This window comes from Dama dama, chromosome 18, assembly GCF_033118175.1.
Source record: "Dama dama isolate Ldn47 chromosome 18, ASM3311817v1, whole genome shotgun sequence".
Lineage (NCBI taxonomy): Eukaryota > Metazoa > Chordata > Mammalia > Artiodactyla > Cervidae > Dama > Dama dama.
In genome coordinates this window covers 13,601,640-13,745,818 of record NC_083698.1, presented here as the reverse complement: position 1 = coordinate 13,745,818, position 144,179 = coordinate 13,601,640, and the positions used below count along the sequence as shown (strand labels likewise).

The following is a 144,179-nucleotide window of genomic DNA, read 5'->3' as shown; positions in this document are numbered from 1 at the left end:
GATTCAGTTTTCATGGGGCCCAAAGCATATGCTTAACTTAGAGAACTATCTTTTAGAAAAAGAATATAAGATTACACATAGAGTTAAGCACACAAGTAAATTGATTTAGAATGAGGACAGAATAAAAATAAATTACAAGTTTTTTAAACTTTACAATATCAATGATGTAAAAAAAAATCCAGAAAGATAACAATGCTTTTATTAACAGACTACAAAGCACACCTCTGTACATTTTGACTGCACATTCATTGATCACATATTCACATGAAAACAATTTTATAATATTTTATAGAAAAATATGCTAATTCAGTCTCTTTTCATAGTAGATTGAAATTTGTTTTTTCTCATTGATAGTTTAGAAATTTTTTTCTTTCAGTTTCATATCTCATTCTTTGTAAGTCACATATTTTTTACATTGTTACCAAATTTGTGACTTCATTCAAGTTTGTTTTGTTGTGTTTTTTTTACTATATATAAGATTTTAGGACATTTCGATAACTAACAAGTCTTAAGACAGACTTTCAGACTTTGAATTGGTGATATTTAACCAGTTTGCTATTGGTGTATATTATAAATCTTATAATATAAAAGTAAATTATTTCATGGCAAACTAGCAGGAAATTTAATTTTTTTCAGTTTTTTCATATGATTTACTGTTCTATCTTTTTTTAACAAGGCTGTATAAACCCTCTAACCAAAAATGGTTATTTATTTTTCTTCCCATAGTTCTATTCATTGTTGCTTTATATATTTGATCTATATTAATATGTGCATTAATGGCCTGGAGCAAAATCTCCTGATCTATATTTTTATCTGTTTATAATGTCCTTTTTTGTTTCTTTTTTCCCCACTAATGGAGGCTAAAATGTTACATGTAGTAAAAGAAATTTAAGTAATTCTTAACAAATATCTGTGCCTTTACTGTTGACTGTCTTTTTAGTTTTATTTTTTAATAGACGTATAATGACTATATAATACTATTTTAAGTTACAGGTGTACAATATAGTGATTCACAATTTTTAAAGTTATATTCCACTTATTGTTCTTATAATACATAGGTTATATTCACCATGTTTCACAATATATCCTTGTAGCTTATTGCATCCCTAAGAGTTTGTACCTCTTACCCCTCCACCCTATTTTGCCCCTTCCCAATTCCCTCTCCCTCCTGGTAACCACTAATGTGCTCTCTACATCAGTGGTTCTGTTTCTTTTTTTGTTACATGCACTTGTTTGTTGTAGTTTTGGATTCCACATAGAAGTTATATCATACAGTATTTGTCTTTCTCTGCCTTATTTCACACAGCATAATGCCCTCCAAGTCCATCCATCTTGTTGCAAATGGTAAAATTTAGGGTTTTTTTGTGGCTGAGTACCATTCCTATATATGTGTGCATGTATATATAGATATAGATATAATGAGTGTGCCTGTGTGTGTGTGTATATATATATATATAAATTCTATATCCATTCATTTGCTGACAGACACTTAGCTTGCTTCCATATCTTGACAGTTGTAAATAATGCTGCTATGAACATTGAGGTGCGTGTATCTTTTCCAATTAGTGTTGCTATTTTTCAGTATATACCCAGGAGTGGAATTGCTGGGTCATATGATAGTTCTATTTTTAGTTTTTTGAGAAACTTCCATACTGTTTTCCACAGTGCCAATTTACATTCCCACCAAAGTATTCAAGGGTTCCCTTTTCTCCACATCCTTGCCAACATTCGTTATTTGTGTTCTTTTTCATGATAACCATTCTGACAAGTGTAAGGTGATATCTCATTGTGGTTCTGATTTGTATTTCACTGGTAGTTAGTGATGGCCTCTTGGCCATCTGCATTTCGTCTTTGGAAAAAATGTCTATTTAGTATTCTACCCATTTTTAAATCAGATTTTTTGTTCAATTGATATTGAGCTATATGAGCTGTTTATATAAGTTAAATACTAATCCCTTATTGGTCACATCATTTACAAATATTTCTTCCTATTCAGAAGGTCTTTGTTTTGTTGATGGTTTTCTGTGCAAAAGGTTTTAATTAGGTCACATTTGTTTGTTTTTGCTTTTCTTTCTTTTGCTTTAGGAGACAAATCCAAAAAAATATTATTGCTATGATGTATGTCAAAGAGTGCTCTGCCTATGTTTACCTCTACAAGTTTTATAGTATCTGGCTTTACATTTAGATCTTTAATCCATTTTGGGTTTATTTTTGCACATGGTGTTAGAGAATGTTCTAATTTCTTTCTTTTACATGTAGCTGTACAGTTTTCCCAGCACCACTTGTTGAAGAGATTGGCTTTTCACCATCATATATTCTTGCCTCCTTTGTCACAGATTACTTGACCGTAAGTACATGAGTTTATTTCTGGGCTCTCTATTCTGCTTCATTGATGTGTCTATTTTTTGTACCAGTTCCATACTCTTTAGATTAATGTAGCTTTGTAGTATAGTCTGAAGTCAGGGAGCCTGATTTCTCCAGTATTGTTCTTTCTCAAGATTATTTTGGCTATTTGGGGTCTTTTGTGTATCCATAAAAATTTTAAATTATTTGTTCTATTTCTGTGAAATACACCACTGGTATGTTGATAGGGATTTCATTGAATTTGTAGATTTCATTGGGTAGTATGGTCATTTTTACAATATTGATTCTTTCAATCCAAGAACGTGGTATATCTTTCCATCTGTTGTATTATCTTCAATTTCTTTCATTAGTGTCTTACAGTTTTCTAAGTACAGGTCTTTTGTTTCCTTAGGTAGGCTTATTTTTAGATATTTTATTCTTTTTTATGTAATGGTAAGTGGGATTATTTCTTTAATTTCCCTTTTGATAGTTTGTTGTTAGTGTGACAAAGTGCAACCGATTTATGTATACTAATTTTGTATCCTGCAATTTTACCAAATTCATTGATGGTCCCTAGTAGTTTTCTGGTGGCATCTTTAGGATTTCTTTTACATGTAGCTGGCACAGTTTTCCCAGCACCACTTGTTGAAGAGATTGACTTTTCACCACCATATATTCTTGCCTCCTTTGTCATAAATTACTTGACCATAAGTGCATGAGTATAGAATCATGTCATCTGCAAACAGTGAGAGCTATACTTCTTCCTTTCCAATTTGGACTCCTTTTATTTCTTTTTCTTCCCTGATTGCGATGGGTAGGACTTTTAAAACTATGTTGAATAAAGATAATGACAGTAGGCATCCATTTCAGATGCCTTTTTGTTTTTTAATTTATCTACAAAGGTGGAAAAACAACATTTTTCAGATTCCTTTGGAGCCATGGCTCAGAATTCTGATTAGGTTCTGCCAATTGGAGGTACACACCCAGGATTGGGAGGACTGCCTTTTTGGCTATATTATTTTCCAAATCAAAGTTATAGAGACATGAGTTTCTGCACACTTACATCCACATCTGCTGTCCAACTTCTTGGGTAATTAACAAGAAATTCTGGTGGTTGCAGCAGTCAGGCTCTGGCTTCTGCCACAGCATTGCTGGCATGAGCCTAGCCTAGATGGTGGTGTGTCTTTGAACTCAGGGATTCCAGGGATGACCTCTGCAGTAGTCCCCTAGTAGGTCAGATGTGGGATCTGGGAGTGATTTTTGGAGACCTAAGCTAGATTCCACTCTTCTAGCTATCCTGTGATTTTCAAAGCATTGATTACTGCTATTGAATCTTTTTCTACTTAATAAATGAGGACAGTCACTATTTTCTGCAGTGAACCTCAAAGTCTTATTCAGTTTTTCCTCTTTGATTATACAAATCAAAGAAGTAAAGAAACAAATGTCATTCCTGCTTCCCGAAATTCTCTTAAATCCAATCACCCTTTTCCCCTTTCATAGTTCAGGCTTTTAGGATATAAAGGGAAAAGCATCAGCTTTGGATCCTGAAATCAGTTTATGGCCATTCCACTCCCAAGCCATTCCATGCCTATCTATTAAGTAAAACTTTTTAAAGATTTTTCTACATCCTTGCTTATTTTTCCTCAGGACACTTGTCTCATCCTGAAAATATGTACATTAAAGTCTCTCACGATGGTATGCTTCTGTCAATCTATCTTGCAGATCTAATACTGGTTGCTTTATACATTTAGCTGCTGTATCACGTGGTGTGTGTGATTCATTAAATTGTTTCCCTAAATTGCACTTGTTATGATGCCACAGTGTCTCTCTTTTCCCATTAATCTATCTGCTCTTGTGTGAGGAGGCCATTGTTAAGTTTGAGGTCCCCAAATGCTATAAGGAAGGTGGCTCTCTTAAGGCATATCAACACAAGCTATAGAATTTCCATCCTCCCAGATGATGCACTCTATTTCTTCAGAACGAGCCTATCACTTTTTTGGCCTGGGGCTATCCTTCTCTCTCACCTGCCCTTCAGGAGCTCGGGGGCAGGGCTGTACAGGAAGAGACCTGCGTTGATATGTTTTCTCATCAGTCTCACTTTTCACTCCCAATTTCTGTGACACGTGCCGAACCCAAACCAAAGTCAGTCGGGTTCTGAAGGGCAGAGAGGAAGGGAGAGACAGAGGGGAGGAGAAAGACAGAGAAGGAAAATCAGGCTGGAAAGTTCAAGGTCTGTTGTATTTTGATTTTCCTGGTGGAAGGACAGATTCTTCTTATGGTTCCATTATTGGGTACGGGCTCCTCACCAGAGGAACTAGTGGTTAAAGGCATGAGTTTTGATATAGACTTCCTTGACTCAAACCCTGTTTCCATCATTTAGCAATTGTGTAACTTTGGGCAAGTTACTTAATCGCTATAAATCTCCAGTCCTCAATTTACAGAGCAAGACTATAATCATTTCTGTCTCACGGTTACCATGAGGAGCAAATGATATAATGTGCTGTCTCATACAACACTTGCCACCCAGGAACCTCTTCGTAAGTGGTAGCTGCTGTTACTGCTGATATTAATATTGCTACCCAACAACATCACGCTCCTGCATTCTCATTTTCAAATCCAGCGGGTGGGAGTTAATTTAATGCTATTTCCTTAGAAATGTGTGCATGTAAATTTTTCTCTGTCAGCCTTCCTAGCTCAGGTTTATTTAAATCTACTTTAATTGTGGAGGACACAGAGTTCTTTTTGTCTGACCTGGTATTTGTTTTATCCCATCACCAGCTCCCTGCAGTGCCTGATGCTCAGTACTTACAATTACTCATCTAACACTGAGATCTCGGCTCTCCAGCAGCACCGGCCTTGGCAGCATCACCTTGCCTGCCCCTCCTTTGAGTGAAGGACTTAGGTTGCACTTCCAGCTCCTGAGACAGGATGAGGTGTGGAAGGGGCCAAACTTCCCTTCTCTCTAAAACAAAATGAGAATTAAAAATGAACTCCGAACTTACACAAATCCCACACAAGTACATTGAAAAGTTGATGCCCTTTTCAAAGGAGGTAGGAAATCAGATTTACTTATCGACAAGGGATGAACATGAAACATTTTAAATACTAACAACAACCTCTTAACTGAAGCTTGAGAAGGGAGAAAGGAATGAGATTCAGATAAGCTGAAGAAAAGCCATAGTAAAAATTACAGGAGTAGGACCTTGCAATATACCAATGCTATTTGTTGGAGTAGGAGATGGCAGCCCACTCCAGTATTCTTGCCTGGAAAATCCCATGGACAGAGGAGCCTGGCAGGCTATAGTCCAAGGGGTCACAAATTATCGGACGGGACCAAGCGACTAAGCGCAGCACCAATACTATTTGTACTAACACGCTGGTTACTTTTTGCCTTTTAAAGAATGCTCATAAGCATGTAATAATACACATTTGCAGTTTGGTCCCCCAAACGTGCCTGTCTAATCAAAGTTAACTGGAGAGAGAAACAGTCATCAGTCTTGTCTATACTTTGCAGAGTCCAGGGTAAATGTCTCTATCACAGAGTAAAAGCCAGAGCCTCACAGGAGTTCATGTGATGAAATAAAGAGAAAAGGCTTTGGTGTCAAAGCTGGTTCTGAAATAAGACTCTATCCTTTATTATCTCAATGATTTTGGACATATTTATACTTCTTCTCTATAAAATATTCCTAGCTATTTCATCTCTAAAATATTATAACAGTTACTTTAAAATATTGTTGCAATGATTAGAAATCATGCTTGTAAATAGCCTGGAATTTATAAGGTATTTAAATGGGAGCTACTACAAAGAATGGCTTCATGTCAGACTGATGTGAGGTATATTTAAACTTTTATTTAGATGTGTGTGTTGCAAAGGATTCACCCTTGCTCAAAGAGGTCTGGAGAATATCCTACCTAATAAAAATGTCTTTGTTTCCCTAGGGGTTTCAAGTCTCCTAGATAATCTAACAATGATTCAGGGTTGGGGCTTTGGGTCCCATGATATTAGCTCAGCCTCTCCAGGAGCTGGGGACTGAGGTCAGCCGTATGTACAGCCAACCAGGTCTACATGACCAATAAAAGGTCTGGACCCCAAAGCTCTGGTGGGCTCCCCTGGTTAGCAGTCCTTCCTGTGTGTTGGCATACATTGTTGCCAGGAATGTTAATGCTATTCAAGACTCCACAAGAGGGCAGTAGGAAGCCCCATGCTTTGAACTTGCCTGGACAGTGCTCCATGCATCTTTCTTTGGCTGATTTTAATCTGTATCATTGCAGGGTAACAAACTGTAGCTGAGAGTCATTTCAGTGACTTCTATGTCTCTTTCTAGTGAATATAAAAACTGAGGATAGTCTTGGGGACCTCTGAGCTTGCAAATGATATAAGAAGTGAGGGTGATTTTGTGGAATGTCCCCTAACCTTGCAAATCACTTTGCAACTTCTGCATATGTCTAAAGTAATTTCAAATAAAAATGTTCATTTGAAAACAAAACAAATTAAAAAAAAAAAAAAAAGACTATACCAGAATCTTCTCTGGAATATAAAGCAGATATAGGATACTAAGTGGAGAAGTCTTAAGGTTAATGAACAAAGCCTCAAATCACACCATTAAACTTTATTAACCACCAAGAACTTGACTTTACAGCAACCCCTGTAGCTCTTTTGCTAGGGCTGTTTCTGCCTTAGAAACTCAACCTTGCAAGCACTAGAAAAGCACTACTGCTGTTCCTGTGACCTGTACCAGCAAAAAGTGGAAGCCGCATTGACAGTATTCTATCATATACCTTAACTGCAAAGGAAGCTTGCAACTTGAATTCTGACATCTCCCTTTGGGGAGGGATGGCTTACTTGTGGGAAAAAATTTAAAAAGAATAACCAAATAGATGACGGAATAAATACACAAAAGAGAACAAAGAAATTGCAACTCTAACTAATTCACTCATGATTCAGTTCAGTTCAGTTCGGTTGCTCAGTCATGTCCGACTCTTTGTGACCCCATGAATTGCAGCACGCCAGGCCTCCCCGTCCATCACCAACTCCCGGAGTTTACCCAAACTCATGTCCATTGAGTTGGGGATGCCATCCAGCATCCAGCATCCTCTGTCGTCCCCTTCTCACTCATGATTAGAAAGATATTATTAACTCCATACACTACCATGCTATATCACTTCAGTTATGTGTGACTCTTTGCAATCCCATGGACTGTAGCCCGCCAGGCTCCTCTGTCCATGGGATTCTCCAGGCAAGGATACTGGAGTGGGTTGCCATTTCCTCCTCCGGAATCTTCCCGACCCAGGGATTGAACCTGTGTCTCTCATGTCTCCTGCATTGGCAGGCGGGCTCCTTACGGATAGCGCTATCAGCGGCAGAAGTAGCAAATATAAAGCAATAAAAGGGATCATTAGTTTAGCAGGGGCTTCCCTGGTGGCTCAGCTGGTGAAGAGTCTGCCTGCAATGCAGGAGACCTGGGTTCGATCCCTGGGTTGGGAAGATCCCCTGGAGAAGGGACAGGCTACCCACTCCAGTATTCTGGCCTGGAGAATTCCATGGACTGTATAAGCCATGGGGTCACAAAGACTCAGACACAACTGAGCAACTTTCACTTTCATTTTTAGTTTAGCATCTGTTATGTGCCGAGCACTATGTATACCCCATCTCTAAAGTCTTTAAAAACCCTGCATGGCAGGTATTACTATCCTCACGTTATAAGCATCAGTAACAAAACTGGAGTCAGGGTGGTGAGCACGCCAGGGTCACACAGCAGCGGGTCTGACTCCTCTGCGTCTCCTTGTTGCTGCTTTAGAATGGCACCAAACAGGGCCCCTGAGATTAGGTTCACATTTCTGCACATGTAGCTAGTAAGTATACTAACAGTCCATTAACCTACATTTTCTTGAAAGAATGGTTTTCGTTCTGAAATCCCAGTCAGTGTTCCAGGCGCTGTGGGAGTAGAAATGTCTCAGCCCAGGTAAATGCTAGTGGACAAGAGCTCAACAAAGGTGTCCACTCAGAGGTGGTCCTGGGGCGGGCACTGTTGGACAGGTGATGGTAGGCACAGAGGATCAACAGGCACCATCTGGCCTCAGGGTCACTATGGAGGGAGGTCCACCTTCCTGGGGATGGGAAGATTGGATCAGACCATCACCCCACTGTTTAGCTACTACCTGGCGCAGGCTGCCAGAGGCCCTGATGATGACATGTAGGAAAAAGAACGCTGCCCTTTTTTTTTTTTTAACTTCTAGCAAGTGTTATCATCAGGACATTGTATACCTTTTACCTTGTGAACTTCCATTAGGTTTTCTGCCAAAGACTTAAAAGACATACTTCTTTGTTTTAGCTGAAATGTTACTTTGAGGTTATGATTTCCCAATAGAAAATTCACACATGGGAGAATATGAACATGACAGGCTAAACCCTTTGTCTGACTTAAATTTAAACTTCCTTCTAGTCATCCTTGGAGATTGCAATGATGTGGACTTGTTTTTGCATAATGTGTATGGTATAAATGGTTCAGTACCCAAGAACAATGCTCTCTTTAGGATCAAAATAGAAGCATAGCAGAGTAATATATTTAACATGTAAATTGAATTGTGGGCCTCCTCTCCTTCAATGGCATTCCTTTGCTTTTAGAATAAAATCCAAACTCTTTACCTCAACAGAGAAGGAAAAAAATAAATATTTGCTTGCCTATGTTATTTCTTTTGACCTTGACTTTATAAACAGCAGTGCAACATGTTACAAAGATGCACAAACTACAGTTCAACTTCCTTAAATAATATCAAGTACCTATCATATGTCAAGTTCATGGTAGGTGATGGGGGTATATGCTGCTAAGTCACTTCAGTCGTTTCCGACTCTGTGTGATCCCATAGACGGCAGCCCACCAGGCTCCCCCGTCCCTGGGATTCTCCAAGCAAGAACACTGGATGGGGGTATATAGATGTACATAAAATATGGACAATGGTGTAGTCGGTTGGAGGAGACATATATGAATCAGTAGTTACAGAAAAATGAGATACATGCAAAAAAAGTGCATTCAGGATGGAGTTGTGGGCAAGGCAGGGAATGACTGCTGGGAGGTAGACAGCCAGACAAGACTGCACAAAAGATAAGATGACTAAATTGGGGATTGGAAGATGAGGTCAATAAAGCAGAAAAAAATAGTCCAAGGAGAGGAACCAGCATGTTAAAAGACCCAGGAGCATTAAACAGCACCATAAGGGTTTTGTTATGTTGGGCCAGAAAGCACATGAGGACAGGTCATAGAGGGGGATGACGAGGCTGGGGCTAGACATGAGGGACTTGAATGTCATGCTAGTGGGTTGATTGCCAGTCTTCAAGCCAACGCTTTTCAATAATCCATGAGTTTATGGTAGCGATCTGAATGGAAAACAACATGGCGACATCATGTTTAAAAAATACATGAAGATATACAGTATTGTGTGTGTTAATATATAAAGAAACCAGTATTTATATTCTATGATGCTCGCTCCAATTGTGTCTGACTCTTTGTGACCCTATCTGTGGACTGTAGCCCGCCAAGCTCCTCTGTCCATGGAATTCTCCAGGCAAGGATACTGGAGTGGGTTCCCATTTCCTCCTTCAAGTGATCTTCCCAACCTAGGGACTGAACTCACGTCTCTTATGTTTCCTGCTTTGCCAGGTGGGTTCTGTACCACTAACGCCACCTGGGAGGCCCATATTCTAAGGAAATAGCCATAATTATTCAAAATCTTATTTGGAAATTTGTTTACATTTTAAAGTGAGTTTTGTCTAACTGAGGGCTTTTGCTGGTGGTGAAAACATCTTCTTCTGCTTGCCAAAGGGACCAGCAAGTACCAGCTCAAAAGTGCCAAGGAGTGCCCTGAGGCACCTCTGCAACAGTGAAGGAAGGGTGTTGTTGAGAAAATACTCCTGCTTCCACAGACGCTCAGAGAGATGGTTCTCAGGTGTCCTTCTGTTCCTCCGAAAGAGGCTGCAACAGACAGTCCAGGTGCCCACAGCAGCTGCCCCCTCACCAATGTACCGAGTGGCCCTCCATCTCACTCCCCCTGCCCAGCCATGCTTCCTCCCATCACTCCCCAAATAAGTTCTTGTCTTGGGGTCTAAGATACTCATGTATTTTAGAAATGTTAGGAGGAAAAAAAAAACGTTAGGAGGAAAAAAACTGTAAGCCTTGTTTCAGGTTCAAGAGAACTCAAGTTTTTCCTTGTTCTCATCCATTAGAAGAGTACAGAAGATTATTATAAGAATGAACAATCCAAATGTGCAGAGATTTGGACAGAAAACTATTGCGGGTCCAACTCTTTGTGATCCCATGGACTGCAGCATGCTAGGCTTCCCTGTCCTTCACCATCTGCTCAAACTCATGTCCACTGAATTGGTGATGCCATCCAACCATCTCAACCTCTGTTGCCCCCTTCTCCTCCTGCCCTCAATCTTTCCCAGCATCGGAATCTTTCCCAATGAGTCAGCTCTTTGCATCAGGTGGTCAAAGTATTGGAGCTTTAGCATCAGTTCTTCCAGTGAATATTCAGGGTTGATTTCCTTTCAGTTCAGTTCAGTTCAGTTGCTCAGTCATGTCCGACTCTTTGTGACCCCATGAATCACAGCATGCCAGGCCTCCCCATCCATCACCAACTCCCAGAGTTTACTCAAACTCATGTCCATCGAGTTGGTGATGCCATCCAGCCATCTCATCCTCTGTCGTCCCCTTCTCCTCCCTCCTTCAATCTTTCCCAGCATCAAGGTCTTTTCTAATGAGTCAGCTCTTCACATCAGGTGGCCAAAGTATTGGAGTTTCAGCTTCAGCATCAGTCCTTCCAATGAACACCCAGGACTGATTTCCTTTAGGATGGACTGGGTGGATCTCCTTGCAGTCCAAGGGACTCTCAAGAGTCTCCTCCAACACCACAGTTCAAAAGCATCAATTCTTCAGCACTCAGCTTTCTTCACAGTCCAACTCTCACAAACATACATGACCACTGGAAAAACCATAGCCTTAACTAGATGGACCTTTGTTGGCAAAGTAATGTCTCTGCTTTTTAATATCCTATCTAGGTTGGTCATAACTTTCCTTTCAAGGAGTAAGCATCTTTTAATTTCATGGCTGCAATCACCATCTGCAGTATTTTGGAGCCCAAAAAAATAAAGTCAGCCACTGTTTCCAGTGTTTCCCCATCTATTTCCCATGAAGTGATGGGACCAGATGCCATGATCTTAGTTTTCTGAATGTTGAGCTTTAAGATAACTTTTTCACTCTCCTCTTTCACTTTCATCAAGAGGCTTTTTAGTTCCTCTCCACTTTCTGCCATAAGGGTGGTGTCATCTGCATATCTGAGGTTATTGATATTTCTCCCAGCAATCTTGATTCCAGCTTGTGTTTCTTCCAGCCCTGCGTTTCTCATGATGTACTCTGCATATAAGTTAAATAAGCAGGGTGACAATATACAGTCTTGACATACTCCTTTTCCTATTTGGAACCAGTCTGTTGTTCCATGTCCAGTTCTAACTGTTGCTTCCTGACTTGCATACAGGTTTCTCAAGAGGCAGGTCAGGTGCTCTGGTATTCCCATCTCTTTCAGAATTTTCCACAGTTTATTGTGATCCACACAGTCAAAGGCTTTGTCATAGTCAATAAAGCAGGAATAGATGTTTTTCTGGAACTCTCTTGCTTTTTTGGTGATCCAGCGGATGTTGGCAATTTGATATCTTGTTCCTCTGCCTTTTCTAAAACCAGCTTGAACATCTGGAAGTTCACGGTTCATGTATTGCTAAAGCCCGGCTTGGAGAATTTTGAGCATTAACTTACTAGTGTGTGAGATGAGTGCAATTGTGTGGTAGTTTGAGCATTCTTTGGCATTGCCTTTCTTTGGGATTGGAATGAAAACTGACCTTTTCCAGTCCTGTGGCCACTGCTGAGTTTTCCAAATTTGCTGGCATATTGAATGCAGCACTTTCACAGCATCATCTTTCAGGATTTGAAATAGCTCAACTGGAATTCCATCACCTCCACTAGCTTTGTTCGTAGTGATGCTTTCTAAGGTCCACTTGACTTCACATTCCAGGATGTCTGGCTCTAGGTGAGTGATCACACCATCATGATTATCTGAGTCGTAAAGATCTTTTTTGTACAGTTCTTCTTCGGCTTCTGTTAGGTCCATACCATTTCTGTCCTTTATTTAGCCCATCTTTGCATGAAATGTTCCCTTAGTATCTTTAATTTTCTTGTAGAGATCTCTAGTCTTTCCCATTCTGTTATTTTCCTCTATTTCTTTGCATTGATCGCTGAGGAAGGCTTTCATATCTCTCCTTGCTATTCTTTGGAACTCTGCATTCAAATGATTTCCTTTACCAGACCCTAACTCTGATCATCTGTCAGCACCGTATGGCCCATTAAGGTAGAATGTTTCACTCAAAGAAACTGCAGTTTCAGGAAACACATGACCTTTCACTTATCCTGGCTTGATGTTAGGGTCACAGCAAGGTCTCCCCAGCTCCACTTTCTGACTGACCCCACCATGTGCTCTCAGTTGGAGCAAAAACAGATTTTACACATTGATCACATCCCTACACTTTGATCTGTGAAAGACTGATGGTCACAAGTGTACAATACATCCTTGAATGGTTTGTTAACATTTATTTATCTGGCTGCACCGGCTCTTAGTTGTGGCATGCAGGATCTGTGGTTGTGACAGATGAACTCTTAGTTGTGGCATATAAGACCTAGTTCCCTGATGAGGAATCAAACCTGGGCCCCTGCTTTTGGAACTTGGAAGTCTAAGCCACTGGACCACCAGGGATGGTTCCTTGAATGGTTTTAATCAAGGGAATGACATCTGAATTTTATTTTACAAGGAGCACTCTAGAAGCCAAAATGGAACATGGAATGAGGAAGAGTAAGAATCAAGATAATAAATGAGGAGGACATACATAATAAACCAGGTGAGAAATTACTAAGGCCTAAACCCAGGGAATGAAGTTGGAGACCAGGCCATGGACCTAAGCAAAATCATAGTAATACAAGAGTCTCAGAGCAATGGCTGTGAATGCAGATGCCTTAAGCACCATAGACATATGGTGATGTCAGGATTTTGTTTTGCATTTGAGGTTGAGTTCTATCAAAAAAAAAAAAGTAAAATACAGTATACAGCATACAGGAGTCAACAATTACCTGAAATGGTCTCTAGAGCTAGAACTTATATTCTCAGTGAGCGCTGTGAATAAATTTTACAGAATTCAGAAACTACTGAAAGTGTCAGTGATAGTTGCTCAGTCATGTCCTACTCTTTGGGACCCCATGGGCTGTAGCCTGCCAGGCTCCTCTGTCCATGGCATTCTCCAGGCCAGAATACTGGAGTAGGTAGCTGTCTCCTTCTCCAGGCGATCTTCCCAACGCAGGGACTGAACCTACGTCTCCTGCACTGCAGGCAGATTCTTTCCCGTCTGATATGTAATTGTGTGAACTTTTGTGGAGAGAGAATTCATAGCTTCATAAATATTCAAATAGGTACAAGACCCAAGAGAGAAAGCTTTAGCCTAAGGAAGGCAGAGAGAAATGCCACCCCCTCTCAGGGAGACACGTAGGTCAGCCCTGAGTGAATGGTAGGAAGAGTTTGTTGAGGATGAAGAATGATTGAGCCCTGAACATGCTCAGTTACTATGAAGATTCTTTCCAGTGGAGACAAGGAGATGGGCATGTTGAGGCAGCAGGGTTTTCAGGAGTAATTGATAAGGGAGCTTGAGACGGCGCTGAAGCATAACACTTTCTCCAGCTTGTGTCAGGACTTTCATCAGAGCCAACTGGGAAAATGAGCAGAGGCCCAGAGGTTTACAGAACGGGTGGGGGGAGGTAAAGGGCACGCATGCACGCTAAGTCACTTCAGTCGTGTCCAACTCTGTGTGACCCCATGGACTGCAGCCCACCCGGCTCCTCCCTCCATGGGATTCTCCAGGCAAGAGTACTGGAGTGGGTTGCCATTCCCTCCTCCCAGGGAATCTTCCCGACCCAGGGATTGAATCCAATTCCCTTATGTCTCCTTCATTAGCAGGTGGGTTCTTTAGCACGAGGTGTCTCCAAATAGGGGAAATGATGAAGGAGGAAGCTCCTGTGTCAGTGGTTCAGGTGTCAAAAATGACCAGAGACAGTGCCAGTGGCCAAGGCGGCGCTGGTCCACACAGGGTTTGTGAATCTTTAAAACTGTCCCCCCTTCTTCTAATGGTGTGCCATCTTGTAAACCCCACTCATCCCCTCAGCCATCTGCCATGTACACAGCCCCACCTGCACAACAGTGCGTAACCGCCCTGCCCCAGCGTATGCAGACAATCGGACAGCATGTCAATAGCCCTCCTGTGGGTCCTTTCAACCTGCTTTTGTCACCCCCTTCTCCACACAGCAGTTGCCCCAGGCCCCCAGTTACTCTCCCACCACTGTACCCTCAAGAGTCACACTAGATACTCTCCACGCCCTTCCCATCTTCTGCATGAAAAGCTTCCTCACCCATCATTTCCCTCCCTCTTAGATAGAAAGCCTGGAGACATCTTCCCAGCCTCAAGCCCTGCCACACGTGTGCTCTGTGCTCAGAGCATCCCTGATGGATATCAGGCCTTCCTGGTCTCCCTTTCCTCATTCTATCCTCTTCCCTTCTTGTCACCTTTCTCTCTCGCCCTCTGCTCTTTTTTTTTTTTTTTTTTTTTGCCCCCTCAGGCTCTCTGATCTTTGTTACTTGCTTTCTTTGTAGAATCAGGAGCTTAAAGCCAGACAAGTCTGCAAGTAAAACAATGTCACTGGCTGTCACCACTCCACAGCTGTCTGCCTCGGTGTTCTGCTGAAACCTTAGAACCCCGTGCTTCATCTAATTCCTCTCCAGTGGTTCTTGGACCTGAAGAGGGCATCTGATGTGTATTACGTCAAGGCCTCTCTGCTGCCTGTTGGCACCTGCCGTTCACCTTCTCAGTGGTCCCAACTCAGCGTGGCGGTGGTTTCTAGCGCTGCTGGGACCCCCGTGACAGGGTGTGCGAGTCGTCCCCACCATCGCTTCTCCTCAGGGCACGGCTGCCAGTGACTGAAGGTTAAAGGTGTGGACATCTGTCCAGGGTGCCACCTGCCATTGATGCCAACACCCATGCTGCTAGCATCTTAGGCTTATAACATCACAACATCCTTTTCAGTATTCCTAATGCCGTCCTCAAGAATTAATTCACCAACTTTTCTCTTGTCATTGTCTAAAGTTATTCAAATTGAGCTGCCGACACTTTTGATAAATTGTCAAGTATAGTTTGGTTAGCATAAAATAACAGTGAGTATTTATGATTCTAATACCTGGATCAGGCCTGTGATCATTATAAATTAATTTTCATTCATTTAAGATTTTCTGTAACATTCAATTTCCACAATGCTATTTATTAAAGCTGCCTGTGATCTGAATTCTGCATCAGAATTCACCTGTGAAAGATGGTGAGGAAGGCACAGACCACGCCTTCCAAGGAGTTTCCCGTAAGATCCTTACTATCTGTTATGGCTTGAATGGCATCCCCACAAAAGATACATAACCCCCGCATACCTCACAATGTGACTTTATTTGGAAATGGGGTTGTTGCAGATGTCAGAAGTTAAGATGAGGTCATGTTGGAGTGGCGTGGGCTTTGAATCCAATATGCCTGGTGTCCGTGTAAGAAGAGAGAGACTTGGACAAAGACACAAAGGGAAGAGGGCCACGTGAAGGCTGAGGCAAACTGGACTTGTGCTGTCCAAGCCAGGGAACATCTGGGGCTCCCAGAAGCCAGCAGAGGCCAGAAGAGATTCTTTCCTGGACGTTTTGTAGCAGGTATGGCTCACTGACATATTAACTCCAGACCTACAGCCTTCAGAACTGAGAGAGAATAGATTTCTATCGTTTGAAGACACTCAGCGTGGGTCACTTCATTACAGCAGCCCGAGCAAACTAATACACCATCCAAGAGACAGCTCTGCTCCTACTTCACTTAGTATTCAGGCGTCCACTGCTGTCTCTACACCGTGTGCTAGGAATTCATAAATTAATGGCATGAGCCCCGTTTCCAGGGGAGCAGGGCTGGGGGAGGCAGACACACCAACAACCAACCTAAGCAGAGGGCTGCCCAGAATCAGACAGAAGCGAGCGCCAGAGACAATCGGTGCAAACACGTGAGCTGGGCGGGCGTCACAGAGGAGGTGCTTTTAGGCCAGATGGAAGGAACACGTAGGAAGTCTAAGGAAATGGAAGGGACAAGGACTTCTGAAATGGAATAGTATTAGGAAAGGCCCCCACAGTAATATTTTACTGTGGGACTTCCCTGGTGGCTGTTGGGAAGATCCCTTGGAGAAGTGCATGCCAACCCACTCCAGTATTCTTGCCTGGAGAATCCCATGGACAGAAGAGCCTGGCAGGGCTACAGTCCATGGGGCTACAAAGAGTCAGACACAACTGAGCAACTACCACTTCACTTTACTTTATAGCTGAATCATTGTCCGTGTTCAAACACCGCGATGACCTCCTATTCATTCAAATAAACTGTATCAATTCAGTTCAGTTCAGTCGCTCAGTCATATCCGACTCTTTGCGACCCCATGAACCACAGCACGCCAGGCCTCCCTATCCATCACCAACTCCCGGAGTCCACCCAAACCCATGTCCATTGAGTCGGTGATGCCATCCAACCATCTCATCCTCTGTCGTCCCCTTCTCCTCCTGCCCTCAATCCTTCCCAGCATCAGGGTCTTTTCAAATGAGTCAGTTCTTCACATCAGGTGGCCAAGTATTGGAGTTTCAGCTTCAGCATCAGTCCTTCCAATGATTATTTAGGGCTGATTTCCTTTAGGATGGAGTGGTCGGATCTCCTTGCAGCCCAAGGGACTCTCAACTGTATACCTTCTGAGTACAAGGAGTTACCCTAAGGTATCCCTTTGTTTGGTGCACAAAATCTGTTTCATTCCTCAAGAGGGCACAGCATAGCATGGATGTCACAGGGGGAAGCAGTGGGGTTAGTCAGGAGGCAGAGGTAGTTGGAGAACATAACAATAATGATCTTTGTTGTGGTTTCTGTGGGAAGGAACAGGAGCAGCAAGGTAAGCAGGCTCAGGCTGGCTGGTTTGGATCATTTCAGAGGGCTCTGGGGTGTGAGGGCTGTCTCTGGTTGTCTGGTGCCAGCGTGAGCAGGGTGGGTGAAGAGTGGTCCAGAGTGTGACAGCCAGACAGAGGATATATGGTGTCCATGTCTGGACTGGTTAGTTTGTGTATGAAAGTTACGCTCCTGGCTTCACTGAGTTTACTGCCTCCAGAACTTGGCAGCCCTGGGAGGGACAGACTCTCTAGGGTCAGCAAGGCCCCCAGAGTCAAAGCATCTGAAATGAAGAAGATAAGAAGGCGTGATGGACACACACCTTTACTCCCACTGAGACCAGTGTAGATCAAATGCAATTGTACTTCCTAAGTTGCCCACCTTAAAGAAATTATTTTAGCATTAAACATTTTTCTATTGAATGGTAGGATCCAAAACAAATACCAGTGGTAGGCTCCAGGTTCCAGTGCTGTCCCAGCGTGGCATCTCATGGGACTATGTCTTCTAGTGACATATGAGTCTATGTGAGTCATATTAGGACTTTTGCTAGGACGTGTGTGTGTGTGTGTGTGTGTGTGTGTGAGCTCAGTCGTGTCTGACTCTTTGTGACCCCAAGGTATGTAGCTTGCCAGGCTCCTCTGTCTATGGAATTTCCCAGTCAAAAATACTGGAGTGAGTTGCCATTACCTTCTCCAAGGGATCTTACCAACCCCGGGATTGAACCCAGGTCTCCGGCATTGCAGGCACATTCTTTGCCGTCTAACCCATCAAGGAAGCCGAGGACTAGAAGGGGACCCTTGTATTTCTTTCTGTGTGAAAGGAAAGTCAGATGAGTAGCTAGGACGGAGTCATTTGGACTAAATGAGAGGTAAGTGAGTCTATTTACATGGTGTCAGACTGCAGCAAATTGAATCATTAGTTTTTTATGCAGAATACCAAGAGAACCAGGCCCATCATGTCCAGAGACAGAAATGAACAATTATCTGAGGAGTAACTTTAGCATGCTGATTCCTTTAAAAAATAACTTTCTTCCTTTTTTCCTTTAGTCACCCGCTTTCTTCCTTCTTTCCTTGGTGGGGGATGGGGGTGTGGAAACTATTAGAGGTTAAAAAGCAAAACTCTAACATGAGAAATTCAAATTCTTCCTAGCCATTTGCTACCATTGACGTTATTAGCAATATCAATCCTTAACCTTCGCTGACTATGTTCGTTTGTTGTGTTTGAGGGGGTTGCTAAGCACCATGCTAAGAGCTTTACAAGCATGACCTCACTTTATCCTCCTAATAACCCATTGACATAGGTACTCTCACTCCCCTTGTATTGGAAATTCAAAAACTGAGACTTAAAGACATTTAGGTAACCACAGGGGCCCACTTAGAAGAAAGCATGTGGTAAGTCGAACTCAGAACCAAGGCCACCTGATACCATACCCCGTGTTTCTGACCTCTCTGCTAGGGCTTCTTATCCTGCTTGGAAACCTCTCCAGGATCTCGTTAAAATGCAGATTCTGACTCCTCCCCCTTCAGCAGGGGCCTGGGAGGCCTAAATTCTAACGAGCTCCAGGTGATACTGGTCTGCCACCACCCCCCCTACCCCCCAGCAAGGTGAGGCTATTTGCTGGCATTGGGATCTATTCTTTCAGAAGAGCAAGAATCCCATTTTTTTCCTAGCTGCAAAAATTCTTTTTAAAATTATTATACTTTATATTTTAGAATAGTTTCTGTTTACAGAAGTTTGCATAGTAGAGTCCCATATACACCCTCTCCTCTCCCCACACACTTGTGTGTGTTAATTGCTCAATCATATCCAACTCTTAATGACCCCGTGGATTGCAGCCCACCAGGCTCCTCTGTCCATGGGACTTCCCAGGCAAGGATACCGGAGGGGGTTGCCTTTCCTTCTCCAGGGGATCTTCCCGACCCAAGGATGGAACCTGTGTCTCCTGCACTGCAGGCAGATTCTTTACCCTGTGAGCCATCAGGGAAACCCCACACGCACACTCAGCATTCTGTTTTATTAGCATCTTGCATTAATGTGGGACACTGTACAGCGGGGTCTATATTGATGCACTCTTATTAACTGAAGTCACAGTTCACATTAGGGTTCCGTCTTTGGGTTGTGCCTTCCCTGGGTTTGGATTCTGCCGTCTCAGACAGGACCCAGACGTCGGCGATCCTGTGGATGGGCTCCTCACCATACCCTCTGCCTCCCCGACATCTTCCATTGATCATGTGTGTGTGCTATGTCATTTTTCTTATGAAACAAAAGCACTTTTGGTACTCATGTCGATACCAAACATAAGAAAATGAAAGACCAGGAAAAGCTTCCTGTTCCCAGAAAGTAGATGAGAGGGCATCACGTAGCTTCACACGCACCGGTCAACTGTACGGTCCCGCGAGTTTGAGATGCTCAGAGGAGAACTCCTCTGTCCTCGGCTTTGTCCTTCATGCCTCCAGCCAGGTAGGATAGTTACGACAGGGGGGGACGGACACTTCGGGACGCCCAGCGCGTTCCCGAGGCACCGGTTCGGCCCCTCCTGCAGCCCTCTTTCACCGCAGCTCCCTGCCCTTCCCTGCCAGAAACAGCACAGCGTCAGGTCCCGCCTCTCTGCAGCCCTGCGTCCATGCCTCCTCTAGGAGACTGTCTCGGGTTCCTTTGAAATGAGAGAAATGCCCGGTTAAATTTGAACTGAGTGTATTCATTGGATTAATCAGTGTGTCCGTTGGGACTGACAGAAACTACTACACACAGTTTTTTCTTTGAAGTTCAAATGTGACTGAGTGTCCGGTTTGTCTTTGTTCTTGTGTTGCATGTTTTGTTTCATTTTGTTACCAGATCTGTCAGCGCTGCCTCGAAGATACCTTCCTGCCTGCTCACGGTCTCCTCCCGGAGACTGAGTCCTCTTTTGCTAGGACCTATCTGCTCAGTGTTCCCTCCCAAGTGAACCCACTATCTTGAGTCAGTGCCCCTGTTTCCACTCTAACGTCCTAGTTGAAAAACGAAGCGTCCTGTCCAATTTTTCTGATGTGACAGTACTAGTAGACCTCTACTAATTTTCACTCCTTTCTGTCTTTTCCCTGTCACCAAGGCATACATTAGGACAATCCTGAAACAGAAATAAATTGGTAAAGGAATGTTCTTCCTATGAATCCTTCCTTGGCACCACCATCTTCCCAGGAACAACCTCGTATTTTTAGGCTGCACTTCAAAGTCTTTTTTCCCCAACTTTATTTGGCACATTTATGTGTTGCTACTCACTCCACTCTTTTTATTTGATACAATTTTGAAGTGTCCCCTTTCAGTTCTTTATTAGGGACAGGATAGTATGTGGTTACAAGCTTGCTCTTTTATATATTAGGATTATTTTTGTGATGAAAACATTTCTAAAGACAAAGATATGAAATATAAAATATTTCCCCAACTCTAAACTTAATGAAGCCATGGCAACTGGATCTCTGAGCACTTTGAGTGTAAAAGGGATAGACATGTAGACCTCACAAAGTCCTGGTGATTTGCTTTTACGTCACAGAGGTGGATAAGTGAAGGGACTCATTTTATATTTATTTCCCTCAGAGGTTGCTAAGCTTTCCAGTGGCTCTTTTGGCCTGCCTACTCTCTAAATTCCCCAGTCAATAAAGGATTTCAGACTTTTTCAGGTAAAAGCACATTCTAGTCTGTTCCATTATAGACTTGCTCTAAAACTAGGAGGAAAAAGCCAAAAGAGTTGGAGGTCATTTTGAGAAGTAAGTAATTTAAGACCTATAACCTAGCCTCCAAGTTTAAAAATTGAGAGGGTTGGGAATTAGGATGGACCATGAAGAACTGTGCAAGTGAATTATCGGAACACAAAATCCTCCACGTATGAATCATATCAACTGTGTATCCAATTCCTCAACAGAACTGGTTCTCACCTGCCCAGGAAGTCAGCCTGTTTATCATGAACATTTTGTATGCCAGGTGTAGCATCAGATAACTCATCCACTGTATTTACTACACTTGACTATTTTCCAAAATCAATCACACCCTCAAAGGCAAAAGATAATGCCCCTGCGAAGTACTCAAAAGAATTTGCCAAAATATGTTAATGTTTTTCATATCTTCTTAGTTATCCCTACTATCTGTGCTAAGTGACCGGGCACAATTAGGTTTCAGTCCATTAAACTTGTAAAAATAGCCAACTTGGGGCGAGAGACGTGGTTTGGTGACCAGTGCAGTGAGGGGCATTATCACTTGTGGTGAGAGGATTTTTCATTTTTAAGTTAATTTATTCATAGCATATCTCTCAGTTCTGCTTCTGTAGTCATTACACCCTTTGAATAAGAAGTTTTCTCATTCTAAAAAGATAATGAAATGAATAGAGCTCTACCATTCCTGTGGCAAAAGAACTTAAGAAGCAGATTTGTGAGGAAAGCTAAGTCATTTTCCACAAACCTGAAAATGGCAGGATAAAATATAAGAGCTAAGGTTCTGATATGGGATGGATTTTTAATTTAAAGGCATCAGTTATGTACAGCTTGCCTATTTGTGTGTCCTCAGTGGAGCTGAAGCTCAGTGAATTTGGAATAGATTTGCCCCAAATTATGGAATTTACAGTGTTACAACTAGCCTACTTGCTAAAGCAATGCAGCTCAAATACCTCTTGTGGCAAATGAAGTAGAAACCCAGTGTATGTGCATTGTCCAAAGTCACAACGCAGGGCAGATGGTTTCAGAGGCTTGCTGCCAGACTCCTGAACTAGGGGGTTTTAGCCTTTGGTGATGGACAGGGAAGCCTGGCATGCTGCAGTCCATGGGGTCGCAAAGTCGGACATGACTGAGCGACTGAACTGAACGGTGTGGTACTACTGGGTTCTGGTCCACACGGACATCTGTCCGACTTTCTTCTCGTTTGGCTTCCGGGACTATAGATGCTGGAAAAGCTACAAACTGCACCACCCAGACTTTCAGCCGGGGTTCTACATGTGACCTGGTAGAAGAAATTCATAGCTGGACTATAAATGTTACTGATGCTTGAGCACAATTTAGTCAAACTTCTGTAAGTATCTACTGTGGTTAATTGAGGAACCCAAAGCTGTTGCTAAGTAGGCTGTATCTAGTTATCAGGGTTCTGTATTGTATAACTGTAATTTACGGACTGCGGCTGCAGTAAAGCGTGGGACCTCATCACAGTATTTAAGTTCAGGGAACCTAAACTCTGCGGTGTCCCTGTGCTGATAGGATCCACACTCACTTCAATTTCATTTTCTATAACCAGAATACACCTGGAGCATCTGACTGGGGACATCCAAGGCTGCGTGCAGGGCTCCTGTGATGCTGCAGCTCTGAATGCTCTCTCTCCTGGACCCTTTCTTAAAGCTAAGTAACCACTGTGCCGTGCGGTGTGCTAGGCACTTCCATCACGGCCCACTCCTTGTGGCCCAATCCTATGGGCCACAGCCCGCCAGGCTCCTCTGTTCATGGGATTCTCCAGGCGAGAATCCTGCAGTGGGTTGCTGTTTCCTCCCCCAGGGGATCTTCCTGACCCAGGGATCAAACCCGTCTCTTACACCTCCTGTATTGGCAGGCTGCTTCTTTACCACGAGCACCACCCAGGAAGCCCAATCATTGTGCTGGGTAAGCCTACTGTGCCTTGACAGTCTGGGTAACAATCCAAACGGGAAACTCACTCCGGTGACCGGGCATTAACGTTCTGGCCGCGTGTGACTTGGAGGCAGAAGGGAGCTCCTGACGCCTCATGCTCCTCTAGGTAAATGGGGCGCTGAATCCACTGCTGAGCTGACTGACCCTGATTACTGAAAGGAAACTGGGTTGCTGCTCTACATGGAACAGAGTGGATTATTTGGATTCCAGGAATTCCTTTACCCACCCCCCCCCCAAAAGCAAGTCCACTGAAGATTCTGACCCTTCAGGAATGAAGGTTCAGAACATCCCACCAGGCATGAAACCATGGCCGTCTGAAGTTACGGCTGAGAGGCTAGGAAACAGGAGATGGGAGTGGAAGAAGGAAGTTACCTCCTGTGACTAGTTGCAGAATCAGTGACTAAATGGCTCTTTGCTTGTTGTATGAATGGGTGTATGTCTGTGTATTTGTAAATACAACTTTATTTTTCTTTCACATCCTTCCACTTATTATTTTATACAAGTTTACAATTTAGGTGACCAAATATTCAGACAGAACTGGGACTGAAGTTCTGGAATAATTAATACAGCCCAGAGATAAATAGTGTGCCTAACAATGAAGGTAGATTCATTTATTTTCAGAAAAGGGTGAGACTATACTTGAACAAAGGATACTTGCATTTCTGGGTGAAAACGTATGAGTTGTGTTTGTCATTGTTTGAAGAAAGATAGGCATAGAAAGGATATGGATGTGTGCTAGTAGTCAAAGGAATGGAGTTTGTCAGTTACTAGGTAATTAATTGTCCCTTAGCTTTAAACCCACCCTGTTTTGTGATGTTGGGTTTGGAACTCCACAGATCCCTCTGCTTTGCCAGAAGGCTGTTAGTCTCTGCCACCAGGGGGCGCCAGAGGAAACCTGCTGGAAAGGTGGGGACGAAGAGGCCTCCTCTCAGAACCTGTTACTGCTTGCCTCTTTGTTCTCCATTTCTATCAATGTCGCCTCATTCACTTTAAAAGTGGCAACTCATTCTCTGACATTTGCAAACTAGCCTCCTCAGCCCATCTCAGAGACACAAGCACCAGCTTGTCCACTGCCCTCTCCTCAAAGGTCTGGGCTTCAGCTGCTCAAATCACTCTCTCTGAGCTTCTAGAGCTTAATCATTCAACCTCTCCATTTTTACTCCCAGCCCTAGAACTGAGAGCTGCTTTCCGGAACCTCTCTGGTATCTTAGTGTTCTCTTTTGCTTTCTCAGTTCTTCAGTAACTACTTAACAATTCTGTGTATTAAATTAGCCCAGTAAAAGTGCCTGGTATGGCTTCTGCCTCCTGCGTGGCCCCTGATTCAAAAAACACAGACTGCATCACAAAGCATCCTACAAAACCTGGTAAGAAGTCTGGACTTATCCTCAATAAGATGGTTTGAGAGTTTTTAAAGCAGGAAAGTGACATACTCAGATTTGACTTTGAGAAAAATTATCCTGGCTGCATTCAGAATAGGTTGGAGGGGGTCAAGACTAGAGACAGTTAAGCAGGTGTGGCAGAAATACAGATGAGATGCTGGCCTAAGTGAAGTGAAAGTGTTGACAGAAAAAAATGAATGAATGTAAGCTGTTAGAATCAATAGGAATTGATTGGTGATGAATGGAACCAAAGTGGGAAGGAGGAAAAGGAATTTGTTTTACTTGGAGGTGAGAAAGGACACCATCGAGGATGATATGCAGACTCTTGTGAGTCAGTTCAGAAAAAAGCCCCAATGCTGAAGGGTAATCAGGTTTAGGGCAGTTGCATCAATTCAGTTTTGAACTGTGGTCTTTAGGTCTTTGGAGAAGGAAATGGCAACCCACTCCAGTATCCTCGCCTGGAGAATCCCATGGATGGAGGAGCCTGGTAGGCTACAGTCCACAGGGTTGCAAAGAGTCGGACACAACTGAGCGACTTCACTTTCTTTCTTTCTTTCGGTCTTAGGACATTTGGGGGTGGTTGGATTCAGAGATATAGTGCTCAAGAAAAACAGATTTGACCTGGAGACTCATCTCCTCCAAATATGTTAGAAAAGTTGGTTTAAAATACTGACAAATTCAAATCCAGTTCATTCAACTGTTTTTACCATAACCTTTTTGTTTAATCATATTTAAAAATGCTTTTGAGTGAGCTTGTCTTATAAGTTCATTAATAATATATATTTTAAGTTTAAAATTTTACTATTCTTTACTATCCTGGTGGTTGGTTCCCCTTTCAGTCATCTAGGGTGAGTGGCAGTATCGTTAGATATGCTATTACTATGCAGGTAATTACTTCAAAGTTGCTTAGCAACAATGATTCAATATTCAACTTTTATCAGCTTTTGCACTAAGATGTTTTAAACCCTGAAGAGAGTGTACTATTTCAGGTATATAGCACTGAATTCTATTATTTCTTTGCTAAAACAGCATGAGTTAATCTTAAAATTTGTACAAAAATGATACATCTGTTAAAGCTCATGATAATTGCCAACTGAACCCAGCATTTCTGTATGTTTCTGTCAGATATCCAGAACACAAAATTAGTTGGAACAAGTGAGATTCTGTTTCAAATTCACTAATCTGGAGTGCCAAAATGCATTTCTAAATAATTTCTGAGAATGAAAGGATGAAAAATGACATTAGGCTAGATAAACTTACCATCTTCAAAGTCAATAATTGTGTACGAATCTAACTGACATGACAAAGATCCTCTAGTCTTTTCTCTACCAGGTCTCTCAATGAAAGAACAAAATTAGAAACCAAAGAGGAAATGCAAACAACCCCAAGTGGTGTTCACTGCAAAGCCAAGTTTATTTGAAACGTATCAATATAAAATGGTGCCAGGGCTAGAAAGCAAAGACCTTTACAACAGAAGAATTAAAGCAGCGAGTGCAAAAAAAAAAAAAAAAAAAAAACAACAAAAAAAATAAAGCAGCGAGTGCAGGCACGGGGCTAACACTTTTATTTCTCTCACAGACGGGTAAGTTCTCACATCACCATTCTGACCAGCTTCATGAAATGTTATGAGTACATCAAAATTGTGGAGAGTTGGTTTATGCTAAAAGAAAGGGGGGAGCTAACTAAGCTGAAGGAAAGAAAACTTGTGGTTGCTTCTTAATTCAAATAAAATGATTATTTCCCTGCTTTATTGGTTTTACTTAATCATGGACTGTTGTTTTCGTAAAGCAGTAAAACTCAATCTCAGAAATTCGTCAAAATTTCCTAGAGGGCATTTAAAAACTCTAACCCTAGAAGGAAAATAATTACCCAGTAATTTGTAGTTTTAAAAATCAAACACCATAGTCAATGGTGAAATGCTCTTTAAACAAAGGCCCACTATGCTGGGTATTGGGCAGGGAAGGAGGTTATTGGTATCTTCTTCAACGATCTTACCTTTTTTCTATGACCTTAAGCAAATGTCTCCAAAAGTCTTTCAGTTTATTTAGAGATTTTTGATTATTTCTCTCTTTCCTTTGCTGTTATTTTGAACAATAGCTATCTTTCCCACTTCCAAAGTTTTTACTAGTTTAAAAAATGAAAGAGATATACCACATATACAGGAGAATGTATAAAACATAATTAAAGAATAATGATAATATTCACATGAACATCTCCCAGTCAAAACATAAAACACTGCCTCCCAGGACCACAGAAGACCCCACGGGTCCATTCCCAGTCACACAACCTTGATCCCATGCAAATAACCACTCTCCCAGTCTTTATGACTTGTTTACCTGCTTTTGTTGACAATTTTACCATTAATATCTGCATCTCTTACAACTTTGTTTCATTTGGCCTGCTTTTGAACTTGTACAAATGAACTCATACTATATGTATTGTATCTGACTTCTTTCCATTAGTATTATGAGAAGGTATACAGTTCAGTTTCATTTCTACATGACTATACCATAACTTCTCCATTCTATTGCTGAAGGACATTAGGACTGTTTCTAACTTGTAGTTGCTAAAATAATTCTCATTTCACGTGAACATTCTTGTATAGCATCCTAATCTTCCACAAGTATATGCAGGAGTGGTTTTGTTGGTGGTAAAGTAATATTAGCAACAATAGGACTAGCAAGTAACAATGATAGCAAACACTTTATAGTGTTTATTATTTTCCAGGTACTCTTCTGAGTAGTTCACATAGATTAACTCATTTAACCCTCACAAAAATCTTAGAGGGCAAAAACTGATTCTTGCAGGAAGGGGCTAGGGTAGGAGAGACAAAAATCTTACTCTTTTTATGTATAAAGTCATATGCTCAAGGTCACAGAACTAGAAGGGAATCAAGTCCATATAGTGGGCAGTAAAGTCTTTACTCAATTACCACATCATAATGCAACAGTAAGCATAGACTATAGCAAGGAAAGGAAAGTCGCTCAGTCATGTCTTGAGTCTTTGCGACTCCATGGCTGTAGCCTACCAGGCTCCTCCATCCATGGGATTTTCCAGGCAAGAGTGCTTGAGTGGGTTGCCATTACTACAAACATCTTCAAATTTGTAAGAGAATGTCAAAATGTTTTCCAAAGAGGTTATACTCCCATTAGTAGGATAAGAGAGTTTCCATTACTTCCTATCTTTGACAGCACTTGTTATTTGTCAACTTCCTTAATCTGGAAGTTGTGTGATGTAGTATCACTGATTTATATTTTCATTTCTCTGTTACAAATGAGGCAAAGGATATCTTTTATGTTTACTGATCATGCAGGTTTCCTATTTGTGAATTTCTTGTTCAAGTTTTTTTGCCTATTTTCTATTGGATTTTACATCTTTCTCACTGACATGTAGGAATTTAGATGTTCTGAATATTATTTCTTTAGCTGTTATCTGAGGTGCAACCATTTCTTCATACTCTGAGGCTTGCATTTGCACTCTTTACTCCTTTTAATGAAAAAAAAAAAAAAAGTAACATGGATTTTGTTCCAATCACTATGCTACCAACTTATATATTATTCTTGTGTTTTTAAATCCCTCAGTTCTTAACCCCAGGAAACATCATTACTATTCCATATGGTAAATGTTCCTTTAGGTTAATCTATATAACAATCTTGGTCCTTTATTCCTTCTTTCATCATCTTTCTATATACTATATAAAGCATTTCCTTTAATAAGAATGAACCTGCAGGGGGCAACCATGCTCATGCTTTGCCGTCTGAAACTGTATTCAACCATCATTCTTGAGATAAATTTGCTGAGTGTAGAATTTTAAGTTGAAAATTATTTTTCTCTCATACATTGTAGATAGATATCCAACTGGTTTCTGGCTTCCACTGCTGCTCTTGAGAAGTCAGCTAAAGAAAGTCTAGCTGACGCTGCTCTGGAGGTTATACACGACTTCTGTTTAGCTGCTTTCACAACTTTTTGTCTTTAGCATCCTACTGTTTCACTACTGTTTACCCAAGTGAGCATTTCATCTTTATTCTACTTGGGATAAATCTGTGGACTGATATTTTTCATTGATTTAAAAATTCTCACCAGTTATTTCTTCAAATATTGCTTCTGCCCCATTTATCTATTTAATTAAGACTATTATCAGCCAGACATTAGACCCTTTAGCTTTATTCTCCACTTTCATTTTCAAGTTTCTCTTCAGTGTTACATCCTGGATCACTTCTGTTCTACTTTGTACTCACTGGTTCTCCTTTCAGGCCCATCTAATCCTGAGCTAAACCTCCTCATTGGCTTATTTTTAATTTTAATTCTATTTTCCATTTCTTGAATTTCTACTTGGTTCTTTTTCACATATGCTAAGTCAGTTTTTATAATGCCTTGTTCCCTGTAGATATTTTAAAACTTGATTTTTATTTTTTAAACATATAAACACAGATGTTTTGTACTATACGTGTGCTAATTCCAAAGTTGTTTTCTTGTGGTCTTTGCTGCCTTTCATTCATGATGCTAAGTCTCTTCCTTACGGACTTTGTTAAACTTAAAAGAAATTCACTTCCTAGAAAAACTGTGAACCTAGCATCCTCCAAAGATTTGTCTACATCTGCCAGGTATTCATTCTGGGGCTACTAAATTCACAGCTTAAGTTGTTTTAGCACCCAGACAATTTGAATTTGGGGTGACCAATTCTGCAGCAACACTGGAGCTGGTTCACTCTTACCTTGAGGGTGTAGTCCTTAGGGGCTGGCTCTCCCTATCTCTGGTGAGCTGTACATTTTGTCTTCTGCCTACTGGGTTTGAAAGGACCATCAAAACCAAAGCTGAAATTCACCCCTGGGGCAAAAGAGGCTTCAGCAGTTTCACTTAGATATTGACCTTATAATAACGTTATCTCTTAGGATACTGCCAACTCTAAATGCTTCTCAAAAATGCTTTTATATACTGCCTAAAAGTTCATTTTCATGAGAACTGTTCAGATTGACAAAGTCTGCCACAGTACTGAAAAGTAAATCTAACATCTTTGTTGAAAATATTCTCTATTTCATAGCATCCTTCCCATGCTTATTAATGTCAAGAAATTTCCCATGTCCTTAAAAACCCTTTGTAAGCCTAAATTTAAATTCTTCAATTATCAAGTAATTACAACTCAATCTCTCGACATGTGGGAAATTTTTGTTCTCAAATTTTTGACTCTTTTAAACACCAATTCTAAGAACATGTTTATATCAAAAACTTTGTCCAGGATAGGATTTTTTCCCCCCTTAGGATAGGATTCTAGAAAGAGTTACTAGGTCCAAAAAGGTATGATAATTTTTAGTTATCAATAAACATTGCCAATTGATTTCCACGGCGGAGAGGTGCTACCCCATGTCCAAGGTAAGAGAAACCCAAGAAAGACGGTAGGCACTAAGAGAGGGGATCAGAGGGCAGACAGACTGAAACCACAATCATAGAAAACTAGCCAATCTGATCACAGGACCACAGTCTTGTCTTACTCAATGACACTAAGCCATGCCGTGTGGGGCCACCCAAGACGGCCGGGTCATGGTGTGGAGTTCTGACAGAATGTGGTCCACTGGAGACGGGAATGGCAAACCACGTCAGTATTCTTGCCTTGAGAACCCCATGAACAGTATGAGAAGGCAAAATGATAGGACACTGAAAATTGAACTCCCCAGGTCAGTAGGTTCCCAATATGCCACTGGAGATCAGTGGAGAAATAACTCCAGAAAGAATGAAGGGATGGAGCCAAAGCAAAAACAACATCCAGTTGTGGATGGGACTGGTGATAGAAGCAAGGTCCGATGCTGTAAAGAGCAATATTGCATAGGAACCTGGAATGTTAGGTCCATGAATCAAGGCAAACTGGAGGTGGTCAAACAGGAGATGGCAAGAGTGAACGTCAATATTCTAGGAATCGGCAAACTAAGATGGACTGGAATGGATAAATTTAACTCAGATGACCATTATATCTACTACTGTGGGCTGGAATCCCTTAGAAGAAATGGAGCAGCCATCATGGTCAACGAAAGAGTCTGAAATGCAATACTTCGATGCAATCTCAAAAACGACGGAATGATCTCTGTTCGTTTCTAAGGCAAACCATTCAATATCACAGTAATCCAAGTCTACGCCCCAAACAGTAACGCTGAAGAAGCTGAACGGTTCTATGAAGACCTACAAGACCTTTTGGAACTAACATCCAAAAAAGATGTCCTTTTCATTATAGGGGACTGGAATGCAAAAATAGGAAGTCAAGAAACACATGGAGTAACAGGTAAATTTGGCCTTGGAATACAGAATGAAGCAGGGCAAAGGCTAATCGAGTTCTGCCAAGAGAACACACTGGTCATAGCAAACACCCTCTTCCAACAACACAAGAGAAGACGCTACACATGGATATCACCAGATGGTTGACACTGAAATCAGATGGATTATATTCTTTGCAGCCAAATATGGAGAAGCTCTATACAGTCAGCAAAAACAAGACCAGGAGCTGACTGTGGCTCAGATCATTAACTCCTTATTGCCAAATTCAAACTGAAGTTGGAGAAAATCACTAGACCACTCAGGTATGACCTAAATCAAATCCCTAACGAATGTGGAATTATACAGTGGAAGTGAGAAATAGATTTAAGGGACTAGATCTGATAGACAGAGAGCCTGATGAACTATGGACAGAGGTTCATGACATTGTACAGGAGACAGAGATCAAGACCATCCCCATGGAAAAGAAATGCAAAAAAGCAAAATGGCTGTCTGAGGAGGCCTTACAAATAGCTGTGAAAAGAAGAGAAGCCAAAAAGCAAAGGAGAAAAGGAAAGATATTCCCATTGAATGCAGAGTTCCAAAGAACAGCAAGGAGAGATAAGAAAGCCTTCCTCAGTGATCAATGCAAAGAAACAGAGGAAAACAATAGAATGGGAAAGATTAGAGATCTCTTCAAGATAATTAGAGGTACCAAGGGAATATTTCATGCAAAGATGGGCTAAATAAAGGACAGAAATGGCAGGGACCTAACAAAAGCAGAAGATATTAAGAAGAGGTGGCAAGAATACACAGAACTATACAAAAAAGATCTTCACAACCCAGATAATCACAACTGTGTGATCACTCACCTAGAGCCAGACATCCTAGAATGTGAAGTCAAGTGGGCCTTAGGAAGCATCACTACAAACAAAGCTAGTGGAGGTGATGCAATTCCAGTTGAGCTATTTAAAATCCTGGAAGTTGATGCTGTGAAAGTGCTGCATTCAATATGCCAGCAAATTTGGAAAACTCAGCAGTGGCCACAAGACTGGAAAAGGTCAGTTTTCATTCCAATCCCAAAGAAAGGCAATGCCAAAGAATGCTCAAACTACCACACAATTGCACTCATCTCACACACTAGTAAAGTAATGCTCAAAATTCTCCAAGCTGGGCTTCAACAGTGCATGAACTGTGAGCTTCCAGATGTCCAACCTGGATTTAGAAAAGGCAGAGGAATCAGAGATCAAATTGCCAACATCTGCTGGATCATCAAAAAAGCAAGAGAGTTCCAGAAAAACATCTATTCCTGCTTTATTGACTATGCCAAAGCCTTTGACTGTGCGGGTCACAATAAACTGTGGAAAATTCTGAGAGATGGGAATACCAGAGCACCTGACCTGCCTCTTGAGAAACCTGTATGCAAGTCAGGAAGCAACAGTTAGAACTGGACATGGAACAACAGACTGGTTCCAAATAGGAAAAGGAGTATGTCAAGACTGTATATTGTCACCCTGCTTATTTAACTGATATGCAGAGTACATCATGAGAAACGCTGGGCTGGAAGAAACAAGCTGGAATCAAGATTGCCAGGAGAAATATCAATAACCTCAGATATGCAGATGACACCACTCTTATGGCAGAAAGTGAAGAGGAACTAAAGAGCCTCTTGATGAAAGTGAAAGAGGAGAGTGAAAAAGTTGGCTTAAAGCTCGACATTCAGAAAACTAAGATCATGGCATCCAGTCCCATTACTTCATGGCAAATAGATGGGGAAACAGTGGCTGACTTTATTTTTTTGGGCTCCAGAATCAGTGCAGATGGTGATTGCAGCCATGAAATTAAAAGATGCTTCCTCCCTGGAAGGAAAGTTTTGACCAACCTAGACAGCATATTAACAAGGAGAGACATTACTTTGCCAACAAAGGTCCGTCTAGTCAAGGCTATGGTGTTTCCAACAGTCATGTATGTTTGTGAGAGTTGGACTATAAAGAAAGCTGAGTGCTGAAGAATTGATGCTTTTGAGCTGTGGTGTTGGAGAAGACTCTTGAGAGTCCCTTGGACTGCAAAGAGATCCAACCAGTCCATCCTAAAGGAGATCAGTCCTGGGTGTTCATTGGAAGGACTGATGCTGAAGCTGAAACTCCAATACTTGGGCCACCTGATGCAAAGAGCTGACTCATCTGAAAAGCCCCTGATGCTGGGAAAGATTGAGGGCAGGAGGAGAAGGGGACGACAGAGGATGAGATGGCTGGATGGCATCACCGACTCAATGGATTTGGGTAGACTCTGGGAGTTGGTGATGGACAAGGAGGCCTGGCGTGCTGTGGTTCATGGGGTCGCAAAGAGTCGGACACGACTGAGCAACTGAACTGAACCTGTGTTAGCTTCCCCTCAACCATCACCACCAGGGTAGGAGGCTAACTGTACCATTTTCCGATCAGATTTGCATGTCAATAAGGCAATGTTTACAGCCACATAGAGAATATATTAAGAAGTATGCGAAAGACAAGGAAACTACATGTAAGTTACTATAGGAAAAAAAAAATTCTAAGTCTAAAATCTCAGGTAGAGAAAAAGTAATGATTTTAAAATTAGTATGTTTTCTATATAACAAAACATAGGGATTTAAAGGAACTCTCATTTACGTAACTTCCACTTGGCAGTCTGGGCTGGCGGGATCAGCCAGGCAGTCCTTCAGAGCCTGGCTGTGGTCTGGCTGGTGCAGGACGGCTCTGCCTCTGCTCCACATGCTCCACAGCCTAGAGCCTAAGATTCCCTAATGTCACACTGCCCACATTCTTTGTAGCAAATCAAGAAACAAGACCAGTTCCAGGTTTAGGAGATTGTAAAATGGATGGAATTCCCGATGGGAGGAGCTGCAAAGTCACAGTGCAAAGCCCATGGGTACCAGGAACGATAGAGAACTACGGCTATTTTGCAATCCACCACCTTGGAGTTGTCAGAACTGAATAATGAGGAGGAGGCCTCCAGGCAAATCGTGACGATTGAGGCTAAGTTACAGAATTCTGGACTGAGTACACGTTAATATCATTCATTCCCTGAGGAGGGAAGAAAAATAAGTTTAGTTTTAAATATGTGGTGGAAATGCCAAACAGAATTTCAAACACAGATCTGGAGCTCAGAAATGAGGTTTAGGTTGGTGCTATAGATTTGAGTATAGCTAATACCTGAATATATCTGTATAAAGTGGGAGTCCTAAACATGAAATCCCAGAGAAGACCACTATTTTAAAAAAGAGAAAAACAACCTAAAGGAGAGTTAGGCAGTATACAAACCAGGCAGTAGTGATCCAAAAGCAGGAGAGAGTAAATAACCTTCTCAAGTCTCACAGGGTAACGTATCAGTCTTACACTGATTAATACACTATTAATTCTGGCAAGTGAGCGGTTACCTTGGTGGAGCAGCAGATGAGGGAAAAGCAGACAATGACATCAAGGGTATTGCTACATGGCCAAAAGAGAGATCACAGAAACTGGGGCAGATTGGGACGGAAATGAAGGTAATAAAGGAATGACAGTGAACCAACTGAGTGGTAAGAAGCCTAGTGAGTTCAGTTACAGAGCATTCTCCAACCCTGCTGATTTCATCGGTTTGCACGTACACCTACATGAAACAGAACTCCACAGCAGTTTCAGCACACAGTTCAAACAGCTCAGTAGGTATTAAAGGCCTAACAATTTAGCACCTGTTGGACTCCACAGCTTCTCCAATATTGTAATCATACCAAACATTTTGTCACTAGTTTTTGTGTGGTATTTGCTTTTCTCACAGCAATTGCTAAAGCCCAAGCTTACAAAGATACGTCATCGAAAAGCACGCTGCAATACAACAGTGAAACTGTGAGCTACCTCAAGCAAGTAACTGTGTGATATCCAATAACCAGAGCTGTGATCTCCTGAAAGATCTGACATCCCCTGTAACCCCTCTGCAGGCTCTCTGTGGCGCCCTGGGCATCAGAGCTCACAGTGTGGGAACCACAGCCCTGTCCCCTACCCCTGCTTTATTTTTCTTCATGAGTCTTACCACCTACCTATTTTGTGCATTTCGTTCCTCTCCTTTAGGATGTAAATTCCGTAGGGACAGACATTTTGTCTTTGACAAGTGTTCTATTCCAGTCTCTAAAATGATGCCTGGCATGTGAAGGTTCTCAATAGGTATTTATTTATTTTTAATTGAAGGATAATTGCTTTACACTATTGTGTTGGTTCCTACCAAACATCAACAAGAATCAGCCACAGATTCACCCATGTCCCCTCCCACTGGACCCTCCCCCCCATCCCACCCCTCTAGGTTGTTGCCGAGCCCCAGCTGGACTTCCCTGAGTCACTGGCATCTGCTTCACACATGGTCACGTGGTTTCCTTGTTCCTCTCTCCTTCCTCCCTGCCAACCACGTCCAGAAGTCTGTTCTCCATGTCCGTCTCCACTGCTGCTCTGCACACAGGTTCATCAGGACAACAGGTATTTGTTGAAAGAATGGCCAGGTACAGTAGGAGTAAAAATCTTATCACTTTAAAAAGCAATGACAAAAGCACGGAATGCTGCAATTAATAATATCAAAACTGAAGCATTATTCAGTTTTGAATAAAGCAGTTTTAAGTGTAGCCAAGAAAATGGGTGGCTGCATTAGTGAAACCAACAGAGAATCACCTGGTTACTAGTAAGTCGGCCACATGGATTAATACTAAGGTCACCAAAATGATGGCAAGACATGAGATGAAGAGGTGTGAGTCAGGAACCAAAGAACAAGAAAAACGAAGTGTAACCAAACTGAAAATAGTGCTATAAGGTTTTGAGGGAGCAGTGTATGTTTATGATGGAACAGCATTCCTGAATGCAGTTGAGATTTTAAACTTCAGGGTAAGAGTTTTATCTTGTTCACTGTTTATTCCTAAAGCCTGTTATAATGTAAAGACTAATTACTGACCGCTTATGTTATGAGGAAAGCCTCACCCATCCATCTACAGACTGACTCCAAGAGAGATGGAAGAAAGGACTGAGGGACCTGGCAGCCACAAATGTACATTTAAAAATATTACTCTGATATTTGTATATGAGATAGATTGTAGGTGGTCACAGAGGATGTAGAGAAAATGATTAGCAGTAAGTTCTTAATATTGCAAGTAAGACAGATGAAAGTTTGGACTAACGGGGACAAGACAGCAACACAGAGCAAATAGAATTAATTTTTTAAAAAGCTGATATAAACAACTGCATCTGAAAATAATCACTTAAATCTCAGAGTAAACATACATAATTAAATATCCAAGTCATTTTAGTGTGTAATATATTTTTAAAATTCATAAGCATTTTAGAATGCGAATGGGATTTTCATTTGATTTTTTTCAGTTTATAAATCAACTTAAGTGTAAGAAAAAAAAATAATGAAAGTGTTTTTATCTCCCCATGAACTAGGCCATGAGATTCTCCAGGTAACTACAAATTATTTAAGGGGTCATCTGTTACATTGTATAATCTATTAAACAAATGATAATATGTATAATACTGAATTCTAAAGCTACTTTTTAACCTTTCATTGTAAATAAACAATGACTCAGGAAGAAGGAACACTTAAATGAGTAATCTTATGTATTATTAAAAGCAGAAATGATGAAGTGTTCAGGATAGCAATGAATTTAAATAATAACCTTGTAGGACTTTAGGTCACCACCACCTTGCATGAAAACACCAAACTCACAACTGACTGCTGAAGAACCATTGACAAATTAGATTTGAATCCACCCCCAAAGACTTTCTGTACCCACAGACAAAAAAAGAAGTCACGGTGAGATGAGGAAGGGCACTTTCACAACATAATCAAATCCCATACCTGCTGGCGGGCAACCCGTATCTGGAAAATAATTACATCACAGATGCTCTCCCACAGGAGTGAGGGTTCCGGGCCCCACGGCAGGCTCCCCAGCCTCCGGGGTCTGTCACTCGGGGAGGAGCCCCACAGGACTGCAGGAAACAGAGACTCCACTCTGGGAGGGCGCACACGAGGTTCCACGCGCACTGGGACCCGGGGCAGAGCCGCGACTCCACGGTTGCCTGGGCCAGACCGACCTGCCGCTCCTGAGGCTCTCTGTGGCTCAGGCGGGGGCGGCCCCAGGAGATACCTGCTGGTGTGAGCTCTCCTGGAGGTCGCCATTGCGACACCGAGACCTGGCCCCACCCGAGAGGATAAACACAAGGAGGAACACACCAAGATACATATTAATATCTGATTAAAAATTAACTACAGAGCAAGAATATTAAAAGCAACAAGAGAAAAGCAACAATTAACATATAAGGGAATCCCCATAAAGTTACCAGTTGATTTTTCAGCTGAAACTCTGCAGGCCAGAAGGGGGTGGCATGATATATTTATTTAAAGTAATGAAAGGGAAAAACCTACAACTAATAATACTCTACCCAGCAAAGCTCTCATTCAGATTTGACAGAGAAATCAGAAGTTTTATAGACAATCAAAAGCTAAGAGAATTCAGCACCACGAAACCAGTTTTACAACAAATGCTAAAGAACTTTTCTATAGACAGAAAAGAAAAGGCTACAACTAGAAATAAGAAAATTACAAATGGGAAAGCTCACCCATAAAGGCAAACATACAGTAAAAGTAGGCAATCGTCTGCACATAAACATCAAAACCAGTGACTGTGAGAAGAGAAGAGAGTACAAATGCAGGACATTGGAAATGCATTTGAGACCAGCAACTTAAAATATAGACTGCTATATTAAAAATTCATAGTAACCATAAACCAAAAAAAAAGACCTACAAAAACAAATTCAAAATAATTAACAAAATGGCAATAAGAACATACATATTGATAATTACCTTAAATCTAAATGGATTAAATGCTCCAACCGAAAAACAGACTGGCTGAATGGATACAAAAACAAGATCCCTATAAATGCTGTTTACAAGAGACCCACTTTAGATCTAGGGATACTGAACGAAAGTGAGAGGATACAAAAAAGTATTCCATGCAAATAGAAATTAAGTAATGACCTTGGAATTCTGTATCTATCATGATCATGAAATACTTATCTGATATAGCTAGAGCCATGAGACTAATGCTTGAAAATGAATAGCATTAAAACAAATTTACATATAAAATTTTGGGGACAATTTCACAAGCTTCTCCAGTTTAGAACCATTCTTTCTTATGTAGTCCAAAAGACAAATCCTATCCAGCAACTGTTACTACTTCAGTAAATGTAGTTTCATCCACTCATGATCCTGATCTGTATATTACAGACAACATTCAAAATATCCCCCAAAAGAATATTTCATTAACACCAGGCATTGTCAAATCTAAAAGCTTAAGAAACAAATTTTAAAAACCAATGATAGTTAAAGGGCTCTGAACTTGAAATGCTTTTTTAAACGTTATTGTGTAGACTAAAACTTTGGTTTCCTAGACTCAGTAATATTAAATTGCCTGTTGGGTTTAGTGGCTTCTTGCATCAGTTCCTGCAATTGTCCAATCTGTTCATCACGAAAGTCATTAAGTTTTTCTTCTGGTAGGGAGATTCCAAAACATGCTTTTTCAGTTGAATTTTGTCTGTTTTCATTAGCTTGTTGCCACAGCACTGCTGCATATGCCTAGTAAAAAGAAAAAAAAAAAAAAAAATGAAGGTTATAGATATTAAAACAAGAGCTGTATTCATTCACTTAACATTGAAGGACTTAATTCTACCACTGAGTCTTATGCATTTGGAAAATCAGACATGAACAATATATTGCTGTGTCTTCACTACTCAGTGATAATTTCAAATACCCTGTATCTTATTATTAGCATTTTAAGAATTTTACCAAAGTCCTGAATCTGAAAATCTAGAATGTTCAAAGGGAGTAGGAGTGGTCCATGAGTAGGCTTCAGGAACATGCATAAACTACCCAAAAATCATATGCAAAATGGCACATACACAAAAACACACACAGTTCCCAGGAATAAATCTGATCACATTTTCAAATGGGGAACTATGGGTCTTTATAGGCTTAAAAGTGAGTCTTGAAATTCTTAAGGTTCATTCCTCTGTCTTCAATTTAAAAACCAATTTAAATCACATTTAGAAACTTTTCAAACTTTAAGCATTCAATATTTAACAAACATCTTTCTCAGAAAAAAAAATTCTACATTTTTTACACTGTAATTTTTCTCTCATTCAGTCAACTTGACATTACAACTACCATTGTTCAGCACAGATTAACAGCAGATTCTCACTCTAAAATCAATATTAGAATCAGGCAGGAAGTAACAGTTCACAAAGGTAAAAAGTTACATGCCCCCTCTGGGTAAGTCAACAAATCAGTGAACTCTGGATAATGCTGCTATTTTATCTGGTTTAAGACAATTAAATTGCTTATAGCTGCTGGATTACCAGCATCACCAAAGAAGCCTTCATTTTAATTCCAGGTATTTCAAATAAAACCTTTACTTGAATTGGAAATAATATCTTCTTCATGTTTTATAGAAATTCATTAATAAAAGACTGTACACATCCTGAAAGTGAAAGTGTTAGTCATTCAGTCATGTCCAACTCTTTGTGACCCCATGGACCATAGCCCACCAGGCTCCTCTGTCCATGGAATTCTCCAGGCAAGAATACTGGAGTGGGTTGCCATTCCCTCCTCCAGGGGATCTTCCCAACCCAGGGATCAATCCTGGGTCTTAAACTTTGCAGGCAGATTCTTTACCATCTGAGCCACCAGGGAAGCATTCTAGGGCTTTATAAATCCCACTTCTAAGTATATGCCCCAGAGCAGAGTTTCTTAACCTCGGTACTATTTACAAATTGTGTCATTTGGATCATACTTTGTAGCTGGGTGGGTGGAATCTGCTCCACCGCTGCAGCATTTAGCAGCACCTCTGGTCTCTCCACCTGCTAGGTGCCTGTAGCGCTCCTCCTCAGTCTTCATAGTCAAAAATGTCTCCAAGCACTGCCAAATGTTCTCTTGCAGACAAAACTGCCCAGCTTGAGAACTACTCTCCTAATGACACTTTCCAACACCTGGACAAGTATCAAACAAAGAATGTTCATTATGGCATTGTTTATAAAAGCAAAACACTAGAAACAATTCAACTGTACTTCAATAGAAGAAAGGACAAGTGTTTAGACACTTCTTTATAATCCATTATGTGAATTAAATGTCTGTATTGACCTATTAAATCTCTAAAGTAATCAGAATCCAAAGAGCAAGTTTTTTAAAAAGTTATTCATTTGTAGAAATGGAAAAACCAAAACTCAAATTTATATGAAAATGTGAAGCCTTAAATAGCCAAGACAATCTTGAAAAAGAACAAAGTTGGAGTATTCAGTTCTCAATTTTAAAACTTACTACAAAGTTACACTAAATAATCAAAATAGTATGATACTGGCTTTAGGGTAGATATACAGACCAATGGAATAGAACTGAGAGTTCAGAAATAAACCCTTACACATATGGCAAACTGACTTCTGACAAAGGTATCAAGTCCATCAATGGGGGGAAAGAATATCTCTTCAACAGATACTGCTGGGAAAACTGGATTTCCACATACAAAGGAGTAAAGCTGCATCCCTACCTCCTACAATATACAGAAATTAATGCTGTAAGATGGATGAAAAACAAACGAGCTAAAACCATAAAACTCCTACAAAAAATGGGTAAATTTTCATGACCTTGGATCTGGCAGTGGAGTCTAAAATATGATACCAAAAGCATAAATGAAGAAAGAAAAGCTAGATAAATTGGATTCATCAAAATTAAAAACTTTTGTGCGTCAGAAGACACTCAAAGTGGAAAAACTACAGAACGGGAAAAAATATTTGCAAACCATGTCTGATAAGCATTTAATAACCAGAATATATAAAGAATTCCTACAAGTCAACAATAAAAAGACCACTCAAAAAATGGGCAGAAAACTTGAATAGACATTTCTCCAGACACATATAAACCATCAACAAGAACATGAAAAGACACTCAACATAGTCATTAGAGACACAAAAATCAAAATCACAGTGAGACACCACTTCATACCCACTAGGATGACTATAATAATAAATAAATAAAAGGAAAATACATGCCGGTGAGAATCTGAAGAAATTGCAAACTTGTAATTACTAGTAGGAATATAAAATAGTACAGCCACTGTGGAAAACAGTTTGGCAGTTCTTCAAGAAGTTGAAGAATTACCATACAATCCAGCTCTACTTATAGGTATATACCCTAAATAAATGAAAGCAGGAACTCGAACAGACACTTTTACATCCATATTCATTACAGCATCCATTATTTACAACAGCAAGTTTGTGGCAACAACCCAGGTGGATATCAACAGACAAACGGATACATAAAACATATCCATACAATGGGACAGTATTCAGGCTTAAAAAGAGTTCTGATACATTCTACAACATGGGTGAAACTTGAAAACACCATGCTAAAACTGAAATAAGCCAGACCACAAAAGAACAAATGTTGCAGGATTTCACTCAAGTGAAATATGTAGAATGGGGAATTTTATTGAGACAGAAAGTACATGAGAGGTTACCAGAGGGTGGGGGAGAGGGAGTGGGGAGGTACTGCTTTTGGGACACAGAGTCTCTATTTGGATAAGAAAAAGTTCGGGGTAAAGACAATGGGAACTGATGAACAAGACTGTAAATACAATTAAGGCCCCTGAATGTACACTTAAAAGGCTAAAAGGCAAATTTTAAATGTATTTTTACCACACTAGAAAGAAAAGTTATGCAAGGAGTTCTTCTTCCATTAACAGTGAGGAGTGCCTTCTATCAGACCAACCCTCCTACAGGTAACACGAAGTCCAGACGAAACATAATCAAACAGCAATCCAAAAACGCTGGAGAGCAACCAGTCAGAAAGTAGAAAGGATTTGACAGAATGGAGAACGGCAGAGAACACTGGGTCAGACTGCCATTTATATGACTTTTTTCCTGAGGGAAGATGCCAGTTGGTACTGCAAGGTGACTGAGGACTCACAGCAGTGTGGGAGAACAGCAGGAGTTGAAAAATAAGAAAGGGAAATCTCAGAAAAAGAACTGCAAAAGAAGAACCCCAAATTCTACAAATAAACAGCCAAAATCTCTAGTTAACCCCTTAACGATGCATGTTCAGGACAAAGCTCAGCTAAGGCAAAAAAGAACTAATGTAATTCTTCAACTGGTTCCTGTCAAGGAGTGAACACAGAATTTGGAAACCGAGTTCCACCAAGTTAACTGCTGGATGAAACAAAACTCAACACACTTTGAAAGAATATAGTGGAAGAATGTCTCTACAATATACATATGATCAACAATGTCCAGAAAAACATCCAAAATCATAAGAAACATGAAGAAACAGAAAATGTGACCAACAATCAAGAGAAAAAGACCATGCCTGAAATGATTCAGACATTAAAATTAGCAGCAAAGGATTCTAAAGTAGCTATTATGAATATGTTTAAATACATAAAAGAAAATGTGGTCATAATAAATGCACAGATGAGAAATCTCAGCAGAAAGTAAGAAATGATAAGAACCAAATGAAAACTCTAAAACTTTTAAATGCAGTGTGTGAAACTTAAAAATCTTCACTGAATGTTCAGTTCACTTCAGTCGCTCAGTTCTGTCTGATGCTTTGAGACCCCATGGACTGCAACACGCCAGGCCTCCCTGTCCATCACCAACTCCCGGATATTACTCAAATTCATGTCCATTGAGTCAGTGATGCCATCCAACCATCTCATCCTCTGTCGTTCCCTTCTCCTCTTGCCTTCAATCTTTCCCAGCATCAGGGTCTTTTCAAATGAGTAGGCTCTTCGCATCAGGCGGCCAAAGTATCGGAATTTCAGCTTCAGCATCAGTCCTTCCAATGAACATTCAGGACTGGTTTCCTTTAGGATGGACTGGTTGGATCTCCTTGCAGTCCAAGGGATTCTCAAGAGTCTTCTCCAACACCACAGTTCAAAAGCATCAATTCTGAAGAATTTCCATTTCCATACATGACTGCTGGAAACACCACAGCCTTGACTAGACGGACCTTTGTTGGCAAAGTAATGTCTCTGCTTTTTAATATGCTGCCTAGGTTGGTCATAACTTTCCTTTTAAGGAGTAAGCGTCTTTTAATTTCATAGCTACAGTCACCATCTGCAGTGATTTCGGAGCCCCAAAAAATAAAGTCAGCCACTGTTTCCCCATCTACTTGCCATGAAGTGATGGGACCGGATGCCATGACCTTAGTTTTCTGAATGTTAAGCTTTAAGCCAACTTTTTTACTCTCCTCTTTCACTTTCATCAAGAGGCTCTTTAGTTCTTCTCCACTTTCTGCCATAAGGGTGGTGTCACCTGCATATCTGAAGTTATTGATATTTCTCCCAGCAATCTTGATTCCAGCTTGTGCTTCCTCCAGCCCAGCGTTTCTCATGATGTACTCTGCATATAAGTTAAATAAGCGTGGTGACAATATACAGCCTTGAAATACTCCTTTTCCTATTTGAACCCAGTCTATTGTTCCATGTCCAGTTCTAACTGTTGCTTCCTAACCTGCGTACAGATTTCTCAAGAGGCAGGTCAGGTGGTCTAGTATTCCCATCTCTTTCAGAATTTTCCACAGTTTATTGTGATCCACACAGTCAAAGGCTTTGGTATAGTCAATAAAGCAGAAATAGATGTTTTTCTGGAACTCTCTTGCTTTTTCGATGATATGATCCAGTGGATGTTGGCAATTTGATCTTTGGTCCCTCTGCCTTTTCTAAAACCAGCTTGAACATCTGGAAGTTCATGGTTCACGTGTTGTTGAAGCCTGGCTTGGAGAATTTTGAGCATTACTTTGCTAGCGTGTGTGATGAATGCGATTGTGCGGTAGTTTGAGCATTCTTTAGCACTGCCTTTCTTTGGGCTTCCCTAGTGACTCAGACAGTAAAGCGTCTGTCTGCAATGTAGGAGACCCACGTTCAATCCCTGGGTTGGGAAGATCCCCTGGAGAAGGAAATGGCAGCCCACTCCAGTATTCTTGCCTGGAAAATCCCATGGACCGCGGAACCTGGTAGGCTACCGTCCATGGGGTTGCAGAGAGTCGGACATGACTGAGCAACTTCACTGCACTTCTTTGGGATTGGAATGAAAACCTTTTCCAGTCCTGTGGCCACTGCTGAGTTTTCCAAATTTGCTGGCATATTGAGTGCAGTACCTTCACAGCAACATCTTTTAGGATTTGAAATAGGTCAACTGGAATTCCATCACCTCCACTAGCTTTGTTCATAGTGATGCTTCCTAAGGCCCACTTGACTTCACACTCCAGGATGTCTGGCTCTAAGTGAGTGAGCACACCATCATGATTATCTGGGTCATGAAGATTTTTTTGTACAGTTCTGTGTATTCTTGCCACCTCTTATTAATATCTTCTGTTTCTGTTAGGGCCAGACCATTTCTGTCCTTTATTGAGCCCATCTTTGCATGAAATGTTCCCTTGGTGTCTCTAATTTTCTTGAGGAGATCTCTAGTCTTCCCCATTCTATTGTTTTCCTCTATTTCGCTGCACTGATCACTGAGGAAGGCTTTCTTATCTCTCCTGGCTGTTCTTTGGAACTCTGCACTCAAATGGGAATACCTTTCCTTTTCTCCTCTGCTCTTCCTTCCTCCCTCCCCTCTTTTCACAGCCGTCTGTCAGGCCTCCGCAGACGGCCGTTTTGCGTTACTGCATTTCTTTCTCTTGGGGGTGGTTTTGCTCCCTGCCTCCTGTGCAGTGTCACAAGCCTCTGTCCACAGCTCATCAGGCATCTGTCTACCAGATCTGGTCTAGTCCCTTAAATCTATTTCTCACTTCCACTGTATAATTCCACATTCATTAGGGATTTGATTTAGGTGATACCTGAATGGTCTAGTGGTTTTCCCTACTTTCTTCAACTTAAGTCTGAATTTGGCAATAAGGAGTTCATGATCTGAGCCACAGTCAGCTCCTGGTCTTGTTTTTGCTGACTGTATAAAGCTTCTCCATCTTTGGCTGCAAAGAATATAATCCATCTGATTTTATTGTTGACCATCTGGTGATATCCATGTGTAGAGTCTTCTCTTGTGTTGTTGGAAGAGGGTGTTTGCTATGACCAGTGCGTCCTCTTGGCAGAACTCTGTTAGCCTTTGCCCTGCTTCATTCTGTATTCCAAGGCCAAATTTGCCTGTTACTCCAGCTGTTTCTTGACTTCCTACTTATGCATTCCAGTCCCCTATAATGAAAAGGACATCTTTTTGGGGCGTTAGTTCCAAAAGGTCTTGTAGGTGTTCATAGAACCGTTCAACTTCAGCTTCTTCAGCATTACTGGTTGGGGCACAGAGTTGGATTACTGTGATATTGAATGGTTTGCCTTGGAAACGAACAGAGATCACTCTGTTTCTGAGACTGCATCCAAGTACTGCATTTCGGACTCTTTTGTTGACCATGATGGCTACTCCATTTCTTCTAAGGGATTCTTGCCCACAGTAGTAGATATAATGGTCATCTGAGTTAAATTCACCCATTCCAGTCCATTTTAGTTCACTGATTCCTAAAATGTCGACCTTCACTCTTGCCATCTCCTGTTTGACCACTTCCAATTTCCCTTGATTCATGGACCTGACATTCCAGGTTCCTATGAAATATTGCTCTTTACAGCATCGAACCTTGCTTCTATCACCAGTCACGTCCACAATTGGGTGTTGTTTTTGCTCTGGCTCCGTCTCTTCATTCCTCCTGGAGTTATTTCTCCACTGATCTCCAGTAACATATTGGGCACCTACCGACCTGGGGAGGGTCTTCCCTGGTGGCTCAGAGGTTAAAGCATTTGCCTCCAATGCAGGAGACCTGGGTTCGATCGCTGGGTCGGGAAGATCCCCTGGAGAAGGAAATGGTAACCCCACTCCAGTATTCTTGCCTGGAGAATCCCATGGACAGAGGAGCCTGGTTGGCTACAGTCCATGGGGTTGCAAAAGAGTCAGACACAACTGAGCGACTTCACTCACTCACCAACCTGGGGAGTTCATCTTTCAGTGTCCTATCTTTTTGCCTTTTCATACAGTTCATGGGGTTCTCAAGGCAGGAATACTGAAGTGGTTTGCCATTCCCGTCTCCAGTGGACCACATTCTGTCAGAACTCCACACCATGACCCATCCGTCTTGGGTGGCCCTACATGGCACGGCTCATAGTTTCATTGAGTTAGATAAGGCTGTGGTCCATGTGATTAGATTGGTTAGTTTTCTGTGACTGTGGCTTTCAGTCTTATGGAGAAGGGTAAGAGGCTTAAGAAAGCTTCCTGATGGGAGAGACTGACTGAGGGGGAAACTGGGTCTTGTTCTGATGAGCTGGGAGCCATGCTCAGTAAATCTTTAATCCAATTTTCTGTTGATGGGTGGAGCTGTGTTCCCTCCCTGCTACTGACTGGGGCCAAACCATGGTGGAGGTAATGAAGACAATGGTGACCTCCCTCTAAGGATCCCATGCATGTACTGCTACAGTCCTTGCCCCCAACCCTGCAGCAGGCCACCACCGACCCAGGCCTTTGCCAAAGACTCCCAGACACCCACAGACAAGTCTCCTGTGGGTATTTATACACTGAATGTTATACATTATCACTGAACGTTAATAGCATACTAGCATTGAGACAAGATCTAATGAATTTGAAAGTGTAACAGTAGAAGTTGTCCAGTCTGAAAAGCTATTAAAAAATGAACTTAACATCAATTATCTTATTATCAAAAAAACCATATGCTTAAGTGGAATCCCGCAAGAAAATGAGGAAAAAATTTTTTTGGAAAATGAATCTCTGAAAAATAAGTGTATACGTTCATAAAGCTTCAGTTCAGTTCACTTGCTCAGTTGTGTCTGACTCTTTGCAACCCCATAAATTGCAGCACGCCAGGCCTCCCTGTCCATCACCAACTCCCGAAGTTTACTCACACTCATGCCCATCGAGCTTAGCAAGCTCCAAACAAGACAGATCCAAATGAAGACACACCCAGGCATATAATAGTCAGAGAGCTGCAAAGGATCCATGAAATAAAAATCATAAAGAAATTTATAAACTGAATGACCACATGTATAGAAAATATATATTCTTTGTAGATACATACATACGCTCAAAATAAATGAAAACAAGTATGGAAACAGATACCAACGTCAGGACACTGATTTCCTCCTTCCTTATTCTGTAGAGGCAAAGACTGGGATAAAGTTTTAGCTGTACTTTTAGCATTCAGTTTGCTTTTTAAAAGGCTAACCTAAAGCAAATAATGTAAAATGTCAGTATTAAAACTGGGTGGTGGATACACACATGTATATTATATAATTTAATTCTTCCTATATGTTTTGGAATTTTTCCTAATTTTACACTTGGTAATTTAAAAATGTAAAATACCAGAATATTTTCACTGGGGTATAATTTATAATAAGATAACAAACTAATGCTTGTCTAAAATTTTTTAAATTTTAACTGGAGGATAATTGTTTAACATTCTTGTGTTGGTTTCTGCATTACAACATGAAGCAGCCACGTGTGCATGCTAAGTCACTTTGGTCGTGTCCGACTCTTTGCGACCCTATGGGACTGTAGCCCACCAGGCTCCTCTGTCCATGGGATTCTGGAGTAGGTTGCCGTCCCTCCTCCAGGGGAGCTTCCAGACCCAGGGATCGAACCCACGTCTCCTGTGGCTCTGCACTGCCATAAGTATGTCCCCTCCCTCTTGAACCTCCTTCCCCCACTTCCGAACCCCCACCCCCAGCCCCACCCCTCTAGGTTGTCACAGAGCACCGGGCTGAGCCCCTGTGATACACAGCAACTTCCCACTACCTGTCTTACACATGGTAATGTATGTATTTCAGTGCAACTCTGTGTTTCTTGAGAAAGCTAGAAATGCATTTCACAAAGAAGTGTGAAGAAGGGGTCCCACTTAAAGATGATAGGTAACAAAGAAGGCTCCTGAATGCCTCTCTTCCCACAAACACACCAAATCCACAGTTACATATGGAACAATTACCTTTGAAAAAAATCCAGAAACTAGCTGCATGACTCTTACACACTGGATAAATAAAAAATCCACACTGAAACACTGAGACATCCTCCCCATAAACCCCAACCCAGCCCTGAGGATGTGCAAATAGGTGGGCACCACCTTGGCACACTCCCAGCTTATCCCACGCTCCCAGGTTATCAGTAACTCCATGAAAGCTCTGTGCACAGGCCTGGTGTCCCAGCTTTTGTGGCTGCTGCCAAGACGACACATCTCTTGACAACCTGGTTCTGGTGGCCACTTAGGCTTGTTTTCACTGTTTCAGAAGGGCATTAGTAAAAGAGGGAACGGTCGGTAACCACCATCCAGGGCTTCCGTGCAGACAGAGTAGACAGAAATGCCCACCTCCCACTCTCCCCCTGAAAGAGATATATCTGCATACATAAACCCCTGCCTGATGGCCCAAGTTCTAATCAGTCTGCATCGAGGTACTGACTGAGATCCCACTTTGGGACACTGACATGCGTTGGCACACCCCAAGTACCCAGAGCCATTAAGACACAGAGGGCTCCTTAGACAATCACAAAGGTTTCAAAGACAAAAGACAGGGAAAGTTGAACAATAAGCTTCATCTCCCACACAAGGCCACTCGTTCAGGAGTGGAGGAAGTTAATTGTTTTATCTAATGCACAGAAACCAACATAGAGTCCAAGAAAATGAAGAAACAGGTTCCAAATAAAAAACAAGATAAAACCCCAGGGGAAAAGCCTTATTAATAAAATTGAGATAAGTGATTTACCTTATAAAGAGCTCAAAATGATGACAATAAAGATACTTATTCAAGGTCAGGAGAATGATGCATGAATAAAGTGAATTTCAACAAAGAAAAAAATACAAGAAAATACTAAACAGAAATCACAGAGCTGAAGAATACAGTAACAAATGAAAAGCTCCACAGAGAGGTTCAGAAACAGATTAGACGATACAGGGGGAAGAAAAGATGAGTGAACTAACTCTTCAAGAGGACAGTGAAATTCATCCAATCAGAGGAACAAAATAAAAAATAGTGAAGATAGCTTAAGGGACTTATGGCACATCAACTGAATCAATAGTTGCATTACCAGGGATACTTGAAGGAGAAAAGACAGAAAAGGGGGAGAAAGTATATTTAAAGAAATAATGCCTAAAAACTTACCTAACATGGAAAAGAAAACAAATGTCCAGAGCCAGGAATCCCAGAAAGTTCCATAAGATGAATCCAAAGAGACAAAGACACACTATAATTAACTTATTGTCAACTACAAACTGCACCTACCATGGGCACTTGCCATCTACCTCTACAAAGACTAAAAAAGGCCACTGCAGCTGCTAACCTTCAACACCCCTGAAGAGAGTTCAAGGTGGAGGGCAGAAATGTGCTCTGGAAAAGCTGGCAGAACAGGTCTTCACATAATTAGATATTTTCAGGAGCCCAATTCTTGCATCTCCTCATATCCATAAATTCCTTCATGATGATGTTTGCTCCTCGTGACTAGGAAAAACCTCTTCTGCAAAAAATATATGCTTGATTATAAGAATTCCCTCTTCATCAAGATCACATACATACTGACCTTCCCCCTACCTCTTTGGAGCAGTTTCTCCAAAGAGGAGAAATGCTGTCTCCTGGGCTATAGTCCTCATATTGCCAGTAAAACTTAACTCATAACTGTCACATTATGTATTTTTTAAAGTCAGCATTATCAAAAATTAAAGGGCAGAATCTTAAGAGCGACAAAAGAAAAACTGGCTATGTACAAGGGAACACCAAACGTAAGACTTTAAGCAGATTTTTCAGCAATAACTTTGACTACGCTGTGTTACTTTCCTCTTGCCTGCAAAGTGCTAAAAGGAAGAAAAAAAAAAAAGTCAACTCATAATATTCTACCCAGCTCAGAATTGAAGGAGAGAGAAAAAGTTTTCCAGAGACATTAAAGCTGAAAGGTTCATGAGTATTAGATCAGCCTCACAAGAGCTGATAAAAGACCTATCCGGCTGAAACAAAAGGATGCTAATTAATAACAGGAAAACACAGAAACACAAATGTCACTGGTCAAGGCAAGTAGTGTAGTAGCAGTATAGAGTGCTCAGTTGCATCCGACTCCTTGCAGCCCCATGGACTGCAGCCCGCCAGGTTCCTCTGTCCGTGGAATTTTCCTGGAGCGTGTTGCCATTTCCTTCTCTTGGGGCTCTTCCCAACCCCAAGGGGACTGGGGATTGAAACTGCATGTCTTGTGTCTCCTGCATTGGCAGCTGGATTCTTTACCATCAGTGCCACCAAATTCAGAATACTCTAATGTTATAATGATGGCAGATAAATCAGTTATAAATCTAGTATGAAGTTGAAACACAAAAGTATGTAAAAATTATTAATGGTTACAGATGGTAAAATGGTGCAAACTGTGAAATTAAAAATAGAAAACATGGAGTAGAGGAGTGAAAAGTGTGGAGTTCTAGTGTGCATTTGATGTTATCAGCTTAAAATAAACTGAAATTAATGTTTCATATAAGCTTCATAGTAAACACAAAGCAAAAATCTATGAGATTTACAAAAGACAAAGGAAATCTAACAATACCACTACAGAAAATCAAATTACAAACGAAGAGAGGATGAAAAGAAAGTGACCACAAAACAGAAAACAATTAACAAAATGTCAATAGTAAGTCCATATCTATCAATAGTTATTTTAAATGTAAATGAACTGAATTACTCAATCAAAGATACCGAGGGCTGAATGGATTAAAAAATGGACTTAACTATATGCTGCCTACAAGAAACTCAATTCAGCTTTAAGGACACACAAAGACATATGGAAAAAGATATTCCATGCAAGTGGAAACCAAAACAGAGCTAGGGTAGCTATACTTATATCAGATAAGACTGACTTTAAGACAAAGACTAAAAACGACATAAGGAAAGCCATCAAACAAAGAGTCTTTGAGTATAGTGAGAGAAGACGTAGAGGGCTGAACGGTGTCCTCCAAAGATAACAAGTCCTGAAACCAGTGAGTGTTACTTTATACAGTACACAGTCTGCAGATGTATTTAAATTAAGGATCTCTGCACTAAGGAGATTATCCTGGTGGGCTCTAAATATCACCATACATGTTCTTCAAGGAGAGAGGCTGAGAGAAATTAGATACACCAGAGGAGAAAGTGTTGTGAACATGGAGACGGTATGGAATGGTGTCGCCACAAGTCAAGGAATGCCTCCACCCTCCAGAAGCTAAGAGTAGCAAAGCGGATTCTCCCCGAGAACCCTTAGAACCTCCAACATCTTGATTAGGACACACAGCCTCCAGAACTGTATGAGAGAATAAAATGCTGTTGTTAAGTCACCAAGTTGTGCTAATTTGTTACAGTAGTCCCGGGAAACTAATACAGCAGTAAACTACAGAAACACCTCAGGAAAGTTTCGTAACAAGAAAAACTACCCTTAATGCTATGATAACAAATCGTTATCAAAAAGGCAAATTAAGTGTGGCTTGCTAGTTCTGCTTCTCACTAGAGTTTTTGAAAAAGCAGAGGACCTAGAGTACCAGGGTACCTAGTCTTACTAGCGATAATAAATTAGGAATACTTTGAGAGACTAGTTATGACTTCACTGTACTTTTATTCTTTACCTATGTATTAAACTTGTCTATAGTCTGAAATCAACTGATACCACTGAATTACTGAGAACAAACTAGACAGAATCTTTTATAATATGGGCTTAAAAGATTTAAAAATAAGCTACCAGTGTAATAAAATCACATCAAAAAAAATATCAGCAAAATGCTGGCAAAGATTTTTTTATGAATTAAACTGTATTGATTTTTTTTTTAAACCAGATTTGAGACCTAAAAAACTAAAGGAATAACACAACAAGAGAAATAACCAGATATTATGGCCTCCTGATAGAAGTACCTTCCCTGGTGGCTCAGTCAGTAAAGAATCTGCCTGCAATGCAAGAGACCCAGGTTCAATCCATGGGTTGGGAATATCCCAGAGAGAAGGAAATGGCAATCCACGCCAGTATTCCTGCCTGGAAAACTCCATGGACAGAGGAGCTTGGGGGTCACAAGAGTAGGACACAACTTAGTGACTAAACCACCACCTCCTGATGGATGTACTTAACCACCTACATGAAAATCAGTCTGCACTGAATAAGCCTCTGCTTTTAAGACAACTTATAGAATATGTGAAATATCACTCTGGAAATTCAAGTAGAGAAACTGACTCTGAAAAGACAAAGACAAATGACCCCAGTCTTAGAGTCAATAAAGAAAAATCAACTTAACAGTGCAGAAACCTAGAAGACTAAGCAAATGATCAAGATTAGCACCACCAGTAGTAAGTGATCCTGAAAGCACCGTGATGCCCTGAGATGCTCCCTTTGTCTCTCCCCTTTAATCTGCAACCACTAAATACCTGCACTCAACAAAGGCACCTCTGCCCAACACACCGTGATGCCAGAGTTTCACACGCGTGTACACCTAAGGTGGGCAGACTGGAACACAGGGGAAACAGCCCAGAGGAATACGAAGGCAGCGCCTGCCGTTCCAGCTATTGGTGGCAGCAGCTGAGCCACAGCCCTAGGGAAGCCGGCAGCAGCAGAGGAGGTGGCCAGGTGACCCCAGCCTCCTGGCCGCAGTGGCTCTCACCGTCACAGACAGTTGGAACGCAGCGGCAGAGGGGCCTGTGACTCCATTCCTTCAGGTACGGAGGCACCCACAGCTCTGACCCCTCGCCCAGAGCAGAGGCGCCTGCAAAGACGACAATCCCAGACACAGCAAGGGCAACCTTGCCCCCGCTCCTCCCCGCCTGCGGCAGGGCCTGTGGCTTGAGCGCTCCTGGACACAGCAGAAGCAGTCACCACCCCAGTGTCCCAGGTGGCAACGCCAGCAATCCACAGCAGCAACACACCAATAAGGTCAATGGGCAACACCTATGACAGGTGCAAAGTGCCAAGTCTCAAACATAACCAGAGGCAGCTGAGGTTAAGGAAAACAAAAGGCTTGTGTTATAGTACCACCCACTGGCAAACAAAAGAAAGGACTCTAATTTCTAATCTGCTGAATCCTTAGAATCAAATTAAAAAAAAAAAAAAAAAACACCAAACCCAAACCAAAAACTACCTCAAGAAGACAGACGTTTGCTACTTCAAATGCACCAGCAGAGGAACAGGTCATCAAAAAAGGAAAAGAGAAAAAAAAGAAATACTGTCCAGCAACATGGATGGACCTAGCGACTGCCAGAGAAAGACAAATATCATGATATTGCTTATATGTGGCATCTAAAAAAAAAGTATAAATGAACTTATTCACACACAGCAACAAAGTCACAGATGTAAAAACCAAACATGATTTACCGAGAGAGAAAGTGGGAGGGCAGGGATAAACTGGGAGATTGGGACTGATATTAGTAATTATTTTATACACAGTGGTGTATATATAAGGACCTGACTATAACATATAGCACAGGGAACTGTACTTGATACTCTGTAATGACCTAATAAGAGGAAATAATCTAAGAAACCGTGGACATATGTATGTATAGCTGATTCACAAAGCTATACAGCAGAAACTAACTGTAAACCAAATAATCTTCAATAATAAATAAGTAAAATATTTTTTAAAAAGAAGAAATTCTTTAAGAACTATCTGACTCTTTTAGGAAAGGCAACATTAGCATAACAAGCATCCCAGAAGGAGGAGGGAAGGAGAAGGAATCATAGTTTATCTAAAGAAATAATAGCTGAAAACTTCCCAATCCCCAAAATGAATTGGATATACAAGTCCATGAACCTATGAGAACACATAATCACCTCAGTGCAAAAAGACTTCTCCAAGACACACTGGAGATATTAAAACTGTCAAAAGTCAATGACGAAATTTAGAGGCAGCCAGGAAAAAAACATATGGTAACCGACAAAGGCACCACCACTAGGAAATGAGCAGATGCTTCAGCCCAGGCGATAGTGAAATGAAAAGCTCAAAATTCTCAAAGATAAGCACTGTCAGCCAAAGACTCTCTAGCCAGGAAGGTTATGCAGGTATGAAGGACAAATACTTTCCCATGAAACAAAAGCTGAAGGAGTTCAACATCAGACCTGCCTTACAAGAAATGTAGAAAGGAGCTCTTCTACCAGAAACAAAAGACAAAAGGACAGAAGACTCTGAATAAAGTGATGAGTAGGCAGAAATCAAAAATATCAACTCTGTATCAGGTGTTTTTACTTTTTTCTCTTTTAAATTATGAAAGTATGATAACACATTTATAGGAGACTTGCAAAATACAGAGCAAAGTTATATACAGTTCTACAATATATTATAATTATTTTTAAGTAGAAAATCAAGATATTTAGCTGGAGTTTCAGTATCAAACTTTCAAAAACTGACAGAATGAACATACAGAGAAATAGGACACAGCAAACCTGAGAAGCACTATGAACCAATGCAACACAACTAAGATTATACAATTTTCACACAGCAGCATGATATAAATTCTATTCAAGAGACTATAAATCAGGAGACACCGGAACATATCCAGGGATGTAACACAAGGTGCAAAAGTTTCATGGTCTAATGGTATTGGAATCATATTGAGTCTGTTCTCTTATCACTGAATTATGTTAGAAATCAATATCAAAAGGTATTCAAAAGTAACTCACATATTTTCAAGTGCAATGTGACATTTATCAAGAGAGATCTTTGCCTTAGCCCCTGGAAGCCTCAATAAAGTTAAAAGACTGAAAAGACACAGCAGGCGATTGCCAAGAAGAATGTATTTAAATGAAAATAAAGATACTTTAAAAATCCCATATTTGGAAATTAAATGTCCATTTTTAAATGATGGGTGTATCTAAGCAGCCATAACAAATAAAATTAGAAAATATCTGTAACAGAATGAAAGTGAAAAGAGAATTTATCAGAACTTGTTGCATGCAACTGAATTGCTCAATGCAACTAACTATAGTGTAGAATTTTGAATACAGTATGAAAACAAATAAGGGACACAAGCATAAAATTTTGTGAAATGTGAACAAAACCTATACTTTAGTTAATAATACTATATTACAAGTTACTTTCCTGTTTTTTTTAAATATAGTATTTCTTTATATTCTCAGAATTGGATCAGAAGTTTCAAGCCTCAAAATAGGTCTTTTTCACAAAGTAAAAACATTGAAACATAAATGTTAAAGAGGGAAAAAATGCAGTAACAGTAATTATAGCTACTTCAACTTAGTAATAAACTCACAACATAAAAAAGGATAATCTGAGACAACAAAAACAAGGGTGGCAGAGGAGAGGAAAAGGCCAGAACCCATAGAGGCAAATGAAGACAAGATGCCATCATCAGAGGAAGGACTATTTTAACCTATGAGACATTCTATACAAACCTCATTGTAACTATAAAACACAAATCCAGAGCAGAGGCAAAAACTACAGGAAAAAAAAAAAGGAAACTGAGGGGGAAAAAAACACCACAGATACACAGATCAGTGGAGCAGAAATGAGAGCCCAGAACTAAACACACTTATATGTGGCCAACTCACTTATGACAAAGGAGTCAAAACCATACAACAGAAATAGGACAGTCTCTTCAACAGATGGTGTTGGCAAAACTGGGTACTCACATGCAAAAGAATGAAACTAGACCCTCATCTTATACCATACACAAAACTAACTCAAAATGAATGTAAGACCTGACACCATAAAACTCCTAAACAGAAACTATAGGCAGTACCCTCTGACACCAGTCTTAGTAATATGTTTCTGGGTATGTCTCCTCAGGCAAGAAGCAACAAAAGTAAAAATGACAGAATGGGACATCAAACTAAAAATTAGGCAGAGGAACTGAATAGACATTTTTCGAAAGAAGACATATAGATGGCCAACAGACATATGAAAATATGTTCAACATCACTAACTATCGGGGATAGGCGTATCAAACCCACAATGATACATTACCTCTTACACATCAGAATGGCTATTGCCAAAAACAAGCATTGGCAAGGATCTGGAGAAAACACTACACTATTGGCAGGTATTTAAATTGGTACAATCACTTTGGAAAACAATATGGAGAGTCCTCAAAAAAAAAAAAAAGAACTACCATATAATCCAGCTGAAGAGGAGAGTGAAAAAGCTGGCTTAAAACCCAATATTCAAGCAGTGTGAAGAAGAGGCAAGAGCGACCCCTGGACCGACTTAGCCCGCACGCCACCGCATCCCCGTGTCCAGCACCTACGTCCCGCCGCCGCAGTCAGCATGCCCAGGAGAAAGGCTGAAGGGATGCTAAAGGAGATAAAGCCAAGGTGAAGGACGAACCACAGAGAAGATCTGCAAGGTTATCTGCTAAACCTGCTCCTCCAAAGCCAGAGCCCAACCCTAAAAGGCCCCTGCAAAGAAGGGAGAGAAGGTACCCAAAGGGAAAAAAGGGGAAAGCTGATGCTGGCAAGGATGGGAATGACCCTGCAGAAAATGGAGATGCCAAAACAGACCAGGCGCAGAAAGCTGAAGGTGCTGAAGATGCCAAGCGAAGTGTGTGCATTTTTGATGACTGTTTACTTCTGGTGACTGTACAGTTTGAAATACTATTTTTTATCAAGTTTTATAAAAATGCAGAATTTTGTTTTATTTTTTTTTTTTTTAAGCTATGTTGTTAGCACACAGAACACTTCATTGTTGTTTTTTTGGGGAAGGGCACATCACTAACAGAATGTCTCCGAACTGAACTGACGTGGGGGAAAAATACCTTTCCCGTCTAGTTTTGAGAGACTTCCTGTTGATTCCCAGGAAGGAGGGATTCCTTGATGTTGACACACATTAGCCACCTTGGCACAAACGCCTTGTGGTGTGGAGAAACTAAAATTTAGTTTTTATGTCCTCTCTCCCTCTCCACCTCAGCATAGACTTGACTCCTCTAAACCCAGAGACCTGTTGGAACCTGAACCCCGCACCCCCCCAAAATTGATGACCAGTATGTCAGGCAATCCGGACTTCCTAGTGTCACCATTGAGATGGCGTCCTTCAAAACAGTAGTGGTTCCTTTTTTAGACTGTGGCTCCTCAGAGTGGTACTTCTGCCATTTCCATTTCCTGAAAGTCAGGGTCGGCTTGTGAAAAGTTGTTAGACAACATGCTAAATGTGAAATGTCAACCCTCACTCTAAACCTTCCCTGTTCAGAGCATCACATGAAGATTTCATTGGGTTTTATAGTGGCTTTCTGATTTTAGTAGTCCATTGAAAAAGGGAGTTTGAAAGTTGTATACTGTTAATGATTGTCTGCCCATGTCCTGCCTGAAATACCATGATTGTTTATGAAAAGTATCTTTAATAAAGCTGGATACAGTTTGGAAAAAAAAAACAACCCTCAATATTCAAAAAACTAAGATCATGGCATCTGGTCCCATCACTTCATGGCAAATAGAAGGGGAAAAAGTGGAAGCAGTGACAGATTTTATTTTCTGGGGCTCCGAAATCACCGCAGATGGTGACTACAGCCATGAAATTAAAAGAAGCTTGCTCCTTGGAAGAAAAGCTACGACAAACTTAGAGTATTAAAAAGCATAGACATCACTTTGCTGACAAAGGTCCATAAAGCTATGGTTTTTCCAGCAGTCATGTACAGAAGTGAGAGCTGGACCATAAAGAAGGCTGAATGCCAAAGAACTGATGCTTTTGAACAGTGGTGCTGGAGAAGACTCTTGAGAGTCCCTTGGACTGCAAAGAGATCAAACCAGTCAATCCTAAAGGAAATCAACCCTGAATACTCACTGGAAGGACTGCTGCTGAAACTGAAACTCCAATACTTTGGCCATCTGACATGAAGAGTCCACTCACTGGAAAAGACCCCGATGCTGGGAATGACTAAAGGCAACAGAAGGGAGCAGCACAGGATGCAATGGTTAGATAGCATCACTGACTTAATGGACGTGAATTTGAGCAAACTCTGGAAGACAGTGGAGGACAGGAAAGCCTGGCATGCTGCAGTCCGTGGGGTTGCAAAGAGTCAGGCAGGACTCGGCAACTGAATAATGACAAATGATCCAGCTATTCCTCTTCTGGGAATTTATCCAAAGAATACGAAAACACTAATTCAAAAAGATATGTGCATCCCTATATTAATGGCAGCATATTATACAACAGCCAAAAGATGGAAAAAAACAAATGCTCATTATCAGATGAATAGCTAAAGAAGAAATGGGGTGTGTGTATCTGTTTGTGTGTGTCTATAAACAGTCACAAAAGAGATGAAATCTTGCCTTGTGACAAAAGAAATAGACCTTGATGGTATTATTCTAAGTGAAATAAGTCAGACAGAGAAAGATGAACACCATATGATTCACTTGTGTGGAATATAAAAAACAAAATAAATGAACAAAACAAGCCGAACAAAAACACAGAAATAAACACATAGGCACAGAGAACAGAGTAGTAGTTGCCAGAGGGGAAAGGGTGGGCAGGGCAGAGTGAAACGGGTGAAGAAGATTGACTGTATGGTGCCAGTGGACATTAAATTTTCGGTGGTGAGCACACTGTACTGTAAACAGGAGTAAAATTATAAAGTATATGTAAAACAAAGTTATAAACCAATGCTACCTCAACAAAGAAAAATAAAAAACACCAGGTGATACTAATATGTACCCTCAGATGGGTACACACTGAGACGGGTATATTGTCTCTGTAATATTCTTCACAATAATGTACAACCTCAACCTAGTCATAATAGACACTCTACAAAATAACAGACCAGGAGTCTTCAAAAGTTTTAATGTCCCAAGAGATAAGAAAGAACTACAGAACTATCAGATTAGAAGAAACGAAGGCAGCATGACAACCAAATGCAATGTGGAATACTACATCAGGTCCTGGAACAGAAAAGGAGTATCAGTGTAAACACTGGGGAAATACAATACCCTTAGTAACTAATATTGCACGAATATTAATTTCTTAGTTCTGGTAACTGTACTATAACTACGTAAGATGTTAACAGGTAGGGAAGCTGTACTATTTTTGCAACGCTTCTGTAAACTTAACTCAAGGGAATTCCCTGATGGGCCAGTGATTAGAACTCCATGCTTCCACTGCAACGGGCACAGGTTCAATCTCTGCTTGGGAAACTGAGATCCCTCATGCCAAGCAACATGGCCAAAATAAAAAAACCCGCAAAACATTAACTGAAAATATAAAGCTAAAAGAAAATGTTTTTTTCAAAAAGAGATTTAATGGATATATCAACAAATTACAATGCATCAGTTTATTTGGATTCTTATTAAAACAAGGATTCCCGGGTGGTACAGTGATAAAGAATCTGCCTGCCAATGCAGGAGGTTCAGGTTCAAGCCCTGGGTTGGGAAGATCTCCTGGAGAAGGAAATGGCACCCCGCTCCAGTATTCTTGCCTGGGAAATCCCATGGACAGAAGAGCCTGCTGGGCTACAGTCTATGGGGTTGCAAAGAGTCAAACATAACAAAAAGACAACCAGGAAATTTAAAAAACTGATTAGATGTTTGATGATACATGTTATTAGGAATTATTTCTAGTTTTGGAGGTGTTGTGGTCATTATTATTAATGACCATGGTATTACAGTCATTATTTTAAAGTGTCCTAGAGAAATACTGAAATATTTGTGATTACACACACACACAACTTAAATAGAATTAACTATGTGTGCATACACACACAACACATAAATAGAATTAACTATGTACAAACAGCATTCAACTAAAACTATCTCAATCATGTGTAAATTTAAACTATGAGTTTGAAATTTAACTTGCCTAAAAAAGCTTCCCAAACACTGAAATGCTACCTTTGGCCTAATCTAACCTCAAGACTCTAGAGAGTTCTGTCGTATTGCTTTAACTTCTCAAACCGAAAATCATAGCCCTCAATTCTTCTCGTTTCAATGAGTGAGAAATATTAAGTGTCTTCAATGCTAAATTTAATTTTTATGAATCAGCACAGAAAAAAGCAAACTTTTATTCAGATTCAAATATAATCTGTTCTTTGTTATCTCAACTTCTAAAACTCTTCAGTGCTTTTTGGTTTGTTTGTGAATTCGTCAGGGCTCAAATAAGAAAACTAGTTAGCTTTGAGGGTATCTTTTCTCAATCTTGAGAACTCTGTTTCCAATGAGGCCATAGTGATTACCTGGGTAACAAATTTTAGTCTGTTTTAGTTATTGCTGTTACTCTTACTTGAGCCTCATTCTCTCCTGCTGCCAATTTACCATTTCTTTAGGCTTGTCCTTCCTCTCTATTAAGTGTTCACTGGAGAGCACATTAAGGTTCTTTAGTTTAAAAAAACCCTACACTTACCATCAGTTTTTCTTTTTTTTTTGTTTCTGGAAATATTCTTAAATAGCTTAGAAATAATATTATTTTTTAAGACAGACATTTTTAAATCTAAGTAAAACATATCAAAATCATTTAAAAATAGACTTCACAACAATTTCCTCACCAAAAGAACAGAATTTTTAATAGTTACTTTAACACACACTTTTGACTGCTGAATAAATTCACTGTGTGCACCATTTAATTACCATCTGTATTTATAATTAATGCAAACCACTGGATTTGTGCTACCTGTCCCACAGGCTACCATCAAAGTGCAATAAAATTCCTTATACACCTGACATATAAAACTTGAGACTGATTGGTTCTTACAGACATATCTGGGCCACAACTTTTTAAGATGCCAATAAGAAATACCACTGGCAAGAAGAGAAGAGAATGAAATTGAATATGAGATGGTGATGGAGTCTCAGAAAGCCAATATAGATTTCAGAAAACGGAGACTTTAAGTGCAAGCGATAGGAAGATTGGCTTCCCTGGTGGCTAAGTAGTAAGAATCCTCCTGCAATGCAGGAGACCCAGGTACAATCCCTGGGTCAGGAAGATCCTCTGGAGAAGGAAACAGCAACTCACTCCAGCATTCTTGCCTGGGAAATCCCACAGACAGAGGAGCCTTGTGGGCTATAGTCTTAGGGGTTGCAAAAGAGTCAAACAAGATTTAGCAATTAAACAACAGGAACATTAGGGCAGAAAAGCTACTGATATAGTCGTATCTTGAAGAAATATATGTATGTATATAGAAAGAGATACAAGGATTGGTCAAATTAACTATGGTACATCTATACCATAGAATTGTATGCAACAGTTAAAAAGAATAAAGTAAAAAAATGTACTGACATCATTTCCCAAGACAAGTGAAAAAGGCAACTTGCAGAATACTATGTAAATACGATGCCATTTATATGTTTATTTTTAAATACATACAAATTTAAGTGCTAGATGTTTATATATTTATTTATGTAAATAGAGAAGCTGACAGAATGCCCACAAAAGTTTGGGGCGTGGTCTCTCATGTTTTTTCTGGACATCTTATCTCTGTACCATTTTGATTGTTTACAAATGAATATTATTTCAATAGTTAACATTATTTAAGTAGTTAAATGGGAAGGAAAGAAAGCAAAGAGGAGAGAAGCTTATAGGAGAAATTTTAGAATGGAGGAAATTTATAACTGCTTTTTCATCATTTGTACAAGTTGCCTATTGTACTTAATTAACTTGGCGATAAAGATTAACAAAAGGAAACTCAAATTCCATTATTGTGTTTAATCACATTTGTCCTTTTTTGTTCCTTAAAAGAAAATTACAACTAAATATCCCAAAAGTACAGTCAGAAACACTTTGGATCCTGTAAGGAACCACGACACATGAAAATTGAAACTGTCAAACTCTGTAAATAAAAGGACAATTGTTATCCCCCCAAAATATTCATACTTAGAAATGCATTTATCATAGACCCCTTTAATGAAACCAAATGGTTTAAGATGCCTATCTCTCTTTGAACTACATAAATTATTATTAGTTCCATTATAATAATTTATGGAGTGCTGCCACACTCACAATTTCCTGAAAGGCTAAAATGACAATAATTTTTCAGTTTTGGAGAACTAAATTATTTATATTCCTTAATGTAAACTCACAAACTGGATGACAGCTATTAGATCTAAAAGGACAAAGTTCTTTCTGCCCAAATTATTCAATTATTCTAAAATTTTATTTAGCAACATTGAATCAACAAACTTAAGTTTGGAGCATGTAGTCAAGCTTTCCCCCAGAGAACTGATTAAAAATGCCATGCCTTCTCCTCACGGAACAAAAACAACAAAAACACCCACTCTTAAGAAACCTTAAAGTTACCTGAATTACAATGACTAAATTCAAAGACACCTTGGGGATTTGAAGCACAGCTGCCCAAGTCATTAATACAGAGTATTTTACATTACAGGAAAAAGGAATCTATGTTGACAATCATAATAAATTTGATTTCTTGGCTCTCTTTATTTAGGTTTTATGATTGTCAAGTCAAAGATGACAGAGTATCCATTTTTATACCACACACACACACACACACAAATCACATGGCCACCTATGCAATCTCTTAGGCCCCAAAGACTTCCAATACATCACACTGACTCACAGCAAACAAAGAAACAGGAACAGAAAGCAGCGCGAGCGTCACCAGTGTATTTCTCAGCTGGCCGTGAAGGTGGGCCCTCTGGAATCCAGCTCCCCAGGCTCGCCTGCCCGGGGTGGTAAACCAGACTGAGGACTCACCATGTGACTCCAGAGATGAACAAAAAAGGGCATTGGTCGCAACTGTACTTAAAGCAGGAAAAAAGGAGACTAAAAATAAGAGCATGAAGAGTTCCTGATTAGGGAGATAGTTAGGAAATGTAGACCATCTAGTTCACAAATGCTCTGTACACTTACTATGAATTCTATAGACATATACAAATCAAATATGTCATTATGGCAGAAATGGGAAGTCAGCACAAATAAATAAGCACATTCCTATTGATGAAATTCATCTACAAGTTGCTAGAAGCCTGTTAACAACAGACTGTACTTAAGTTGCTAGAAGCCTATTAACAACAGACTGTACTATGTAGCATTTTACTTAAAGGCAACTCTTTGCCACCTAAAAATATATTCATGAAGTACTTTGATGATGATCAAACCCAGGTTTCCTGAATTGCAGGCAGATTCTTTACTGTCTGAGACACTAGGGAAGCCCCCCACCACCTAAAAATATATTAATAAAAGTAATTTGATGGTCATTTTACTGATCATTAGAGAACTATGAAATTAAATGGATTATATGTACATTTTATATTTATATAATAACTTTATTCTTTTTGTAACTTTATATAATTTGCCTAAGTTTTACAATAGGGGCTTCCCTAATGGGTCAGCACTGAAGAATCCTCCTGTCTAACGCAGGAGATATGGTTCTTTAGATCGGGAGGATCCCCTGGACAGGGAAATGGCAACCCACTCCAGTATTCTTGCCTGGGAAATCCCATGGACAGAGGAGCCTGGCGGGATACAGTCCATGGGGTAGCAGAGTCAGACACAACTTAGCAACTAAACAACAACAACGAAGTTTTGCAATATTCAATTATGTTATAGATAATAGAATCAAGCAATAATACTGTGACCCATTAACACAGGATATTGAAAAATAATTTTTAAATGTTACCAAGCATTCCAATTAACTGGACATTCTTATTAGACCCACCAAATGTGTACTGTACAATACTGTTGTGAGAATTAAATGGCAAATTATTTTTTAAAAGATGTTTGTATCCAGGCTGCAAAATACTCTAGAATCCTCTTGGTGGTTATGTGTCTTTGGGAGTACTTGCTTGAAATGCTCTTCTTGTAGCTGGCTGCTGCTGCTCCCTCAGGTCACAGCTTAAATGTCACTTCCTCAGCAAGCGCTTCCTTATTCACCTTATGTAACCATTACTCTCTTTCTCAGTACCCTAAATTTCCTGCTTGGCACTTACTCTAGTACATTACTTCCCTCACTGGAATGAAAAAATCCACAAAAAATAGGAACACATCTGTCTTTCTCACTACTGAATTTCCTTGATCTCGCATGATGCCTGGATCAAAAAAAATAAATGTTCAGTAATTATCATCTTAAAGATGAATAAATGAATGCTGTCCAAACATCTACTAGAAACTACTCTTCCAGGCACAATGTTAAATGTCTAATCTTCAAATACACTCTAGTTTTTTAAAAGAATTCATAATATAAGATTTTGATATTTTCACTTTATGGAAACAGTGATACTCCCCTTAATATCCTATTTCTTACTGATGACATTTTCAAAGGTTACCTTCTCCGCTCAGTGGTTCTCAAATATTTTGGTCTCAGAATTCCTTTGTACTCTTCTAAAAAAGCAAAGAATTTTTGTTATGTGGATTTTACATATTTTATCTAAACATTTATCAACACTTATCATATTAGAAATTAAAAGATTTTAAATTAATTCACTAAAAATAATATAGGTATTACCCATGACTTCATAAGCTTGACAAATATACTCCCAAAACAGCACATTTCTATTAAAAAAATTTTCAGAAACAAAAATCTTCTTAGAAGAATGGCACTGTTTTCTAGTTCTGCAAATATAATGTCTGGCTTGTTAAAGACAGCTGGATTCTCTTATCTGTTGGGATATATGATTTTGGTTGAAGTATATATAAAGACAGACTCACACTGATGTAATAGTTGGAAAAGGGAGTATTTTAATACTTTTTTCTGATAATTGTAGATAGAATTTCTTGACACTACAGCAAACCTGGACAATGCTAGTTTCTGAAATGTTAGTTGCAATATATCAATGAACTTTTTTTACTCTATTGCATAAAAATTCATTGCTGTATTTCACCTTCTGAATAAATTTTTTAATCCATACATAATCTTGTAATATCATGCATTGGTCATTTGAAAACCACTGGCTCACTGGGTTTTGCTGATCTCCCAAATCCTGACATTGTATTATACAATATAATATATACTTGTTAATATCACCACTGATAAAAATGAGAGAGATCTTTAAGTGTGGGAACTGTCAAGCTTACAGTGGTAAATATAAGCTTAAAAAATCCTAACTTTTTTTCTTGAAAGCTCAAACTTTATCTTTGGCAGTAAATGTCAGTTATTTTCCATGAAGTGACAAGCTCATTCCACTAGTTTTTGAGAAAATGCAAATACCTAAGTTTGAATAATGATTATTTGCCAGTTGTATTTTTTAGATAAAAATGTTGCACAAGTTTTAAGTGACTGACATGCAACTCAAATACATGCACAAATGCTTTTACTCCTGACAGTCACAATACTTTGGTATGAAACTGTTAGGTGAGTGTAACCTCCTTGGTTCTGTCTCGGCTCAACAAAAATTCGAAGCGACGGGCATTAAAGCTCTCAGCGTGTCACAGCTCTCAGACAGACCGTGTTATAGCTCTTGGGTCTCAGACAGACCGTGTTATATATAGCTCTGGGGTCTTGAACAGACTGTGTTGTAGCTCTTAGACAGATCAGTGTCACAGCTTCATGTTACAGCTCAGTTTTATTTAGAAAATAGCAGGAAAATACATCCTTGAGGCGTGAGGGCATGCTGACCTAAAGACGCAAAGAGGAGAGAGCGAGCCCCGGCCCTTTGGCTCCTCTTTTTATATGATTTTCCTCCCTGCTGGACCTGCCCGATGTAAATTGGGCTAGCCAGGGGTGCTGTTTGTTCTACCTGAGGTCCTCATTCCGGTCCTCAGACCTTCCTTTGTTCTATTTTTGTGGGCTTTTCCCTTCCTTGTCTTTTAGCCACCGCCATTCTGAACTTTTTTTTTTTATTTATTTTTTCAGTGGGTTTTGTCATACATTGATATGAATCAGCCATAGATTTACACGTATTCCCCATCCCGATCCCCGCTCCCACCTCCCTCTCCACCCGATTCCCCCGGGTCCTCCCAGTGCACCAGGCTGGAGCACTTGTCTCATGCATCCCACCTGGGCTGGTGATCTGTTTCACCATAGATAATATACATGCTGTTCTTTCGAAACATCCCACCCTCACCTTCTCCCACAGAGTTCAAAAGTCTGTTCTGTACTTCTGTGTCTCTTTTTCTGTTTTGCATATAGGGTTGTCGTTACCATCTTTCTAAATTCCATATATATGTGTTAGTATGCTGTAATGTTCTTTATCTTTCTGGCTTACTTCACTCTGTATAATGGGCTCCAGTTTCATCCATCTCATTAGAACTGGTTCAAATGAATTCTTTTTAATGGCTGAGTAATATTCCATGGTGTATATGTACCACAGCTTCCTTATCCATTCATCTGCTGATGGGCTTCTAGGTTGCTTCCATGTCCTGGCTATTATAAACAGTGCTGCGATGAACATTGGGGTGCACGTGTCTCTTTCAGATCTGGTTTCCTCAGTGTGTATGCCCAGAAGTGGGATTGCTGGGTCATATGGCAGTTCTATTTCCAGTTTTTTAAGAAATCTCCACACTGTTTTCCATAGCGGCTGTACTAGTTTGCATTCCCACCAACAGTGTAAGAGGGTTCCCTTTTCTCCACACCCTCTCCAGCATTTATTGCTTGTAGACTTTTGGACAGCAGCCATCCTGACTGGCGTGTAATGGTACCTCATTGTGGTTTTGATTTGCATTTCTCTAATAATGAGTGATGTTGAGCATCTTTTCATGTGTTTGTTAGCCATCTGTATGTCTTCTTTGGAGAAATGTCTGTTTAGTTCTTTGGCCCATTTTTTGATTGGGTCATTTATTTTTCCGGAATTGAGCTTCAAGAGTTGCTTGTATATTTTTGAGATTAATCCTTTGTCTGTTTCTTCATTTGCTATTATTTTCTCCCAATCTGAGGGCTGTCTTTTCACGTTACTTGTAGTTTCCTTTGTTGTGCAAAAGCTTTTAAGTTTCATTAGGTCCCATTTGTTTAGTTTTGCTTTTATTTCCAATATTCTGGGAGGTGGGTCATGGAGGATCTTGCTGTGGTTTATGTCGGAGAGTGTTTTCTTTTTTTCGTATTCTAACTACCTAGCAAAACCAAACTGCTTTATGAGTGCTTCCATTTCTTTACCGAGAAAATTAAAAAGACATGTACTCAAAGATTAGGGTTTAATAAAATTGTCAATGTTTACTGTTTTGTTAAGGCAAGTATTAAACAAAATTGGCTTTTAAAAAGTGCCAAGTGAACTAGATGAGTACAGTTTTGGAAAACAATAACGAAGTTGAAAGATTTGCTTACTTGATTTAAAGATTTTACTGTAAAACTACAATAATCCAGATAGTGTGGTACTGGCAAAACAAGGCAGACACAGAGAACAAAATGAAATAGAGAACCCAGATCTAGCCCCCACAGCCAAATGACTTTTTATAAGGTACAAAAACAACTCAATGGAAAAGGATCATCTTTTCAATAAAATATACTGGCACAACTGGCGATTCATATGCAAAAAAAGTGAAACTCAATCCATACAGTACACAATTAATTAACAAAAATTAACTCAAAATTGATCATGTATTCAAAAGTTAAAACCACTAGGGAAAAAAAATCAAGGAAGATTTTTGTGAACTTCAGGTATACAAAACCTTCTTAAAAATGACACTAGAAAATCCATATAGAAAAAAATTGGTAAACTGGGTTTAGTAAACATTTTAAGCATTTCCTTTTCTAAAGACACTGTTAGTCATCAGGACAGTATGGTACTGGCACAAAGACAGAAATATAGATCAATGGAACAGAATAGAAAGCCCAGAGATAAATCCATGAACTTATGGACACCTTATCTTTGACAAAGGAGGCAAGGATACACAATGGAAAAAAGACAACCTCTTTAACAAGTGGTGCTGGGGAAACTGGTCAACCACTTGTAAAAGAATGAAACTAGAACACTTTCTAACACCATACACAAAAATAAACTCAAAATGGATTAAAGATCTAAATGTAAGACCAGAAACTATAAAACTCCTAGAGGAGAACATAGGCAAAACACTCTCCGACATAAATCACAGCAAGATCCTCTATGACCCACCTCCCAGATTATTGGAAATAAAAACAAAAATAAACAAATGGGACCTAATGAACCTTAAAAGCTTTTACACAACAAAGGAAACTATAAGCAAAGTGAAAAGACAGCCTTAAGAATGGGAGAAAATAATAGCAAATGAAGGAACAGACAAAGGATTAATCTCAAAAATATACAAGCAACTCCTGCAGCTCAATTCCAGAAAAATAAATGACCCAATCAAAAAATGGGCCAAGGATCTAAACAGACATTTCTCCAAAGAAGACATACAGATGGCTAACAAACACATGAAAAGATGTTCAACATCACTCATTATTAGAGAAATGCATATCAAAACCTCAATGAGGTACTATTACACGCCAGTCAGAATGGCTGCTATCCAAAAATCTACAAGCAATAAATGCTGGAAAGGGTGTGGAGAAAAGGGAACCCTCTTACACTGTTGGTGGGAATGCAAACTAGTACAGCCACTATGGAGAACAGTGTGGAAACTCCTTAAAATACCGAAACAGAACTGCCATATGACCCAGCAATCCCATTCCTGGGCATACACACTGAGGAAACCAGATCTGAAAGAGACACGTGCACCCCAGTATTCATCGCAGCACTGTTTATAATAGCCAGGACATGGAAGCAACCTAGATGCCCATCAGCAGATGAATGGATAAGGAAGCTGTGGTACATATACACCGTGGAATATTACTCAGCCATTAAAAAAAATTCATTTGAATCAGTTCTAATGAGATGGATGAAACTGGAGCCCATTATACAGAGTAAAGTAAGCCAGAAAGATAAAGACCAATACAGCATACTAACACATATATATGGAATTTAGAAAGATGGTAACAACAACCCTATATACAAAACAGAAAAAGAGACACAGATGTACAGAACAGACTTTTGAACTCTGTGGGAGAAGGCGAGGGTGGGATGTTCTGAGAGAACAGCATTGAAACAAGTATACTATCAAGGGTGAAACAGATCACCAGCCCAGGTTGGATCCATGAGACAAGTGCTCAGGGCTGGTGCATTGGGACGACCCAGAGGGATGGGATTGGGAAGGAGGTGGGAGGGGGGATCGGGATGGGGAACACATGTAAATCCATGGCTGATTCATGTCAATGTATGGCAAAAACCACTACAATACTGTAAAGTAATTAGCCTCCAACTAATAAAAATAAATGAAAAAAAATGTAAAAAAGAAAAAAAGACACTGTTAGAAAAATGAAAAGCCAAGGCATAGATTGGATGAATATATTTATCAAAGCATATCTGACAAAGGACTTATACCAGTAACTCAATAATAAAGAGACAACCAATTCAATAAAGAGACACTCAATTCAAAAAAACCCTTGAGACTGACAAGAGTTAATTTACAAACAGCTCATACAACTCAGTACAAAAAAACAAACCACTCAATCAAAAAATGGACAAAAGATCTAAATAGATATTTTGCCAAAGAAGCTGGCCAACAGGCACATGAAAAGATGCTCAACATTGATTATTAGAGAAATGAAAATCAAAACCACAATGAGGTATCACTTCACACAGATCAGAATGGTCATCATCAAAAAATCTACAAACAACAAATGCTGGAGAGGGTGTGCAGGAAAGCAACCCCCTGCTACAGTTGGTGGGAATGTAAATTGGTACAGTCCCTATGGAGAACAGCATGGAGGTTCCTTTAAAAACTCTAAATTGAGCTACAATACGATTGAGCAATCCCGCCCCTAGGCATATATCCAGAAAGGACAAAAACTCTAACTTGAAAAGATACACAGACTCCAGTGTTCATAGCAGCTCTATTTACAACAGCCAGGACATGGAAGCAACAGACGAATGGATAAAGACGATGTGGTACATATATACAATAGAATACTAGCCATAAAAAAGAAGACTGCCATTTTCAGCAACATGGATAAACCTAGTGTACATCCTGAGTGAAGTTAGACAAAGACAAGTATTGTTATGATATCATTTACATGTGAAATCTAAAAAAATTAATACAAATGAGTCTATTTACAAAACACAAACGGACTCACAGACATAGAAAACAAATGTATGGTTACCAAAGCGGATGGTGGGGGGGGGATAAATAGGAGCATGGGATTAATAGATGACACAGTACTATATACAAAACAGATAAGCAGCAAGGATTTACTGTGTAACACAGGCAATAATATTCAAGATGTTGTAATAACCTACAATGGAAAATAATCTAAAAAAGAACATATGTAACTGAATCACTGTGCTATACACCTGAAACTAACACAATACTGTAAGTCAACTATACTTCAATTTTAAAAGGAGTGGAAGAAAACAAAAAATTTGAACAGATACTTCACCAAAAATATAGGGATCACAATAAACCATGAAAAGATGCTCAAAATCATTAGTTATCAAGAAACTGCAGACCTGCCTTGGTGTCCAGTGGGCAGAGCAACTAAGCCTATGCGCCACAACTGCTGAAGACCACGAGCTCTGGAACCTGCAACAAAAGAAGCCACTGCAGTGAGAAGCCCATGCACCACAACTGGAGAAAGCCTGGGTGCAGTAACAAAGACCCAATGCAGCCACACATTAGTTAAAAAAAATTTTTTTTAAAGAAATGCAAGTTAAAACCACAGTGAGTGATATTAACACACCTAATAGAATGGCTAAAATTAGAAGGACTTACCACAGGAAGTGTCAGCAAGGATGCAGAGCAACTAGAACTCTCAGACTCCACTGGTGGCAATGAAAAATGGTACAACCACTTTGGAAAACAGTAGGGCAGTTTCTTAAAATGTGAAAGAAAAAAATGATCCAGCTATTTCAGTCTTAGATATTTACTCAAGAGACATAAAAGCATATGCCCACACAAAGAGCTGAGCACATATGCTCATAGCAGATTTCTTTATAATAACCAAAATTAGAAACAACCCAAATTGTTCAACAAGGGATAAATGAATAAAGAAATATCGTTAGGGCCATACAGTGCATTATTACTCAGCTGGGGGTTCAATCCCTAGGTCAGGAAGATCCCTTGGAGTAAGAAATGTCAATCCGCTCCAGTATTCTTGCCTGGAAAACTCCATGGACAGAGGAGCCTGGCGATCTACGGTTCATGGGGTTTCAGGGAGTCAGACATGACTGAACACACACAGCACATTAGTCAGCCACAACACTGATAAATCCCCAAAATAAGTACACTGAGTGAGAGTCAGACAAAAACAACTCCTTACGGAATAATACTGTTTATGTAAAATTTTAGAAAATATAAACTTATCTATAGCGACCAAAAAAAAAAGAGAGAGAAACAAACAGGGCTGTCCTGAGCCATGAGTAAGGGGAGGGGTGCAACAGAGAACAGAATAAAGTAAGGCTCATGGAATCTTTTTGGAGTGATGGTATTTTGTTACTGTGGTAGTGGTGGTGGTTTCATGGGTGTCTACACAGGCACCCCATTTTACACTTTAACATGTGCAACTCACCATACATCGATGGTACCACAATAAAGCTTTTAAGAAAGAGGAACTAGCCAACCCCCTCCTCACCTACTCCCTATGCACAACTTGACACCACTGAAGGGGAGGAGAGACCAGAATATTAGCAAGGAAATGAAATTAGCTATAATAGCTAAAGATGGCGAGAACACGGTGAAGTAAGAATGCATATACGTAACTGATGTAATAGATTAGCTTTCATTGCTGATACACTGATCAAAGACAAAATTCAAAAGGCATTAAAAAAAATCCTTTCCTTATCAAATACGTATTAACCATTAGAATTTTTAAGCATCAAAAACAACTAGTTGAATAATAAACAAGAAAATAGAAAAAAAAAGGGACAATAATACTACACAGAATTCAACATTATACTTTTTGTTTTCAAATTGACATAACCACCATGCCGCTCCCCCCACAGTTATTTCATTTACACAAGAGGTGGGGGGGGAATCACAAAAATATACAAGAAATAAAATGATAAAATTTTTATAATTCACTTTTTTTCACTCTACAGCCACATATTTTGTAGATGAAAAGCTTATAAGTTCTGCACATTTTCCTAAACTCAATTTGTTTCATTTACCAATAGAGAAATTTTTTTTTTACTGTTACCTGTTTATCTACAGCACAGGGTAATTCTGTATTTTAAAAAAGAAAGAATAAATAAAACTATTACATAAACTAAGAAAAATGATGCGTTCAAATCATACTTTCATGTAAACTTTTTAAGAAAATCTTCAAGATTTTATCAAGAAAATAAAATGAGCAGTATGTTTTCTAACTAATTACTGTTTAATATTCTGAGGTACATGAAAAAAACCATATCAACCCACAAAATTCTCAGACACTCTCCAAAGCTATCTATTAAAAGATCAAGTGAGTTACTTTATCAAATTAAAAATGTATTTTAAAGATCACATATGAAATTGACAGTAATTTCACACTTCAATTTTGGGTTGTATGCCACAATCCAAAACAGACTATTATTACATTAAATACTACTTTGTTTCTGAAAGACAAACTTTAACAGAAAATTAAAATATACTATGTCTTAACAGTTATTTTTCTACACTTAAATATTATTTGAATGAACCAGATGAGGGAGTGTAGCATTATCATCACATCAATTATGTTACACGAGCTACCCAGAAAACACATAATTATAACTAAAACAGAAACAAGCAAACAAAAAATAATCACTAAAGAGAACTGCACGATGAAGAATACAAAAAATGAACTTTAGAATATTTCTTCATGGGTTTAAAAAGAAAAATAACAGGACAAAGAAACAAAAATCAGTTTATAGAGCAATGATTTTAAAACTAGTAAAAGGCATGAGGAAAACAAAAAGCCCAAGTGTAAATCCATCTGAATACAGCCCTCTTTCACTGCCCTGGTGTGAAAAAAGGCACTGAATGTTGTAAGATGTTATCAAGCATTTTCACGGAGAAGACAATGGCAGCCCACTCCAGTACTCTTGCCTGGAAAATCCCATGGATGGAGGAGCCTGGTGGGCTGCAGTCCATGGGGTTGCTAGGAGTCGGACACGAATCAGCAACTTCACTTTCACTTTTCACTTTCATGCATTGGAGAAGGAAATGGCAACCCACTCCAGCGTCCTTGCCTGAAGAATCCCAGGGTCGGGGGAGCCTGGTGGGCTGCCGTCTATGGGGTCACACAGAGTCGGACACGGCTGAAGCGACTTAGCAGCAGCAGCAGCAAGCATTTTCAAATGAGAGACCAGAAATGAGTGTTTTGATCCTTGAGCACAACCTTAGAGTAGAAAAGGTGTATCACTGTAAAAGCTTAGTTGTAAAAGCCCTTACATAGTCGCTGCTGCTGTTCAGTTACCAAGTCGTGTCTGACTCTTTAAAACCCAATGAACTGCAACATGCCAGACTTCTTTGTCCTTCACAGTCTCCCCAAGTTTCCTCAAAACTCATGTCCACTGAGTCGATGATGCCATCCAACCATCTCATTCTGTCACCCCTTTCTCCTCCTGCCCTCAATTTTTCCCAGCATCAGAGTTTTTTTCAAATGAGTTGGTTCTTTGCCTCAGGTGGGCAAAGTATTGGAGCTTCAGCTTTAGCATCAGTCGTTCCAATTAATATTCAGGGTTGATCTCCTTTAGTATCGACTGGTTTGATCTCCTTGTTGTCCAAGGGACTCTCAAGAGTCTTCTCCAGCACCACAGTTAGAAAGCATCAATTTTTCAGGACTCAGCCTTCTTTCTGGTCCAACTCTCACATCTGCACATGACTACTGGAAAAACCATAGCTTTGACTATATGGACCTTTGTTGGCAAAGTGATATCTCTGCTTTTTAAAACACTGTCTAGGTTTGACATAGCTATTCTTCCAAGGAGCAAGCAACTTTTAATTTCATGGCTACTGTCACCATCTGCAGTGATTCTGGAGCCCAAGAAAATGAGTATGCTTAATGAATAACTTTCAGATATGCATTTGATTCTTCAAACTTTGAGGATGGTAACTATTATTTCTACTAATAAGATCCTTCATCATCTGGCCCCTGCTGACATCACCAGCCTCATAACAAACTGCCTGTAGTTCCCAGATATATTCCTGCTCATTCATGTATCAATAGCCACGTATTCCCTCTGTGTGGACTGTCCTTATACTTCAGGGCAGAAAACTCTGAGATTCAGCTCAAATGTCACGTTCTTTTCTGTGATGACTGTACCCTCGCCCTAGATTTGCTTCTAGTGCTCTGTGAGCACTCTGTACTTATTTCTTACAGCACTCATCTTAAGGCAGGCAGTTCATTTATGTTATTATGTTGTTTGTGTCGGACTTTGGAGTCTTCACAAAGGAAATTGCCAATTCAGCACTGTAGTCTAAATTACCACAAGAACACAGGGAACTTGACACATCAATCTGAATAAACTTGCAAATTTAAAATCAGACTTCAGATCCGGATTTATCCCAATAAAAAGGCTATTCAGTGAAGATTAATATAAACATGATTATTTGAGGGTGGTTTTAAATTTTCCTTTATACTGTTTTACAAAATCTCCCGTAAGATCACTTTATTTTTTTTAATCAAAAAATATTATTAAAGAGGCAGAAAGGTCTCTTTAATCCTATATTTGAAAGTCAACTGTTAGCTTTCAAATAAATAAAATACTTAAAAAAAATACTAATAAAATACTAAACAGCAACCAAAATAAAAGCAAAATAAGCTACAAAACAAAAACAGGAAAAAAGTTTCAGATATTCTAATTTGAAGTCAAGAAATTAATTTTGCCATTTATACAACTGTATAAATGTATACAATTGTATAAATGTATACATTTATACAGTTGTATAAGTACAATTGTAGCCTGACCTCTTAAAAATTCAATCTCAAAACAGTTCTAAGAATGTCCATGCCTTTCTCTTCTCTTTTCTCTCTATACATGTGAAACCTACATCACTAAAAATAATAGTCTCTGTAGTAAATAATTTATCACATCAGTTTCCTTTAGCTTTTGTTTTATTTTTATTTAAAGGGTAGTTAGTATCGATGACGCTTCCCTTGTGGCTCGGACAGTAAAGAATCTGCCTGCAATGCAGGAGACCCAGGTTCTATCCCTGGGTCAGGAAGACCACCTGGAGAAGGGAATGTTAATCCACTCCAGTATTCTTGCCTAAAGAATTCCATAGACAGAGAAGCCTGGCAGGCTATACAGACCACGGAGTTGCAAAAAGTCAGACAAGACTGAGCAATTTCACTTTATCAATGTAGCCACTTTTTTACATGTAAATTTTTCAATTGATGATAAATCCTTGACTACTTAACAAAAACCATTGTTTTCAGAGGTGATTCTCATGAAGACACTGTGTCTTTGCTTTTCACAGCTACTATTTAATCTTTTAAAAAGTGAGTTACTCCACTGATCAAGCAACTCCAAGCTACTGCTTTCCACTAGAACTTCTTCAGAGCCACAATGCATCATTTTAAACTATGTTCCTAACATACTTATTTGCTGTCTTTCCTGTAGTTTAAGTTCACTATATAGTTATTTATATGATAATAATATATTGGCTTCAGCATGCAGCAAAATTATGAGAAATTATGTTAGTCTATCCTATCCTCTCTCCTTCCCCAAATTATAGGCTAGTTTCACTCTGAAACATCACCCCTAGTGATTCACTGTGAACAACTCAAACAATTCATCAAGATGGCTGACAGCGTTAACAGTCAGAGCAATGTAAAAGAACCATCAATCACCTTGTGTTTAGTTTGGAGGTAATCATTCCTTTGCCTTATGGACTTCCCTGGTGGCTCAGATGGTAAAGCATCTGCCTAAAATGCGGGAGACCGGGGTTCGATCCCTGGGTCGGGAAGATCCCCTGGAGAAGGAAATGGCAACCCACTCTAGTACTCTTGCCTGGAAAAGTTACTTTGCCACAACGCATTCAGAAACAATAACATTAACATAGTTATTCTTTTATGTTAGAAACCACAATGGTGTTCCAGTTCCCACTGGATCAAATTTAAATTCTATCAACCAAACCTAGACAACCAATCCAAAATTATTTTCAACTTAAATTTAATTGGTATTCCCTATTCCCACAGTAATGTAATACATATACATATATATATATATGTGTGTGTGTATATATATATATCTCCAACTCTACTCTGGCTTTTATCACAGTTTTATTCATTTTTCATTTCTATATCTATCACAGCTATTGAGCCTAAATTGCCTCCTTGGAAGGAAAGATGTTTTTTAATTCACGTAATAGACAATGAACCATCAATGAATGAACTAAGCAAGCAAATAAATACCAAATCACCTTTCTCATTGGATCGTTCTATCTGCTTTATCCTGCCTCTAAACTTCTACTCCAGCTATTCTCTCCACCTAAAATGCCCTTTTTTTCCTTGTTTATTAATCTAAAACTTTATAGGGATAATAGGGAGACCAAGGCTGAAACTGTAGCTACAAAAGCCCTTCATATTTTGGGGTTCATATTATAAAAAGAACAATAATCCTAGACAGCAAAGTCAGTATCAATGATATTTTATACATATTAAATCAGTATTATTTACTCAATTCTATTTATTTGTAATATTAGAAATGTTTATGCTTTCCCTTTTCTGTACTTCAACCATATGCTTATCAATTCTTCAGCATAGGTAATATACATATAGTACAAAGGCATTTTTGTGTTCATGAGTGAGATCTATCAACTGAACATTAATAATTATGTGACTTAGGACTTAAGAATGAAACGTGATTGCCTCTAGGAAGCAAAAATGCAGGAATGAAAAAGGAGAAGATAGGGTAATGATTTTTTTTATTATAAATGTTTTGACTTATAAAATAAATGTTTTGATAAAATTGAGTTCTGAAACTATGCAAGCCTAAAACCTTTAAAAAAAAAATTTAAGAGAGCATCTGATGATATTGTCTCTCTGGCAGATAGGGCAGGTGTTTGTGAATTAGAACCAATTTTTCCATAACCATTACCTAACTGCCTCTTAGACTTCCAACCTGCCTTCATTTTTAAAGTGAAGTCTTCCTCCTGATTTCCCTGTCAACCTTATCTGTCTTAAGTTTCTGAAACAGAAAACAGTGTTGGCATCACCTGATGATTTGTGTTAAATACACAAATATTCGTATCTCATCCCCGATCTTCAAAATCAGAAACTTCAACTGGGATCCAGCAACGTGTGCTTAAGCAGCCCTCCAGACGACTCTCAGGTAACCCTACAGTTTGAACTGCTCGAATGGCTTGACACTCTTTTCCTGACTCCTTCCTTCACAGAGGCTGCAGCCTGTCAATTTCCACACAAGCACATACGTAAGCGCACAGTCCACACAGAAGCTCAGTTCTGCGTAACAGAAACAGCAGGGAGAAGGCACCAACTGTGACAAATCCCGCTCTTTATTCTGCCCTCTCATATCCAGGAACTGACAGGTATTTAGTCACAATCTGAAATGTCTTAAGTGTTTAATGAAAAGGATGCCCTAGAGATCTTTACACCAAGTAAAAGTATTCTCCTTAACTGTAAGGTATGAAGACAACTATCAATACTCTAACACTAAAAAGTGGGTTTACTTTAAACATCACACTTTTTACCACTTTGACTTACCTTCTAATTCTTATAATCAAATAAAACCACAGAACATATTCTGTAGCACATGTTCATAAATGCTAATAAATCAAGACATAGCTTCTAAGGATTATTTTTAAACTTTAAAAACTTTATAATAGCAAAGCTTAAATTTAATAAATAATTCAAATAAAAATACTACTATTTTTAAAGTCACATCACATGTCTTAAATACGTCACACCTAAAAATACTTGGAAAAATCAACTCCCATTCTAAAGATAAAAAGCTAACGTGGACCCTGGAATGTTACTGAAACAACTGAATGTCTGTTGAAAAAGAAAGTAATAGCGTTAAAAGGAGTTTAACTTAGTACCAAAGTAAGTTTCAATAGAGGTACTGAAATCATAATTCTTCACTAGTTTTAGTTTCTAAAAAATTATCAGTATAAAATTAAAGTGACTATAAAGGCCAGAGTTTTACTTAGTAAGATGTTTTTGTAATTTTATTCTACTCTAGTACATCTTAAATTTCAAATTTTAAACAAACATAAAAATATTAACATTCACATGCTATCAGGGGCTTAGAGGGGGGTTACTTTCTTCAATAAAATCTTTATTCAATATGTTAAAATGGAAATTTAACGTATTCAATATGATCTCAGGATGAAAATAAGAGACTTATAGTTCATTATTAACACAAGAAAAATATTCTACAATATACAGCTTCCTATATATCATTTACACAGGAAAGCTCCTAGGATATTCATGGACATAAACACATTAGCCTAGACTTAAGAGAAACTAAGTAGTGCATGTTATGTTATGTATATCAAATAATCCCACCATTATTAAGGAGAAATTCTAGACTTAAATCATAATAAGGAGAAACTAGACACGTTTGCATGATGGTCAGTCACTACAATGACTCAAAATGAAATACACGAAAAAGTTTCTGATCATTTATAACGCATGTGCCTATTCTAAGTTACAAGTTCAACTGTAAGTTCTGGCTTACGTACTGCAGTAAAATCAGCTTAAGAAAAATAATTCTTTTACAAAACAAATGTGCCATTTCATACAGTCTTATCCAATCTTTTTTTAAAAAAATACTTAAACAGAATTCAGAACTTATGTTTTAAAAGACTCAACTATAACTTAACTACAAAATCCCAGTACAATGTAAATATTATTAATTTCCATAACAAGCAATTCTCAATTATCATAGTACTGAAGAGAGATACAGATCACACAGGGTTAAATTCGATGTACACTCCACTCAGTTCGATATACACTTCTCTTAGGATCTTCTTCCAAAGGTGGTCTGCCCTTCTAGACCACAATTTTAAACAATCTCTCAGCGCTACACGTTCCAAGAGGAATGAGACAATGCCTGAGTAGGCTGGGCCTGTCTCCCAGGCTGCCGAGTAAAGGGGGCCCCGCCCGCACGCTCTGATTGTCACCGTCCTCACTCCCCAGTTTTGTAAGATCTTATTAGGACAGTAAGAAAACGCAGAAAAGTGGAGACGCTGCACTTGCAGGCCACAGGATTCTTGTCCTCACGTCCTTTACAAGTTTCCCCATTTCACTGAGCTAGGCCCCGACCTTACAAGATGAGCTTCCAAGGCGTGCACATGATCTCCGGTGCATAGAGACACGTATTTTTATAGTACTCCTACAGACTAGTTTAAGAATAAAGAATACATATTCACAAAAGTGAATATTCAACTATAAACAGAATTTTCCTTAAAACCTGTACACTTTATTTGACCATTTACAAATTGTTAACATGATCTAAACCAATATGCATGGGGCAATGCTTTTGGTGTTTCTAAAACCCAGTCTATATAGTATACTGTCCTATTCCAATTTTTCTAAAATGTTACTACTTTGGTAAAATACACATAGGGAGCAATTAAAAGTTCCCTGATCATATCCTTCCTCTTACAGTCTAATTATGGATTGATTTTTAAAAGACAAATAACTTACAAGTCACTAGAGAGAAATTACTTTGAAATTCCCAAGAGGTTATGATTCAATCTATGTTATATTTATGAACTACAATCTTGAAATTTAATGGGATTTTTGACAGTTGCAAGTAATTAAAACTTCCAGTATTTTATTCCGGAAATTGGTGAAGTATACTGGAATTTTTATCAATTTTATCTCACTGCCTTTTCATAAATGCCTGTAATTAAATATGAGAGAAATAAAGACTGGAAGGGAAAGAATAGGAAGAAGTGGAAAACAGGGTAAGACTGGTCTGAATATTTGAAGGACTGGCTAGATAACAGAAAGTTTTGTGTGTATGCTCAGCTGTGTCTGACTTTTTGTGACCCCATGGGCTGTAGTGTGCTAGGCTCTTCTGTCCATGGGATTTTCCCAGCAAGAATACTGGAGTGGATTTCCGTTGTTAGTTTCACTAAATTGGTTGTTCAAAATGATTCAGCAGAGATTTTTAAAGTTCTGGTATTAATGGTAACTATAAATAGTCCACCTGAGCTTGAAAAGGGGTAAGGAATTGACAAAGTGAAAGAAAAATAACAAATTAGCAGTCCTCTGATTCAAAACTAAGCAGAGATATACTACAATTGGAATAATTCCTTCTTCCAATCCCAACCGATAGCAGTTAATTGTGAAGTAGAGTCCCAAAGACTATGCAGACTACTTATCTTTTTCAGAAATGATAGAAATTGACACAAGTAGAAATTGATGTGCTCGTTTATGTCAAATTCCAAAAATAATTTTCCCAAAAATAATTTTTGAAAAAGTTCTACTGCACCACACTAATTTATTTCCTTTTACACATCTATACTATAGGCCATTCTCCAAATCTAAGGCCTCATCGGCCCTTTACTATTCTTTCTACAAATTCTCTTCTAAGTTCCAAGAGTTCGACATCACCAAATCCAAAGTCTGATCTCAAACCCTGACACCTCTGCCTTTCACTACTGTCCCACATTTACAACTGCCTACAGTGTATCTCCATTTGGATACTCTTCCATCAGTATCCAATGTGTAACATCTCCTTGTCATTATCACCTCTTGTTTCCGAATGTCCTAGGATAGAACGATTCTTGAACAATAAAAATTGTAGAACCAGATGTCAGCAAAAATGGTGAAATAGGGACTTCCCCAATAATTAACTCCTCCACAAAAGTAACAGATACACTGGCAAAAACTGTCAAAACCAACTTTTTCAGAACTCTAGAAACTAATGAAAAGTTTGTGATAAACAGATAATGTTAAGGAAACTCAAGGGAAAAAAGTTGAATCTCAGCTAAAATACGCAGAGCTCTCTAACTAAGTCTGGTCCTGTCCCATGCTCGCAGATGGGGGGCTGGTTTTGAAGACAACAGCTCCTGGTCCCAGTACAGGTACCCCGTATCAAAGAGAACAGAACAAACCTTAGCCTTGAACAACTGGGATTGCTGTGACCTGTTTGGTGACTCCCTGGAGGAGCAGCATTCCTTTATCTCCTCCTACCTGGAACCTGCCCAGTGCCTCCAAGACACATCTGTCAGAAACATGCAAGGTAAATGCACAGTGATACCTGGGACAAGGGATAACAGCTGAGGCAAACAACAGAATAACTGAAAGCCCAGAAGGAAAGGCTGTTGAATGAGATGCCTTGGGGATTAACAATGAAATATTACCTAGCCAGTAAGAAGAAGGAAATAAGGCCATTTGCAGAAACATGGATGGCCCCAGAGAGTGTCATACTGAGTGACATAAGTCAGAGAAAGAGAACTATCATATGACATCCCTTATATCTGGAATCTAAAAAGAAATGATACAAACAAACTTACTTTCAAAACAGAAAGAGATTCATAGACTGAGAAAACAAACTCATGGTTGCCATGGGGAAGGGATAGTTAAGGACTTTGGGAAAGTCATGTACACACCGGTATATTTAAAATGGATAACCAGCAAAAACCTACTGCATAGCACATGGAACTCTGCTCAATGTTGTGCACCAGCCTGGATGGTAGAGAAGTTTGGGGGAGAATGGATACATGTATATACATGGCTGAGTCCCTTCATAGTTCACCTGAAACTATCACAACATTGTTAATTGGCTATACCCAAATAGAAAATATTTTCATGTTCAAAAAAAATAAAAGAGTTTTGAAAAACACCCACATATTTCTGAGACTTTAAAAGGTCACATGAATGGCCACAAGTGTAAAATGCTGAAGGAGTTTAGACTCCAGAGTCGCTGCTTAGAGGAGACCCTTCCGGGAAAGTTGTCTGAACAGAAACATCTACATACACTTCTCAAGACCAAGACATAAATTTTTATATTAAGCCACTAAGATCCAGGGATTATTTGCTTCAGAAGTTGATGTTAATTATATGAGTAATATAGACCTAGAATCTAAAGAACCTGGAAGATATACATGCTATACTGTTAGAAAAGAACTTGCTTAAAGAAAAATGACTGATTCTTTATATTATGTTCCTGTTTATTTAGGCTCTCAGCAATTATATTTATATTGTTGACTCATTAACAAAAACATCAAAAGGAAAAAAACATTTAAAAAAAAAGAACGCCATTTAAATGTGTATACAGATATACTTTTCAGTAAGTTAGAACAGTGTATGTTATCCACCACCACCAAATCTTCTATTTTGCAATATAAATCATTAGGTAAATGGAATTATATATGCTCAAAGTTAACTTTGCTAGAATCTATCTTACAAGGAAAGTTTCACGTGAGTCAGAGTTTCAGTATTAGCAACTGGGAGAAATAACTGTGAAAATAATAACCATGACTAGTTCTGAGCTAAAGTTGTAGAGTAACACAGTCAACATAAATCTATTCAGAGTGTATTCAAATTCATTCAATTATTCTTCTGAATGATAATGCTTCAGATGAGGAACATATGATAAGAGAATAACTCTCAATAATAAAAAGAGAATCATTTGAAACAATGGGAAGGCAAAGTAACAAATGAAAAAACATGCAATTGTTAACAGTTTACCAGAAATGACCAAAATCTACATTTAACTTGAATAAATATTTTTAAACAAAAAATTTAACAAGTCTCACAAAATTTGTTAAAATGTACACACACGCACTAAAAAAAAAAAAAAAGAATTCAGGAAGCAGCATCTCAAAAATGTCAGACATAAAATACTAACTTCCTTGAGCATGCTGTCATTACACCATACTTAGAAAGTATCATGAATTTCTTTTCCTTACTGTTGCATCAAAATGCCAATTTCTAAATTTTGTAATTTACCTATCATATTTAGAGACTTAGATTTTAGTATTATGTAGTTAGTGTTAAGCTGAATTTTCTGATTATTACATAGGCCACAAAAGCTAAAATAAGTAAAAGTCACATAGAAATATTATATAATATATATAATATTATATAAAGTAAAACAAAATACATTATACTTATTTTCCTTACAAAGATTATAGATAATCAAGACCCCCCAATCAAGTGTGTACCATTAACTACTGATAATACTTTTGTGAAGTATAATAATATATAGTAGTATAGATTGTCCAAGTATTGCCTTATACAGCATCCATTAACTGGAAATTCTTAACAGGGTTTCCCTGGTAGCTCAGACAGTAAAGAATCTGCCTGCAATGTGGGAAACCTGGGTTCGAGCCCTGGGTTGGGAAGATTCCCTGGAGAAGGGAAAGGCTACCCACTCCAGTATTCCTGCCTGGAGAATGCCATGGACAGAGGAGCAGGGCAGGCTACAGTCCACGGGGTCGCAAAGAGTCGGACACAACTGAGCAACTTTCACTAACAACAGGAATCAATCATAAATGCCTAGAGATATATGCCTCACTGTATAACAGAAAATTCTGAAAAAGTTTCATGAATTAAATTTTGACGAGTTGAATTATGTTAAATGAACTACAGAATGAATGGAATGAATGGGTTTCTCTCCTAAATACTTTGTTAATGTTAAAAAAATCCCTTTGGAGATAAAACAATCAGTCCTAATCATGATTTAGGTTCATATCCTGTATACTGCATTTCCTTAAAATGGTCCTGGTCTGTATTATCTGCTAATTTTTCCCAGTGTTATACACATGCACCTTCCCATTTCAAAGAATTACTCACAACCATTGGGGAAATAGGAAGGTGTTTATAAGATGAAAAGAAATGAAGACTTAAAAGGCAAAAGGCTGAAAGCATTCAAATTCTATATTCCTAGAGAATGTAAAAATGTCAGCCTCCTAGAAGTGCCCTCCTAATTAACCCATTTCCCAAAAGAAAATTTTTAAGACAAGTAATCTAGCGATGGCTAGGATTTCTACATGGATTCCAAGTTCTAACTAACTGGAATGTAGCAATGTACATCGAGTCTTGTTATCAGAAAACAGAAGGAAATGTCATAACAAGGATACTGTGCACAAATGAATAATAATGTGAGGAAGTCTGGAGGATGCAGAAAAGAATCAATTTAAGGAGGCAGTAAAATGATCTTTGAAATTCTTCCAGGTCTCCAGAGTCAGATGTGAGCACTTCAGGGATACAGGGATTACAGCAAGGCAATCCACTGGGGTCAATGGAAGAAAACATGAGAACTTCTACTTCTCATTTAAAATACAAGAGAAATTTTATTCTATTGGTATTTAAACTACAGGCTGTCACTGGCATCCTCCTAACTGTAAAATACAGTCAAAGTCATGTAAAATTCAGACAAAAAAATAACGTGAGGTGAGCTCTCCAGTACCTCCAGGTCACCCAGCTGACAGAGACTGCGGCCTACAACAGGTGCATCGGCTCCTGGGGTGCTGTATCTGGATGTGCTCGACTGTGACAGGCAAGTTAAACAGATTTATAGCTTATATTACCAAGTTTAAGTAAACTAACACAAAATGAACAATGGCTTTAAAAGACACCTACAGAGAAACTTCTCATTGAATATGGTATTAATAATGCAAGCACAAGCAAAGAAGATGATGGAGAATGGACACTTTTCCAATGACTAGTACATTAACAGTCACATTAATGAGGCAAAAACAATGGCAATAATGGCATTTACTTGTTCTGTGATCTTCCCCCCAAAACCTGTAATTCCAGTTTATTCATGAAGAAAACATTAAATTCCATTTGGAGGATATCACACAAAATACTGTGACTCCTCAAACTGTTAAGTTAATCAACAACAGGGTGTAAAAAGGCTAGAAAAGGCTAAAGAGATATGACAACTAAATGTAACATGGTTTCCTGAATGGGATCCTAAATCAGAAAGAGGTCCTTAGGTAAAATCTAAGCAAATATTAATAAAGAATGGACTTCAGTAAGTAACAGTATATCAATACTGGTTTATTAGTTGTGACAGAGGTACCATATTTTTTAAAAATGGAAATACAATCAGATCTAAAAAAAAAAAAAAAAAAAACTCAGCCACAAATTTTCAAAAGTATCAAGACTATTTGAAACACAGATTTATAGCCACTGCTGTTAATGATAAATGCTCCAGTCTAAATTGTAATATGCTGCAGGTATTAGCTAATCATAACACAGGCTCAGATTTTATAATAAATATATATACCACAGGTAATACATGCTCCAAAAGCTGAGGGGCCACAATTCTAGAAAATGGTAAGCAAATTAACTAGATGTGATACTACTATTCATGTCTCCCCAATTATTTACATGTGAAGTACTAGAGATACAAGGATAATCACACAATTTGATTCAAAGCAGCTTATAATTTAGTGATGAAGCAGACAAGTAAGAATGTAATCAGCATACAACGCAACACTGAACAGGAGTGAGTACATAATAATCACCATAACTAGAAATGAACATGCAGTTCGATGGGAAGTCTTGGGCTGAGAAATGAGATATGGGACAGAGAACATGTCTAGGACAAGGTGCCATCTAAGCTGAGTCTCAAAGAGTAAGAAGTTGATTAAAGCTTCTTGAATAGGAGAAAGGCATTCCAGAAACAGGGAAGAGTATGTACAGGAGCCTAGAACTACACTGTCTAACAGAGTGGCCATAAGCCAGCATGACTTACTGAGTACCTGGAACAGGATTACTGAGAATCTGAATTCTTAGTTTTATTTCACTTAAATTTAAAAACTGAAGTAATTCAGCACGGTAAAGATGATTTTCCAAAGTTTAACAAGATTTCTGTTAAAAGCCTACAAATTATTTTTCTTTTAGACAGACAAACTTATCTGAAAATGTATATGGAAAAGGAAAGGTCCTAGAATGGCCAAAACAGTTTTGCAAAAGCAACAGGAATCACACTTCCTGATGTCAGGGCTCACTCTGCAGCCACAGCAAACAAGACAGTATGTATGTTGAAGCACATACACAAAGATCAATGTTACACAGAGAACCCAGAAACAGACTCACATAAACATACCTACTTGATTTTTTAGGTACAAAAGCACTTCAATGGAAACTAATTCCAATGGTGCTGAAGCTACCAGACACCCAAAGGCCAAAAAATGAACCCTGAGTTAAACCTCATATCATATGCAAAAGTTAGTTCAAAATAATTCACTGCCTGAAACTATAAATAGTTTTAAACTATAAAACTTTACATTAAAAAAAATGGAGCAAATATTCAGACCTGTGAGTAAATGAGCAGTTCTTAGACTTGACATCAAAAACATGACCCATAAAAGTAAACAATAAATTGGACTTCATCAAAATTTAAAACTTCTGCTCTAAGAGAAGCTCTGTTAAGAGGATGAAAAACAAACTACAGACTAGAAGAAATATGTACAAACCACATATCTGACAGAAGACTAATATTAGAATATATAAAGGATTCTCAAAGCTCAAGAGAAAGAAAATCTAATTAGAGATCACTGAGGAAATCAGAGGAAATAAAAAAATACATAAAAAGCAATGACAAAAACATGACCACCCAAAGTCTATGGGATGCAGCAAAAGCAGTTCTCACAGGGAAGTCTATATATAGTATGACCCTACCTTAAGAAACAGGAAAAATCTCAAATAATCAACCTAACCTTGCACCTAAAGCAACCAGAGTAAGAAAAAAGAAAACCGAAAGTTAGTAGAAGGAAAGAAATAATAAAAATCAGAGCAGAAATAGATGAAATAAAAATGAAGAAAACAATAGCAAAAATCAATGAAACTAAAAGCTGGTTCTTTAAGATAAACAAAATCGATAAATCTTTAGCCAGACTCATCAAGAAAATGAGGATTCAAGTCAATAATATTAGAAATGAAACAAGAGGTATTAAAACAGATGCCACAGAAATACAAAGGATCACAAGAGACTACTTCAACCAACTATATGCAGATAAAATGGACAACCTAGAAGAAATGGACAAATTCTTAGAAAAGTACAACCTTCTAAGACTGAACCAGGAAGAAACAGAAAACATAGACTAATCACAAATAGTGAAATTAAAAGTGTGATTAAAAATCTTCCAATGAACAAAAATCCAGGACCAGATGGCAAATTCTATCAAACATTTAGAGAAGAATCAACACCCATCCTTCTCAAATGCTTCCAAACAATTGCAGAGTAAGGAGGGCTCCCCCAAGCTCATTCTATGAGGTCAACATCACCTTGATACCAAAACCAAACAAAGATATCACACAAAAAAGAAAACTAGAGGCCAATATCACTGATGAACATAAATGCAAAAATCCTCAACAAAATACTAGCAAACAGAATCCAACAACACATTAAAAGAATTATACACCATGATCAAGTAGGATTCCATATACGCAAATCAATGTGATATATTAACAAACTGAAGAATAAAAACCATATGATCATCTCAATAGATGCAGAAAAAGCTTTTGACAAATATTCAACACCAATGTATGATAAAAGTTCTCCAGAAAGTTAGCTTAGGAGGAACCTATCTCAACATAGTAAAAGCCATATAAGACAAACCCACAGCAAACATCATTCTGAATGAAGAAAAACAGAAAGCATTTAAGATCAAGAACAAGACAAGGATGTCCATGCTTGCCACTATTATTCAACATAGGTTTAGAAGTCCTAGCCATGGCAATCAGAGCAGAAAAAGAAATAAAAGGAATCCAAATTGGAAAAGAGGTAAAACTATCACTGTTTGCAGATGACATGGTACTATACATTGAAAATCCTAAAGGCACCACCATAAAACTACTAGAATTATGCTGATTCATGTCAATGTATGACAAAACCCACTGAAAAAATAAATAAATAAATTTAAAAAAATAAAATAAAATAAAATAGCAGTAATACCTCAAAAAAAAAAAAACAACTACTAGAGTTAATCAATGAATTCGGTAAAGTTACAAGATACAAAATTAATGCACAGAAATCTCTTGTATTCCTATACACTAACAATGAAAGATCAGGAAGAGAAATTAAGGAAACAATCTCATTTACCATCACAACAAAAACAAAAAATACCTAGGAATACACCTACCTAAGGAGGCAAAAGACCTGTACCCAGAGAACTATAAGAAATTGAAGACCACACAACTAGATGAAGAGATAAATCATGTTCTTGGATTGGCAGAATCAAAACTGTGAAAATGACTATACTACCCAAAGCAATCTACAGATTCAATGAATGGAATCCGTTTCAAATTACCAATGGCATTTTTCACAAAATTAGGACAAAACATTTTTAAAGTTTCTATGGAAACACAAAAGGCCTCAAATAGCCAGAGGAATCTTGAGAAAGGAAAATGGAGCTGGAGGAATCAGGCTCCCGGTTTCAGACTGTATTACAAACAAAGCTACAGCAATCAAGACAGTACTGTACTGGCACAAAAACAGAAACATAGATCAATGGGACAGGATGTACATAGCATCTATACAGAATCTATACAGGGTCAATGGAAGAGTACAGAAAGCCCACAGGTGAACCCACACAACTATGGCCACCTAATCTATGACAAAAGAAGCAATAATATACAGTGGGGAAAAAACAGTCTCTTCAACAAGTGGTGCTGCTAAAACTGGACAGCTCCATGTAAAAGAATGAAATTAGAACATTCTCTAACACCACACACAAAAATAAACTCAAAATGGATTAAGGAGCTAAATGTAAAACTGGACACTGTAAAACTCTTACAGGAAAACACAGGCAGAAAACTCTGACATAAATCACAGCAAGACCTTTTCTGACCTATCTCCTAAAGAGAGTAAAAAGAAACAAACAGGACCTAATTAAACTTGAAAGCCTTAGCAAAGCAAAGGAAACCATAAACAAGATGAAAAGACAAACCTCAGAATGGAAGAAAATAATTGCAACTGACAAAGGATTACTCTCCAAAATATACAAGCAGTTCATGCAACTCAATATCAGAAAAACAAACAACCCAAATCAAAAAATGGTTGAGAGACCTAAACAGACATTTCTCCAAAGAGGACATACAGATACAGCCAACAAACATGAAAAGATGCTCGACATCACTCATTACTAGAGAAGTGCAAATCAAAACTTCAATGAGGTGTCACTTCACAGGGGTCAGAATGGCCATTATCAAAAAATCTACAAACAACAGGGCTTCCCTGGTGACTCAGAGATAGAGAATCTGCCTGCCAATGAAGGAGACACAGATCTAACCCCTGGGAGAGCCCACGTGCCACAGGGCACTAGGCCTGTGTGCTTAGTTGTGGGCCACAACTACTGAGCCTGTGCTCTGAAGCCTGGGACCCGAACATACTGAAGTCCAAATGCTCTAGAACCTGTGCTCTGCAACAAAAGACGCCACCCCAACAGGAAGCCTAAGCACCACAGATAGAGTAGCCCCTGCTTGCTGCAACTAGGGAATGGCCTTAAAGCAACGAAGACCCAGCAAAGCCAAATAAATAAAATTATTTTTAAAAATCTACATTCAATAAATGCTGGAGAGCATATGGAGAAAAGAGAACCCTCTTGCACTGCTGGTGGGAATGTAGATTGATACAGCAACTATGGAGAACAGTATGGAGATTCTTTTAAAAAGTAGGAATAAAATTACTGTATGACCCAGCAACCCCACTTCTGGGCATATACTCTGAAAAAACCATAAAAAGACACATGTACCCCAGTGTTCATTGCAGCACTATTTACAATAGCCAGGACATGGAAACAACCTACATGTCCATCCACAGATGAATGGATATAAGAAGTTATGGTACATATGTACATGGAATATTAGTCATAAAAAGAAACAAAATTGAGCCAGTTGGAATGAGGTAGATGAATCTAGTGTGTGTCATACAGAGTGAAGTAAGACAGAAAGAGAAAAAAAAAATACCTTGTACTAACAAATATATATGTAGAATCAAGAAAAATGGTTCTGATGAACCCATCTGCAGGGCATGACTAGAGATGCACACACAGAGAATGGACTCACGGATGCAGCAGGGGAAAGAGAGGGTGGGACAAATACAGCTAGTAGCACTGACATATATACACTACTGTGTGTAAAACAGACAGCTCGTGGGAAGCAGCTGTGTAATGAGGGCACTCAGCCTGGTGCTCCGTGATGACCTACAAAGGTGGGATGGGAGGGTGGGAGGGAGGCTCGAGAGAGAGGACATATACGTATACTTACAGCTGATTCACATTGTCACACAGAGAAACCAACACAACACCATGAAGTAATTATCCTCCAATTTAGAGGATAATTTAGAAAAAAAGTTCTATGAATAAATACTGGAGAGGGAGAGGAAAATAGGGAACTCTCTTGCACTACTGGACTTCCCAGGTGGGGCCAGTGGTAAAGAACCCGCCTGCCAATGCAGGAGACATAAGAGACGCAGGTTTGATCCCTGGGTTGGGAAGATCCCCTGGAGGAGGGCATGACAACCCACTCCAGTAGTCTTGCCTGGAGAATCCCATGAACAGAGTAGCCTGGTGGGCTACAGTCCACAGGGTCACAAAGAGTTAGACACGACTGAAGTGATTTAGCACAGCAGTATTTGCACCATTGCTGGGAATGTAAATTGACATAGCCACTATGGAAAACTGTATGGAGGTTCCTTAAAAAACTAAAAGACATTCATCCCAACGTTCACTGCAGCACTATTTACAACAGCCAGGACATGGAGGCAATCTAAGTGCCCACTGATCAGATGAATGGATAAAGATGTGGTACACACCCACAATGGAATATTCTTCAGCCACTGAAAGGAGCAAAACTGGGTGAGCTGTAGTGAGGTGGATGAACGTAGTGTGTGTCACACGGAGTGAAGTCAGAAAGAGAAAAACAAGTATTGTATATTAACGCATACATGTGGAATCTAGAAAAATGCTACAGTTGAACCTATCTGCCAGGCAGGAACAGAGATGCAGATGTAGAGAACAGATGTGTAGACATGGGAGGTGAGGGGGAAGGGGATGGCATGAATTGGGATTGACATATATGCACTGCAATGTATAAAACAGATGGCCAGTGTGAACCTGCTGCATGTCACAGGGAGCTCAGCGCCATGCCCTGTGATGATCTAGAGGGTGGGACGGAAGTCGGGGTGGGAGGGAGGGCTAAGAGGGAGGGGACATATGTATACATACAGCTGGTTCACTTCACTGTACAGCAAAAACTAACAAAATGTTGTAAAGCAACTATATCCCAATTTTTAAAAAAGATACTACAGAAGAAATATGTACAACCCATGTATCTGACAAAAGCCTAGAACTAGAATATAAAAAGAATTCTCAAAACTCAAGAGAAAGAAAATGGGCAAAAGGCATGAATAGACATTTTACCAAATGGCAAATAAGCACATGAAAAGATATTCACCATCTTAGTCTCTAGGAAAATGCAAATTAAAACACAATGAGACATCAATACACACATCAAAATGGCTAAAATTAAAAACAGTGACAAGGATAGAGAGAAATCGGACAATTATATATTGTAGGTAGATATATAAAATGGTAGTCACTCTGGAATACAGCCTGGAAATTCCTTTCAAACAGACTTACCATACATCCCAACAATTGTACTGTTGGGGATTTAGCTCAGAAAAATCAAGACATTTCATATAGGAGTTTATATACAAATGGTCATAACAGTTTTATTCAGAATATCTAAAAACTGCAAACTACCTAAATGTCTTTCAATGAATAGTAGTTAAACCAACTGTGGTACAGCTATCCCAGGGAATATTATTCAGCAATAAAAAAGAACTGGTGATACACAAAGCAGTCTGGATGAACCTCAAGAGAACTGTGCTAAGTAAAAAGATAAACCTCAAAAAGTTCTAGGATTCCATTTATACAACATTTCTGAATAACAAAATTATGAAAATGGAGACCAGATTAGTGGCCAGAAATTAGGGATGGGGTAAATGTGGCTACAAAGGGATAGTACAAAAAAGCCCTATAGTGACGGTACAGATCTGTATCTTCATTGTGGTGATGCTTACCTATCCATTTAAAATTGCAGAGATCTACACACACACACACACAAGTGCATTTATAACTAGGGAAATATGAATAAGTTCTCTGGATTGTAAACAATGCCAATGACTTGGTTTTGATATGGTACTGCAAGCTATACATAATGTTAACACTGGGCAAAAACAAGTCAAGACCCCTGTACATTTCTTTGCAACTTCCTATGAATCTATAATGAATTCAAAATAAAGTTTTTAGAAAAAATGACCTGCATAAAATATCTTCCAGTAAATACAACTTTGTTTTGATTTCAGCATAACAGTTGCTTTGTATAAGATATTGCTATTGTATTATACTAAGGATAGGGGACTACAACCATTACTTCTAGTATTACACACAAGCATACCTCCAACCCAGTTAGCGTGCGTGAACTGGTTCAGCTCAAGTGGTATGTAAGGTATATTAGAATATTTTATGTAAGACAGAATGACATAGTGATATCCATTAATTGGTAATTAAGTCAAAATACTTGTTAAAATATAATTTTAAGTTAATTAAGTATGATTAAGTTAAAATATAATTTTTTTTTAAATTTTTTTTTTATTATTATTATTATTTTTTTCCAGTGGGTTTTGTCATACATTGATATGAATCAGCCATGGATTTACATGTATTCCCAATCCCGATCCCCCCTCCCACCTCCCTCTCCACCCGATTCCTCTGGGTCTTCCCAGTGCACGAGGCCGGAGCACTTGTCTCATGCATCCCACCTGGGCTGGTGATCTGTTTCACCATAGATAATATACATGCTGTTCTTTTGAAATATCCCACCCTCACATTCTCCCACAAAGTTCAAAAGTCTGTTCTGTATTTCTGTGTCTCTTTTTCTGTTCTGCATATAGGGTTATCGTTATCACCTTTCTAAATTCCATATACATGTGTCAGTATGCTGTAATGTTCTTTATCTTTCTGGCTTACTTCACTCTGTATAATGGGCTCCAGCTTCATCCATCTCATTAGGACTGGTTCAAATGAATTCTTTTTAATGGCTGAGTAATATTCCATGGTGTATATGTACCACAGCTTCCTTATCCATTCATCTGCTGATGGGCATCTAGGTTGCTTCCATGTCCTGGCTATTATAAACAGTGCTGCGATGAACACCGGGGTGCACGTGTCTCTTTCAGATCTGGTTTCCTCAGTGTGTATGCCCAGAAGTGGGATTGCTGGGTCATATGGCAGTTCTATTTCCAGTTTTTTAAGAAATCTCCACACTGTTTTCCATAGCGGCTGTACTAGTTTGCATTCCCACCAACAGTGTAAGAGGGTTCCCTTTTCTCCACACCCTCTCCAGCATTTATTGCTTGTAGACTTTTGGATAGCAGCCATCCTGGCTGGCGTGTAATGGTACCTCATTGTGGTTTTGATTTGCATTTCTCTAATAATGAGTGATGTTGAGCATCTTTTCATGTGTTTGTTAGCCATCTGTATGTCTTCTTTGGAGAAGTGTCTGTTTAGTTCTTTGGCCCATTTTTTGATTGGGTCATTTATTTTTCTGGAATTGAGCTGCAGGAGTTGCTTGTATATTTTTGAGATTAATCCTTTGTCTGTTTCTTCATTTGCTATTATTTTCTCCCAATCTGAGGGCTGTCTTTTCACCTTACTTATAGTTTCCTTTGTAGTGCAAAAGCTTTTAAGTTTCATTAGGTCCCATTTGTTTAGTTTTGCTTTTATTTCCAATATTCTGGGAGGTGGGTCATAGAGGATCTTGCTTTGATTTATGTCGGAGAGTGTTTTGCCTATGTTCTCCTCTAGGAGTTTTATAGTTTCTGGTCTTACATTTAGATCTTTAATCCATTTTGAGTTTATTTTTGTGTATGGTGTTAGAAAGTGTTCTAGTTTCATTCTTTTACAAGTGGTTGACCAGTTTTCCCAGCACCACTTGTTAAAGAGGTTGTCTTTTCTCCATTGTATAATTTTTAAGCTTAAAAAATAGTATGGACAATTTTTTAAATTTAATAGACAGACATACTGATGCAAAATCGAGCAGATACAAAAGCTAGTACTATGACCAAAATATTAAAAAAAAAAAACTGGAAGAAGGCATTACAAACTTCACATTGATATTTGAAACTGAAATTTACTAAAGCACAACAAAATGAGTTTTTGTGCCAGTTATTAATTTATAGCCACAGCCCCCAATTCACCCAAAGCCAGCTCTGTGAAATGAATGTGGGCCCTCTAGCTGTGTTCCTTTGCCAGCAGGTTTGACATAAAGCTTAGCCAGGAGCGGGCACAGCTGAGCGTGCAGGAGGAAGATTCTGCTCCTTATCTGGAGCTCTGGAGCATGCAGTCTTCTCCAGACGCTCTCCTGTGGCACTCACATCTCCTGCAGTAACCAGCGGCCAACCACCACCAGCAACCCACACTCCCCTGGCCACCCCCTCAGACGCCCGCAGTGAGACACGGCCCTCTACACGCTTTCCTAGCACATTTAGGTGTTCATTTCTGGCAAGACCCGCCACCGTAGTACCACAGCAACTTCTCCGCTATCCCGACAACCGTGCCTGTGCCCTCTCCAAAAAGGTCTGGATCTCAGCTGTGTCCACTCTCTCAGCCCTGAAGGGAGTGGTGGTTCCGTTTATGTTAATCCTGTTCTCTTCACTTCTTCCTGGCCAATCTGTTATTCCCATCTCCTGTTACAATTACTAATGCTTTATATTACACTTTCCTATTCAAAGTACTGTGTGGTTTCCCCTCCTGACTGGTCCCAGTCCTGTAGAAAAGTACTTTAAAGATAACAGAAAATCTGAAGAGATATTTTTAGTAAACAGTGATTTTGATAAGATTCCTCTCAAAAGTTAAAGAACTGATAAAATCAGTTACCTTAAATCAATTATATGTCAAACAAAAAAAATGTAAACAATTTTTAACAAGACCTGAGCTTGTAGCTTTGGCCAGCTATGTAACAAATAAAAGCAAGAACACTGGTCCAGAGATACAACTCCTTCTGGTCTGGACCAGAACAGTCAAATGTTCTTGACTCTACTTCCCTCACCAGATACTTAATCGACCAGGCAGTTCTGCTCCGGTCTGTGCTTCAGCCAAATACAAAGCGGCCATTCTGCAGGCTCAGCAGGAGATACGGGAAATTATAGGTTAGGTACACGTGAAATAAGGAAGGGAAACAGAGCACACAGTATATGAGAGTTTCATCCTACCAGAGCAGTTCTGTCATTTAACATACAGCACAAATCTCTGTTTACAACTACTTATGTATATTGTCTGGTAATGCGTCTTCATTTTGCCATAAACTTTTGACACCAGTGTTTAAAAATGTATCTTAAATAAAAAATTAAGTATGGAATTTCCATTTCTAAAATAATTTGATAATAAATATGCAACATGGACAGTATTGTAGTATCACTGACCACATGAAAAGCAGACAATACAAACTCATTGATTCAGCACCAGTATCTAAAGATATTTTAAATTATTTTAAGAAGGCTGTACATGGAAACAATCTAACACATATAGCTACAGACAGAATGTTTATACATTATACTAAGAGCATTTGTCTCAATTAGCTCAAATCCCTAACTGTCTAAATTAATTTTACTCATTTTTATCCTAAATTATCTTATGCTTAAATATAAAGCAATCGTAAAATTATTTGCAAAACAACAACTTTGCAAAAAGTTAAATGATACTAGCTTGGCATCAGTGATACCAGATGCTTCAAATAAAAAACCAATTACACTGAGTCCAATAGCAGCTTTATTTCTTTAATCCAGCTCATGGAATCAAAGTAAAGCTGTTAGAAATGCATCCTTCAAGGTGACACATCTGACATTATTGAGTGCTACTATAAATTCTGTCTAAAAGTTCAACGTGAAAGGCAAAATTATTTGTTTTTAAAGTGGTAACAGGAATATAAATCTTGGTAGAACAGAATGCCAAGAAGAAATATTATTATTAAATTTAGAGACCCTCAGAGAAGGAAGGTACTTGGCATTGACTGTGTTGTGTACCTGATTTACAGCTACGTCAAATTTATGCATTCTACTACTCAAAACAAAAAATAATAATCTGTTGTCAAAACTGACAGTTAAAAAAAATAAAATTCTTTTTATACAGAAAGAATAATCTACAAATTTTATAACAAGGCTGACATTGAACACAATTATTCAGCATGGCTATGGAACTTTCTCTTTGTGCTGCCTATCATGAACAAATTTTAGAAACATTGGAGCTTTTAAAAAACTAATTTATAAATTAACCTAAATGTCCCACAATGATACTGAATTTTTGTAAAGGAATTTCTCACGTTTTGGTTGCATTTGTTCAAATCAGTAGGAATTCTTAAAATATGAGTTACAGGCAAAAAGCTTAAGCTTTTAACTCTTAAATGGCATTTTTTTAAAGTAAAGCTTATAAACAGAAAGACTGAAATTTACTACTACAAAAACAAGAAAGAAGCTTTTGCACAATGAAGGAAACTATACGGTGAAAAGACAGCGTTCAGAATGGGAGAAAATAATAGCAAATGAAACAACTGACAAAGAATTAAAATCCAAAATATACATGCAGCTCAATACCAGAAAAATGAACAACCCAATGAAAAAGTGGGCAAAAGACCTAAACAGGTATTTCTCCAAACAACACATACAGATGGCTAATAAATACATGAAAAGATGCTCAACATCACTCATTATTAGAGAAACACAAATCAACACCACAATGAGGTATCATCTCACAATGGTCAGAACAGCCATCATCAAAAACTCTATAAACAATAAATGCTGGAAAGGGTGTGGAGAAAAGGGAACCCTCTCACACTGTTGGTGGAAATGCAAACTGGTACAGCCACTATGGAGAGTGGTGTGGAGACTCCTTGAAAAACGGAGACCAGAACTGCCATACAAGCCAGCAATCCCACTGCTGGGCACACACCCTGAGGACACCAGAACTGAAAGAGAAACACGCAGCCACTATTCTCAACAGCCAGGACATGGAAGCCACCCAGGTGTCCACTGGCAGATGAACAGACAAGGAACTTGTGGTAAACATACACAATGGAATATTACTCAGCTATAAAAAGGAATGCATTTGAGTCAGTTCTAATAAGGTGGATGAACCTGGAGCCTATTATATGGAGTGAAGTAAGTTAGAAGGACAAATATGGTATAGTAATGCATATAAATGGTACTGACGATTTTACATGCAAACGATACACAGATGTAAAGAACAGATGTGGGGGTTTTCCTTCCAGTTCAAGACGGTGGAATAGAAGGATGTGCACTCATCTTCTTCAAGAGACCAAAATCACAACTAGCTGTTGAACAACCATTGATAGGACACTGGAACTTCCCAAAAAAATGTATCCCACATCCAAAGACAAAGAAGAAGCCACGGTGAGATGGTAGGAGGGGCACAATCATGATAAAATCAAATGGGAATCTCCAGGGAATCTGACCTTGAAGCCCAGAGGGCTTTGATGACAAGACTTCCATGGGGTGGGGGGGTGGGGGGCCTGGCGGCAGCTGTCTAAAAAAGTTGCCCTTGGTGTAAACACTTGCTGTTCAGTCACTCAAACCTGTCCAACTCTGCAAATCCATGGACTGCAGCTCCAGAGGTTGCCATTAACCCAACCACAGCAATGAGTCACCTCAGGCCAAAAAACTACCAGGGAGAAAGCACAACCCCACCAATCAGCAGATAACTGGACTAAAGCTTTACTGAGCAACGCCCTGCCCGGCAGAACCAACACCCAGTTTTTCCCACCACCAGTCCCTCCCATCAGGAAGCTTACACAAGCCTCTTGGCGTCCTCCATCAGAGGGCAGACAGAAGAAGCAAGGATCACAATCCCACAGCAACTAAAACAAAACCACATTACAGAAAATTAATCAGCATGAAAAAGCAGAAAGTTACATCCCAGAAGAAGGGACAAGATAAAACCCCAGAAAAACAACTAAATGAAGTGGAGATAGGCAATATTCCAGAAAAAGAAATCAGAATAATGATAGTGAATATGATTTAGGATCTCGGAAAAAGAATGAAGACAAAGATTGAGAAAATGCAAGAAATGTTTACCAAAGACCAACAAGAACTAAGAACAAGCAGAGATGAATAGTACACTAGAAGGAATCCATAGCAGAATAACTGAGGCAGAAACACGGATAAATGACCTGGAGGGCAGAATGGTGGAAATCACTGTTGCAGAACAGAATACAGAAAAAAGAATGAAAAGAAATGAAGACAGCCCAAGAGACCTCTGGGACAACATTAAATGCACGAATATTTGCACTACAGGGACCCCAGAAGAAGGAAAGAGAGAAAAAGGAACTGAGAAAATATTTGAAGAAATGGCTGAAAACATGGGAAAGGAAACAGTCAACCAAGCCCAGAAAATCCCAGGAAGAACAAACCCAAGGAGGAACACACTGAGACACACAGAAATCAAACTGACAAAAATTAAAGACAGAGATAAAATTTAAAACAAGGGGAAAATGACAAATAACATACAAGGGAAATTTCATCAGGCTATCAGCTGATTTCTCAACAGAAACTCTACATGCCAGAAGGGAATGGCATGACATATTTAAAGTGCTGAAAGGGAAGAACCTACAACCAAGAATACTCTAGCCAGCAAAACTCTCCTTCAGATTTGACGGAAAATCAAAAGTTAAGAGGATTCAGCACCATACCAGCTTTACAACAAAAAGGAACTTCTCTAGGCAGAAAACAAGAAAATGAAAAGCCCTACCTACAGAAAAAAAACCCAAAACAATTAAGAAAATGGTAATAGGATCATACATATCTTGGACATATATATTATATAGTTTCCTTAAATGTAAATGGATTAAATGCACCAACTAAAAAGACACAGACTGGCTGAAAACACGTGCATGGTATGCACTTCCACTTACCACATCACTCTGCTTGACCCCTCAAATTGTAATTATTTTATATTGCTTGGTTAATCATGTTCCCATTATGGCCTGCAACTGTAATTATGTTTTATTTTTCACCTGGTTATTGATTGTGAAAACTGATAAACATCTTTTTACTATTGTGATTATGTAACTATTACTCACTTATTACCACTGTATCATGATTGGTCAATAGGAAAATTATAGAATTCTATATCACCAAATTGAAAGTGAAAGTTGCTCAGTCATGTCTGACTCTTTGCAACCCCATGGACTAATTCTCCAGGCCAGAATATTGGAGTGGGTAGCCTTTCCCTTCTCCACAGGATCTCCCCAACCCAGGGATTGAACCCAAGTCTCCTGCATTGCAGGCGATTCTTACCAGCTGAGCCACAACGGAATCCCAAGAATACTGAGTGGGTAGCCTATCCCTTCTCCAGTGGATCTTCCTGACCCAGGAATTGAACCGGGGTTTTTTCCACATTGCAGGTGAATTCTTTACCAACTGAGCTATCAGGGAAGCCCTCTATATCACCAAAACTACCATTTAATAGAAAAACCTATAACCACTTTTTAAAATCCAGATGCATATCAGAATTATCTTGAAATTTTTTTGAAAAGCACAAATGCCCAGGTATTGCTTTTTTTTTTTTGCCAAAGCTCCAGACATATTTCTAATGAGCAGCCATGTTTAAAAACAACAGGACTATATGAGGATCTTGTACTTTTATCTCGTTTGTTTCACTTTTTCTATTTTTCAGTGCTCCCAATTCAGTTTATGTTTTCCAACTTCTCCATCTCTTTTTTTAAATGTTCTTTCTCAAACTTTTATCAAGCATAGTAGAAAAGCTTTTGTATACATATATATAATACATATAAAATATATATTTTAGAAAACTTACAAAATTTTGCCTAACTAAAAAATTTATGACATTTTTTATTTTATGTGACATAGTATGAATAGAATGCTAGATTTCTAATTTTAAAAAATAGATCGGGCCTGGTGCACTGGGAAGACCCAGAGGGATCAGGTAGAGAGGGAGGTGGGAGGGGGGATCGGGATGGGGAACACATGTAAATCCATGGCTGATTCATGTCAATGTATGACAAAAACCACTACAATACTGTAAAGTAATTACCCCCGACTAACAAAAATAAATGAAAATAAATAAATAAAAAGATCTGCAACAATAAACAAAGGTTTACTGTATAGCACAGGGAACTACTGTCAATATCTTGTAATAAATTTTAATGCAAAATAATTTCAAAAATAACATGAGTATATGTATAACTGAATCACATACAAAAAAAAGAATTCTACTTCTTGAAATTTAGTAATGTTTATCTTTTTGCCAGTTTTTCCAAATGTCCTATGGACATCTAATAACAGTGTATGAGATACAAAATTTCACATACATTTATGTAGGATATGATTAATACAAATTAAATATAAACCTATTATATTTAAATTATTAATGACAAAATTCAAGATGCTCCTATTCTTTTTCTGCCCTTGATAAAATATTCTCAGAGAAATGTCAATATGTCTGATTATATATTTTTTCTTTTCCCTTATATTTCTTCTGATTTTTGCTTTATGTATCTTTGTTTCTTTGTTATTGAAGTGTCTAATGGTTTATGATGTCTATCTTCTTTGTGAATTGTACCTTTTATCATTAAAACTATTCATCTTTGTTTCATCTATATAAATTAATTTAAAAAAAAAAGGACAGACTTTTAGTCTCAGTGGGAGAAGGTGAGGGTGGGATGATTTGAGAGAATAGCATTGAAACATGTACATTATCATGTGTAAAACAGATGACCAACTCAAGTTCAATAAAGAAGCAGGGCACCCAAAGCCAGTTGTCTGGGACAACCCAGAGGGATGGGGTGGGGAGGGAGGTGGAAGGGGGTTTAAGACGGGGGGACACATGTATACCTGTGGCCAATTCATGTTGATGTATGGCAAAAACCATCACCATATTGTAAAGTAATTATCCTCCAACCAAAATATATTTAAAAAACAAGAAAGAAACAATAAATTAAAATTAAAGAGCACAAATGGTATATAAGATTTAACCTTGAAATTTTACCATTGCCTATTGATCTCAACTTCTAGGAACAATTTTTGAAGGAGTGCCAATATTTATAGTTGGATGTATTCATATGCATAGACAGAATGTGGTCCACTGGAGAAGGAAATGGCAAACCACTTCAGTATTCTTGCCTTTAGAACCCCATGAACAGTATGAAAAGGCAAAAACATAGGACACTGAAAGATGAACTCCCTAGGTCGGTAGGTGCCCAATATGTTACTGGAGATCAGTGGAGACATAACTCCATAAAGAATGAAGGGATGGAGCCAAAGCAAAACCAACACCGAGTTGTGGATGTGACTGGTGCTGGAAGCAAGGTACAATGCTGTAAAGAGCAATATTGCATAGGAACCTGGAATGTTAGGTTCATGAATCAAGGCAAACTGGAAGTGGTCAAACAGGAGATGGCAAGAGTGAAAGTTGACATTCCAGGAATCAGCGAACAAAGATGCAATGGGTGAATTAAACTCAGATGACCATTATATCTACTACTGTGAGCAGGAATGCCTTAGAAGAAGTGGAGTAGCCATCATAGTCAACAAGAGAGTCCGAAATGCACTACTTGGATGCAATCTCAAAAATGACAGAATGATCTCTGTTTGTTTCCAAGGCAAACCACTCAATATCATGGTAATCCAAGTCTATGCCCTGACCAATAACACTGAAGAAGCTGAAGTTGATCAGTGCTATGAAGACCTACAAGATCTAGAACTAACACTCAAAACAGATGTCCTTTTCTTTATAGGGGACTGAAATGCAAAAGTAGGAAGTCAAGAAACAGCTGGAGTAACAGGCAAATTTGGCCTTGGAGTACAGAATGAAGCAGGGCAAAGGCTAATAGAGTTCTGCCAAGAGAATGTACTGTTCATAGCAAACACCCTCTTCCAACAACACAAGAGAAGACTCTACACATGGATATCACCAGATGGTTGGCACCGAAATCAGACTGATTATATTCTTTGCAGCCAAAGATGGAGAAGCTCTATACAGTCAGCAAAAACAAGACCGGGAGCTGACTGTGGCTCAGATCATGAACTCCTTATTGCCAAATTCAGACTGAAATTGAAGGAAGTGGAGAAAACCACTAGACCATTCAGGTATGACCTAAATCAAATCCCTTATGACTATTCAGTGGAAGTGAGAAATAGATTTAAGGGACTAGATCTGATAGACAGAGTGCCTGATGAGCTATGGATGGAGGTTCGTGACACTGTACAGGAGACAAGAATCAAGACCATCCCCAAGAAAAAGAAATGCAAAAAAGCAAAACGGCTGTCTGAGGAGGTCTTACAAATAGCTGTGAAAAGAAGAGAAGCAAAAGCAAAGGAGAAAAGGAAAGATATACCCATTTGAATGCAGAGTTCCAAAGAATAGCAAGGAGAGATAAGAAAGCCTTCCTCAGTGATCAGTGCAAACAAATAGAGGAAAACAATAGAATAGGAAAGACTAGAGATCTCTTCAAGAAAATTAGAGATACCTAGGGAACATTTCATGCAAAGATGGGCTCAATAAAGGACAGAAATGGTATGGACCTAACAGAAGCAGAAGATATTAAGAAAAGGTGGCAAGAATACACAGAAGAACAATACAAAAAAGCTCTTCACGACCCAGACAATCACGATGATGTGATCACTCACCTAGAGCCAGACATCCTGGAATGTGAAGTCAAGTGGGCCTTAGAAAGCATCACTACGAACAAAGCTTGTGGAGGTGATGGAATTCCAGTTGACCTATTTCAAATCCTGAAAGACAATGCTGTGAAAGTGCTGCACTCAATATGACAGCAAATTTGGAAAACTCAGCAGTGGCCACAGGACTGGAAAAGGTCAGTATTCATTCCAATCCCAAAGAAAGGCAATGCCAAACAATGCTCAAGCTACTGCACAATTGCGCTCATCTCACATGCTAGTAAAGTAATGCTCAAAATTCTCCAAGCCAGGCTTCAGCAATACGTGAACTGTGAACTTCCAGATGTTTAAGCTGGTTTTAGAAAAGGCAGAGGAACCAGAGATCAAATTGCCAACATCCACTGGATCATCGAAAAAGCAGGAGAGGTTCTGAAAAACATCTATTTCTGCTTTATTGACTATGACAAAGCCTTTGACTGTGTGGATCACAATAAACTCTGGAAAATTCCAAAAGAAATGGGAATACCAGACCACCTGACCTGCTTCTTGAGAAACCTGTATGTAGGTCAGGAAGCAACAGTTAGAACTGGACATGGAACAACAGACTGGTTCCAAATAGGAAAAGGAGTACGTCAAGGCCGTATATTGTCACCCTGCTTATTTAACTTATATGCAGAGTACATCATGAGAAATGCTGGGCTGGAGGAAGCACAAGCTGGAATCAAGATTGCCGGGAGAAATATCAATAACCTCAGATATGCAGATGACACCACCTTATGGCAGAAAGTGAAGAGGAACTAAAAAGCCTCTTGATGAAAGTGAAAGAGGAGAGTGAAAAAGTTGGTTTAAAGGTCAACATTCAGAAAACTAAGATCATGGCATCTGGTCCCATCACTTCATGGCAAATAGATGGAGAAACAGTGGCTGACTTTATTTTTTGGGGCTCCAAAATCACTGCTGATGGTGACTGCAGCCATGAAATTAAAAGACGCTTACTCCTTGGAAGGAAAGTTATGACCCATGTAGACAGCATATTAAAAAGCAGAGATGTTACTTTGCCAATAAAGGTTCGTCTAGTCAAGGCTATGGTTTTTCCAGTAGTCACATATGGATGTGAGAGTTGGACTGTGAAGAAAGCTAAGCACTGAAGAATTGATGCTTTTGAACTGTGGTGTTGGAGAAGACTCTTGAGAGTCCCTTGGGCTGCAAGGAGATCCAACCAGTCCATCCTAAAGGAGATCAGTCCTAGGTGTTCATTGGAAGGACTGATGTTGAAGCTGAAACTCCAATACTTGGCCACGTGATGTGAAGAGCTGACTCACTGGAAAAGACTCTGATGCCGGGAAAGATTGAGGGCAGGAGGAGAAGGGGACGGCAGAGGATGAGATGGTTGGATGGCATCACCAACTCAATGGACATGGGTTTGGGTGGACTCCGGGAGTTGGTGATGGACAGGGAGGCCTGGCGTGCTGCAATTCACGGGGTCACAAATAGTCGGACACGACTGAGCAACTGAACTGAACTGAACTGAAGTGTATTTATATGCATACCATCTGAAAAAGCAGAGACATCACTTTGCTGACCAAGGTTCGTATTGTCAAAGCTATGGTTTTTCCAACAGTCATGTACAGATGTGAGAGTTGGACCAGAAAGAAGGCTGAGTGCCAAAGAACTGACACTTTCGAACTGAGGTGCTGGAAAAGCCTCTTGAGAGTCCCTTGCACTGCAAGGAGATCACACCAGACAATCCCCAAGGAAATTAATCCTGAATATTCACTGGAAGGAGTGATGCTGAAGCTGAAACTCCAATACTCTGGTCACCTGATGTGAAGAGCCCTCTCATAAGAAAAGACCTGATGCTGGGAAAGAGTGAAGGCAAAATGAGAAGGGGGCAGCAGAGGATGAGACAGTTAAGATAGCATCACTAACTCGATGGACATGAATTTGAGCAAACTCTAGGAGATAGTGGAGAACAGAGGAGCCTGGCATGCTGCATGGGATCACAAGGAGTCGGACATGACTTAGCAACTGAACACCACCACCAATATTCATACAAAAATGGATGAAAATTTAAAAGGCATATGATTTTGGATCATCTGACTTTGACAAAACATTCAAAACAACCAATAAAAAAGACAATTTACCTGACAAGTTTTGTCTCATAAAAATATTTTGTCCTGGCTTCCCTGGCAGTCCAGTAGTTAAGGGTCTGAGCTCCCACTGCAGAGGGCATGGGTTCAAATCCTTGTCAGGGAACTAAGATCCCATTATGCTGCATGGCACAGCCAAAAAAATTTTTTTGTTGTGAAAGAAAGCTACTACATACAACAATCTCTATTTTTCTTTTTGGCCAGGCTGCACAGCATATGGGATCTCAGTTCCTTGACCAGAGATCAAGCCCACACCCACTGCAGTGCAAGTGCAGAGTCTTAACAACTGGACCACCTGAGAAGTCTGAAAGCTACCATAAACAAAGATAAAACTTACTTGTCAAAATACTGGGGCTTAAATATTAACACAATTACAATACAAAAAATATTGACTTGAAAATATCCTCCATCAAGAAGAATTTGCCCTGAGCTCCTTTGATATCTCAGCACTTACAGAAAGATAGTTTTCTCAATTAAAGAAGTCAACAATTCAAATGTATTCATTATAAAATGTAACTCTGATAAAGCTGGTGGGCAATTTTAAGGAAAAAATTTAAATAAAACCATACTGCAAAAGCTATGTTCTTCAGGAAAAACTGACAATATTATGGGAATAAACAGCTAAAAAGAAAGTAATATATCCCAAGAGTAACTGTTCTATTTATGTACTTTTTGTAATGCTCATATAGTCATTATAAAAGGCAATTATTTTTGGCCTTAAACAGATATATATATATATATATATATATATATATATATATAGTTTTTACATTTTAAAAACTTATTTTGAGAACAGTTTTCATAAAAAACTACTTTATAGTTCCATCAATAAACCAAATTTATAAGTAAATAAACATTTCAGATATGTGTTTATGATTTCATTTTAGTATTTCTAAACTCTCAAGTGTCCCAGTTTTAACAAATTATACAATCAAATTCAAATATAAAACATCTGCACACTAAAAAGGCCAGATCAACTACAATAAAAAATAAAGTTTAATGAACATCAAAAAATAAAAATAGAAGTTTCTTGATATACATCATTTTAAAAAAAAGGGGGACAGAATATTACTAACCAAAACAAAAAATGCCATGTAATCCCCCCCTCACTTTTTAAACTAGATAATCTATCATCTAGTGTTCAAAAACAAACATAATACTTTGGTCTAAGCTTTCACAAAATTTCCAGATCTTTATTTTGATCTTTCTCATGTCATCATTCATCTAATTCATGCTTTCACAATTAATCTACCATACTTATATAAAAGCTGCATACTCCTTAAAACGTTAAGCAAAGTACATTGTTTTAGGTGGCTACCCAGCTGGATCAGCAGATACAGAATCTGCCTGCAATGCAGAAGCAGCAGGTGACACGGGTTCGATCCCTGGGTCAGGAAGATCCCCTGCAGGAGGGCACGGCAACCCACTCCAGTATTCCTGCCTGGAGAACCCCATGGACAGAGAAGCCTGATGGGCTACAGTCCACGGGGCTGCAAAGAATCAGACACAACTTAGCAACTAAACAACAAAAATATTATTTTAGTAAGAATCATAAAAATTAACTCAAGCACAATAATCTAATTGGTAGTTACCTGCCTTGTAAGATGTGAACTCCAAAAAATGAGGATTATGTCTGGTTACTTTAATACTATGAATTATCAATGTTGAGGGCAGTATATGAAACACCAAATATTTAATAAACATCTACAGAATGAATGAATTTCTTTTTTCTTTTAGCCACACCATGCAATGTACAGGATCTCAGTTCCCCAAGTGAAACTGAAAAGTGTTAGTCGCTCAGTCCTGTCTGACTCTTTGGGACCCCATGGACTGTAGACTGACAGGCTCCTCTGTCCATGGTTTTCTCCAGGAAAAAATGACACTGGATTGGGTTGTCACTCCCTTCTCCAGGGGATGAGGGAGAAAATGAAAGAAAATGATGAAAGAATGAAATGATGATGGAGTAGGTTGCCATTCCCTTCTCAGGGGATCTTCCCGACCCAGGGATTGAACCCGAGTTTCCTGCACTGCAGGCAGATTCTTTACCATCTGAGCCACCAGGGAAGCCAGTCAAACCCTGCATTTCAAGCACACAGTCTTCACCACTGGACCCCCATTCACTCCCAGAATGAATGAATTTCTTAAATTAAGACAGGAATAATTTTAGAGAAGACCTGACAGTGATAGAGAAGGGAGACAAAAAACAAAACAGTTAAGACAGCATTAGGTGGCCATTCACACAAAAGAATGTACGTTGAGTCAGTTCCTTAATTTCTAAAATAAAGTCAAATAAAAGTACACACATTCAGTTTCATACATTTATCTATAAAGAATAAATAACTGCACTCAATTTTCTCGAACTGTCTTACTAAGAAAAAAAAGACATCTACAAAAACAAGTATTTAAAACACTATTCAGGGGAAACCTGTGAAACCTTCAAAAATAAATTAAAATTAAAAAACCACTATAATGTTGTACAGTAATTAGCCTCCAACTAGTAAAAATAAATGGAAAAAAAAAATAAAACTTAAAAAAATAAAAATAAAATTATACACAAGAAATCAGAAAAAAAGTTCTTTTTTAAATTTTAAATCAATGAAGACATTTAAAATGTTTTAAATGACAATAACATATCTCTATCAGATAATACAAGTGTGAAAATTACTAGTAGAGATATGAAAAGACACATACTATTTTAGATAAAGTTGAAATACAAAGCTTTCTGAATTTCACTCAATAATGTGTTTCTAGATAAAAGGATCTTCTGCCATCATGTGGAAATTTTTGAAACTACAGTTACACAAAAAATTCCTCTATCTGACTGGAGTATTCCAATCAACACTAGCAAGAATGACTCCACTTGTAAACAAGGTAAGTATTCTTAGAAGAATCTAGTGAAAATGACCAGGCACAGTTGTTACTATCTTTTCTTCCGGAGAGAAAATGATGTTCACTGTAGACTGATAACAGACACACCACCTCTTCTGTTTCCAAGACTCTTCGCAGTTACGGCTATCCTAGGACTCTCCCAGTTTATGATCATAAGTTTCTTACTCTACTTATCTCTCTCCAACCTTAGGCACTTAAAACACTATATTAAATGGGGGAAAAAAAAAAAACAGAGTAAGCTACTTTATCTTAAATCATTAGGAATCACAGATGCTTGATACAAGTTTTACACATAACAAAAAAAAAAAAAAAGAAAAAAAATCATATATATACATATTAAAAAAGGAACCAGCTATTCATACATTCATATGCCTGATGACTTGAAAGTATATCTAGATAAAAACACGGATTAAAGTGCTTGGAATAAGCTTAGTATGCTGTGAAATATAACACTGAATTCTCATGTATTTACAAGATATAATTTAAGAATTCCTGTAATCAGGATAAAAGCCTTTGCTTAAATTATTAATTTTTACAAACTATAATTCACATATTTGAATGGTTAACTTCTTAATTCAACATGTTGTTGGTCTTCACCTGAAAAATTACACATTTTTTCTTTTGGAGGAAAAAAACAACATCTACTGAGCCTCTATTATAAGCAAAATACTGTCCTAGGAGCTGTAAAGCACACAAAGATAGGTAAAACATCATTTTTGTTCTCAAGGAATTTACCCTCTACTAACACAAGAAAAAGATGTACAGCAAATAACTATAATACACTGTAAACAGCATTCAGTAAGAAAACAAAAAGACAAAATATAGAATTTGGCTTTTAATTGGGAGAATTAATCAAGAAAGAGTTGATAGCAAAGGACTGGAGCTGTTTGGAAAGACATTTTGGATTTGGCTATACAGAAAGAGACAGGAAAACCTTTAGGCCGAATGAATAGTGAGGCCAAGACAACATAAGGCCACATTTAGAGACGACGCTCAGTTGAATATGACTGAAACTTGGGGGACTTGACAAAGAACTTTGAGATGTAAGGCAGGAAAAACATACTCAAGTCAGATTGTGCATAGTTTTGAACTCCACATTAAAGAGACGTCAACAGGAAAACAGTGATGGCTTTTGACAAGGGCAATATTGTGATCAAAGTTGTGTTTTACAAGCTGCTAGTTAAAAGGGACTAAAGGCAAAATTATTCATGAAATTGCTACAAACATCCAGAGGCAATGAAAATGGAGACAACAGGTCAGAGTTCTGATATGGTAAAAGGAATCAACAGATTTGACAATTAACTGGATATGGGAGACAGGAGAGAAGGAAGAATTAAAAATAATGAAATTATAAACTTTGTTTTCAGTACCTTTGAAATTTCTTCCTAACAATCTCCTTCCTCCACACACTAGAGCTAAAACAGCTAACATTTATTGAGAACTTACTATGTGCAAGGCAACTACTGTGCATATATTTATTACCCTATTTAATCCTTAACTTCTGAAGTAAGGACTGTTGGTATTCTCATTTTACTGGTGAGGAAACTGAGGCTTAACTATCCAAGTTCACATAGTAAGTGAAAGTGAAGTTGCTCAGTTGTGTCTAACTCTTTGTGACCGCATGGATTGCAGCCCACGGAATTTTCCAGGCAAGAATACTGGAGTGGGTTGCCATTTCCTTCTCCAGGGGATCTTCCTGACCCAGGGATCAAACCCAGGTCTCCTGCATTGCAGGCAGAGGCTTTACCTCTGAGCCACATAGTAAGTAGTTAAGATGTTAATCAATGTCACTGTTAATCATTAACGTATTAGTTGACAATAATTTAAAATGAAATTTCTCACAGGACAGTTATATTTTAAAAAGAAACTCAAAGATTAAAAGGATCTTCAAAATCTAACACAACAGAGTCAGATGAAGGAACAGCAAGTGACAGCGTAGATATACTGAGTAGAAAACTATCTAATAATCATAAATTGGATCGCTAAGGGAAAGAGAGGTTTCCTCCTGTATTCATATCAGTTTGCCCCGATGCCAAAAGACAAACATTCTAAAATACTATCCTTTAGAATTCGATGAGTCTTATTCTATCTTATACAGACCTGTACCAGACTTACAAACTCCTTAAATATACTGACCACATACGAATCTTCTGTATCCCCTGAAAAATAGTAGGTGCTGAATGAATGAGGGAACAAACAAACTCGGTTGAATTCCTTCTGTCTAGTTCTCCCTGGCAGAGTGTGACCACATCCTCACACAATCAAGACCCCCATTTGGAACACTTTCTCCATGTCCTATACCTTGAACTCATTGCTGAAACCTCTGCTCCTGCTTCTCTGCTTTCCAGTTGTTGCCCTTAATGATGTCTTCGAGATTACTCCCACACTCAAATTGTTAAGGCCATGAACAAACAAATGGTTGGCCTTATTTACTGGTATATGGGAGATGTCTGTACTGGATCCCAGAACATTTCCAAGGGTTCTCTAACCCACTGTCTTCTTTCTCAGTTATGGAGGGAAGGCTTTACTTTCCATGGAATCAAACAGCACCCATCTAAAATCAGAAGACTCTCCTTTGACTGACTGACTATCCAATAGGCTTTGCAGAGGGTCTGAGAGATGGGGTCAAGTTTCCAATACTCTAGAGTTTAATTTGTATATACTTTCCCAGAGAAACAGTGTAACAACTGGTAATTAGGCTTCCAAACAGTCCTGCAGAAAAAGTCTATTTAACCACAGTACAATTAAAGTATTGCACAGTGGGAACTACATTTTTATTTTTTTCATGATCAATCTACTGTATTTATGCTATATTGTGGACTAAATAGCTGTTTATGGTTAATACTGGTTAATAAGACTTCAGTACCCATACTAAAATAAGGATGAATTACCATCCAAGTATTAAGCAGAGCAATAAACTGCTTAGTATTATCACCAAACTACAGTTAAGTATAAAGCTAACAAACATAATTAAAAGCAACAAATACATCTACTTCTATAACTAAGACAAAGCAAAATTTTTAAAGGAAAAGAATCATTAAGATGTGAGATTCCAATTATGCTTTAAGAAAAGATAAAACTACTAAATAACTTTTTAAACTTTATATAACTTTACACTAGCCCTATTACCATTTAAGAAAATATAGTTTAAAAATATACTGCAGTTCAATCTTGATATATGAACTTCTTGCCACCTCTTAATTAAAGGTGTAGAGCTTATTTTGATAGCATTTAGTTGAAAAGAAAAGAACTAAAATAATCTGGTATGTCTCACTTATCAAAAGTGCCAAATCTGAATTTTGTTCTTCACATCAAACAGAAATTAAATTTTCTTCTTTTTAGACACATGTCTTGACATTTGTAGACATACCCTATTTAAAACAAATTTGATGTATGCAAATGCAGGTTTACACAGAGAAAGAAATTATGGGCTGATTATTCATTTTACAAAAGGATTAACAAAAGAATTTCTTTAAATAGTTAATCTGCCAGTATACTTAAAATACAGTTAAAATTTTTAAAAATCAACTTATAAACAACTTTTCAGAAATGTACTCATAGTATAAAAGTAGTTACAAAAGTATCAAGCTTCCAATATGTTATTATTACAAACTTTGTCTCAATTGCTTGACTAATCTAGCCTGGGACACAAAAAGAGCAAATACAACAGCTTAAAATGGCACAGAAAGGTGTATTTACTATAGTTTTTAAATGCATATGTGCATGACTATCCTAATCATCAAGAAACTACCCAATTCTTCTTTAAAATTTTATCCAGAGGCCAGCAAACAGTGAGTCAATAAGGCTAAGGTAACCTAAAAGCCAAAGAGCAAAGGGACTTTTCTGCCTTCATTGTGCAGGCAAGCCAGAGGCACAAGAGGAAGAAAAATCCAGGGATCCCATCAGCACTGCAGCTGTTGTTTTGCTTTTGCAGTGTTCTAAGTGCTCTGAGATACAGAAGACAAGGCCTGGGAAAAGGAGATCCAAATTTGATGCTCTAGAAATGGAGCATTTTGGAACAACTGAAGGAAGCAGGAAGGACTCCTAATGCTCCCAAGAGGCCAACTACCGGGTGTAGCCCCTGTTCAATGCTCCACCCTGAGGCCAAGGCCACGAACCCCGCACCTCCACTGAAGACCAGACAGACACGGAGTAAGTGGACCGCAAAAGAGCAGTCTTCCAATGATAGGGTAGTGAGGCCGGAGGAGGAATAAGAAAAAGAAGAAAGATTTAGCCAACTGAGCAAAATCTGATGGTGCAAAAGAGACAGCTGTTGCCTGAAAAAAAGGAAGATGAAGAGGAGGACATAAAGGAGAGGGTTGGGAAAAAGGATAGAGAAATAAAATTGAGTATCTTAACGCCACATGAATTCCAGAGCAGGGAAAACACCATGACAAACCTCTTTGAGATGGCTCTGCCTGCATTAGATTGAATTAGATTATGATCCTATTGCAGTTTCTCAAAGTGCAATGGAAATTTTTAGTTTACATGAAGTAGACAAGGGTGTTATGAATAGCCTGAAACTATATCAGAATTGTACATATTTCCAAACATTTTAAAATAAGAAGTTTTGCTCACTCTGTGCATCTTGCTTATATTAGCTTTAAAAGGCATTTAAATGTTTGTGGCATTTTTGCATGTGTGCTAAGTTACCTCAGTTTTGTTCAACTCTCTGCAACCCTGTGGACTGCAGCCCGCCAGGCTCCCCTGTCCATGGGACTCTCCAGGCAAGAATACTGGAGTGGGGTGCCATGCCCTCCTCCAGGGGATCTTCCCGACCCAGGGAATGAATCGCGTCTCTGCTGTCCCCTGCATTGGCAGGTGAGTTCTTCACCACTAGTGCCCTGGGAAGCCTCATGGTGTTTTTGAACGGTGTTAAATATGGTTACTGGCTAGAAATCCTGCATCATCAATTGCACATATGTGTACCTTACAGAATAAGTAACTCAGACAGCCAGGCTGGGGAGTGTGAGGCAGTGACAAGGTGCCTCTGGGAGGGTCAGAGCTCTGGGCATGCGCCGTGAGCCGCACCCGCTGCTGCTGTGTGCTGCCGTCGCTGCAGTGGTTTATATTTACATACATGTATAAACATGTATATACATGCATGTATCTGTCATGTGATAAGCTGCCAGTCTTAGTTTGAAAAGGGAGAAGTTCCTATGAGAAGTCCATGATTTTTTTCATTCAATGGGATAGTTTTAAACAAACTGTGGACGGCTTCATCTTCACCAAAGCCTCACGAAAGCAAAGTCCAGAATCCTTTGCAACTTAACCATACAGCAAACAACAGTCTACTTTTTTGTATGTTTATATGTTCATAATTTTTTTTTGAAGGAAAAAAAAAAAGACCGTGTACATGTTTAAAATCTATTCAGATAAAGCAAAAATATTTTAGTGCTTGAAACCTTGGAAGTCAAAATTCAATTTCATTTAGAAATGCTTCAAGTTCTACTGATTCAGGACTAAAGAAGACCAAAGACTTGTAAATAAGATAAACATGATCCTCCCTTGGGTTCTGAGCTAATTAAATCAACATGCAATGGGAAATACCTGAATTCTCTGAGGCCCAGAAGACAGGTAGCTGAATCTATTAACACACAATCATAATAATGCTTTGACAAGAAAAAGGTGCTTAAAATAAAGTAACAAGAGGGTGCAAACTCCCTAAATCTGTGTTCTGCAGCGTCCAGGGGAAGAGCAGTGACACAGGCTGACCCACGATGTTTTCCACTGTAGACTAAATGGATGTTTTCTACTACGAGCACAGTGAGGCCTGGTGAGCAATCTCTCATGCCAACTTGCTTCCCATTATTTTAATTCCATGTTTACCAGGCAAACTTCTAAACACTAATTCAGTTTCCCAGAAAGCTTAACAGAGGTCCACCATCTCTGACTCGCAATTCTGAAGTCAAAGAAGTTTCAAAGAACAAAAGCTCTTTTTAGAACTCATCTGGTGGCAAACCCTGACCTAAATGGCCATGCAGCTTTTATTTACTCCACTTAATATGAAAAGTCAAAAGCTCTGCTTCAGAAATATGAATGTACTTGATTATAGGGTGCCACTCCAGATCCCACTGGACTGTTTCTTACAACCCAATCACACTCCTTACCTTTCTAAAATCTAAAAATTCTAAATTCTGAGGCACCTCTGAAAGCAGTGTCCCCAGATCTAAATATAAATATTCTGACTCCTGGGCTTCACCAGCCCCATTCCCCTACCCAGAGAAATCAGCATTCTACCATATGGTTCAGTATCATATAAATTTAGTTAGTGTGATAAGGGACAGAAATGGTATGGACCTAACAGAAGCAGAAGAGATTAAGAAGAGGTGGCAAGAATACACAGAAGTGGTGTACAAAAAAATATCTTCAAGACCCAGATAATCACAATGGTGTGATCACTTACCTAGAGCCAGACATCCTGGAATGTGAAGTCAAGTGGGCCTTACGAAGCATCACTATGAACAAAGCTAGTGGAGGTGATGGAATTCCAGTTGAGCTATTTCACATCCTGAAAGATGATGCTATGACAGTGCTGCACTCAATATGCCAGCAAATTGGAAAAACTCAGCAGTGGCCACAGGACTGGAAAAGGTCACTTTTCATTCCAATCCCAAAGAAAGGCTATGTCAAAGAATGCTCAAACCACCACACAACTGCACTCATCTCACACGCTAGCAAAGTAATGCTAAAAATGCTCCGAGCCAGGCTTCAATAGTACATGAACCATGAACTTCCAGATGTTTAAGCTGGATTTAGCAAAGGCAGAGGAACCAGAGTCAAATTGCCAACATCTGCTGGATTGTAGAGAAAGCAAGAGAGTTTCAGAAAAACATCTACTTCTGCTTTACTGGCTATGCCAAAGTCTTTGGCTGTGTAGATCACAATAAACTGTGGAAAATTCTGAAAAAGATGGGAATACCAGAGCACCTGACCTGCCTCCTGAGAAATCTGTATGCAAGTCAGGAAGCAACAGCTAGAACTGGACATGGAACAATAGACTGGTTCCAAATCGGGAAAGGAGTACATCAAGGCTGTATATTGTCACCCTGCTTATTTAACTTATATGCAGAGTACATCATGAGAAACACTGGGCTGAATGAAGCACAAGCTGGAATCAAGATTGCCAAAAGAAATATCAATAACCTCAGATATGCAGATGACACCACTCTTACAGCAGAAAGCGGAGAGAAACTAAAGAGCCTCTTGATAAAAGTGAAAGAGGAGAGTGAGAAAGTTGGCTTAAAACTCAACATTCAGAAAACTAAGATCATGGCATCTGGTCCCATTACTTCATGGCAAATAGATGGGGAAACAGTGGAAACATTGACAGACTTTATTTTTTGGGGGCTCCAAAATTAGTGCAGATGGTGACTGCAGCCATGAAATTAAGACACTTGCTCCTTGGAAGACAAGTTATGACCAACCTAGACAGCATATTAAAAAGCAGAGACATTACTTTGCCAACAAAGTCTGTCTAGCCAAAGCTATGGTTTTTCCAGTAGTCATGTATGGATGTGAAAGTTGGACTATAAAGAAAGCTGAGCACCAAAGAATTGAAGCTTTTTAACTGTGGTGTTGGAGAAGCCTCTTGAGAGTCTCTTGAACTGCAAGGAGATCCAACCAGTCAATCCTAAAGGAAATAAGTCCCGAATATTCATTGGAAGGACTGATGTTGAAGCTGAAACTCTAATACTTTGGCCCCCTGATGTGAAAAACGGACTCATTGGAAAAGACCCTGATACTGGGAAAAACTGAAGGCAAGAGGAGAAGGGACAGAGGATGAGATGGTTGAATGACTTCACCAACTAGATTGACAAGAGCTTGAGTAAACTCCGGGAGTTAGTAATGGACATGGAGGTCGGACATGCTGCAGTCCATGGGGTCACAAAGGGTCAAACACAACTGAGTGACTGAAATGAACTGAACTGAAGTTAGTGTGAATATGTTATCATCTCCGGGTATACTGATAAAAGTCCAATTCCAAATCTACAAAATCAATTAGCAGGGTTTATGCTGACAATCCCAGGGGGCACAGATCTATCTAGAATCACCATCCTAAGCCTACTGGCTTCCAAGCCACCTTTCATCCCCTGTCTGACCTGCCAGAAGACAAACCAACAGTTAACCAACCTCCTCTGCCAGTTTAATTCACTGTCAGCCTTCATGCAACCTTCTACAATAGTTAGAAAAAGAAGAGGTAAAAAATTAAAATGGATTTCTAAGTTATTAAGTAACAATTTTGATCAAATTAAGTTATTGGAGAATTATCACTATTTAAACATGATCTCTAAGAAATTAACATGAGAAGATTCTTCACATTGCTTAAAAACACCTAAAACAAAACAAAACAAAAAAAAACCACCTAAAACTATACGAGGTAGATAGCCCTGCTGACTCTTTTCTAATCTCAATTTACAGCTCTCAAGGTTCTAAATTCTTAATATATCTTCTAGTGGTTAGGAAAAAAAAGAATAATAACTAAAGTTTAATTTTTAATCCACACACATTTATTCTTTTCCAGCAACAGTTTATAGTTTTCAGTGTACAGGTTTGTACATCCTTTATCTGAAGTTTCCCTTCGTATTTCTTTTTTTTTTAAATTTTTTATTTTTTGTATTTCATAGTTTTTTATGGTAAACTGTATTTTAAAATTTTATTTTCCAAGTTTTCACTGCTAGTATAAAAAAATACAGTTAATTCTTATATATTAGTCATACAACATTGCTAAACTGACTTACTAAATTCCAGAAGATTCTTTGTAGATTACATCAAATTGCCTACATAATTATATCACCTGTAAATAAAGGCAGTTTTATTTTTTCCTTTTCAATCTGGATGCCTTTTATTTCTTCTCTTGTCTTATTTCAGTGGCTATTTACAATACTCAAAGTCTACACAATTAGATTGCTTTAATTTTACAAAGCTCAACAAGAAAAAATATATCACTGAGATTCATTAAACATGAAAAAATCTAAGTTTAACCTAAATAATTTAAAGGGTAAAATTACAAAATATATTTATAACACGCTGGTTGACTCACTAAATGTGAGTGCCTGTGCTTCGTGATATAATCTGAAACAGAAATACTGAGCATATTCAACTGCAGTTTTTAAAAAATCACATTTATTGGCTTTCCTATAATTACTAAAGTAGCACATGATCTGGAATTTTGAGATACAAGGAAGAAAATTATAATTATCCTTAATCCTATCACCCAAAGATAAACACTGTTTATATTTAATTGTTATCATGAGCAGTTTTCTACAGCACTAATTCTTCTGAAGCACCATTGCTAAGAGCTCCATACTAACCCATCCACCATACGGCTATGTTATAATTTCAGTCTTCTCCCATCATTGGACATCTACGCCGCTTTAAAGTTTTCACTATTACCATATACATTAAGCACAGCAGTTAAATTTGTATATAAATCACAACGACCTCTTTAATTAGAGTTCCTTTTGCCCATTCCTTTATTAAAGCTACTAGTGTTTTCCTAATCCAAGCTAAGCTCTTCTTATACTAATGCTATCAATCATCTATCACATTAATCCCAAATATATTTCGTTTGCCTTTTTATTATTTTTTTTAAATTCAGGAATTATTAATTTTATGTTAATGGTAACTATTACAAAGACAAAAATATATATTTCATTTTTATTATCCATTCTATCATTATAGTAATACAAAGCCCTGAAACTAAAAGAAAAGATTAAAGAGAAAAATCAGTGGTGCCAATGAAAGGTGTAAAGTAGGTTAAGACATTTGATACAATTTTAACTCATCTCCTAATATAATCATAGCCTAGGGAAAAGAAAACTTCTCGATCCATCCTTAACCTCAAGGGTAAAATATTACTTCCCCTACTAAGACAGCTGAGACCCAAAGAAACTTCCCAAAAATCGCACAGGACACATCTGTCTGACTGACTAGCACCACACTAGTTACACTGCAGTAGCTTCCATTCTCATTTTGTTAATGGAAACAACCTTTGAGAGAGAAATGTGTCCCAGTTAGCATCTTGGGTTAATAAACATTAAATTATTACCTACACAACACCTAAACATTTCCCTATTAAGCTAGAGGTGTATTTGACAGAAATATGATTTTAAAAAGCTTCCCTGTCCCTTAAGAAAAATACCCAAAATGGAAAACAAACCAAATATACAAATAAATTGTAGTAAGAAAAATTCAAAGAAAAAAAATATGTAATCATTCTATATTAAATGAAAGTTGAATAGTTTTTTGGAAACATTTCAAAAGTAACTGATTATCATGAGATAAGAGCACAAGGTTTTTTCATTGCAACTAGTTGTGTTATACCCCGCAAGTCATTTTACTTCTACGAGCCTTAGTTTTTTCCTCTTTAAAATGAAAAATCTAAGAATCCCCAATTCAAGACGGCAGACTAGAGAAATCACAGAAGCTTATTTCTTACTTCTTCACCCTTCCAAAATTCCTCTGATCTGATAACAAAGACACTTTTAAAGGAGCAATCCATAATAACTAAGAAAGGAGCTATTAGAAGCCAGAGTTCAATAAATTTCTCAAGATGGAAAGCAGGTTGAGGAGTGGAATTAATAAAATAGCCTCGATAAAAGCAGTCACAGCTTCAAAACAGAAAAGCTCTGAGGATAAAGCCAAACTGCTAGAATCAGCTGAACGTGAACACCAGGGAGGTAAAGAAGAGGAGGAGTCAGAAGCAAATGCAAAGGAGACTGACTGAGACTCTGCAATTCAAAAAATAACTTTCTAAGAATAAACAAATAAATGTTAATTTTCTAATCAACACATCTCACTACATGCAGAGTTCCTAGTTTATTGCTTTACTTATAAATCTGGACAGATAACGAAAATTCACAAGATATTGGAAAACTGAAAAAAGACACCAAAATGAAAACTGTCCCCAGAAGAGATAAATTAAGGAATAAAAAAGAATATTGGTCCTTATTATAAGCCCTTCTACACTTAGTTTTTTTAACCACATTTTCGGTTTTTCAAAAAAGCTTAAGTGCATTAACTGAAAAAAAAAAACGTTTACTGAAGTCCTTTCAATCAATTCTAATACTCTCCCTATGTAAAATTTCAGGCATTTGCTCTTATTAAGCAGCTGTAAAATTATGTCATAAAATAAGTAAACCAGTAAGATTAATACTATGCATACAAAATCTTTAAATTCTACACAAAACTTTCAAATTCTTAACCCTGTGTGGTATACAAATACACACACTTCTACACACACATACAGACTTGTTTTAGAAACATAACCACTAGCATATTAACATTATCATGCTATTATCATTATTTTAAATCTATAAATCCAAATACATTTAAAATCATTTAAATAAAAAGACATACCTCTGTGTTCCAGTAACATAGTATAAAGTCGATAATATATGCAATGTTGATCAAACTATTATTTTTTAAAAACATCTTTAGCTACTTTATAAGATAAGCACTGTTACAACACATCTCATGCCACCAATTAAAAGTATTTCTCTAAACAAACACTATCTTAAAAACTTCCAAATGCTTCAGAAATTTAAAACAGAAACATATTATATTCCAAGGATATACTGTTTTAAATCCTCTCCTTTAACCCTTTTTTAACCATTAGTTAAGAACCACAGCCCAGCTAAAATTTTTTAAATGGTAAAGCTTAATGCTGAAAACACATGTGTAACACATCACCATTCAACCAACCATCATCATCCAGTAAACCATCACAAAAGCAGGGTAACACGCACGGCAAACAGTGCGGCTAAGAGGCTCCCAGGTGACTGCCTCATACTTGGTAGATGATCCCCCACATGTATAATCCATCCACTGAACAGAGGTAATTCACCCCCTTTCTCCCACAAACTAAAATACAAAGTACAAATCAGGATGTTCAAAAGCAAAAAAAAAAAGAAAGAGGTTTTCAAATTAGGTAAGAGAGTTGTACAATTATAAAAACTGCAGAATACCCATCTAACCCTAATTATATGAAGTTAAAGAAACTCTAAATACAGATGATATGCAACTTCATCATACATTGTTAAATCTGATAATTAAAGGTATAAATAAGAAAAAGATATCTCATGTGAGTTACAAATGGACAATCACATGAATCTGAAGTATTTCCTTGTCTCAGAAATGAGTACAACAAAATAAAAAAAGCAAATATTATAATAAGGACTATTATACAAACCTAAAGACTTAAACATCATCAGGAAAGGAAACAGTACGCTGCTTTGCAGAAGTAGCTAGGAACAAGAGAATACAGAAAAAGGGAAGCAGAGAACATTCCAGCACTACACTAGGACCTTCATTCTCTTCAAGGTTAGTGGTCTATGTTTGACCACCTTCCCATTACACCCAGTCTGGGCACTTTCATTTACATCCTTGGCCCACCGACTGATGACAAATAATAAATTTTAATTCTCTATCTCCAGTCACAATCTGTCACCTGAATATCAGAGGAATATGTATTTCAGAACATCTTCACCTGACTGTCCCATCAGAATTTTTAACACAAAAATGAACAATAATGAAGTCATCTGACACTGCCCCCTCTGTACACAATAGGGGTGTATACATATACACCCCTATTCTGGTTATTGGTATCATATTCCAAAACTTAAGAGTCATCCATTCTATTTCCTCCCCTCTAACTAATCTTGTATTGGTCACAAACTCAAGTTCTAGTCTACTGTAAACAAGGTAACACAAAAATCCATACTCTCCATCCTCAACAGCCCTGTCTTGGTCCAGTTACATAAATATATTAGGGTTGTTAGTTACATTTTATATATATATATTTATATATATATAGTATATATTAAATTATACTGTATTAACATTTATATTATAATTATATTAATATAAATTACATAAATGTCTTATTTAAATAAATATATAAACACTACATATTTAAATATATTGTATTAATATTAATATTTGTATTTTACATAAATATAAATATATAATAGTTACATTAATATGTATTATATATATATTAGGGTTTATACAAAGTTCTGTAAAACTTTTTTTTTAATCTTACAGAAAAACTCAAGCGAACTTTTTTTTTCCAACTCATATTTGGTATTACTACATCTCTCCTAAAGGCTCTCCCTGCCTTCAATCTGTCTTAATTCTTCAATCATTCCTTTCTATTCCTGTTGAAATGATCTTTCTAGAATATAATTTGAATCATTTTTACCACCACTGCTTACAATCTTTCAATGACTCAAAATAAAGACCTAAAATCCTTAGAGGAATATCCTGTTTCTTGTCACCTCTTTAGCTTTAATCTCTTTCTAATCTCCCTTATAATACACTAAATTCTGATCACTGCAGATCCTGGAAAAAGTCATACTGTTTCTTACCTCAATTCCTCTGCATATGTTATTTCCACTTTCCCAGGGTCTTTTTTTTGACAAGGCAACTCTGACTTGCCCAAAAGTCCTCTCATACATTTCATGTGGCCTCAACTTCCATTCCTTCTTTGGTCCCACAGCATTTTAACAGACACCCTTCCGTACTATAAACGTCTATTAACTTGAAACTTGGATACCATAAAAGTGAAATACATATATTATTCATTTTTGTGTCCAACAATGCTAGCACTCTGCCTCGCACTAAGCGATCAATAACTAAAGAATGTTTAAGAATTTTTGCTTTTTCCAGAAACTTTCACCATAAGCCTTGCCCAGAGACACAGAACAAAGCAGCTACTTAAGGAAAGCAACGGAAACCTGGCAAGAAAGCAGTAAGTGGGGCCCGAAAAATGAAAAATTAAATACACTTTTCAAAGCCTTTCCTGAGAAATGTCTCACATTCTAACACAAACATGTCATACTTGCTATTTAATGTTCAGTGATTTCCAAGAAAGTAAGTGGTAAAAAGTTGTTCTCTCTGCAACTGGGTCAGCACAGAAAGAAAAATGGGAAGTATTACCTAAATCAGCTATTCTTCAAAAGTGAGCATAGTTAGAATTTTTAAAGTTCTATAATAAGAACCCCACCTGATCTACCCGACCCCAATTCCACTCTTTACAGAGTTGTCTCTTAGAAGACTTGGGAGTAAGACTACAATGGGTATTTTACTAACCAGTTACCATTGTCCATAGAATCCCAAAATATTTTCCTGAACTTAACATTTTTTCTTTTATGGTAAGGAATTAACATAAATTCACTACTTTACAAATATGCATTTACATTTTTATCCTTAAGATAAAATGAAATACTTTCCTCTTACCATCCCTCAAATGGCCCGTGAACAGAAATTTGCCCAGTTGAACTCGCTCTAATATTTATAACAGTTTTCTGGGATCAGAGAAGGGAATAGAGAACTCTCCTCCCAATACTGAGGCCCCCTAGCATTCCTGATCCTTCCCCTTTCTCTTCTCCAGTAGTACCCACACCCAACTTTGCTCTTTAAAACAAATTCTGGTTCATAAGTAATTTTAGAAGTGTGTGAAAGAATCCCAGAGACCAAACGCCACACAGCACTGGAATAAATTTTTTTTTAAGCTGAATTCCTGACACCAAGTCTAATGGGTTGATCAACAGTGCTTTTTTTTTTTACTTTAGTTTTTTAAAAATGTCTATTCTTATTAATGTCTCTAGCCTATTATCGGGCTTCCCTGATAGCCCAGTTGGTATAAAAAAAAAAAAAAAATCCACCTACAATGCAGGAGACCCTGGTTCGATCCCTGGGTTGGGAAGATCTGCTGGAGAAGGGAAAGGCTATCCACTCCAGTGTACTGGCCTGGAGAATTCCACGGACTGTATAGTTCATGGGGTCACAAAGAGTCCGACACTTCTGAGCAACTTTCACTTTCAGCCTATTGGTATTCTGGGTTCCTATTCTTTCCCTAAAATCTTTCCCAGTTTTTATGCTTTAGGACCTCCCAAAATGCCCTTATTTCTTCCCAACATAGAGCTAAACTCCTGGTCCTGCCACAAGCTGATCTGGCTTAAAAGATGTCACTTATATTTACACACACTAATTTAGAGCTGTTTGAGTGTGTGCTCAGTCGGGTCCCAGTCTTTGCAACGCAAAGTACTGTAGCCTGCCAGGCTCCTCCGTCCACGGCATTCTCCAGGCAAGAATACTGGAGCGGGTGGCCATCTCCTCCTCTAGGGGATCTTCTCCACCCAGGTATCCAGTTCATCTCTCATGCATTGCCTGCACTGGCAGGTGGTTGTTGTTTTTTTTTTTTTTAAAACCACTGAGCCACTTGGGAGGCCCTAACTTAGATATGCATACTGTAGATACTGTTATTATTCTGCAGATGAGATAATAAAACTAGGAAAAGCGATATAACATTTAATAAATGCCAGTACTTTAATTTGAATCTAGTTCTCCTGACTTCAACATCAAGTTACCATATTAAAAGAAAGCAGTCTGCATTTAAAAAGATTCAACTTCCCTGGCTCTAGGCGACCTTATTACATCTAATACATATAATTTTTAGGCAAATTCTACATTTCACCCTCGTCCTAAATGTCCCTCTTGAAAGCATCAATGAGGCTTGTACAACCAAAAATTCTGCTACTCAGTTAAAAAGTTCAGTGTTCACCCTAATGTACACCCTTTTGGCATTAAAAAAAAAAAAAAAAAAAAAAAAAACAGCCTTCAGTAGTTTCTGTAGTCATCAACTTTTCAAAGGGTAAGAAATTGCTTAACTCGGTTCTTCAACCTCCTACCTGCTTTCAAATACCTGTCCCTTTAATAGTCAATTCCACTCCTTTCTTGCTATTTGCAAATCGTATCTGGGGGTAATCCTGCATGGCTCCCAACCCCACGAAATACTCCAAATACTCTGGGGGTTTCCCTGGGGGCTCAGTGGTAAAGAATCCGCCGGCTAATGCAGGAGACACGGTTCAATCTCTGACTGGGTAAGATCCCGCATGCCAGGGAGCAGCTAAGCCAGCGGGCCACAGCTAGTGAGCCTGCGCTTCGGAGCCCAGGAGCCGGAACAACTGAGCCCACCTGCGGGCAACTACCAAGCCCGCGTGCCTAGAGCCCGAGGCCCCCAACAAGAGAAGGCACGGCACTCAAGCCCACGCACTGCAACTAGAGGGCAGCCCTCGCTGGCCGCGACTACAGAAACACCCGCGCAGCAACGAAGACCCAGCATGGCAAAAAAATAAAGTTATTTAAAAATATATACTCTGATATCTTCTGACTTCACTCAAAAAAAAAAAAGGAAGGGAAATCAAAGGAGCTAATGCCTCTGTCTGCTTAACATCTAGTGCAATGCTGCAAATTAAAAAAGTAACGTGACTACGTGAAACGAAGTATATGATTAGGAAGAAACCAACTTTCACCTGACTTAACTCTGCCCAGCATTTTTGCCCACCGCTTGTAATAATACACCTCAGGCTTTTCCAATTTCTGTTATCAGTCATGATATGAGAATATTAAGATCCAACAAAGAGCACTGGGATTTTTTAAATGGTGATTACAGAAACAAGCCTCTAAAATTCTGAAAACTAGTAAGGAGAAAACTATGATCAACAGGCGCTTGCTAAGTACAAGGCACTGGAGGCGGCAAAAGGCTGCCAAACGGGAAGCTCTTTAAAAACTTGACGGTGACTGAGGCAATTTTGTAACCTCCATCCTCACCCCTCCAGCGACAGGCAAAAGTCGACTGAATTTGACGCGCTGGTGTGTGGGATGTGCTGCGGCAAGGACCCGTGGGATATAGAGACCGGCTTGGGCTCTAACTTTGGGAGGTAGTGTTTAAACGGCTCTCCGCTGTTCAATCCAAACGGGACAGGCTGCCGCTCCGTCCGAGCTTGCGTGGAGCCCGGGAGACCAGCCAGGTCAGGCGGTCTCGCCTAACTACAAACCGGGACACCTCTGAGGGACCCCAAAGGTCTGGGGCGAGGAAAACCAGAGTTACTTGCCTCCCATTCCTGCAGGAATCGCTCGGCCTCTTTAGAACCAGCGGTCTTGTGCCTCCTAAATTCGTCCTTCACGTACTGGTCGCCAAGGTCTTTGAGGTCTGGGGGCAGAACCCGGTGCAGCAGCAAAATGCGCCGATACAAGGCCCGGACACGCGAGACGTGCAGCGCAGACATAACGCCCCGCGTGGACCTCAAGCCGCGCCTGCGCAGAAGGTCAGCGCCCTCTTGCCTCTCTTTCCAAGCCGGATATAAGTAACCCGAACACAAGCGGAAGAGGGCACGCGACCTTCATCCGGTTTGGTCCGTTCTAATATGAGGACCTTCCTGAAACACGCGAGGGACCGGCAGGCGGGATACGGGCCGGTCCTCCTTCCAAAGGGGCGTGGCTTTCGTGGAGAGCTGGGGGTGCTACCCAAGGACCGAGTCCCGAGCCGAGGGGTCCTCCACCAAGAGTCTGACCTGGACCGCTTGTCACCCCTCAGTTACACTCCATCATCTTTTCCATTAATCTTACCCTTTTCTCTAAAAGCCGTCGTCAAAACCGGGCTCCTCCAGGAAGCCTTCCATGCCTTAAATTCAAGCCATTTACGGTGTCTTACAGTGTTCCTGCCTTCAGGCGAATCTCTTCCTCCACAAGCCCAACCTCTACGTACCGTGCACAGTCTTGTGCTCCTAATTTGTGTCCAAAAGGAGGGGATTCTTTCCTGTAACTCGAGTGAGATCTAAGCCAGCAGGTAGCAACCCTTAGCTGAAGTCAGATGGGCTGAAGAAGAATCATTAGGGAACCTTTTCAATGTATTGCTTCCAAGGCCATGATACTGGAGATTACGATAAAGTAGTCTGAGAGGAAAATGTAGAATCAGGACATACACACATCTTCACCTTTTACAAAAGCGGTAAAGTGTGACTAATCAAAGCTGGCAGAAATTTGGCCTCATTTTTTCTATCCCATCACCGTTTGGTCCTTCAACAAACTCTGATGGCTCCACCAACAAAATGTACGCAGAATTCGATCATTTCTCATTAGTCCCTCCACCACTATCGTCTCTGTTTATTGGATGTGGTAGTCACTTTTTGTGTTTCTGCTTCTGCCATGATCAACTTTGGTCATCAGTCAGTTCAGTTCAGTTGCTCAGTCGTTTCTGACTCTTTGGGACCCCATGGACTGCAGCATGCCAGGCTTCCCTGTCCATCACCAACTCCTGGAGCTTGCTCAAACTCATGTCCATCAAGTTGGTGATGCTATCCAACTATCTCATTCTCTGTCCTCCCCTTCTCCTCCTGCTTTCAATTGTTCCCAGCATCAGGGTCTTTTCCAATGAGTCAATTCTTTGCATCAGGTGGCCAAAGTATTGGAGTTTCAGCTTCAGCATCAGTCCTTCCAATAAATATTCAGGACTGATTTCCTTTAGGATGGACTGGTTTGATCTTTGGTCATAATCCACCTAAATGGTAATGGCCTCTGCTATGTGTAGTACCTGGCTGTCCCTTGCTGGTTCCCATCACTCTGACCACACCTTTTCACATAGCTTTTTATTACATTATTTCTAGGTTAAAGAAAAAAAATCATGTCACTCGTCTGCTCACCAAAATCCTCTAGTGGCTTCTCATCAGAGTAAAACCCCAAGTCTTTACACTTCTTAGCTCTCTAAATTTTCTCCTGCTGCTCTCTCCCTAGTCGGCCAGTTCCAGCCACATGATCTTTATGCCCCCAATTCAGCTTTGAACAGTCCAGGCACAATCCCAACTGAGTGTCTAGATATTTGCTCTTCCATCTGCTTGGAACATTCTGCCTCAGGCATCTTCTTGGCTAGCACCTTTATTTCATTCAACTTGATAGTCAGGAAGTTAGCTGGGCACCAGAGAACCTGTTGCGCCCTCAATTAGCGGTCCAATAGCCGCCTAATCTCACCAAGCAATTTACCAGCCTGGCCCCTTCTATGCCAGCATCAGTACTCCAAAATTAGTCAGTGCATCCTAAGTAGCTTCAGTCGTGTCCCATTCTTTGTGACCCCATGAACTGTAGCCCACCAGGCTCCTTCATCCGTGGGATTCTCCAGGCAAGAATACTGGAATGGTTTGCCATGCCCTCCTCCAGGGGATCCACCCCACCCAGGGATTGAACCTGCGTCTCTTACATCTCCTGCATTGGCAGGCAGGTTCTTTATCACTCTTGTCACACGAGGGGCCCAGTAAAAAATTTAAAAAAAACTCACCAGAGACTGCCGGGACTTTCCTACTCTGGCACACGCGCTCACCTCACACTATCCTGTACTAAAGTAACCTTTGGTGGCCACTGGACTCTTTAACCGCTCATAAGTATTCCATGAATGCATACATTTAATTATGACCTTTATGGGACGTGCATGATAGCGCATCTTTTTATATAACCTGCAGCTGTCAATCAAGACTGTCAATCAATGACCCCCTCTGGATTATGCAAATGACTCTGCCTTAAAGACTCACTCCAGACCTCTGGGGCCATTTGCCTCCCTTGGTGTGGCCCACTTCTCTCTTGAGTTGTTCGCTCCTTTGGCTGTGCTCAAGTTGCTCAATCATATCCAACTCCTTGCCACCTGGTCTTTCTTTCCTTATGGTTAATAAACTTCCTTGCAACAGGTAAGACCTTAGATTCTTCTTTGCTTCCCCACCAAGAAGTGAGGTCCACAGGAGAAATGGTCTCTATAGTCTTCTACTAACAAGCTCATTACTTCAGGTCTGGTTCTGATGAGACCCTCCCTGGCAACCATATTTGATATTGCTACCACATCATGCAAAAACCTCTCTGAGCCCCTCTCGGCTTTATTTTTCTTTATGCTGCTGCTGCTGCTAAGTCACTTCAGTCGGGTCCGACTGTAGCCCATCAGGCTCCTCTGTCCTTGGGGATTCTCCAGGCAAGAATACTGGAGCGGGTTGCCATGCCCTCCCCTCCAGCGGATCTTCGCGACCCAGGGATCAAACCCCAGTCTCCTGCCTTGCAAACAGATTCTTACCACTGAGCCACCAGGGAAGCCCTATTTTTCTCTATAACACTTAGATATTTTACTTGTTCGCTTATTGCCTGCCCTCCCCCTTACCCCCACTAGATTACAGATTCCAGCAGGGCAGGGATTTTGTGACTCTGAGTGTGTCAGTGACTTAAATGACCTGCTGGTGATGAAGCGGCAAGAGTGGGGGGAAATTTATGTGATTCCCTCCCAGATTCCAGAGTTTTGTTTATGCGAAGACTTTTGAAAGACAAAAAGACACACATCTCTCTTCCAAAGGCAAGGGTGTACTCATTTTAGTATTCTTTTCAGGCCCCATGGCAGCAGTGCCTTACAAATAGTAAGCACTCTAACATTTATTACCTTGAATGGACTTTTTCCTTTTGCTTAAATTTTGGAAAAATATTTGTTTAAAATAGCACAGAAAAAAATTTTAAATGGATTTAATTTGGTTTTTTGACAAACCACATTCATGGCAAGGATTGAATGGCAGCATGGTTATTTTACTTCAGGAAATTTTTTCTAACCATACTTCATCTCCTAATATCCCTGTAAATTAAAAATTAATTTATTGTTCCAGTTTACTTTTTTTCTGGTTTCCTTTGGGGTTAAAGTACATGTATAATAAATACTTCTATCAGAGCCAAAGCTCTTATAAAAATGTGGGGGAAATTCTGCCAATAAATTAATAAAAAATAACAATAAAAGAATTAATTCAGCATAAACGGAGCAGGAAAGGTCCAGAAAGCTTTGAGCAATCAATGCTCAAAAATGGCAAATGATGGGTAAGAGAGAAGCCAAGACGTAATGGTGTGGTTAGGACTTGAGGAGAAGAATCCAGAATAACACTGAGAATAATGGTATATGACCTTTAATTTTTATGGTGGGCTGGACAGTGGGTTATGTTTTGAGGACAAAATTTTCTGTTTCTTTCACCTTCCAGTTTAGGCTGACCAGTTTTCCTTTTGTGGTCAAAACAGCCATGAACTAAAGCTAAGATCTGAGTTCTATTCCTAGCCACTAATCCAGATAAGTACACTTCATGCAAACCTTTCCTTATCCTTCCTCCATGTATTTCGTTTTCCTCTGTGTTACTCGGCAAGTCACTCAACCACTCTGGGCCTAGATTTTCTCATGTGTCAAAGTGGGGTTAGGTTAATTCTCAGGTTTCAATTCTGTTACTCTAATCATCATTTCTACCCATTCCCCTCCAATTTTTTTTTGCAAAAGTAGAAGCAGATAGGGCTTCCCTGGTGGCTCAGATGGTAAAGAATCTGCCTGCAATGCAGGAGACCTGGATTCGATCCCTGGGTCGGAAGATGCCCTAGAGGAAGGCATGGCAACCCACTCCAGTATTCTTGCCTGGAGAATCCCCATGGACAGAAGAGCCTGGTGGGCTACAGCCCATGGGGTCACAAAGAGTTGGACACGACTAAGCGACTCAGCACACAGAAGCAGATATGTAACCCACTCTGAAATAACTGGGTTGAAAAGATTTTTATTTAAAAACAAAGGGAAAATTCCTCAAAACTCGAATCAAAGAGGTTTCCATATTTTCCTTTATGGAGGTGTAATTGACAAAGAAAAATCAGGAGGGGAAATTGCTTTTGGAAACACATTTTACTTTAGTCATACTGAGTTCACAGGGACAGCCTATGTTAAAAGATGCATTGAACAAGTTACCTAATAGTAACTGTAATTTGCCATTACGGCTTCCCAAGTGGCTCAGTGGTATAAGACTCTGCCTGCCAATGCAGGAGATGCGGGTTCAAACCCTAGGTGGGGAAGACCCTCTGCAGTAGGAAATGGCAACCCACTCCAGTATTCTTTCCCGGAAAATCCCATGGACAGAGGAGCCTGGCAGGCTACTGTCCGAGGGGTCGCAAAGAGTCAGACACCACTGAGCAACTAAGCACAGACACACAAATTGCCATTCGCTTCAGTCAGTAGTTTTTAACTTTGGCTGTATATTACAGTTACTAGGGGGAAATGGTTTTAAAACACTGATAATAGGGCCCCACTACAAACCACTTGAATCAGAACTCTGCAAGTGGGAAGAGGCATTGCTTTTGCTTAGAAGCCCCTCCAAGTGAATCTAATGTGCAGCCAGGATTGAGAACCAGTGGTCTAAATTTCCAACGTGGAGACACTTGGGTTCTAGGAAGAGTATTCAAGATATTAAGACACTGTTAAAAATTGGTTGCTAAACATCCAGTGCTTTAATACTAAACTGTTCCTGCAATAATGGGGATAAAGATTTTGATACAGCTAAAAATATCCTAAAAATAAAATGGAGGAAGCAAGAAACTGAGAAACTGGGGTTGATACATACACATTAGTATATATAAAGTAAATAACTGTTAATAATAAGGACCTCCTGTATAGCACAGGAAACTCAATACTCGGTAATAACCTATATGAGAAAAGAATCTAAAAAAGAGTGGATCTATGTATATCTATAAGTGATTCACTTTGCGGGACACCTGAAACTTACACAACATTGTAAATGCACTATACTCCAATAAAAAAATTTAAAAATAAAATAAAAAAGAGAAAGAGGGAGGGGACATATGTATACCTATGGCTGATTTGTGTTGATGTATGGCAGAAACCAACACAACATTGACACAATTATCCTTTAATTAAATCAATTTTTTAAAAACTAAAGTCATCAGACTCCCTTTTGGGGGGTGGGGGTGGGGAAGCAGAGAGAAAGGAAAAAAACTAAAATGCCTCTGAGAAAGAGTGTAAGAGTGAAAAAAGAAATGATATAACTCCAGGCTATATGCACATTTATTGACAGGAGGGGATTAATAACTTACAGGCCGTCTGAAGAGTTCATGGCAGTCATCCCACTTTCCCCATGCCACAATCACAACACTACCACCTTTCCCCAAGGAAATGGTGTAAGCGTTCCAAATAAGTAATGAGCATTCGAAACACAGCTTTCTTACCCATAGTTGGTGCTCTTAATAAAGAGTCACAAAACCTCTGTTCTCTGTGCTCTCCTGCAACCCTGGCCTTCCACCGAACTCCCGATTGTATACCAACTCCTCTGGGAGGGAGCTTCATAATTATCCCTCACTCTTTCTCTCACTGGAATCTTCAACTATTCCCTTTATCAGATTAGTCCATTCAGCTCACAAACATTCACAAAAATACCTCAAAAAAAAAAATAAAACCCTCCATCTATCCTTCCTCCCCTTCAAACCACCATCCTATCACCCCACTTCCTTCCTTCATTGCAAACTTGAAAAAGATATTTCTCCATTTCCATTCTCACTCCCTGCTGAACCCCTTTTAATCTATTATTGGCCCCTCCTTTAAAATCACTTTCTTCAGAGTCACTGGTTATTTGCTTCTGATGGCACATCTACTCTCCCCCGACCATCTAGAAATCGGTCCATCTTTCAGCTCCCATAGTTTGTACTGTACAGGTGATCCACTTCTGAGGGCCCATGGTCTCAGCGGCCTCTGCTACCTGCACTTCTTCCTGCCTCCAAATGAGAACACATCCAAAGGCTCAGTCCAAACATCAACTGTCGGCCCGAGTCCGGCCAGCCGTCCTGAGTAACCGGTGAGGCTCTGCTGCCCCCACCTGGCCAACCCCATTCTAACCATTCCGGAGGCCCTCGTAGGACCCTTACCTGGAAAAAGGCCAGGGCATCTTATCCATCTCCCTCACACACACCACTGACATCTCCAGTTTCAACCTTCCTTTTCTAACCACTGAATAAGTTCAGACTGGATGCTCTGTCAACCTTTCAGAGTTTGTGTCCCAAATTATACTCATTATTTTCCTCCAAAGATGTTTCTCTATCCACCATTCTTAAATTTACCTAGACTCAAGGCTTACGAAGGAGCTGTAACATCTTTCACCCTTTTCATATATCTTGTTATTGAGGAAACTCTGTTGAGACTTTTTTAAAATCAGTCACTTTTTTTCCATGTCATTTCCACCTTTCCAGACTCTATCCCTTGTTTAAAAGATTGCAACAGTCTTCTAATTGGATTTCCTTTGTTCAAAATCTTTGAAAGATTTTCCATTGTCCTTTGCTGGGGTAAAATATATGTTACTAGGATATAAAACTGGATTTAAAAAGTCACGTTGCAACCAAAGGCAAGACTAGCAGCTATTATTAATCCACTTTTTCATATAGTATACATGTATAAAAGTATATTTTTCATTATAATATTGTATATTATCCAATTTTCTTAAAATTGAAGGAAAAAATTTTTAATAATAAATTCAGACAGATTTCAACTTCATAATGCCATTATATTTTTAACCTGCAGAAAGCAAAAGTAAAGTATATAAACAAATGCAAAAAGTAACTGTCCTCCAAGACAAGGCATTCTCCACCACCCCAAACTGGAATAATTTCACAATATGTGTTTTTCATGCTCACAAATTTAAGAGGAATAAACTCTATATTCATATACAGTTAGGTTCCAGCTTTATTGTTTCTTAACTATGTGACCTTGAACTAGAGGCTTAAGCTCTCTGGGTCTCAAGTTTCCCCCTTTTAAAATGAGAAAAATACCATGCCTCTAAATATCTTACGGATTTTAGTGATTTGATATGTAAAAGGGATTTAGACTAGCTTGTCTACAACACATTGAAAGTGCAAAAGGTGTTATGAATAATGACGGTGACATAAAATGACAGCCAGTAAAAACTGTGAATCTTAGTTTAAAAAGTAAGGTTTTTAAACTTTTTGCTGCTTCAGAATGAAACAGTCTTAGTGATATGAAACTTAAATGAACTGAAATGATATAATGCAATTATACTATGACATCTAAAATTCTAAACCCGAGTTTGTGCCTGAGCTCCTACAAGCACGATGGCTTTCTTTGAGCAACAAGAACAATCGTTCTTGGGGTGAGCATCTCCTGTAAATCTGGACAGTGTTTACTGATGCAAGATAAATTCCAAGGATCTGCTGTTGTTCAGTCACTAAGTCACGTCTGACTCTGCCACTCCATGAACTGCAGCATGGCAGGTTTCTCTGTCCTTTGTCTCCTGGAGTTTGCTCAAACTCATGTCTATTGAGTCCATGATGCCATCCGACCATCTCATCCTCTGTTGCCCCCTTCTCCTCCTATCCTCCATGTTTCCCAGCATCAGGATCTTTTCAAATGAGTGAGCTCTTCACATCAGGTGGCCAAAGTATTGGAGCTTGAGGATCAGTCCTTCCAATGAATATTCAGGACTTATTTCCTTTAGGATGGACTGGTTGGATCTCCTTGCTATCCAAGAGACTCTTCAGAGTCTTCTCCAAGCACCACAGTTAAAAAGCATCAATTCTTCAGCACTCAGCCTTCTTTATGATCCAACTCTCACATCCAAACATGACTATTGGGGAAACCATAGCTTTGACTATATGGACCTTTGTCAGCAAAGTGATTTCTCTGCTTTTTACTATGCTGTCTAGGTTCATAGACAGCATAGCTGTCATAGCTTTCCTTCCAAGGAGCAAGTGTCTTTTAATTTCATGGCTGCAGCCACTATCCACAGTGATTTTGGAGATAAAATCTGCCACTGTTTCCACTTTTTCCCATCTATTTGCCATGATCTTAGTTTTCTGAATGTTGAGTTTTAAGCTAGCCTTTTCACTCTCCTTTCACCTTCCTTAAGAGGCTCTTGAGTTCCTCTTCACTTTCTGCCATTACAGTTGTATCATCTGTGTATCTGAGGTTGCTGATATTTTTCCCAGCAATCTTGATTCCAGCTTGTTTCATTCATCTAGCTGGGCATTTCACATGATGTACTCTGCATATAACTTAAATAAGCAGGGTGACAATATACAGCCCTAACGTACTCCTTTCTCAATTTGGAACCAGTCTGTTGTTCCACGTCTGGTTCTAACTGTTGCTTCTTGGCCTGCATACAGGTTTCTCAGGAGGCAGGTAAGGTTCTATCTCTTTAAGAATTTTCCACAGTTTGTTGTGATCCAAACAGTCAAAGGCTTTAGCGTAGTCATTGAATCAGAAGTAGATGTTTTTCTGGAATTCCCTTGCCTTCTCTATGATCCAATGGATGTTGGCAATTTGATCTCTGGTTTCCTCCGCCTGTTCTAAATCCAGCTTGAACATCTGGAAGTTCTTGGTTCACATACTGCTGAAGCCTAGCTTTAAGGATTTTGAGCACCACCTTGCTAGCATGTGAAATGAGCACAATTGTATGGTAGTTTGAACATTCTTCAGCATTACCCTTCTTTGGGATTGGAATAAAAACTGACTTTTTTCCAGTCCTGTGGCAACTGCTGAGTTTTCCAAATTTGTTGGCATATTGAGTGCAGCACTTTAACAGCATCATCTTTTAGGATTTGAAATAGCTCAACTGGAATTCCATCACCTCCACTAGCTTGATTCGTAGTAATGCTTCTAAGGCCCACTTGACTTCACAGTCCAGGATGTCTGGCTCTAGGTGAGTGATCACACCATCGTGATTATCTGGGTCATTAAGACCTTTTCTGTATAGTTCTTCTGTGTCTTCTTGCCACCTCTTCTTAATATCGTCTGCTTCTGTTAGATCCTTGCCATTTCTGTCCTTTATTGAGCCCATCTTTGCATGAAATGTTCCCTTGGTATCTTCCATTTTCTTGAAGAGATCTCTAGTCTTTCCCATTCTATTGTTTTCCTCTATGTCTTTGCATTGTTAATCTAAGAAGGCTTTCTTATCTCTCCTTGCTGTTCTCTGGAACTCTGCCTTCAGCTGGGTATATCTTTTCCTTTCTCCTTTGCCTTTCACTTGTCGTCTTTTCTGTTATTTGCAAAGCCTCCTCAGACAACCACTTTGCCTTCTTTGATTTCTTTTCCTTTGAGATGGTTTAGGTCACCATCTCCTGTACAACATTATGAGTATCTGATAGACCCTCAGCATCAACAATGGGAACAGAACTGTTCAATCCTGTGTTTTGAAATCACTTGAATTGCTATTATTCATGATGGCTATTATTTTACTGACAAATTAAATGAAAAATAGTATTTAGTCTCTGTCTATGATTTTGTAGCCATGAGGATAAGGAACGAGGATCACTTATAGAATAAAGAGTGAGGGGCTGGATAATTCTGGAAACTACATAATTCTGAACCAATAACTTCTTAAAAATTAATTTCAAGATTGCAATAAGAGTGGTTAAACAAAGAAGCATCTGTTCTTCCTCCATAAAACCAGACTTTGGAAGTGAATGGTTATTGTATTTCTTTAAAATGTAACAGCAAATATTATATAGGTGTTAGAATTCAACTCAAGTTTTAGAACAAATCATGTTTTAGTCACTTGTTTAATTGAACCCCAAATGACCTTTCAGATAGTACAATAATGTTTTTAAGCAGATGAGATTAATTTAAAATGGACAAATGCTGGAATTATAGGGGGGGACTCTTTCAAGAACGTGACACCATATTCAGTTAGTAATGAAATATCCATTTCAGTTAGATCAGATAGGGTCTATATTAACACAAATTTTAAGAAGAAAAAGAACATAGGGAAGGGACATGTGTGTACCTATGGCTGATTCATGCTGATGTATGGCAAAAAGCATGATATTGTAAAGCAATTATCCTTCAATTAAAACTAAATAAATTTTAAAAACCAATAACAACCACAGGAGGTATCAATACCATATTCCAACTGAGGTCCTACCGCTGCTGAAAATCTGAGGCTATGGAAAGCTCAAGAAGGAACGTTTAAGAGACTACATGAAGGAAGAGGAGACTGTCAAGGAGAAATTAGAGGACACACCCACCAAATCAACTTGAGATGGAAGACAGTACAACAGTAAGTGTTGAAGTATGAATCTCAGTCCTTGGACTTGATAAGAAAGGGGCTTAAAACAAACGGGCCTGGAACTGGAGCTTCCAAAACTTATGGTTGATGGGACATAATCAGATTAACAGAGGAAGGAAAGATGCAACTTTACAATGTGGGAACCTATTTGCAGGGCAGGAGTAGAAACAGAGACACAGAAAACGGTCCTGTGGACACGGGAGGGTGGCAGGAGAGAGCGGGACGAATGCGGAGAGCAGCACTGACATAGATGCATCACCATGTGTGAAATAGAGAGCTGGGGGGAAGGCGCCGTGCAGCCCAGGAAGCTCAGCTCACGGCTCCGTGATGACCTAGACGGGGGGATCGGCTGTGGGGGGTAGGGGGGAGGCTCAGAAGACAGGGGGTTATGTATCCTTAAAGTTGATTCATGTTGCTGCAGATCAGAAACTAACACACACTGTAAAGCAATTATCCTCCAATTAAAAATGAATTAAAAGATAGGAGAAATGTATACGTATACAGCTGATTCACTTTGTTGTAGAGCAAAAATTAATATAACACTGTAAAGCAATTATACTCCAATAAAAAAAGTAGAAAAACAAAAAAAAATGAAATAATGGGGAAAATATAAAGAGGGAAAGGATAAAAAAAGAACATCTCTGGCCTTCCTTTATGGATGTATGATGGAATTATAGCCTTTTTCAAGAACTATGGCAGAATAACTATTCTACAGAGAATCTACTTTGGTATATCCAGGTATGTTATACTAAATAAAATTTTTTCTCACAAGTACTCTATTTAAATATATTCATAAATGCATAGTAAATCAATTTTTACTATACTAATTTCAGTCGAGAACTATTATAAATTAAATTCAGACACAATTAAAGGGGGGACTTCAAACCTTGGGCAGTGATTCTTCATTTTTATTCCACATAACACATTTCTAATAAGTCCATAAAAAGGCCATTCAACATGCCCAAGGAAGAATCCAACCTGAGCACACAGAACATTTTCCATAGTCTTCCTGTTGGAGAACCTATATAAAATTTCAAGAAGATGGGCCTGAGGGAAGAATGATGTGTCCAGCAGGCAAATTTATCCTAAGCGGGTGCTTAAAGTGGTGCCTAAATTGGTGCCTAATTGATAACGTGCTCACTGATCACTTGGGTTTCTTATTAAAGTGCAGACTCTGATTCAGTCAGCCTGGGGATGGCCCTGAGATTCTCCGTATCACAAGCAAACAGAGAATGACCTTTTCCTTCCCCAAATTTCATCTTCTTGTTTAGACATATATAATGTGGGGATTTTGGTTGACTTGGAAACATTTTACATTTCTGCAAATTGAAGTTCTATGTAGGATGTTTTCATTGCCCTCAAAAAGAAGTGGCATGAGAAGCAAAGAGAAAGAAGAATTACTCTTTTCTTTAAAATTTTTAAAATTAAAGTATTATCTGAAAGGATAACGTAAATCATCGAGAGGAGAGAAAAGCAAAAAGAAGCCTTGAGTAGGATAACCTTGAGTTAAAGAGCCAAGGCAGGACAGTAAAGGGCATTACAAATGGAAGATGAACCAGACGTGCTGCCGTCAGGGGTGGGGCTGGCCCAGCCTCCGTGGGTAACCTTGGTATGGGGTACGGGGTACGGGGGAGATTAAGTCTTAAGTACTTAGGGCTCAAAGTATTCACAGAGGCCTACAGTTGCCTAATCAAATTGCTCTTATGCCTTTGGATCAGTGTTACATTACCCCACAGGGAATTTAAACACAACATAAACATGTATTTAAATGAACTTAGAAGAAAGCTCGCTGTCCCGTCTCCCGTTTTAATTAGATATGTCTTATATAAGAAACATATACATGCAGACTCTGTGGTTTTCCTGGCAAGGCTACAGCCCTAAGTAAATCCACTACAGCATTATTTTGTTTGCTTTTTTCCCCTAATTAAGTTTTTAAAGTTTCCTTAGCTCTCTGTGTGGCTGCTTCAGCTTAGGCAGCCGGGTTTGTGGTGAAGGGTTAGGAGAGCACATACCAGCCTCCTCGTATGGCCCTCCCTCCTGTGCAGCTCAGTAGGAAAGCAAGAGAAAAAAGAGGGCAAACCTCCCAACTGCAATACGTGCCCTTCACGGAACCCCCCTTAGTTCACCTAAGAAAAGTCCATTATTTTCCAACCATATTGACAGAATGGGAGACACTCAAAACCCTTAACATCAAGTACATGAACAGCCTTCTAAGGCTTATAGAAAACAAGGACAGTGTCCAATTTTCTAGTGCCAATGTACTAGGATATTTCACTGGCCCTCGTGCTATCTTCACTATAGATCTCTGGCCTGGAGGCTCCTCTGCAGGCCAATTTCAGAGGCTGTAATCACGTCTCAGCGAATGCACAGGACTCTGACTTCTTTTGTTCAAGTCTCAGCCAGGAAGGCAAGGTCTGACAAATGGTCACACGCTGAACAGCTGCCGGATTATTAACAGAAGGCTGAATGGCCTCAAAACAGCATGAGTTTTTGCCTGCCTTTTTGTTGTGGATTTTGAGTTTTAACATTAGACTTGAAATGAACTCTGCTGAAAGAGAGAGCAAAAATGAACACATGTATAATATGAATTGTGTGTTGATATAGCAGGCTCCAAATGTGTGATAAAGTGAATGGTGACTCACATAAAATATAGGTATATATTTATATATCATGTTTATGTCTTAAGGCTACAGCAGAGAAGAAGACTTAATAAATCTATATGCATGTGTGTGTGTGTGCTAAATCACTCCAGTAGTGTCAGACTCTTTGCAACCCCATGGACCATAGCCTGCCAGGCTCCTCTGTCCACGGGATTCTCCAGGCAAGAATACTGGAGTGGATTGCCATGCCCTCCTCCAGGAGATCTTCCCAACCAAGGGATTGAACTCGTGTCTCTTACACCTCCTGCATTGGCAGGTGAGTTCTTTACCACTAGTGCCTCCTGGGAAGCCCATAAATCTATACAGTATTCTTTAATCCATGCTTCTGTTCTTCAGATTATGCACTTGGTTTAAACAAATTAGAATTTATACATGAACAAAGGTATATTAGAAAAGAAGAAATACTACAAGACTACAAGAAAGTGTTAGTCACTCAGTCACGTCCAACTCTTCATGATCCCATGGACTGTAGCCCACCAGGCTCCTCTGTCCATGGAATTCTCCAGGCAAGAATACTACAGTGGGTAGCCATTTCCTTTTCCAGGGGATCTTCCCAATCCAGGGATCAAACCCAGGTCTCCTGAATTGCAGGCAGATTCTTTACCATCTGAGCCACCAGGGAAGCCCAGAGAAGAAATATACTTGTGATGATAAAAGTGACTACCTTTGAAAGGTAAAATTAAAGGTGATTATTCTTTTCATTATGTGTTTCTTCTCTCCCCTAGATTTCTGAACCATTTAAAACAAAAGCAAGCAAACATAAAAATTCCACAAGCAGAAGCATGAATAGTGATTTCTCTTATTGATACTTGTTCCAGAACTATTTTCACAGTGTCTGTAAGACCTGCAGTAGTGTTCCTCTTTCCTTTATTTGTTTTGTCAGTTGGGGTACTGCATGGTCTACCAGGCTCCTCCGTCCATGGGATTTTCCAGGCAAGAGTACTGGAGTGGGTTGCCATTTCCTTCTCCAGGGGATCTTCCCGACCCAGGGATAGAACCCGGGTCTCCCGTGTTGTAGACAGATGCTTTACTATCTGAGCAACCAGGGAAGTCTATTTTATATAGATTACTATATAAATTACTATGTATATATATAAATTACTATATATATATTGCTAAATTTTATATAGAATCTATTATTTTATATAGATTACTTAATTCAGTCATTCAACACAATTTATTAGGAATCTCCTATGTCCCAGGTGCTGTGCTTGGCATAAGAATGTACTATTATACATACATGTTTTTATCAAACAAGTATTAGCCAAATGCTCTTCACTAACCTACGGAAAGGTGTTAGAAATGTAGGCTCCAAGTTATACCTGATCCTCTAATAAATTTCTCCTTATTCTCCACCATTCTTTATTTTTTAAATTTTTAATTGGAGGATAATTCCTTTACAATATCATGTTGGTTTCTCCTGTACAACAATGCAAATCAGCCATATGTATGTGTGTGTCTGTACATATACACCCCTCTGCTCTAAAGCCTCCCTCTCCACCTTTTCTTATTGTCATGGAGAGCAGACTCACTCTAAGGAAACACTTTTTTATCACTTTGCTCTGATCTTTAGTGACAGTAATGTCACTTGATACTGCCAATGTAACTGCCTTTAGCCATGAAAACACAAAGGTACAGGCCTCGTGTTCATCTTTCCGTGGCTTTGTGCCGAGAACCAATAGTGGTACAGTAGTCCCCACACACCTCTGAGGCAGGGGCATGCTTGAAGAGACGTCCTGTGCACCCTCTACCCCTCGCCCTTCTGAAGACACTCACATTTAGGAAGCCCCCACCAAGGCTCTGTGAGACCAGGCTCATGAAACAGGATAAACAAAAACTGATTAAACGCTCAAAGACCAAAGTCTGGAAAAGATGCTTAGCTAGTTAAATATAGATCTTCAAAATGGAACTTTTGTGTATGCCCCAGGTTCCAGAAGAAACCACTGTGATTAACAACTTCCAGCTAACATTTAAATTCTAATGTAGCTAAGTGGTGTGCCTTCACTGTCTAGGTGTAGCGTGTTATTTAAAAACATCTGCGGCCAAGCCCACCCTGCTGCTTTCCACAACAGACAGCATATGAAAAACATTTCTTGAACGGGCATTCATGGTCCTTCATACCCTGATGACAACTCTTGTTCCTCACACTCTGTGTCTGCAAAACCTTTCACTCCCGTCAACCGGCGTAACTAGCGAGTCCTAGAATATGCCCCTCTCTTTCCCTTGTCTCTTAATCTCAAAAGATTTCTTCTCTCCATTCTATCCATTCTTCAGGGGACATTTATTTCTTAATGAGAAACTCCCTAAGAGGACTTGAACCTCCAGACTGCCCCCTATCCTTGGACTCCACCATGCTTCTCTCTATAGAGCTCACGAGGCCGTGAGTGGGACTCAGGGGTAAATGGCTGGGATTGGGTGAGACGGTCAGGTCAGTCCCCGGTCCACACACTCTCAGAGCATCTTCTCTCTCCAGCTCCTTACCACTCAGTACTGCTTTTTTGGTTTTGCTTATCTTTAGCCTGCATACAACAGCCCATCTAATAGAGAGCTTAGATGGATATTCAATGGGAAGTAGGGTCCTTTTGTGTTACAGAGCATGTGACGAGTAACCCAAGAAATGTTAAATAATCATTTTATAAACTCATGCCTCTTTAACTTTTCAAGACTGAGTCTACCCATCCAAGTAGACTTCGTGTTCTTTAGAGACAAGTATCATCTCAAACTCCTTTTATCTTTCAGGTTCCCAAGGCAGCACTCTGCTTATTTTTGGTGCTCAACAGATTAAGTGCTTCTTGATGTTTTTATTCAATACTATCAATGACAAAGTTGTCCCATAGAAATACTCATGACACTTTCCACAGAACTAGAGCAACTAATCCTAAAGTTTATAGGGAACCTTGAAAGACTAAGTTTATATGGAACAATAAAACAATAGAATGGGAAAGACTAGAGATCACTTCAAGAAAATTAGAGATACCAAGGGGACATTTCATGCAAAGATGGACTCAATAAAGGACAGAAATGGTATGGACCTAACAGAAGCAGAAGATATTAAGAAGAGGTGGCAAGAATACATAGAGCTATACAAAAAAGATCTTAATGACCCAGATAACGATAATGGTGTGATCACTCACCTAGAGCCAGACATCCTGGAATTCAAAGTTAAGTGGGCCTTAGGAAGCATCACTACACACAAAGCTAGTGGAAGTGATGGAATTCCAGTTGAGCTATTTCAAATCCTAAAAGATGATGCTGTGAAAGGACTGCACTCAATATGCCAGCAAATTTGGAAAACTCAGCTGTGGCCACAGGACTGGAAAAGGTCACTTTTTATTACAATCCGAAAGAAAGACAATGCCAAAGAATGTTCAAACTACCACACAATTGCACTCATCTCACACGCTAGCAAAGTAATGCTCAAAATTCTACAAGCCAGGTTTCAACAGTGCATGAACCGTGAGCTTCCAGATGTCCAACCTGGATTTAGAAAAGGCAGAGGAACCAGAGATCAAATTACCAACATCTGTTGAATCATCAAAAAGCAAGAAAGTTCCAGAAAAACATCTATTTCTGCTTTATTGACTATGCCAAAGCCTTTGACTGTGTGGATCACAACAAACTGTGGAAAATTCTTAAAAAGATGGGAATACCAGACCACCTGACCTGCCTCCTGAGAAATCTGTATGCAGGTTAGGAAGCAACAGTTAGAACTGGACATCGAACAATAGACTGGTTCCAAATTGGGAAAGGACTACGTCAAGGTTGTATATTGTCCCTCTACTTATTTAACTTATATGCAGAGTACATCATGCGAAATGCCGGGCTGGATGAAGCACAAGCTGGAATCAAGACTTCCAGGAGAAATATCAATAACTTCAGATATGCAGATGACATCACACTTATGGCAGAAAGTGAAGAAGAACTAAAGAGCCTCTTGATGAAAGTGAAATAGGAGAGTGAAAAAGTTGGCTTAAAGCTCAACATTCAGAAAACTAAGATCATGGCATTTGGTCCCATCACTTCATGGCAAATAGATGGGGAAACAACAGAAACCATGACAGACTTTATTTTTGGGGGCTCCAAAATCACTGCAGATGGTGACTGAAGCCATGAAATTAAAAGATGCTTGCTCCTTGGAAGAAAAGCTATGACCAACCTAGACAGCATATTAAAAAGCAGAGACATTACTTTGCCAACAAAAGTCCATCTAGTCAAAGCTATGGTTTTTCCAGTAGTCATGTATGGATGTGAGAGTTGGACTGTAAAGAAAGCTGAGTGCCAAAGAATTGATACTTTTGAACTGTGGTGTTGGAGAAGACTCTTGAGAGTCCCTTGGACTGCAAGCAGATCCAACCAGTCCATCCTAAAGGAAATCAGTCCTGAATATTCATTGGAAGGACTGATGCTGAAGCTGAAACTCCAATACTTAGGCCACCTGATGTGAAGAACTGACTCATTGGAAAAGACCCTGATGCTGGGAAAGATTGGAGGCAGGAGGTGAAGGAGATGACAGGGGATGAGCTGGTTGAATGGCCTCACCAACTTGATGGACATGAGTTTGAGCAAGCTCCAGGAATTGGTGATGGACAGGGAAGCCTGGCGTGCTGCAGTGTGTGGGGTTGCAAAGAGTCGGATATGACTGAGTGACTGAACTGATGAAAGACTCAGAATTGCCAAAGCCATTCTGAGGAAAAAGAACAAAGCAGGAGGCATAACTCTCCCAAACTTCAGGCAACACTACAAAGTTACAGCAGTCAAAACAGTGTGGTATCGGCACAAAAACACACATGGAACAATGAATCAGAATAGAGAGACCAAAAATAAACTCACACACCTGTGGACAGTTAATCTTTCACAAAGGAGGCAAGAATATTGAAAACACAGTCTCTTTAGCAAGTGATGTTGGGAAAAGCTGGACTGCCACATGTGAATCAATGAAGACAGAACACTTCCTCACATCATACAGAAAAGTCATTGCAAAATGGCCTAAAGATTTACACATAAGACATGACTCCATAAAACTCCAAGAAGAGAACACCGGCAGAACATTCTATGACATAAATCGTACCGATGTTTTCTCAGGTCAGTCTCCCAAAGCAATAGAATAAAAACAAAAATAAACAAATGAGACATAATCAAACTTATAAGCTTTTGCACAGCAAAGGAAATCATAAACAAAATGAAAAGACGACCTACAGAATGGGAGGAAATATTTGCAAACAACATGATCAACAAGGGCTTAATGTCCAAAATATACAAACAGCTCAAACAATTCCATAACCAGAAAAAAAAAAAACCCAATCAAAAAGTAAGCAGAAGACCTAAACAGACGTTTCTCCAAAGAAGACACACAGATGGCCAATAGGAAAAGATGCTCATCACTGCTAATTATTAGAGAAATACAAATCAAAACTACAAGGAGGTATCATCTCACACCTGTCAGAATGGCCATCATCAAAAAGTCTAATAACTGCTGAAGAGTGTGTGGAGAGAAGGGAGCCGTCTCACACTACTGGTGGGAATGTCAACTGGTGGAGCCACTATGGAAACCAGTATATAGGTTCCTTGGATAACTAAAAATAGAGTTGCCATATGATGTAGCCATTGTATGGATGTGAGAGTTGGACTGTGAGGAAAGCTGAGTGCTGAAGAATTGGTGCTTTTGAACTATGGTGTTGGAAGACTCTTGAGAGTCCCTTGGACTGCAAGGATATCCAACCAGTCCATCCTAAAGGAGATCAGTCCTGGGTGTTCATTGGAAGGACTGATGCTGAAGCTGAAACTCCAATACTTTGGGCCACCTCATGTGAAGCCTTGACTCATTGGAAAAGACCCTGATGCTGGGAGGGATTGGGGGCAGGAGGAGAAGGGGACGACAGAGGATGAGATGGCTAGATGGCATCACTGACTCGATGGGCATGAGTTTGAGTAAACTCCGGGAGTTGGTGATGGACAGGGAGGCCTGGCGTGCTGCAATTCATGGGGTCGCAAAAAGTCGGACACAACTGAGCGACTGAACTGAACTGAATGATCTAGCCATCCCACTCCTGGGCATATATCCAGACAAAACTATAATTTAAAAGATGTATGTACCTTTATGCTCACACCAGCATTATTTACAATAGACAAGGCATAGAAACAATCTAAATGTCCATCAACAGATGAATGTATAAAGAAGATGTGGGGTGTGTGTGTGTGTGTGTGTGTGTGTGTGATGGAATATTACTCAGCCATTAAAAATAATGAAATCATGCCAGTTGCAGCAACATGGACAGTCCTAGAGATTTATCATACTAAGCTAAGTAAGTCAGAAAGAGAAAGACAAATACCATGTATCACTTATATGCTGAACCTAAAATATGACACAAATGAACACGTACATAAAACAAAACAGACTCATAGGAAACTGACTTGTGGTTGCCGAGATGGTTAGGGTCAGGGAGGGAAGGATTGGGAGTTGGGGATTAGCAGATGCAAAGTATTATACACAGAATGGATAAACAACAAGGTTCTACTGAACAGCACAGGGGACTGCATTCAATATGCTATGATAAGCCATAACAGAAAAGAATATGTGTCTGTGCATGTGTATATAACTGAGTCACTTTAACAGCAGAGATTAAACACAACATTGTAAATCAATTATACTTCAATAGAGTTAAAAAAAAAAAAAAAAGAAATACCA

The 144,179-nt window shown here is 39.1% G+C and overlaps 1 protein-coding gene and 1 pseudogene across 8 annotated transcripts; one reads left to right on the top strand and one right to left on the bottom strand.

The window, feature by feature from the left end:
- Window positions 1-36,268: 36,268 nt before the first annotated feature.
- On the bottom strand, window positions 36,269-124,303 carry SDHAF3 (succinate dehydrogenase complex assembly factor 3). 8 transcript variants are annotated; one of them, XR_009696627.1, is made up of 6 exons: window positions 124,053-124,303; window positions 97,267-97,332; window positions 70,272-70,373; window positions 70,010-70,082; window positions 39,517-39,712; window positions 38,164-38,303 (listed from the first exon to the last, which is right to left on the bottom strand). XR_009696627.1 is itself a non-coding variant. In XM_061164937.1 (5 exons), exons 1-4 carry the CDS (start codon window positions 124,224-124,226, stop codon window positions 70,044-70,046), a joined length of 381 nt encoding a protein of 126 aa, XP_061020920.1. In that variant the 5' UTR covers window positions 124,227-124,303; the 3' UTR covers window positions 38,175-38,303; window positions 70,010-70,043. The 8 variants fall into 8 exon arrangements, 5 of the variants coding, with proteins under 5 accessions (XP_061020919.1, XP_061020921.1, XP_061020920.1 ...); XR_009696629.1 differs by lacking the exon at window positions 70,272-70,373; XM_061164937.1 differs by lacking the exon at window positions 39,517-39,712 and having other exon boundaries at window positions 38,175-38,303.
- LOC133072749 (non-histone chromosomal protein HMG-17-like) lies at window positions 55,950-57,142 on the top strand (annotated as a pseudogene).
- Window positions 124,304-144,179: the final 19,876 nt, after the last annotated feature.

Bases quoted from the DNA above. Each gene is read 5' to 3' on its own strand.
- SDHAF3 (XM_061164936.1), bottom strand. From the start codon at position 124,226: ATGTCTGCGCTGCACGTCTCGCGTGTCCGGGCCTTGTATCGGCGCATT. The intron at 97,333-124,052 runs GCAAGTAACTCT...GTTTTGTTTTAG, and splicing joins GATTCCTGCAGGAATGGGAG to TTGCTGTGGGATTGTGATCC. The intron at 38,304-97,266 runs GTAAGCTTCCTG...TCTTTTTACTAG, and splicing joins GAGGACGCCAAGAGGCTTGT to GCATATGCAGCAGTGCTGTG.